The sequence below is a fragment of the Trichoplusia ni genome, chromosome 8 (assembly GCF_003590095.1).
Source record: "Trichoplusia ni isolate ovarian cell line Hi5 chromosome 8, tn1, whole genome shotgun sequence".
NCBI classification, from domain to species: domain Eukaryota; kingdom Metazoa; phylum Arthropoda; class Insecta; order Lepidoptera; family Noctuidae; genus Trichoplusia; species Trichoplusia ni.
Genome location: NC_039485.1, coordinates 14006909 through 14115546, shown reverse-complemented (window position 1 = coordinate 14115546; position 108638 = coordinate 14006909). Strand labels below are relative to the sequence as shown.

The following is a 108638-nucleotide window of genomic DNA, read 5'->3' as shown; positions in this document are numbered from 1 at the left end:
ACTGCAAGTTTCGAAAGATTTTCCTATCGACGGCAGCAGCTGTTGACTGCTGACTGAGAGTTAAACAAACACTACATGTCTTATATTAGAAACATGATTTTCTTCCCATTTTCAATCTAAATTAAAATATAACAATAATATCACAAACATCTTTGTTCAGCTATGAGCTGCATATTACTTTACATTCAGTCACACGAAGAAGCTGAAGTAGTAAACAATTACACTCAGATGACAACATACGTACCAAATTGACAGTAACTGTCACAGACGTAGGCCACTCTATACGGCTCTATGACTCACGCTTCGCATGCTTGCCATTTAAATAAAGCTTTTTCTGATAACTGTTACTACTTTTTACTGGCACTCTTTTTAACTGCTATTTACAAAATCTAAAATTATTTCATAAAACACTGTTTCTTGATTAAATTATCTCTCTTTCTCAAACAAACGGGTAAAATTTGATAGAGGTGGGGTAAATGAAAGAAACTAGTATCTTACATAACGCTCTATTCAGTCAACTGCAGGGAAGCAAATTTTTCTACATCATAAAATCCAGCTTTAACTTGTCTCCCTCCAAAAAATCTGCCATTTAGATCTACAACAGCTTTAATAGCACTTTCGATTCTCTTGAATTCCACGAAAATCCGGACTGCTTCATCAGAAGGTGCATTTGGCATTTCAAATATTAACACTTTTATAACATCTCCATACTTTGTATTGCATTCATCTTTTACTTCAGGTTCTAGCTCTTCATCAACGTCACCAGGCCCAACCATATTCTAAGAAAAAAAACAATATGACTATGAACATCAAAAAAATTATTTAAGTTTTCAAGCCAATGTTGCAACAATTATGAATTATTATTACTATCATGTGACAGTGGATAAATTTAACCTTCTCTAACTCAGAGCTAGTCTACTTCACACCAAAAGTTGAGACACAGACAGCTAATTTCTTTTTATTTACAGTATAGATATGATGACCAAATACTTACTCTTAATAAAACCACTTTACTAGGGGATTTCATGATTTCTGTAATAGATGGTTCGTGCCTGGATCCATGTGGCGAGTGCGAAGCAGTCGGCGAGTCTGTAATATAATGACCAGAGTGTATTTTTATAAAACATTTTTATACAACCCTAGTTTGCAGTTTCACAAGTTGGAATCAAATCTTAAGTAGTAAGAACTAATAATTGGTCTGAAACTAGTTAGGTTAATCATTACCATTTGAAAATTATTTCCACAAAAATGCAAACATTTGTAGTAAAATCATACCTGGTCCTGGTAATGAGGCATAGCAAAACCAGGTGGCGGCATAACATTACCATCCTTCTCATGAATTATCCGACCACCTCGTTTCGAAGTCTTTTCTACTTGCAAAGCCACTGACATTCCCTGTTCTTTCTTGCCCAAACCTTGCCCTTCCTGTAAATAATACATTAGTAATATTAATAACTGTACCATATTTAATATTGTGATAGCATTATGGAAAATTTGTTGGTATGGTAGTAATATTAAATGCAATATTCAAAAAACTAAGCCCAGATTTAAAAATGTGCTTATCAAGATATACCTTAAAACCATATTTGGCCATAATTTTAGCAGCTACTGAGCTTGCCCCGTATCCTCCAATGGAGAAACCAACTGCCGGAGCTGGTGGAGGTATGCTCTGTGGAATGGGTGGTGGGGATGGGGTCTCCACTGTGAGTGAGGGTGGTGGGGCTATTGCAGCACCAGCAGACCTCTTTGAAATCTCCTCTGCCTCTTCTTCTTCAGGTTGCTGAAAACAAAAAATAGATATTATATATTTATTGATTAAAATGAAATAAAACAAAAACTTAAATTATCATTTCAACAACTTACAATTGGCACTAATGTCTTCTCTGGAACAGTATCCTCATCATCACCAAACCTGCTTTTTCGCTTTCTTTCTGATCTTTCTCCTCTATCTCCATCAAGTTGTAATTTCTTTGCTTGTAATTCTGAAACATTTTCCATTAGTTAAAGATTATTTTAAGAAATGGGCTCCATTTTGTCAGCAGTGTCTTAGAATAATTAAGTAAGCAGGTAGGTACATAAAACTGTCAAAAAGTCACATTAATACTTGCATCGGGATTCAACCTGAACCTTGTACATACTAACCCATGCATAGAGCCACAACATAGTCACTTAATGGGTTTTGCATCAAATGGAATTCGTTGAATATTCTGACCACAATATATTTTTAAATCTAAATTGAGACTTTGTTGTTTTACATTGTATTATACAGTCAACAAGCAAATAACTAATTTTCGTCAAAAATGTCCTTACCTTTTGCCACTTTTTCATAGTCGTTAGGCCACATGGGGTCATATTCGTTAGCAACATTCCAGTCAAAATCACGCACATTCAATGAGGCAGTGAGTGTTTTTCCTTGAAGTTTGGGACTGTTAGAATTAGACTCATCCTCTTCTTTTTGTTTACTTTTCAAGTCAATAACAGGAGTGAGCACCTGTAAAATAAACAAATTGTTAGGCACTTAGAAATAACGATAACAGCATGTGGCTTATGTGGTCATATTTTAATACCTGAGTAGTACGTCGTAATTGCCTCTCGTTTGGGCTGCGTAACTGCGGCCTTTTTAAGTTGCAACTGGGACTGTAATAACTTAATACCCGAAGACCATCCAGCTACCTTTTCAGTAGTACGTGCTTTAATAGTATCAAGATCGTCATACAACGACATTGTTCAAAGGATTATACATGCAACTTTATTTACTTATAGAAAGTGTAATCAACAATCAAGTCAACCACTAGTTTTTAATTGCGTTTCCAGGTATTACTTAACAAATACGAGTCAAATATTCAACGATACCGATATTTAGAAACACAACACCAGCAAATTATCAAAATTTGACATATTGACATTATTCACTTTGACAATAGTCAATAGAATATAAATACTCCAACAGATGTTGTAATGAGAGCACAGGTAATAATAACACAAGATTTCGAGTATTATATTTATCTTCATGTGTGAAAGTTGTGGAATAATATGATTCTATCTTCTCAATAAAATGTTTACGTCGTTATTATTATTACAATTAACAAACTTGTATCCATACAAACTGTTAGAAAGAAATCAAGACCAGAAAATAATGAAATGGAAAAGACTTAAAAATGAAAAATGCGGTTGTAAAATAAACTGATTAAAAGAGTAGGTAAACTATTTTTAATAATAATACAGGTTCATTGAAAGCAATAAACTCTTTTCTTACACACCTGATGTTATTTTCTTTTTTATTGAAATAAGTAGTCGGTGCTTTTGTAAAAAAATTATGACATCGAAATAATGACAAATTTTTAACAAAAATTGTCTTGTCCAATCAGTATTGAATATTATAAATTGGAACTTAAATTTAAAATGGGAACTATAGCTAGTAAAGACACCAGACGAATCAGTTTCGATAACAATTTTGCAATAAGCCCACCCATAGCTCTCCAGAAATCAATAGAAGCCGAAAATGTTATAGCATTTGAAAACCTCCCTCCCGTAAGTCTTATCATTTTATATTATTTTTCTTTCAGTATTTGGTTTTTTAAACAAGCTAAAACATTAATTTAATTTTTTATTATTGCGTTCATGCTGTCTTTCAAATTACTATTCTTTTATTTTAACATTTGGTGATTTGAAAGTAAAAACTGTTGCGAGCACGTAACTTTTATTTATAAAGGATAAGATAATTATACTTACTTAATTATCTTTTACGATTCCTCTCACTTGAGTTTCAAACTCAAAACATTAATTGTGACCTAATTTTAGGAACCATCAAACGAACTAATGTTCAAAGACAAAGGCGGCGACTATCTAGAAGATGGCGAAATGGATTACTGGTCCCATAGAATAGACTATCTCAAAAGGGAACATCAAGTAATCAATAAAATTATCGAAGCTGAATATGACAAAAGCATCGAAACAACAAACAAAACATTCGAGTCGCCTAAAATAACACACGAAAAAATACAAAAAATAAAACCATGCTTTGACTGGCGAGCTAAGGTACTGCCTCAAAACCTATTTAATTATTCTTAGAGAGTTCAAACTACTTAAAGTTCTGGGTTCGATTCCTATGCATGTTTATATTATTTTTATGGTCAAGATTAATAAAAAACAAGTTATTCTATCTGCAATTCAATACCACGTATCCAAATGTTCTACTTATTAAACATTGATCTTACACTAATTTAGGTACAAAGTTGTAAAGGGATTATGAGAGGTAAACAGTACACATCGTGGTTATTTGAAACATATCGCAGATTCATTTGCCTCAGTCTTCGTCCGCTGATGTCCCATCGGGAATCATCACTGCAATTAATTGTACATTACTGTGTTACTTCAAATGGCATTTTTATTTCTTTGATAAAGTTTTTAAACCCTGGATTACACATTTCCAGATATTGAAATGTTACGAAGATAATTCTCATCAACCACTGGTTTGTTCAACACTAGTGCAAGCCTTTACCAAATGCGTCACAAATTGCAGAATGGAGGATTAGTTTGTAACAATTTCTTGTAGCTCGTTTTCGATAGTAATTATACCTTGTCTTTCAACAAAACTTTCACAATAAATCATATTAACTTCCATTGAGACATTTTTACTTATTACTCTTAAACTTAAAGGAAAAGTACAGAAAGCGAAATCTACGCTACTAAACTTCTCTGTACGTTTGTTTATCCTGTGAACTAAATTTTATTTAAATATCTTAAAACTATAATATATTGTATGTCGCTAAGTCCATTTGTGTAGTAGATTAGCCAGGAATTGACACAATGTCTTGCCTCAAAAAAGGATTCTTCACCTTATTAAGCTGACCTGAGAAGCTGACTAATACAAAGAATAGCAGATCTTTTGGATTTCTGAAATTTTGAATTTGATCATTTCACGCATCGCTTTGTGACGGGTGTGTGATCGGTACCGTCAATATGTCGAGTACGTTAAAGTGCAGTGTTTGTAACATTGTGATAGACGAGTTGCTCTCGTATATACAAAATAAAATATCGGTGATAGACGAAATTACATTAATGAGAATATGTACAACGTCTTTCTCAAGCGAAGAAATACAGAAATCAAAATCGCTGTTGTTTGATTCTCTGTCAACGGATGTACGTAAAATATCTAGAAAACGTAAAGGAAAGGAAGTTAGAGATTTGGAAGACATCATTAGTCTTTTCAAAGTAACAGATCCTGATGCAATTCCAATATTTGTGGCGAGGCAATTAGAAAAATTGCCGCCTATTACATTTGATCATCTTGATTGTACGAAACTTCTCAAGGATTTGCTGCTCGTAAAAGAGGAAATTGAGCAAGTTAAGACGACATATGCTTCGGTCAAGCAGCTTGAAGACCTAAGAAACGAAGTTATCGGATTAAAAAACGACAGAATAATGTATACCCCAGCACAATACATTAATAACAAAAGTGGCGCATGGATTGATAATAATGAAGCTAATGCTATTAATGACTCAACGATAGAAGTAAATAGTGTGTGTGATAAATTACAAAAAGAGGAACTTGTTGCAAACAGTAAGTTGCAGAATAATTCCAATTGTAGGTATCCGAAAATAAGCGACAAAGAAATCGTGAACTGCGTTAACGAGGAGCCGAGTGTCGTAGTGACTCATCGTGATATGCAAAAATCGCCTCGGACGCCGCCGCCGCTCGCGCCGGTAACTGAGAACAAAACTAAACAACAAAAGGACGATCAGCTGACTGTGTTGATAACGAGTGCGCCCGTATCACCTAATGCAGCGGAATCGGAATGCGAGTCGCGAAATAATACTGAGTGGAGAACTATATCTTACAAGAAAAGATCGAATTATAGGTATGCAGGCAAAGCGGGAACTGCGCGTGACGTTCAAGGAAGTTTCAAGGCGGCTGAAAGGAAAGTTCCTATTTTCATTTCTAATGTCCATAAAGATACGATGGCTAAGGACATAGTGTCTTACATACAAAGTAAAACACAGGATGTTGTATCATTAGAAAAGATAAACACTAAGAAACAAAAAGAACACAACGCATACAAGTTCTTTGTATCAGAAAGTAAATTATCTTTATTCTTAGATGAAAATATATGGCCTGAAGGCATTATATTTAGGCGTTTCGTGCATTTTAAAAGCAAATATGTAAGAGATATGTCAACAAAAACGGCCACAAATCAAACATATAATGCATAGCACCTTTACGTTAACTAGTTTTAACTGTAAAAACGTTAAACGTTCCGTCGATAACATACGAGAAATGTGCCGTTTTTCTGATATCATTGCGCTTCAGGAGACGTGGCTGTTACCGGATGAGATCCAGTACCTGAGCACTATTGACAGAAAATTTAGTTCAACTGGTACTTCTGCCGTTGACACAGCAGCTGGCTTGCTGCGTGGCCGCCCGTACGGAGGTGTTGCGCTGTTATGGCGCAGTGACGTGTTTCAAAACGTATCTGTTATACAGTGTAATAATCCGCGCGTGTGTGCCATTAAAATCGTTACAAACGACAGACCTATTGTGGTAATTAGTGTCTACATGCCCACAGACTCGCCGGATAACCTGTCGGACTTTACGGACTGTCTGGGTACGGTGAGTGCTTTAACGGATGACTGTATGATAGAATCTGTATATGTGATGGGTGATTTTAATGCCCACCCTAATGAATTGTTTTTTAGAGAACTCTCTGCTTTTACTAGTGAACAAAATTTGTTATGTATTGATGTTGAAAGGTTGGGTATAAATAGTGATACTTATACATTTGTGAGTGAGGCGCATGGATCCAGGAGATGGTTGGATCATTGTTTGATTACACAGGCTACTGTGCCGACTATTAATAATGTATACGTGAAATATGATGTGCTATGGTCTGACCACTTTCCCCTCATACTAGAATGTAATTTTAACCTTTTAACACCAAAGGTATGTCATAAGTCAGTAACAGTAAATAATGCAGTATGGGGAGAGAGAAGTCCGGAGCAGATTGATTCCTATCGCAGTGTCTGTCATGAAAACTTGCGTTTAATTGATTTTCCATCGGAGTTTAGACATTGTTGTGATAGTTTTTGTAACAATATTTCTCATAAACCGGTCATTGACCGATTATATCGTAATATTGTAACGGCCCTCACAGATGCGGCAATATTAAGTAAACAAAGTAGGAAACAAAAAAAATGTGTATTAATAGGGTGGAATAGGCATGTCAGAGATGCTCACAGGGAGGCCAGGTTAAACTTTCAGTGCTGGGTCTTAAGTGGAAAACCGTATTGTGGTCGTGAATATGAAAAAATGTGTGCTAGTAGGAAGATATTCAAATCCCGTTTAAAATGGTGCCAAAATAATCAGCACCAAATAAAAATGGATATCATTGCCGATAAACATGCATCGAAAGATTTTCGTGGCTTCTGGAAATCCACAAGTAAATTGAATAGTGGGCCTGGTCTGCCTGTGAGTGTCAATGGCTGCAGTGATACGAGAGATATTGCTAATTTATTCAAGGATCACTTCTATGTGCGTTCACAGTTGGGACCATCGGGGGAGATGCTCAATGCTGAGAAACCTGAAGGAAAGGTGGGCTTACGTTTTAGGGCCAAGGACGTGGAGAACGTGATCAGACACATGTCGCGAGGTAAGTCCCCTGGCCATGATGGTCTGAGCATTGAGCACCTTCAGTACGGTGGTGCTCATATTTCGCGAGTGTTATCACTATTCTGTAACCTATGTATGAGTCATAGTTATTTACCACCCGATTTAATAAAAACCATAGTGATACCAGTTGTTAAAAATAAATCTGGGGACATGTCGGATCTGGGCAACTATAGGCCGATATCCTTGGCCACCATTATAGCTAAAGTACTTGATAGATTGCTTGAGATACAGTTAAATAAACATCTTCAAATACATGACAATCAGTTTGGGTTTAGGCCCAAACTCTCAACCGAATGTGCAATTATGTGTCTCAAGCAAACTGTCAGATATTATACAGATCGGGGAACGCCAATATATGCGTGTTTTTTAGACCTTTCTAAGGCTTTTGACCTGGTTTCCTACGACATACTCTGGAAAAAGTTAAAAGAGGAGAATACGCCTCCAGAAGTCATAAATATCTTTAGGTATTGGTATGGAAACCAGGTCAACAATGTAAGGTGGGCAGGGCAACTGTCTGATTCGTATAAAATGGAGTGTGGTGTGAGGCAGGGAGGGTTGACCTCTCCTGTACTCTTTAATTTATATATTAATGCACTGATTGTCACGCTCAGCAACGAACATGTCGGATGCCATATTGATGACGTATGCGTCAATAATCTCAGCTATGCTGACGATATGGTGCTGTTGAGCGCCTCAGTCTGTGGTCTAAGGAGGCTGCTTTGTTTATGTGAGGGGTATGCACAAACCCATGGACTTAAATATAATGAAAAAAAGAGCCAGGTTATGGTCTTTAAATCCGGAACTAAATATCCACCAATATTCCCCCGCTAAAAATAAATGGAACCTCCTTAGAAAGAGTAGATAGTTTTAAATACCTAGGTCATGTGGTTGCCTCAGATTTACGTGACGACATGGACATGGAACGGGAACGAAGGGCTTTATCGGTAAGAGCTAATATGGTATCTCGTAGGTTTGTACGTTGCTCCACTGGTGCTAAAACAACCTTGTTTAGAGCGTATTGCACAACATTCTACACGTGCAGCCTATGGATTACATATACTCGAAGATCGTACGAATCCCTTCGGATCCAGTATAATAATGCGTTCAGGATGCTGTTGGGGTTGCCGCGTTATTGTAGTGCCTCCGGCATGTTCGCGGACGCGCATGTTGACGGTTTTAGCGCGATAATGCGAAAACGCATCGCTTCAATGGTCAGCAGAGTACGCGCCAGCACCAACAGCATCCTGAACATGATAGCTTATAGGGTAGATTCCCCGTACATGAATAATGTTATAAGACTTCATGTCTAATCTATTCTGTATGTTGCTGTATTTTTATATGTTTATATTGTGATTGTGACTTACTAACCATATTATTCATGTATTACTAACAAGTGGATTATGTTATCTTAATAAATAAATTAAATTAAATTAAATTATAACTGTCGCTTCTGTGTGACTGAGACCTGGCTGTCACTTTCACTCGTGTCGTTTCATTTGAATTCAATCTCAATTTATTTGTGTGTATGAAAATAATGTGGTGATTTCTGATTCTATCAAAACATTTTCTTGCTTTCGGGTGAAAATGTCTACAAATGATTCGAAAGATGAGGACAAATCATCTTGTCATACTATTTTAGACAAAATCAATTCCATAAATGATACTGTTATTACCAAGGTATTTTATTAGCACTAAATATTTTCTACTGAAATTAATTTGACTTGACAATGTATACTTTTATTTTAGCCACCAGATATTAACGATTTTACAATAATTAAGCCCATAAGTCGCGGGGCCTTTGGTAAGGTGTTTCTTGCCCACAAGAAGAGTAACAAAGATCAGCTGTACGCGATTAAAGTTATGAAGAAGTCTGCCATGATAAACAAAAATATGGTCACTCAGGTAGTTACTGAGAGAAATGCTCTGGCATTGTCAAGAAGTCCATTTTGTGTACATTTATTTTACTCTCTGCAATCTACTTCATCTATTTATTTGGTAAGATAAACAAAATATTTCGATTTAGTTTATTGACAGAGTTTTTATGATTAAATAATTATTTTTCTCCATTTCCAGGTCATGGAGTACATGGTTGGAGGTGATTTAAAATCACTGTTAGGTGTTTATGGGTTCTTGGAAGAATCTATGGCTGTGTTCTATGTTGCTGAGGTCACACTTGCTTTGGACTACTTACACAAACATCACATTGTTCATAGGGATCTCAAACCTGATAATATGCTTATATCTCGATCTGGGCATGTAAAACTAACTGATTTTGGTTTATCTAAAATTGAAGTAAACAGAGGTAAAACAAAACAATACAAGATAAAAGAATGTAAAAACAATACATACAATAATTTTACACTTATGAAAATTTTAGATTTGGAGATATCAGACTTTGTGAATTGCACACCAAGCTTGAACCTGAGAACACCTGGGCAGCTGCTGTCACTTACATCACATCTCTCCTTTGGATCTGGGGGAGGCGACAGCACACACAACTCTGTCATGTCTACTGACGCCTGTGAGAACCTTCTTGATGAACTTAAAGAGACTAGTATGCCCTTATTACTTAAGTAGAATACATGTGTAGCTAAATGTAGTACAAAGTATTTTTTCCCCTATTTACAGGTAAATTGAAAAGTCTTTTTGATGGAGTCAGTGCCCTGGAGTGTTCACCGTTGCTGAATCAGTCTCACATGTCTGGAATACATCCATTCATGAGTGCTGACAGTATTAATTTTGATAGTGTAAGTATAACTAGTAAGTTTTCCCAGTAATTTCATGATCTCTTCTCTTTTTAATTAAACTTTAAATCAGAAAACATGGTGGTTCTTAAGTAGATTAGATAGCCATACTGTATAATTTTATGTTATGTATATTATATTATATTCAAGGTATACAATGAATGTTTAAACTCTTAGTATGACAATGCAACTAACATAATTCTGAAATCAGTGCTGCATAAGTTTCAGACCTTTCTTGAAAACTAATTCCATGTACAACTGAGTAACATTAAGTAATAAAAATAGATAATAATAGATTCTTTCGATTGTTTTAGTCACAAGACTCTGGTTCCTACCACACTTGTGAAAGCTCTAAGAACAGTTCAAACTCTAGGAGTAACAAGTCAACAGATCCAAGCAGCAACAGTTCTGTAGGAGAGTCGACAGTATCTGACTCTATGCATGACCCATCCACTTCACCATTGTGCAGGGGACATTCACTTAAGAGAATACCTAGGTAAGTCACAATAATTTATTTACAATGGATTTTTATAAATCAATATTTTACCAACCTTAACTTGAACATTCAAAATATCTAATAATAGATAGTTTTAAGTGTAAGGAATGTGCTCTTAAAGATTAACATAGTGATTAAAAGATAACCTCCATTTTTACAGCTTCAGAGCAAAGAAAAGAAAAAGGATATTAGACTGTGATGGAGACACCCCCACAGGAGTAACAAGCTTAGCAGAGTCTAAAGAGAATCACAGTGGTCTCACTCAAGAGATTATGGCGTTAGAGTTAAGTCAAAACACACCAAAGCGCATGTCCATACATCCAACACCTGATAAATACAAAAATCCCATCAAAGGTGTTTTGAAAAAACGGTATGTAACAGAAACAAGAATAATGACGCATATAAAAAGAAAAATACTTATTCTCAAAAGCGCTTTTTTTTCAGGTGGGTATCTCAAAACGATAGTCATCATTTCAATGTAGGAGTTATATTTTCGACTCCAGTTTCAAACAAATCACCAGAAACAAAGAAGAAGGAAACTCGGTTTAATTTACCTAAGGATGACCAACCAGCTTCAGGAATTAAGGACAAAACTTTTATGTTTGGTAAACATATTTCTACCAGTCTGGAGATATTTCCTACAAGGCGATTAAGTAAGGTAATATTGTCGATATTGGTTATCTCATTTAAGTGTTCACAGTTAAGCTTAAAATCATTAAATCGAGACACATTGTGCTTTGAGTAATATTATAATATGCAAGTTTAATATTAGTACTTAGTAAGTTTAATATGCCTGTTATTTACAGGGCGAAGGCAGTCGTTCGCCAACAGATTTGTGTAAAACGCCGCTGGCCACCGCACATACACCGTATAGAACGCCAAAAGCGTGCGGCGAGGAAACTTAGTGTCAGACCAGAGAATTTTGGGTACACCTGACTATTTAGCACCTGAGTTACTTTTGAGGTATGTTAGACTAGTTAGTAAGACATTCGTTACTGCTTAGGTTTGACTGCCATAGTTAATGAGGTACAAGTTCTCTTAAAATATAGTAAAGTTGACAAACTCACAGGTATTTGAAATCGCATCTCATATATTTTTATTGCTGCTTCGTACCGCAATTAGTGATTTTAACCACATACACTAGTCAGTGTATAAATACTCTTTGCTTTATAGACAGGGGCATGGTCCACCAGTGGATTGGTGGGCGTTAGGTGTATGCTTATACGAATTCATGACTGGTGTTCCGCCTTTCAATGATGAGACTCCACAGGCAGTTTTCAAGAATATATTGTCTCGAAGTAAGTGATGTGAATTCATTTAATTTTTATGTAGTGCTTCCGTATTTTTATTTAGTTTTGTGTTTTTTAAGTATTAAATTAACTTATTTTTTCCTGCAATGATACAGAAGGTAAAGTCTAAATCATATTTGTGTAATAAATTTATTTTATTTTCACATAATTCACATTTATTAATTTCACAAACAAAGTCAATATAGTTTAAGGCATACAATAGTTTCTTATAAAATCAATTTTGACGTAAAATAGACATCGAGTGGCCAGAAGATGACGAGGCTCTGTCTCCTGAGGCAGTCAGTGCTATAGAGGCGCTTCTTACCATGGACCCGTCAGAGCGACCGGCGGCTGCCCTTGTCAAGTCCATGTCCTTGTTCCGTCACATCGACTGGGAGAACCAGCTGAACGTTGAGCCGCCGTTCATACCGACACTAGATGATGTACACGATACGGGGTATTTTCAAGGTAAATAAGTTAAACATGTTACCTCTAAAAGTGTGTTAGCTACCTAACACACGCAGGCGAGGAAGGCAGTGAACGATGTGAAGGATGTGAAGGAATGATTTTGTTCCCTTGTTGCGGTTGGACTTTGGACCAAACCTTAGATTGGTAGTGGGACAAGAAAATTTTGTTTTTAAAGGAAAGAGTCCATTCCCGCTAAGGAATTTAATCCTTGTGGCGCGGGCGGTTTTACAAACATTCAAGTCAGTTGCACAAATGGTTATAATAATATTAATAAAAGTAAATCTGTTTGAATAACAGATAGTAAACTATTCTACGCCTATATATATATAACATACAATTATAATGTTGTTCTCTCTAAAGTTGTCTTTATTGACTTCAGCAATATATTTGTTTCAGCCCGAAATATACTACAGCAGCTGCATGTTTCTAACTTCGATATATGATAAAGGTAAATATTAAAGTTATTTTAAGTAATGGATTATTCAGTATAGCGTGAAATGTAATAAGTATATACTTAAAATATTCTAATTATAGTTTTTTTTACCATCATGTACCTACTAATATATTATATATAATATGTATTTGAAGACTGATCTGAAATTTTTAGGCCATCTTATTTGTAATGCTTTGTTTATGTTGTATTGGTAGCAAATGATTTATCAATGAAGCTTTGTGATTTTTAGAAATAAATAATAGTACCTTCAAATGTTGTTAATTTTTTATTTAATTCAGAACCTTAAAATAAATTGGCACAATTTCCATACGCTTAAAATGTATTTTTATTTTGCAATCAGTTGAGAAAAACAAGGTTTACTAGTTGATTTTCTCAAAATAATTGACCGTTAAAATTAATTACCGAACAATAGTCAAATTGATTTCGAAATTATCCTTCTTGTATACCCACTATTGGGAGTTCTTCTGGATCCAAGGCATGAAGTAAGTGACGCGTGTGTACACACCGGGGTACTGGCCTTTACCGCAACCGATGCCCCACGATACAATACCTACTTGCGTCCAGCGACCGTTCTCATTCACCATCAGGGGGCCACCACTATCACCCTGTAAAAAATCGTACAAGTAGGTATCTATCAAATATCTATAAAACGGTTTCAATTTAAAAACGTCATCTTTAGTGTTCACTACTTACACTACAAGAGTCCATGCTAGCTTTACCAGCGCACAGCATGTGCTCTACGATGCCGCCGGGAGCCGCGCCGCCATACTTCAACTGGCATTCCTGGTTCGACCAAATCGGAATCGACACTTCTTGAAGAACGGAGGGCTGAGGACCGCCTTAACAATACAAATAACAGTGAGTCATGACAGTGACTTGCATATAAATCAAACGACTACATTTAGGTATTCGAAAACAACATGAACAATAGGTATTGTCGAATGTGTGACCCTAATTATCCGAAAACATTTTAAAGTAATTTAAAATATTTGTTCCGATTTAACGCTCTTGTTCTTGCCTTTATTATCAAAATTCGGATGAATACTTACTCTCCCGCAAACTTCCCCAGCCAATGACCGTTGCGACTTTGCCCTGATATGAGGCTCGACCGCCAGAAGGTAGGCAGATTGGACGAATATTGTTCGTGAAACTGACTGGCTGATCCAGTGTTAAAACGGCGACGTCATTGTACTGAAAATATGAATATCGAAAATTGAATTATATTCACAAGTTTGCTTAGTTTTACTATAACTATCTATCTAGTTCAAAAAAATATTTACCAAAGTACGCATGTCGAAACCTCGATGCCTCACAACTCTCTTGATTTTTCTCTCAACATGTTGCGTTTCAGTGTTCGTTCTTATGTTGTAATCTCCAAGTCTAGCTGTTAGACGGGCAACATCCCAAGATGTCATACTGCAAAACAAATTTATTCATCAACATTTAAATACTCCATTAAGAAAATATAAAATGTAAATGGCAATTATAAATTTCAGATTCATTGTTAATGAGTTTATTTAGTAGTTCTTGGGTACTTACTGTGCCACACAATGCGCTGCAGAAAGCACATGCCGGTCATCCATGAGAGAACCTCCACAGAACTGGCGACCGGCGTTGAACAGCGCCACGATCCACGGCCACTCGTTCAGCTCCGCATTATGCCCACCAACAATACGCTCTTCGTCTTGGTACGTGCTTTCATATGTCTAAAGTCATATAAACTTTAAGAATATATGTCATACTTTAATTATTTTACAGATATCTTACTTGGATACGGGTTAACATACCTGAGGTCCGTTCTTTCTGCCGCAGGAACCATCTACAGCTGCTGCAGGTACGGATGGTTTCGTTGGATACGCCGGTGCCCAGGTCTAAACATACATTTTAGATAATTGCACTAACGTTTACGAATATCTCAGGTCAGTAAAATAAAATCAAAGTACCTGTTTAGTTGTACTGGGAGGCTTCGTAGCCCAAGTGGTCGAAGTAGTGGGATAGCTATTCGGTGGCTTTGTTGTAACCCCTGCAACTGTATGATAACAATAACTCGAGATTTATGTAATCATATTTATTACTATTTGGCGTGACGTACTTCTGTTACAAATATATATTTTTTCGGTTCATTATGTAATTAAGTTCGTTTTACCTAGGGAAGGCGGATGCGTGGCTGGCGTGTGATCAGGTGGGTGCGTGGGTATCGCTGGCGGCCACTGCGCGGGGATCTGCCGGACGCTGCTGTCTCCGTAGGACCAGCGTGTCAGAGCAGACAGAACTCCACCGGAGAGCCTGACAGGACGAAACGGTTAGTGGCATTTGTCCATATTATAGAACATAAAGATGTCAGAAAATTATTTAGTGCTCTACTTTATTTAAATACTTATATTTGCCAATGAGTAAAGTGGTATTATAACATATTAACAGGACTATTGCATAGTGACTAACCCAGACAGAGGTGCAGGTGGAAAATGTACAGGTATAGGTGGTTGTATATAGCCGAATCGTTGCACATCAGGTTCCTGCTGCGGTGGTGTACCCACTGGTTCCGTACAACACACACCAAACACCTTCAAATTTATCAAAACAACTCATAAGAATTAAAAGCAAACAGTGAATTCAAGTTTAAAGTTATTGCTCTACATAAATGATCGTGAACTAATTTTGTTTAAACTACTCATTCAATTAAAAACAGGTATCGCGAGTCCGCCCGGCAGGGTTCGCTGCGATGCGATTAAATCAAGGGGACTGTAAGGTTATATTTTAATCTGGATGCGTAGTAGCCAGAAAAAATAAAAGAAACCCGCTACTGCCTATAAAAACAAAAAAAAAACAAAATCCAGTGTACATTTGTAAAGCAGTTGCAATATTTTGTAGACGAATGCAAAAGTAAGAATACAAAAAAAAAACAAAATTGTAAAAGTATAATATACATGTCAAACTAGCTTAGATAAATATTTGACGGACATAGTTTACCTCATTGTTGTCATTGTTGACGTAGCTACAAGTGTCATAGTGGCCCATCACCCAGCCGTCCCAACCAGAAAGGTCAGCGACCTTGAACAATGGGTAGCAGTCGCGGAAACTCTTGCAGCTTCCTTTCTTTCCAAGAGTCGTTTTACAATCCATACCATACGCACCAACAGCCTGCTAAAAACAAAATGTAATAAGTAAAAGCCTCTGACCAATGATTTACGATTCCCATAAAAACTCTTAAGTCTTAAACCTGTCTCGGTCGTAGGAGCAATATCTGTCTACCATCGCGCGTGGAGTTCGAAATATCTCGCTTCGCCCGTCCCGAATAAACTGAAAAATAAAAGTCAATTAAAAATAATTACTTTGTCGAATCGTTTATGATCATTAAAATGATTAAGTAGGTATTGTTAAATTTGTGCTGTTATAGTAAGTAGTTAGCTATAGTTGCAAAACAAAATCGTAAATTTCTGACCCTGGTTAATTGAAACCGATCAGTTATTAAAATTAAAAACCCTTTTTTAATTGCTGATAAACAGCCACGTTTCTAATTCCCTTTTATATGTTCGCAAAAAGGTCTCAATAAAGAAATGAAATACAATGTTATTTTTGGAGCCGAATGTAAATAAAATTTAATTTGATCTGTGTTCGTTGAACCCGATACTTAATTATGGCCAAAACAGTCTCTAATGAATTGCTCCTAACATCATGTCGCAAATAAATAACGGTAGTTTTAATCATATCTTATGAGCAAGTACCGTATGTGGGGTCTAAAAAATAACTAACTAAAAATTAACCTGTTTAAACATGTATGTATACTGAGCTCATTAGCAGTTGTTACTAATTTATACACAGAGAACGATTGACATGTGATCACATACATATTTCTACAAAAAAATAATATATTGTTGCCTATTTAATTAACGATGACGTAAACTTGTCAAACAGTAAACAAAACTTCAAGGAAATTTATATTCTAAAGGCGATCTAAAAGCATAGCTCAAGTACAACAACGTACCAAACATGTCGTAAACATGCATGTTATTTATTTCGGATCGCTGCATAACGGTTTCCGTTATATTCAAACCTCAGGAATTCAATATAACATGTGCAGCATGCCAATAAGTGCCAATAACGTAAATGACCTAAATACTATACTTAACAACTTAACAAGTTGTTTTCAAGAAGGTCTATGCCGTTTATCGCTAGCCTATTTGTATTTTTTGGCCCAAACCAGACCCAGTAGGTAGGCGTGTAAAAGAAAACTGGTCCGAATTGTAGTGCAATATAAGAAGACCTAGATGTAAACTGCACGCGTAAATAACCGACCTTGAAGATGTTGGAAGCTGTATCGTCCCACTTACAAGAAAGGGTTCTAAAAATTAAACCTGATCGCTTGAGATACCATAATGAAAATATACGACCTTTAAAGGTTCCTAGATTTAAGATGACAAAAAAACCGTTTAGTGCGTGTCTCGATAAAGCAAAGTAAGCTTTAAATTCCGTATCGGAGAGAATATTTTACTTTATTGGCTAGACTGCAATGGTTTGTAAATAGCATGCAGTGGTATGCCAACTGGCGCGACACCTTGAACTTGATACTAATAACAAGTAATTTAATGGGTCTGCTGGGAGCAGCCTCAGAATTGTGATTTTCAGTCGGAGTTCCGTACAGTAGTGAACTTAAAAATCTGACTGCCTCTAATCAATAAATGTCTTTGTTATGCTCTGTCTTAATCAAAAACAAGTTCGACTAGAGGCTTTTGCTTCTGGATTCCGGGTTCAGCAGTCTAATGCGAGGAAATGTCACCGGCGTGATCCCGCTTCAATCGCCAGTCTCAGATCTAATTAATGTCCTCGAAGTGAGTCACAAAAAAAGTTCAACAACTGAGCAAGGTATGGACAATGAATTGATTGATGTGATCGACTTTGGATGTGTGGGCGTGTAACAATTTGCATTGAATCGGTCCCATAGGTATTTCCGAATAATAGCCTATGTTTTTTAGAACTTGTGAGTACCGAATCAATTGCGGGTTGACGATCGACATCTTCATCAAGCTTGGCATGGACAAATATAAATGTTGTTATTCGTTTTAAAATGTGCCAGTAGTGGAAGATATAATAAATGTACATTCGTGAAAAGCCACTTGATGCATAATTTATAATTAATCTGATTATCGTTTGAATAAACTGGACATTTATTTCCTGAGTTTTACGATGGACAAATATCTTTGTTGCTAATTTAACTTTCTCTAGCCTCAAAACCTCATAGCCACATGTGCCGTGCATTGTTTTGAGTCCTCGCAAAACAAACAGTGGACTTTATATTCTTTCTATGAATGAGTCGTACGTGGTAACTTTTACATTTTGGTTCTTTATGGTAAAGATAAGAATGTAAAAATAATGCTCTCACTTTTGTTTCGTGATGGTAAAAAGTATCAATTTTTGTCTCCAAATTAGAACTTGATATCAAGACAACAATTATTGTATTGTCTATCAACAAACGTAACTATAGAAAAAAAACAACTAAGGTATTTACTATTTAGTATGAAAACAGTTTCATTTTAATAAATAAAATAGTAAGTTAAAACTAAATCCGCTTACCATTCAAAATAACCGCATCGTCGGTGTACAACCCGCCATCAGACTCCGAGAATCCATCATTCTGGACATCTGAGACACTCCCGTAGCTCAACGCTAACAATCCCAACCAAAATATGGTTAATTTGGTCCCTAACATCTTACTGATTTACTAATTATGACATTCACACAAATTTTAAAGTATCGACAAGAAGAATGTAACGTTTAGTAAGTGCGCGTCGCGGGCGTGTGCTATCCGCAAGGAGTCGCTTTGCAAAATGCTTCGGGCTCTTGACTCGGCGCCTTTATAATATTTTTACACTGACGCTCTACATTAGGTTAAAAAGATAACAGAGCTTTTTCTCTTTTTGTAGGGGACTGACATTTGCTGTCCAACACAAACGAGCTTGATAAAATATGACAACCATTCCGTCCGGTAAACCCGAAAAGGAATATTCGATGGATGGTTTTTGTTTTTGCTGCATTCATATTGGAATTGGATCGGATTCATGGCCTAACATAAATAATTATTTGTGGGATCAATGAACCAAGGAATATAATTCGAATACCAATTTGCCATCCGTAAATATAATCCTTACGCCGTATAATAATAAATAAACATAATAGTTGAAAAATAATATCTTTGTCTGTGTTGGGCAACATATCTTTGAAATAGAAATCGTAATCTCAGTATAATAAACAATATATAGGACCTTAAATATAGGACAATTCAAATTATCGTAAATGCTAAGAGCACTATAAGTAAGCTAACCTTAAAGAATAAGTTACGCAATATGTTACTTAAAGAATAATTTTATAAGTAGTTTCATGTTCCTTTGTATTTTGTATTTGTATGTTTATTTTGTATTTTGAAACTTTAATACGTGTAATATCTATCGAGCGCTATTCCCGCCGACAAACTGTCACACAGTTTGGTGGGTTTAATTATTTTGTTATATGTTTTAGAACCAATAAAAGATTTTATTATTATTATTATTATTATTACTAAGCTCTAGTGAAAACTATGGACATCGACAATGTGTATTATTTTGAACTTGCAGCATTTTTGATTAATTTATTAAGACAAAAATATATTCTGAATAACAATAAAATGGGCAAAACCCATTCTTATAAATCGTCTTAAAAACAATTAACGTGAATGGCATTAATCCTTTGACAATTGACAAGATCATAAAATAAATAAGCTCACCAACCCTTAGATTTAATACTTCAGTTTTCCTGTTCACTACGTCATTTTTTACTCATGTGTGATCTGATAATTTAACTTATGTACATATATCTGTACCGAAGTGGCACTCTTCAACAGGTATTCATTTAGATCTGATGTCAGTGACCTTTTAAAAAAAACCTTTAATCGTGTGTCAACTGTTTGCTTAAAGCCATTTGTGTAACATGCAGAAAAGTTTGGCAGGTGATTTGCGTTATGGTCTAGCAAAATATGGCACAAATTGAGATTTAACTTTGGGACTAACTCTTTTGTTGTCTCTCGATTTTGGTATTGATTAGTCATCATACGCCATTCGTCACCTAAACTTATTGAAATAATATGTTAAACGGCCACGCCCCTGTTCCTTAAGGGATAACCACCGATTTTTATTGATATTGCTAGTCATTTGGTAGTTGCTTTTCCGTTTAGTGCTAGGTTATCTCTATTTATTTGGATCAAGCTAAATTATCATACTGGCAATACAAGAGAGGATTTTGTATGTTTTTAAACACATCAGTGATGGTGATAAATATGATCATCTTCAATGATAAGCAAATTATCTACTGACTATTAATTTAACCAAATCGTATTATAATTCATTGGTTAAATTAATAAAAATATTTTTGTCGTTCAGCCAGTTGTAACATTTGTCTTAATTCTAACGAACAAGATCGGAATATCGATACAAAACAACGTACCGTACATATCACGAGCAGAACAGGCAGGACGATTAGATTGAATCGCGTACGATATGAGCCTCATTAATCTTTGAATGTCCCGTTACGTCAATGTCGTAGATCAGTATCTGTCGGTGCTGTGCAAAAATGTAATTTGGCCTGACACTACTTAGTCTTACATTCACATTTTATGTTGTTCAATGCGTGGGCTACGCTTTAAGTTTAAGTTAAATAGCATTCGTGACTGAAAACACAGATCCGAAAAATATTTTTGTTAGGTATTTCGGAAGAAACATTCGGAATTTAATTGAAGAATAATGAAATCTTAAACATTCTTCAGTGACAATTTTTTTTTAGGAAGATTTAACTTTATTTTGACTAGTGTTTCCTGGTTTAAAACTTAAAGAGGCATTTCAATTAGACTTTGAAGCTCGCGGGGTCACATTTTTCTTTATCTTTTCCTTATAAATGAGACCACATTCAGAATCAATTTACGTACGCTGAAATTACTCGAGCTTTTTGTGCCACCGTATTTCGATTAAGTAATTTATAAGAGGTACTTTTAAAGTGCTTACTTTTAAGTTTAAAAAGATTTTGACCTTTAGGGACAAATTTAAAAAAAAATTGATTGCATGCCGCTAGGACGCCTGATGGAATTTTATGATCTATTAATTTACGGGTTTGACAAAGCTCAGAAAAGTTTCAAAGCAAATTATTTAATTCATTTTCAAGTCACTCTTTATCCCACCGACATCGACAGTGTAATTCATATTCAACGAACAAAAAGTTATGCCCTTATTACCCATTTAAGAGATGAAGTCTTGAAATAGCAGTTCTGGCATTTTCAAGTTCTATAAATACGCATATAATTCTATAATAGCGAGTGGGACAAAGTGACGTTAAAGGCGCGAAACGTCACAATCGGATGAAATAAATACATAGTCTGTTAATTATCTTTCCATAAATCCATCACTTTATTAATTATAATCCTATTTCTATTCCGATTAAGAGTTTTCCCCACGGAAACCATTAGGCAGAGCTCTTTACTCATTACGCCATTCGTGACCAGGGCGCCTACTGCCAATTCTTAAAATATTATGGTTGAACGACTCTGCTCTATCACAACTCTATGCCATGTAGCGTGTTATCATGCTTCCACGCTCGCATTTTTTTTAACTTTTGTTGTGGTAGCTCGCCCTATGATTTAAATTATCACATTACTGGTGAACAAAGATTATTGTAGACTAACAAGATTTGTTTGTTTAGCTATGAGGGCTATGAGAACTGTTGTTGTAACCTTCCGAACTAAGTCAACCACCGGACTTACCCATACACATGTTCCGAAGCACAGTGGCTTCGGTTTTGTAATGTTAATCGTGTGTTAGATTTCATTCGCACTCTTAGTAAACCGCAATAAAAACCGCTTATATGGTACCAGGTACTCCAGGAACCACTCTGTTGCGTTGCTCGAAGTCAACGCATGTCCTCAACTTTATGTCTCTGTGTTAATTCTTCTACCAGCAAAGGCTTTGCTCCCCAGTGCTAGGTCGCTATTGTAGTATTTTTGAACTTAAAAGTTATCATATTATTATGTTTTTTTGAAGTGAAACTTCTTTGTTGGAAAAAATTTTTCGTAACGCGTCAAATCCACTCCTGTGTCATGACTTTAAATCCTTGTGTCGTAGGGGATTTATAAACATTGAAATCCTGTGCACAAAGAAACTCTTGTAACCAAATCCTTCACCAAGACCATTTTTCAGTAAATCTTTACAGGCTCTTTCCAGTCTTGTCATGTCAGACGGACATATTTAAAGGTAGTCTTTGTTCCAAATGTTTATTTTTATTTTGAGCTATATAGAGCATCTACGTAAGTTGAACTTGACGGCAGCTAGGTAACTACTGTCTTCTTTTTACGATTAAAATAATTGCTCCACATCCATTAATTATATGACACGACCGCATTCTATAAGATTTTACAACTTGAATGCAAAAAAGTCGGTCATCTGTATTTACTTAAGCTGTTATTTTAGTATGCGATAAATATTGATGTTTGAAATGGCAAGAGATCGACAACCTTTAGAATAAGGACATAAACGATTACTATCAATCTACTAAACTATTATAACAGCTTGGCATGTAGTGCGCATTCTGTATTAGTCACAACGCATAGATGTTACATTAATTTATGTTCCGTGAGACAAAACCGTTATTTAAAATCTCTACCATTTAAAGTTTAGACCGACTTGTCAAGTATATTATAAATAGCAAATCTTCATTTTCAGTTCAGTCTTATAACATGTCTGACATTTTTAATAATTCGATTTCGATTTAGATATTTTTTCAAGTAATAAAAAAGAAACCTAACAAGCTCTAATTTATCTTTTTCACTCAAGTTAAAATTAAGTAAAATAGAGGATTTGAGACTTCCACAGGTGTCCAAATTAAATAAGGAAGTTGGTAATATAGCTTAACAAACATGTATTTTTTTAGATGCCCAAAGAAATATATATACAATGCAGACAATAATAGATTTTTTATTTGCATTTAAACCTTCCCTAGACTTCCACGAATATTTCAAGACCAAAATAAGCCAAATCAGTTCAGCCGTCCTCGAGTTTTAGCGAGACTAACGAACGGCAATTTATTTATATAATATATAAGAAGAATTTATGGCTTTGCATAAAAATCTGACGCCTAGAGTAAAGCAAATCTAAAGTTCCTAAACCTTTTGTTATGAGTCGCCTTACACAGCTTCAATTGAGTTGTAGTCATTTGTTTTTGCTTCTGCAATATACAAAGGCGCTAAAGCATTTTTCTCTTGAACATGCACTACTTATTACCTAACTAAGCAATCAACTCACTAATTAAAAAAAATATAGTTGCAAATTTGATAATTTTTCATAGCGTTTTTATAGACGAGGAATTGGACTTTCCTTACTTAGATAGATTGCAGTTTAATTTGAAGCTTCGAGTTCTGTCGGCTCTATAGAGGCTTTACCATAAACCTTAGCTACGTAGTAAAAAGCTTTTTACTAGATTTTTTTTTGGGTTTGCTGGATATGGAAAATAATATATATGTATTGAATATGTAAGCTTATCTACCTTTAACTTTTAGTTATTCTGATGTCAATAATGAAGAAAAAAACTTATACTTAGGAAGGAATTTGTATAGAATTATGTTCGTTTTTTTTATTTAGGATACGTAATTAGCTTAAGTCTAAATATAAAATCATAATAAACAAATACAAAATACACCAGATAATAGGTTCATTTACCAGAGTAACAAGCTAAAAACAGTTTCAAAATTTCAATTGCCGAAATAAGTGTGTGCTTAAAACTAGTACTTCTTATTGTGTTGGTGTTTTTTAATTAAACCGAACTTTCATATGATATAAAAAATACCAAGAAATATTAATAATACTATATTTGATGGATGATAATTTTTTCCTTTGTTCAAAGACCACAAGCCACGCAAATCAGCTTATATCTCCGTTAAAGGCGTATCATTATCAGTGAAACCACTAATGTGCGGTCTATTGTGAACAAATGACATGAAACATGAAAATAATAACAAGGTACCTGAGTTCCGTGTATTCTAAGTTGTTTATTATCATACAGAGCAGTTGGTTTTATTCTAAAACACTGCAGTTTTTTCGATTAGTTATTTCAACATTTAGTAGTATCAGAAACATTATTCAATAAGGTCACGTACTTTGTTTTATCTATTAGTGGATCCATTAATTCTTTTGTTCTATAGGAAAAATTTATGTATTAGGTAGTCCGTCCTGATCGTATATAATAGAACTAGTATTAGGAGAAACAAATAAATAAATCCTCACATCCGTTTCACAAACACAAAAGGCCCATGCACAAAGACACCCAAGCTCTGAAGAAGCAATCGAGGTTTACATAAATTATTGTCCTACGCGGGGATCGAACCCGCGACTCTTTAAGCACTGCAGGTTTGGCGTACCACTCGGATATCCGTGAAGTCTGTCAGTCAGAAATAAACTCTTAATGCCAAAGTGTCGGATAAATAAAGCAGTTTGTTTTGATAATCTCATAGCTCCATGCTCGGGCACTGACAATATTCTGGTGAGACAATTATAGCGCAGTCAAAATAGACATTTTCAATTTGCATAAGTTCGCACAGAACTGATAATTGGCAGAGGTCATAAGTACAGTAATATAAAAGAAGTATCAAAAGTCCCTACCGGATGACCAGACTTTTGCAAAAAACATTAGTTTACATACGTGCTAAAGGCAAATGTCAAAAATACCTATAGATCTTTATTTTAGTGTCGAATCGAATAATTGCGCTTACATGAAAACCGACTGGACCGAGTTTAATTAAATTTGGTGTGATTAACTTAAAATTACTGAAAGGAATCCCTTTTCATTGATGAATTACTCAAAAATAATTGGTGTGTTAATTTTGTCATCTGATATGCAATTGCAGACAAAATTTTAAGTTTTTAAACCCATTGCCCCCCAAGGCATTGTGGTGATGACTCAGTTAGGAAAATAAAGTTTCTATTTGCAGCTCGGTATTACCTGTATACCATATTTATATTTGCAGAATAATTTAATGTACACCTGCATGTAAAAGACATAAACGCTTAGGAAAATTCAATCCAAAACTTTATGGAAGAGGCAGAGTAAAAACTTATATTGGCGAGTAAGTAGAGACATGTTTCACAGACACATGTCTCTACTTACATCATAAGAGGCCTTTCCTTCTAAGGTAGTACAAATACGACGTACGGTTTTGAACCTTTGTGTCGATCAAGGTAAGTAGGTTAAGGTGTTAAGGTATGTGTAGTCAGTAGAGGAGTTTACGAGTAAGGTCAGGATGGTTTAGTTACTGCACAGCTTACAGGTATATGGAGTACTAGCTTTTCGCCAGCGGCTTCGCCCGCGTCGATGTCGGTTATATCGCGTTTCCAAGAGAACTCTTCAAAAGTCCGGGATAAAAACTATCCTATGTTCTTTCTCAAGGTCAACTCTATGTCTGTACCAAATTTCATTAAAATCGGTTCAGTGGTTTTGACGTGAAAGCGTAACAGACAGACGGAGACTTTCGCATTTATAATATTAGAAGGGATAAATTTGTTAGAACATCATCCGAATCACCCGTCATTGTTGACGTACAATCCCTAAAACTAAGTTTCGAACCTTAAAAATTAAATGAATTATAAAACTATTAAGTTTAATATGGGAAGAGTTTACTTCCCTTATTTGTAATAGTTTTATAATGCCTATCGTAATCAAATTTTAATATGCGTGTTTATTTGATATGATAATTGTTTTCTTACCTAACTTATATTATGTATTCAACAAACCTGTACCTGGTGACATTGAAGGTTGCGCTTTATGCAATCTGACGAGCGTGCGGTGGTAGCGTGGCTGCGCCGGCGGACCACTCGACCCAAACCCGCATACGATGCCACAATTGAGACCGCAGTAGACGTCTCACAAGTTATTCTAAAGCCGAGATTATTATATAATAAAAATGATTATTTTAAAAACAGTTTTATATTTGGCGACGGTGCTAAGTGTTTGTTTTGGTGCAGTAGATATAAGTAAGTTATTTTTTTAATGTTTCCTAATTTTGTTGTAATTATTGCCAATCTCTGTCAAGCTATTCGCTCAGATGATGCCGAGTATTGTTTGCTAAGATGACTTAGTTCACGAGGTTTTGGTCAATCATGATAATTTGAAATTTCAACCCATGTTACGCAAAAGTTATACTTTTTCGTTCTTAAAACAAAAACCTATTACGAAACTACGTATGCTCAATGCTGTGAATTGATACATTTTCTGCAGGATAGCCGGAATGTTTGCGACATCCATTTTGGTTACCTAGATATCTTCCTTCATTCTATACTTATAATCATAAATCAAATAATTAACAACATATTACGTGTCTAGCGCTTACGCATACTTCAAAGCTTTCATTTTGATATGTTATATAAATAAACAAAAATTAAAGCAACTTTTAATTCACAAGAAGTTTCAACCATGTTGTACTGGATGTGATGTCAGGACCAAACGATGCTTTTATAACCGTTTCCTTGTGTAACATCATGCATTAAGTCAAGTCTTATATCAGCAGTAAAGCGGGTCGAAGTTGGCTAGGACTCACCTCGGTCACACTAGGCTAAGGGAGGTACTATAATTCCCCTTCGCTAAATTGCTGCGACCGACTTGGGTGCGTAACAGCTTGATTGCTTTCCAAATTGACCACTCAAGTCACTTCCAATAAGTAGGTTCCACGGAGTATTTAGTTACCAAACAGCTGTCAACCACTTGGGTCTTTCCGTTACAATTAGTACAGGTACCTTAAGTAGATAGTTAGATACGTTAGCTTTAATTACTGGGAAATAGTAGCATGTGTCCATATAATTTCTGTTATGACTTCTTAATCCACGTGATAAACAACTTATCTCAGCCGGCATAATGATCGTCTAGTTAACATGTGTTAGAAATACACTGTGTTTGGAAAACAGCAAAAAAAGACAAGAAAATACTTACGTGAACGTTTAAAGACAATTGAGAGTGGTTTCTCAAGGACCATGGAGTATGTGAATGTTGAACCCACAAAATACGTAATTCTTAATAATTGTGTTTTAATTATTACGAATTAAGTATTCATTGTCGTTTTCGCGCAAACACTTTAATTGCTGCATAAAAAATATAAAAATATAAATCTTGCCACAAAATGTCAAAGCTGTTTACTTGCAAGTAAACAACTTTGGTTACTTATAGATTTGCTACGACGTATAACTCCAAATTTTAACTAATTTTCTTTTGTAATTGAACAAAACTTTGTATTATTTCAGCAAAATACTTAAAAGTATGCGACAGGAATGCAATAGATGTGAATGACTGTTTAACCGATGCGGTGCAGAAAGGTATTGCCGTGATGGTCAACGGCATAGAAGAGTTGAAGGTTCCGTCCATAGACCCATACTACCAAAAGGACTTTCGCTTCGATTATCAAAATAACCAGGTATGTAACCTCCTTTTAAGCGTACTCTATAAATCAGATGTTTTATTGTAGCAAGCTTCTATTTAGAAGTCTTTGTTTTGTTTGTTTTGCATTGGTACGCAGATACTACAAGTATAATGATAATCACGTAAGAATCCACCAAGCATTAAGTACATCGTTAACCTGTGACGACGTTTAATAGTTTTAATATGAAACTGCCATGCCTAATTATACAGTAGTTACGTACACACATATGAATAGTCTGATATTTTTATTAAGTATTTGTATTTAAATCTTCGAGGCTTTATATATGAACGTTATGTAGACGCTACATTCTTATCCAATTTTGGTCTTATACCCTGCCCTATAGAGCATGATTTGTAAAGCAACACTAGTATTGATAAATTATTTCGATGAGCTAAACTTGTAATGGGAATACTCTATAACTATTTTATTTACCTTAATCAATTGTGTAGCTCAATCAGCAGTTTACCTTGATCTTAATTTACCATTTTATGGTATTACCTTAACAATCACGGATATAATACAGGGTTATTTACATCTGCAGTGGAAGCCGAAATTCGTATCAAATGCATGTAAGGAAATCCGGCTCTTGCATAACGAGAATGGTATCATCAATCGGAAAATGAACCTTATTTAACTTTAAAACAAAACTCTTACATCATCAGCAGCTGTCTTGTGATAAGTGTACTTATTTAAGGGGTTAGCGTAACGTAACACCTACAACCCGTGATTTTGAGTATGTAGAGCTGGCTACGAACACACCTCATAGAGTAAGGAGCTGCTTATGCAACGTTTTCAGTGTTAAAACACCCTTGTAAGTAGACTATCTGCTGCATCATAGACTAGCCTCGGTTAAAATTGGCTGCTTTTATCTTAATAGGCAGGTAGACATTTTTTGCTCGACCATTATTTCCATTGTGCACCAATTCTCACGCATTCTACATTTTCCTGACTGAAGTATTTCATACTTTACTGACGCTTAAGAAATTTTTTTTCTTTGTCAATTAATGTTGTAATATTTTTCACAATTTAGTATCTTAGTCTTAATTAAGAAGTACCTACCATTATTAAAATACTGCACATTTATCTGCCACTGTGTAGATAAATGTGCATATGGCATATTTTACTATAAAAATATTTTACAGTAGGTAGCCTCGAAAAAAGAAAAAACTATGACATTATTCTGTGTAATATCCTTATGCGTTTGACCTACAGTCATAAAATTACGCTATTTTAAAATTCTTAAATTTTGGTATATTGAGCAAGTTTTGAATCAGGATGCAGACTAATGTTAAATGTTATTTATTAATAATAATAATGCTTAAACAAATGCAACTTAGTTTATAATTGTATTCACAAGAATAATAATTTTAATTCGTACAAAAAGATCGTATCTAGTGTTATTTTTTTCCTGCATTCATTGTTGATTTAATTAAAATAATAGGTAAAATAAATTTTCAGTTATTTGTTTTTTACCTTCGAAGTTCGAGGCAATGATTTCCTAGAGGAAAAACATCTTTTTGTACACTGAACGGTGATGATTCATCATAATTATCCAGGTCTTGAGATAACTATATTAGAGTTTGACATTACCTATAAACTTAATAACATCTTCTATGCATAGGTAACTTCGGTGCAGTTATTTAATCGAATTAGTTTCATTAAAATTATAATTAATGCTGCAACCTCTTTAAACGACAAGGTTACGTACGCGTATAATATTTATATATAGTAAATTAAAATTTGAAGGTCATTAATCTAATTAAAGATTTAATATTCATGCCTGGATTGGCTTGAAATTTTTAATTTTTGTTTTATTATTTTCTTGACACGGAAGGTTTCGTTCTTTATTGTTTTAAAGCTTAAAAGGCCCCAATTCTGCTCAGTACTACTTCTAATATTGTAGGTATTGACAATAAGTGTTAAGCCCCGTACTGTTTTTCTGTCAATTTTATCCAATTAATCCAATTCTAATTGGGGCCCAGATATAAACTACAAACATAGCATTTATGTTGAATGGGATGTAATTCCAAGTTATATGAAAACAGTTTATCTTAAATCCTAAATTATTATTAAGATAATGAAGGTTATATTTTTTGTGAACGTTTAGTTTTTGCTTGAAAAAAATTACTTGCTGATCGTGTTATTTAAACCAGTTGTAATATAGATCTGGTTCAAAATTATTATGTTTTTTGGCTGTAGCAAATAAAAAAGAAATCAAGATTACAATAAAGGGAAACTTTCACGTAAAAAAATACAAACGTATGTACGTTTGAATTCGTGCTGTAGTCTATAACAGCTTTAAAACGCAGGTTTATCTTTTAATGACTATTCTGTTACCAGTTTCATATTGGACAATGTTAAGCTCGGAATATCTAAGTGGTTATAATACGTGACGATTTTTTGTAAACCTTTTTTACGACTAAAGTATCTATGTGTCTTTACGAGCCTTTGCCGAGGCCACGTTGATAGTTTGAATTAATATACTTAACTTGACGCTATATTAAACTATACTATAAAACGTATTGTTTTTGATTCAACCAACAAATCTTTAACGAGTCGACGACTTAGGCATTCAACAATACTCAACATCCATTGCGTTCGACTTAAGTTTTTATTTTTTTAATTGGCGTTAGTAAAAATTACGAAAAAAAAGTTTTCACTTTATATATTGGAATATATTTAATTACACCTTTGTTTCTTTTTATTTCAGATCGCAGCTAAACTTGTTATGAAAAATATTTATGTTGAAGGTTTAAAGGGCGCCACAGTTCATGATACCAGGTATGTTTTGTAACTACGCATTGTTGCTAAAGCAAATTACACATAATATTTTTCCCATGGCTTGGTAATCGCTACTTAGCTAAGCTATGAGTTATATAATTGCCCTTCGCGCGTAAGTTGTTCACGTTTGCGTTTCTCCGCAAACTTTCCCTTCACGAACTTTTTATGCATACGATAAGTAAATTGTTTACGTAGCTAAAACACACCAACTGACAAACACAAAAAATAATGTAGATCCTCACATGTGAACAATTTGGCATGAATTGCCTCTCCCAATTAACAATGTAGATAGCCTTCTTCACAATGAAATCTTTATTAATTGGAACGCATAGAAGGCAAACTAGAACTTATAACTTATGTCCTTATAAGCTCGGATTACCTTGGCTTCACCGTAGGTAGGCAAGATGATAAAAATTCAAACTCAATAATCATTAAATTTACAATTACTAATCTCATCTAGCGGAATATTTAATTTAATTCTAAATTACTGTAGCTAGGTATTACCCTAGTGTTAGTCAGATTTGATTACAGTAAATTATAATTTACTGATAGCCGAGTGGTTGAGATCACAATGTCAAAATCAGAGAGCGCAACGTGTCGCAGGTTCAATCCCCGCGTAGGACAAGTATTTGTGGGATCCGGGGAATGCTTGCCTTCAGTCTGGGTGTCTTTGCGCATGTGACTTGAATGTCTGTGAAACCCCCGCAAGACAAGGATTAAATTCCTTAAAAAAATAATGTTCAATAAATAAAAATGTATAATTGTAAGCCATTCCACTATTTTAGGTTGCGATCTGACGACGATCATTTCCACTTGGAAATCGACCTGACAAGCCCTAAGGTCCAGGTTAACGCTGAATTTTACGGAGAGGGACAATTCAATTCCTTGAAAATTGTAGCCTACGGCACAGTCAACACAACCATGAGTGAGTACCTATTGTAAGAGGAGCACTACCTAAACACTCCTCATTTCGTGTTAATATCCAGTCATTTTTATTTGCAATCATTTGACGTCGGTACAAGACGTATAATAGATTAAATGGTCATAATATTATACACATACTTACCTACATCATACATTTGGCCGGGATTCTTGTACGTGATTTTTGAAAAACGTGGGGTTCGTTTAAGATAGACACTACATATGTAAAATAATATTTTTAAATGAAGTCGAATGGTAAAAAGGATATTTAAAGCTTATCCTTGACCCCGCTTTAAATGTATGATTACTTTTGTTATTTTTCAGGCGATTTAGTGTATACTTGGAAGTTAGACGGTGTTCCAGAAAAGAACGGATCTGAGCAATACGTCCGAATCACGGATTTCTACATGAGACCCGACCTGGGGAACCTTGTGACTAATTTCAAAAACAACAACCCAGAGTCGAGGGAAATAAGTAAGTATAATATGCGCGCTATTTATTGTATAAAACATTTACAGATGTGACATAAAACCTTAAATTGAAACCAAAGACTCACTTCATAAACAATTGCAAAAGAACTTATCTATACCTCTTAAATTTTTTGAGGCACCATCAGGTAAAAAGGTGATCAATCTTGGTGCGCCCTTATGTCTAAATTACTAGTGACAAACACGCATGTAAAACCAGTCGGTTATTTACTCTGCATGGCAGTGTTTGTATAAAAAGTTTTAATTTTTTAGTATATTAACTTTTGGGCAGTGGGGGCCGAGCGCCAAAACGCTTTTTAAAGAGCTAGCAAAGCGTCTCGTTGACACTTCTCTTGACCCAAAGGCTGGCTTTTACCTAGCTCAGAGGATTAGCATTGCCATCCGGCCACTCCCAGCCGGCAGCGATGCCGATAAAATTTTTGATGCCTTGATTTAATTATTGTTTATGTTTTTTTTTTGTATATAGCAAATGATTGTTTAGTTTTAAATTACTTTTAAGTACTTCAACAAATGTATAGATATAGGCGATACTCGTAACATTTTTATTTTATAAATACCCACTGATGATATTGGGTAAGGATTAACATCAACATTGTCTTTAATTTCTTCTAGCTGACCTGGGTACCAGATTTGCGAACGAAAACTGGAGATTCCTCTACAAAGAACTTTTGCCGTATGCACAATCCAATTGGAACAAAATAGGGGTCAAAATAGCGAATAAATTGTTCTTAAAAGTTCCTTTTGATCAACTATTTCCTGCTTCCTCATAAACATAAAAGCTTGTAATGTATTAAATGTACAATGAAATTAATGTAAGTAGGTAGGTTCTCTGTGATACATAATATAACATTTTCCTATGAGCAAATTGAAGTAATTAGATTTGGGCTTATTTAATTTTAATGCGAGATATTTTGAGAAATGTTAAGTGTGTCAATAAACGCAAGGATTACTTATTTGAAACTTTTATTTTTACTATTAAGTAAGTATAAGATCCTGTTTAATGTAATGTACCTACTACTGGCCTCTACTGGCATAATAAGTGAGGTAGCTATTTAATAAACTTAATCGTTTCATTACTAATGTTTTATTGCCTTTATGCTAATTTAAGGTGACATTCATTTTATTCAGTTAAAAATACTTATGCCATAAAATTTGATTGGACTTATTATTTTCCTTTTTTTCGAGCCCTTCTTCCACGCTCATTCTTCCTCAACTTGCAATGATTTTGTCCCTTGTTTTCCCTAGTTTTTACTGCCAGTGAAATATTTCGAAAACCAACAAACCGTATATATCTATTTTAGTTTGATCTAATTCCAACGAAGAATGTCAGTCCTCATAGTCCTTAGTATGACAACAATGTGAATGCAAAATTCCACCAACTTGTCTTGTTCAATGTACTATAATTACGTTATAGTTACGCATCGATAGAAGATAACGTAAACGAAGGGTTTAATGGAACGTAGAGACTGTATTTCAACAAAAGTTTCCTGTATATGTAACACGATTTCAGGAGCCGTTAAAAAGGAGTGAATTGGATTGGCGGGGTAAATAGAGTAGATGGGTTCGTTTTTAAATGAAAACATCTTTTTTACTCTTAAACAGTTTACAGACACCCGTTTAACGGGAACTGTTACGAAAAACCTGTAGTAAATGTTTTCTTCATTATCTGTCCTTTCATTATTATTTTATCTGTGGTATCGCATTTCGTTCCATGTCTCTGTTCCATGCCCTGCTAATAATTGTGTTCACTAAAGCATTAGACTCTACTTTCCTTGTCATTCACGTCAAGTTTATATAATGTTATCCTGTTGTCGAGTATTGCATCTGTCAAAATTTCAACGTTTAAATGACAGCGGCATCAACAAAATTGTTACAGATGTCAATTTAAATATTAATCTAGCTCTGCTATTTAGAATTTTATTATTTTTTTCAATGTATCTATGTTATTAACGGAAATATGGGTGTAATTTTAAAGTATGTTGTAGCCGGTTTGGTGAGATATTATCTAATACATCTAGATTATTGGCAAACAATAGCCAATAGAGTTGAAATAGCGACGCCTTTAAACTCATGGAAGAGGTTAATGGAAGGTGTTTATTTATATGAGCACAATATAAATCCATATGAGGGAGACTCTTTTCATGAGTCCCCTATAATGTTACTAACATTTTATTATATCATGAAAAAAGTGCCATTTATATTGCCAATTTTATTCACTTTATTGGATCTCCTGACTGCTTATCTCTTGTATAAAACCTCTCAAGCATTTATACGAATTTTCAAAGAATCACAGAAAAATAATATATCTGAAGTTGCTGAAGAGTCAAAAAGTATGCTTTTGAATGATGACCAGTTGAAAGGAGCTGCGGAATATGTGTTATCTGTCTACTTATTTAATCCCTACTCAGTTTTAAATTGTGCTGGTATGACTACCACTGTTGTCCAAAACTTGTTGGTGGCTACAGCTCTATGGGGAGCTTCAAGTGGCCAGAGAATTGTAGCATGTGTGTTCATTGCCCTTGCCACACACCAGGCTTTATATCCAGTACTGCTTATTGTACCGATAGCCATATTACTAGCTGATGTCAATAAAGGATGCACTAAATGTTCTTACATTAGAACTTTACTTGTCTTTGTGTTGAGTTGGGGATTCTTGATATATTTATCAGCTTACATAATGGATGGATCATACAACTATGTCTACAATACCTATGGATTTATGTAAGTAAACAAGAAGAAAGTATTTGAAACTTAGTATCTAAAAATCTTATAGAATCTTAAAATTTAAAGTGTCTGAAAAGCTATATAAATGCTGCCAGGTTAAAATAATTTACACTTTATAAGATTGATTTTGACTGACTGATTTTAATAATGTATTTATTTCATTTTCAGATTGACTGTGCCGGACCTAAAACCGAATATTGGCTTGTTCTGGTATTTCTTCACAGAAATGTTTGAGCACTTCCGATTACTGTTTGTGTGTGCATTTCAAATCAATGCCTTGGCATTGTATATAGTGCCATTGACACTCCGGTTTAAGAGGGAGCCAGTATTACTGGCCACAGTACTTATAGCTCTCTCTACCATATTCAGATCCTATCCATGTGTTGGCGATGTTGGGTTCTATTTGGCCCTACTTCCTATGTGGAAACATCTATTTTCCTGTAAGTATACTCATAAAACCATTTAAATTATAACAAGAGCAGCTAATTGTGTGTGACTTGTTCCATTTGCATAACAAATTATGAAATTAACAATGCAGGTAATGCATTGTGCACTGCCTTGAGTTTATGTTAATTATGCTATTTTAATGTTAATTGCATTAACTATAAAAAAAAACATTGTTTCACTGATAATGTCACATTGAACCTGAACCAAGTCTTCTATTTACTCAGATATGGTACTTACTGAAGCATTTTTGATTTGTTACAGTCATGCAGCAGAAGTTCATAGTCGGTTGCACCTTCATCATTACATCAGCTCTGGGACCCACAGTCTGGCATTTGTGGATATACTCAGGATCGGCTAATGCAAACTTCTTCTTTGGAGTTACTCTTTCATTTGCAACTGCACAAATATTCCTGATCACAGATTTATTATTCGCTTACATAAAGAGAGAGTTTACATTAAAACACGGATCGTCGCGACAAGTGGACGGCAAGCCTGCGAAATTGGTCCTCCGATAATAAACTACGACTTGTGATCCACTTCATCTAGTTTAACTGTGAATAACTGCATTTAATTTCTATAAACAAAGGGAGTATTTTTTTCATAAATTAATTTTGGTTATTATTAAGTGGCTATGATTTTTGTATTTGTGCCTAAAATCATAACCAGTTTATAGTATATACTAATGATAAAAATAATTTATGTATCTATTCTATTCCATATGCAAGAAACAAAGTCCAGTAATTTCGTATGTAATTATCTGGATTTTACTAGAACAAATGTTTTTATTTTAAGGTAAGCTGTTTAATAAATGTTAATTTAGAGATTATATGACTGCATAGTTATGATACAAACTGTAATAAGAATGTTATGGCCATATGTGATGTATATTTAAAGAATTTAACTAAATGAGACATAATATCCTTAATAATTTAGAACAAAGTTAATGAATAGATTTAAAATGTACCTGGATTTATCGCATTTTTAGTTTTAAATTAAGATATTTGGGAATATTATTGTGTTTAAAACAAGCTAAGATTTAGTATTTCGTTTGAAAGGAAACTGTTTTGTGTTATAACTACATTGACTAATTTGTGTATTTGGTTCTGGTAGATAGCTAATACATTTTACATCACATATGAATTGTATACTTTATTTATTCTTTCATTCCTGTCGAAGGGTACATTTTGTATTTTACAATAATATTGATTACTCAGCAAGTTATTTATTGGGTATGGTTGCCCAAATTACGTCACAATTAAACTTTGCCAGTGTAGAAAGCATTTTTATGCACACACTTAAATAAATAACGTAAGCCTTAAAATTCCGTGTATTTTTTTTCTTTAAAGCTGTCCAATTTCTTGTTTAATTGTATTTCATACCAAATGATGTAAAGAGTTTAATTTTATTTTTGATGACTAGGTTAATGTGTACAGATGGATTGTCAATAAAAGGTAAATTATTTTTAAATTCATTTTATTCATACAATCCTTTAATTATAACCTATCGCAAGAACACGGTAGTTATATCACAACCTGGTTTTGCAATTATTCACTATCATTATCTTATCACTTTACTGTGATCTACATTGTAGCACTCCGACGCGTGCTTCAGCACGCGTTGTGTTTTGTTTTTTTTTCCATTATTTTTACCGAATTTATGTGACGTGAGTGTACACAACATGAAGAAGATTATATTTAACCTTATATTTTTAATAAGCCGTATGTATGTTTTAATGAAAATTTATTGTATGTGTGACCACACCTATTTATGATGTCAATTAGTTCGTTTTAGATTACATTTCGGACAGTGTTTTTAGAAATTTTATTTTGGTGTACCTAGTATCAAAATGTGCGGTAGTGCCGAGTATACCGGCACACCTGCGGGACTGCTACCGGGCAGGAGCAGGAGTGTCCTACCTGTCGGCACCGAGGCGACTCGACGTCTACCTGTCCCTGTTGAGAAAGCTGGAACTCAATTTTCAACTAGATATGCGGCTATTTAGTACAGCTTTACTAAGAAGGTTGGTATTTACAAAAAAAAAACTGATTTACTGTAATATACAAGTGAGTGTTATAAAGTTCAGGGAGTGTTTAAATTAATAACCGCCACTGCAAAATACAGAGCCATCTGTTACGTCAAGGAATGATGCAAGTGCATTAACATCCATTATGTTGACGGTTCTTTCTGAACATTTCTACAGAAAACGCGGTCTGACTCCTATTTTTACCTAGTGTAGGTAATTGAAAATTATTCATAAAAATAGGTGGAAGTTAGCGTGCCCTATAAATAGCTGTTATAATCGCTGATCACAATTATCATAAACAGCCGGTGAAAATGATACGCTTTTTGTTAACAAAAGGGATCGAAGATGAAAGGCCCTATTAAAAAAACGTGATTATTTTCTGTGGGCTTGGACACTAGACAGGAAGAAATCGTATGTGTTTTAGATTAACTAAGTAATTTTTTTGTATAATCTGCTTTACCTTAGAGAATAATAATTGCGAAAATGTGGAACTATGTGCTTTAGTGTCGCCCTCTACACGTTTATGTCAGCTAGTTGTACGACAAGGTTTATTATTTACTGATGCATTAACCCACACGTTTCTAATTTCCACAGTCTGCGGCTAGATGGCATTGAACAATCATCTGCTAACGCTGTCGAAACAGAGTTCATATTGCCGTACAGAGCTTCAAACTTCCAATTCCACAAGTACAAAATTCTGATGGACATATTTATACCAAGCCAAGATCTTATAAGAGTTAATGAGACGCTAACCGTATCTGAGACCTGTCTCTTACATAGAATGCTTAGTTCGACAGTCCGAAGATGGGAGAGGGGCGATGAAAATGTTGTATGCCCCTTAACACAGCAATTGTCTGAGAACAGTAATAATATGGAGACACAAAGCAGTGGTAGGTAAGTAACATGCATCGAATATAAATGAAAGAAAAAGTAGGAAATTTCTAGGTACAGGTACTTTTATATGTAGGTAGTTGTTGATTAAAATTATAATACGGTAATTGAAATGTAAAGAATACACAATAAATATTTGTAAATATGTAGACCTACCACGTAATTTAAATGAATAAATATGTAAGTAGCTGTTACCTACCTAAATATGTGGTTACTTACATCATACCTAGAATTTAAGTACCTATATCATTAATTGTTTACAATGTGCGTGAACCTTGTAAGTTTAAGTATCAATATACTTATAAAGCAAGTAATAAAAATAAGAACGTATCAAAAGGTTAAAAGCCACTTATTTACCAGGAACTTTATTGTTTACGAGTAAGTAGATATACCTAGTGTTGATCGTTAAATGCGCTACTGATGAAGTTTTATTTCAATTCTCTGACGTACGTGGGTGGCGTGCTGAAATAATAAATCACACTTGCGTCATCAAAGGTCAGTCGTACCTTTAGGTTGTTGACCTCTATTTGAAGTAAAACAACAAACACTTGTTAGATAGGTACGTTACATAATTAGGTTAAGGATTCGTTTGTTTGTTTACTCGAAATGAAGAGAGTTATTGACTTGAAGCGCAGATCAATCGGACTGCACTAGTAAATAAATCTCCCTTTGTCATCTTTGTTCAGTTAAAATTCAGTCAAAAACACATTACGATTATTTATCCGTGTCAATGATTGCAGGATAAACAGCAGATGCCCCATAGAGGAAGGTGTGATCCAAACACACTGGGGAACGATATCGGCTGGTACATTAGTGTCAGCCATCGCCGCATCATTGGAATCTCAACGGGTGTCCGTGACAGACATACTTAACGCAAACATTTTCAAACAAGATGTCGCCGAGCCCCTCATGATATCTGCCAAGCAAGAGTGGTTCGAGGATATAGAGACGTTGGATCCTGTGGCACAACCTGTACAAAGACAATCGGATGTTGCCGATATCAGTAACATTTGGGTTGCTACGTTGGCTGGTAAATAAAAAACATTAGTGTCAAGTTTCTTATCTACACCAAAACAAGGTGTAGTTAAAGAAGTTTCATGTGTCGTAAAGTAAATAGACATTCATATCTAAAACAAAACAAATGTGCATGATGTTTTGTTTTTGACTTCCAACCGATTGGCCGTTGGGGTGTATTAAGCAAATAGTTTTAACTCCAAAGCTATATATCGATGTAATAATATTTTCAGGTGACTTAGCAGAAGTGGTTGTGAACCAGGGTCCTCGCGTGGGATCCGAGTCACGGAACATTTTGGTAGGCAGCAACAACCGATGGAACGATACGTTTTTACCGCGAGACCATTACATCTTCCCACAAAACTCGTCTATAGTCGACTGGCATTTTACTGATGCTGAGATATTGGCTGGTATTGATGGTAAATATATTTATTACATTTCCTTCATTCGTGTCCACAATCTCTACCCTGTTCTGTTCTGTTCTGGCGAATGCTTCTGGCCTATAAAATACTTTGCATTAGAGCCTAACTTTAGAGTCTAACTCAAATTGATTTCCAGGTCTCATATTGTCAAGCTATGCACCAAAATGGATGGCTCTCAGACGGACTCTCAAGCTATCTCAAATCATTGACATGTATTATTCCAACGAAGGCGTATCTTTCGATCCAACGGTGAAGGCTTGTAATCGGCAGAGTCTCTTCAGCAACACAGTGAACCGCACAGATCTGTTCACCGAGACCTCTAGATTTGCTCATGTCTTGTCACTGCGTCAGATCACTGTGTACATACCAGTGGAGGAAATGGAGAGGATAACAAACGCCGCAGTGACCGCCTTCATGGATTATGTTCGTAAGTTCACTGGTTTTGTAAAACAAAAGTATGATCTCCTGACCTTCTCAACCCAGCAACACGTTATCCCTTAGTAAGATTGATTGGTAGACTTTTTAGTTTCTACTACTGCGACTACCCCTAATGACTTGCTAAACAGCGACCGAGACCCACAATTTAACTCCTAATTGGGTTTGATCAACTTAGCTAATTTGGCTCTTTGGCTTACTTTATTAATAGGATTTTCTTTCAGCCACTGTTCTGCGGCGAAATCATCGTGATTGTCAAGTCACCAACAGCGCACCAATCATAGACTTGATAGTTGCTACGGACGCGTCTTGGAAAGGCTATGACGTTGAACAATTCATGTCGTAAGTACTAAACGCCCTTAACACTAGGCACATTATTTGTTATGCAAACATAATCAAAACGGTTTTTGTTAAAAGTCTGCTTGCGTAGGTAACCCTTAGCTGCTATTGTGAAACAAATGCAAAAACACGTGTTGCAAATGGTACCTACTTTTAAACAAGACTTTTTGTTTAGAGGAAATATTTACTATCAAAAATAAAATTTCAAAATTGCAACCACTGTTAAACCTTGTGCTATCAAGATGATTTGTACTTACAGATGGATCGGTGGATCACTGGAAATAAATATGCAGCGCGGTTCTATAGGTCTGCTGCATGGTAACACTGGGGCATGGATCGCGCCTCCCTCATACAATCTCACCACATTGAACTCTCACATAAGGAATTATACTGACGAATGTAAGAGGCAATAATTATGATTAACACACCTATTTGTAAAAAAAAAACTGACACCCGTGGATGATCCACGCGATCATAGGACGAGTCGAAAATCAGGACTCTACTTTCGAAAAAGGGAAATAAAACCAGCAACTGCTCCTAACGAAACATAGTAAATCGTACATTTTTAGAGAAATATTCATATTTTTTAGTACTTGTTACCGGTACAATATTTTAAGCACCAAGATTTCAATTATCAGTGGTATAATTTAGACGTTATTTAAAGTACCTTTTTACCTTTTACAGATGTTTGCCCTCCTCTTTAAAGTTCATTGAACTGAATGTATTCCGCGGTAGTCAATATTAGCCTATTTTGTAATAAGCGGATGTATGCAGCAAGTAGTATCCTACTTCGTGAAGTAACAAACATCCGCAATGTGCGAAATAATTATGTTATTGCGAGTCACTCAAGGTTTTCAAGTCATACTTATTATGCAAAAAATCTGACTAATTTGAAGCTAGTTTCAAATGTTCTTTGTACGGCCACTTTACGGTAATTCCTATCTCATATTCAATTTGGTTGTTGCTAATTGGCAACAAAGAAGTCAGACTAGGGTGCTAATAAATAACAAAGTTAGATATGCTAAAAAAGTTGTTTCCTGTGGTGATTACAGCACTAGAATTTATTATAACTAAGTCATCATCGCTGTCCAAAAATATGTAGCACATATCATCTGTATCAATTTATCTCTTTTTGTCAAAAATAAGCCAAATCGTTGTAATACCGGATCACATTACGATTTAAATGTGACATCATCTCATAAGCATCCCTGGCCTAGTTTTTAAGACACTACTTAATTAAATTAAAACACGTTATAAACATTTAACTAGTTATGTAACTTAGATTCTTTGACTTCAGAACAGATAATAAAACTAAAAAAAAGTCTAACGAAGTTCATTTTTCAATCATCTCTACATGATCGACAATCGACAAATAACAAAAACATTAACAAATTTCTTCGGCTACGTTAAGCGTTCTTGTTATTGTTCTTTTGCATTATTACCTACGTATTTTAAATATTTTGATAGGTACCTATATTTCAGCTTAAGGGGGACTATAGGTTACGATATTTGTTTCCAGGGCCGAATCGCCTGAATCTTCCCAGAGTGATGTCCACAATACTTCAGCATTCGTTAAACAAGACGTTGTTGGACATCTCCAAAAACGCGAGCGCGGGCCCCAGCACCGTCGTCCTCATCGTGAGCCCCACGGACCGACCCTCCAACACAGAAATGGAACAAACCAGGCAGCTCATGACGTCACTCAGATCCACATACTTCGACGTCTATTTCGCATACGTTGCTACAGACTTATCCGATTTCCAAAACATCAACAATGAATACTTAGATTACTCAGAATTATTCTTAAGGGTAAGTTATTTTTTAATCGTTACACTGATCTTTCGCTATACTATCTATATTTATACTTCCTTGAACTGCTAACACGATATAAAAAAACGTATTGACATATATGTAGGTAGTATCTAGTAACAATAAACAGAAAATAATCTTGAAATGTATTCATTACGTTATCGTTGTGCTGCATAAATACTACGACCAAGGTCACTTTTAACAATTATATACATACAAAAAAGGTAAGCAAGTTAAAACGTGATGATAAAACATTTATTTTTGAGATTTAAGAGATAATTATATAAAATGTCTGCATTCATACAAAGAGGGTATGAGACGTTATCGAGATGACATTTGTCACTCCTTCCAGCTCAATACGAGTAGCTACCTAAGTAGGTATAGAGAAGCAATAGACGCACCTATAATAGATAACGGCATAAATCTTATATACAAAAAAAATACTACGTACTTTATAGTTTCTTGAGGGTAAAAAATATAACAACTTAAAAACGTGTGCAATGCAGCAGTCACTGGCCTAATGAAATCAATTCTCGTTTCTATTTCTGGACACATCGGCATGGACCGGCGTTACATTTTTACTATGTGCTTACAAAGATTGCATCTTGAAGTAACGAAACCTGTTAATTCCAGACGCCGTCGACGAGTGTGCAGGATGTCATAGACGCCGTGGATACTTATATAGTGAAGAGCAACATTCCAACGAGGTTGATGGGTGCCCAGTGTCCCTTCAACAATACGGCATTCCAGCAAGTCGAGTATGAAGACTACGTATTGCCGAACAGGCAGGCCTTCTACCGCATACACCCCTATTACTTAAGACAACAGAACTTCATACAAGTTCAGGTAAAAATATCATGCAAAAAATATTTCAAAATTTTAAAGATGAATGAAAATAAAACTTACGATCCCACAATTTGAAAGGGAAGTGCAGAATACTGCGTTACAAAATTCAGGGTGCATATCATTACGGGGTGTAGTCAGAGTGACCAAAATTCAAAAAAGTTTTTTTCAACGAGCCGGTTGCTTGCCAGCTTTGTAGAGATTATAAAAGACGTAATACGATGGATCATGGAACGTGTTATTTTTTCTTTGTAATTATAATCACTTGGGGCAATTTGTTCTTTACAAAAGTGATCTTATTTTCACTTCATTATTTGCAGCTACGGTACTTGAATGCATCAAACTTTTGTTTTCTCATTAAAGCTATTGTTTTTTGCCATTGTAACTACACACTTGTTTATAAAAAAGCCGTTGTGTTGCTTACTGCAAATTTTAATTTTCGCCAAACTATTTTTACCTAAGATAAATTATGATTTTGTACATTTTATGTTATTTGTAGTTTGTATATAATTTTAAAGTAATTAGTCGCTACCTAAATTTATTGTTTTGTGATTAAACCTAAAGTTAATATAATAACTGCAAAAAAAGGCTGGAAAATTGCAAAACCCTCGTTGCCTACTTATATTTTATTTTTAAGTGCTAATCCTCTTGCTTGCTCTACTTCTCACTGACAAAACCAGCTAGTGTATTTCTCTCCTACTGAAAAATGTTAAATATATTTTTTTTCTGTAGCAGAGGCATGGAGCAGATGATTAGCCTTCATTTTACCACCAGTCTATATTTATGAAACCTCCCCAAGAAGTAGAACAGTTTCCCGAATTCAAAAACAAATCCGTTCTTCCAATTTACTATGACTTAACCATTATAACTGTTCCATATTGTGAAGTTCCGCACGGCGGGGCAGGGCGACGTGCTGGTGTGCATGTGGCGCGGCGCGGAGGCTGCCCACAGCTGCCAGGTGCTGCCGGAGCGCGGCGCTCACGCCTTCAACCTGTCCACTCCGTGCCCCTCGCCCGACTTCTGTCCGCCCGCACATTTCACCGTCACCGCCACTTCCACAACCAACATGTGTGCAAGTAAGCCTCGAAGAGACGACACCAAAAACATCGTCAGGTTGTAGTGATGTTGGCAATAAAAGTCAATGAAAAGAATCCGATTTATAAAAGTCTGTATTTAAACTTAATTATTTAGGTGTCCAACCTACCATAACAGTAACTGATGAAATTTGATTGTGTACAGTAGTAGTTGTTAAACCGTACAGCTAAGAGAACAGCTAAGCGTATGAACTTTTGACGACGCGGTTATGTAAATAAATTAAAAATAGTATTCTTTAAAGATAATAGTAACTTTAATTGCTTTAAATGTTGTATCAAAATATAATATTCTTACAGATTAGTATAAAAAAAATAAAAACCAGGTGCAAAAGTAATGTACCACTTAAAGGCCCCGGGGGGATTCGAACCCCCGATCTCCTGTTTACTAGACAGGCGCTTTAACCAACTAAGCCACGGCGCCGACGATCTTAGTGACGAAATAGCGGTTCTTATTAAAAGCATATAACAAAAACCAAGTATGTAGTCTCTTGACGAAATCATTTAAGTTCTTTTATAAAGTTTTTTGGTGCCTTGGTTTGAAAGATTTGAGTTTTTCAGTATTTTATTTTTCTCTGTACTTTTATGCGTCACTAATGGTAAATTAACTTTTTAAACTAAATGAATTGTATTGGGCGTTAACCACTGTTTTATGATTAAACTATCGAAACATCCAACAAACAGAGGATACACTATACTTTTTTTTTCTAGATAACGACTGCAGATTTCCGCATCAAGTGGGATACTACATTACCCATGCAGGCTTACGATGTTTACCACTACGAGGAGATTCAAACATTTTAAAACCTTGTATTACGTTGCTTGTTATAATTAGCTCTTTTCTTTTCATTTTAAGTGAAAAGTAGCTCAAAATTTTTGCAGGTCAACAAAAATGCAAAATATTGGTTTAGTACCCCTGGTGGGACTCGAACCCACAATCCCCGGCTTAGGAGGCCGATGCCTTATCCATTAGGCCACAGGGGCTTGTGTATCTTGTGCGAATTTAGCATTTATTTAATATGCATTAAAATGATAATATGAAACTAATTTCTAACCGTTATAAGAATTGAAAATTTTGATGGATTTCGCTAAAAATAAAATTAAAAAATGATTTGTGTGAATTGACATATTTAGATTTGCACACTATTTATTCTTAATTTTATTATCGACGAACATCTATAGTAAGGAATTTTATAATATATCAGGATATATTAAATGGCCGTAAGATAAAACAATTTCAAAACTTAACTTTTTCCTATGACAGTTTATAAAAGTGTTCAGATAATACGTCATTTCTGACTTCTACTGCTTGGTTATTGACTGACAAGTATTAAAGAGTAAGATTTAAATTATTGTTGTGTTCTTTATAATAATGCTATTAGTTTAACTAGGTCAAAATTACAGCCTATTTTAATTTTAAAACATTTAGATGATCTGCTTAACACAGAGCCATCTATCGAAATTGAATGGAACTGGAATCAATCTTTGGCCAGTGAATGTCAGTACTTATTACATTATAGATGGCGCGGAAATCCTCTTAACCCTTTAAAGAGTTATTGTGTCCCTTGTGTTTTTATGTTTTACCGAAATTAAAACAGGAGGGAAACATGATAGTGGCAATCGTAATGAACATTAATCAATTAATCATTATTTACAATATATTTCAGTGTAAACTTCTATATTTTATTAAGAATATTTATGTAATAGAAAGTAAAAAGTACAAATAAAAACATTTTTTTAGTTTTAATTAAAACACTTTTAATTCTTGTTATAAATGTACCCTTATTTGATCTCTTTACGTATCGACTCCGTGGCGCAACGGTAGCGCGTCTGACTCCAGATCAGAAGGTTGCGTGTTCAAATCACGTCGGGGTCAAGGATCTATTATCTCTTTCTTTTGCATTCTTTTATACTCATTATTAGGTACCTACTATATTAATTTTATATAATAATTTTATTTTTAATCCATTATTTAAATTTAAAAATGCATCACAGTTGCTTGCATGGTTGGTATCAATATACTGCATAGTTTAAACAGCGATGTATTGACCCCGACAATAACGTTTAACGTAAATACAATATAAACTAAATCCACCTGAATCCGGTAAAAGCACTGGTTTACTTCGTAAATGATTAGTTTATTCCAGTTACTAAGCAAATTCGTGATTCGTAGCTACATGAAAAATAAATAATCATTATATTTACTTTGCATTTAAACTTCTACGCAACTTTTTTTTCATTTTAGTGTCAACTGATAAAACTGTTGAGAATGTGTAGAGAGATAAAAATACATCAATTAATTTCCTATCAAAAAAAATCTTACGAATTAATAAATTTAAAGCACGCACTAATGTCTGTCAATGATCAAAATCGACGTTGCTCAAATACTTTCAAAAGCGGGAGTGGCTCTACGTCACTATTCACAGATCGGACCTTATTACTTCACGTATTCAAACCCATTATTGACTTACCTATCAAAAGTCACAAATATTCATCCATCAATTTATCTGAAATATTTTTGCGACTTTTTGAACCTGCACTAATCACTGATGAAAGTCATATTCCTAGCCGCGGTCTGTCCTCTGCAATAGCCTCGTAAAACGCATCGCTTAAATTTGAACCTTAGATCCTTAGTGATAAAATCTTTTTACTAATGCCTCGGGAAGTCATTAGTGACTTTTTGTTTCCCAACATTTATAACCGAGACGGTCAGGTGACTGGCTTACGTGTCGACTGGCGCCTTTTCAAATGAATCGCATTCTTGTTCATTCACTAGGGCTGGGGATTTTTTTATTTTGAAACGTTTTCAGTTACACTTGTTACGCCAATGAACTTGTTGTAGTCGGCGAATTTCGAAGTAATAAAAAAATCACGAAAGTAGTTAGAAGGTAGTTTATACGTCGATATAACAATAAAATTGTCACTATTTAACATAAATATCGATAATGAACGTCTTTATGCAGAAATAATGAAATTTATGGAAATTGCTTTCTTTGTAACAAATTAATATCCACTAACATGCTAAAACATACTCCCTGCTTGACCCATTAAGGTATTTTTGTTTTTTTTTGTATCCTGTTAAAGCTTCCGTAACTGATTCCAGTAAAACTTCCCAAAAAGGATGATAACCCTATCTCACAAACACAAACAAGCATCCTTGTGAGTGTTTCCCGCATAACTATTTCCAGTTACGTGCATATGCACGAACACGCCTTCCAATTTGACGATGTGTGCGTGCCTGAAGGTTTGTTTGTGTTCAGTTTCGAGGTCATAAAGTGATTGGCTTATTCGAAGTAAAAACATTTTTATCAACCGTCATACACGTTCGTTTAGTTAAACATTTATTAGCTGGTTTCGGTTAGTTCTCCTAATTGTTTGTCACGTTTTATTTTAGGTGATGCAGTCAGGTTCTTTGAAACTATAGATGTAAAAAATTTACACTTGAGTTGGCTTATAGGTTGAATATGTATACAGTAGATACATATACTCGCATGGCTGTACAAATATGAAATGAGCATGGCGACCTTGTCCTTTGTCATGTGTTTTTTACCCTAAGCGTGACTGACATTTCAGTTGTTTTTTTAACCTTCAGCGGCTGGCTAGTGCACGCGCCTCCAAAGAATTGGTTGCTGACGTCAGCCAGTTCCAAAGTTGACGCAAATCATCTAATGTCTTCTCATATGTCTTCGTTATTGTCTATTAAGTTTTCTGAACCTTTTGATCGAATTGACCCCCATTCTGGTTGGTGTGCGTGAGCACTGTCACATCTGTCATAAACATTAATTTATCGACTATTTCATGCAGAATGAGAATGTTTGCAATTTAAAATGTAATTTGCGTAACTATCAGTTAATATGCTGTACAAATTTGATCTGATTTATGGATATAATAAAAATATGTGCATCATATTTGTTTGTGGCTATGAACAAAGTAAAACTGAATTTTTAATATAAGTATGGTAAAAGAATTTGTCTGTTTATTTGTCATTGTAATACCTAACAATATCAGCCTAGACTCTACCTTCTTAATTTAAAATTACCTAATTACCAACTATCAACAATACTGTTTGACAATTTATTATAATTATTATAAATTTCTCAATAGGTAATCTTATTCCTTTTTTTATTTTATAACCCTATTAAGCAACAGTTTTATGAGATAGATCAATGAAATAACTTTTTGCTGAGTTTTCTTAGAAGTTTTACAGTTATGGGATAAGTATTCAGTAAGCATGATAAAAATTATAAATTAATCAAGTTTTATGTTCAATTGAACTGTTATTTGCCGAGCCTGGAAATCTACGCATTAATTATAAATTATACTTCAAGCGAATCGGACATTTTTAATAGATTTAATCGTTAACTTAGTAACCTAATTACTGTAGTTGAGAATTATATTGTGTTTACTTAAAACACAAATAAGTAATGATATTTAAAATTCTGCCTGTGATTTCAACTGACTGTTTTCAGTTTCATTATTTTTTCCTGCTTCGTTTTACCTTAATTTTAATGAATTTATGGTTTTCGTGAGTTTATGGGCCAGACTAAACGTATTGGTGTATTTATTTTATGTTATTATTGATACTAAAATTACATAAATACTAATTAATACTCTAATCGGACTACAATCAAAACCCGCTTATTTAGAGGAAAGGGTGTTAACTTATCTACAAAAGTGTGTATTTTTTTTATCAGGACGCTTTATATTAAATATATGCTAGATGTTCTCGAAATCTCTCAAATATAAAATGACCATTTATTCAAAGATCCATAAAATCTCTGAAAGAAAGTAATTATCTGTTTTATCAGTAACGATTTTACGATCAGAAATCTCGAATGAGCACATTATAGCGTTATCTCTGGCTAAGATAAAAACACAAGAACAGACTGTCCGGTCCACGTGTTTCACATCATGATACAAAATAATGCTGAAACGAGGGGCTCGATTCCGATATGACTACAACGATTCTGTTGCCAAATCGATAAAGCGTATCCTTTGAACATTTATTTAATTAATCAAATAAAATTAGTCAGCAGTTTTGCGAAAACAATAATCTAATTTTATTTCGCGAAACCCACTTTTTCAATTCATAAAACGTGTTGACTCCTCAGTTCTCTGACACGTGTAGATGCCGCTTCAATACTCAAAGAAATAAATAAATAAATACGTATTTCGTAAAACAATAGCTAGTTTCGCGATATAACATAGTACTTGAACCTATATATATATTTTCATAATGAGTAGTGTAGCGATATGGAGCCATGGTCACGAGCTACGCCTGCGTGACAGATACCGTGTGACGTCGGGGGGCTTGGTTATACCAGCCAATCAGCAGCTGCCACCCGTAGCGGCCGAATGCGTCAGAGACGTAAAATGTTTTGTTCTTTTCCTTAGAGATATTTGAAGAAATAAATTTAAACGTGGCTCAACTCATTTTGTGGGTGTGTTCTGTACAGTAGTTTTATCGTAAACACTAGCCATGAGGTTTTTGTTTTATAGACGTAATAAACGAAACTACTCAGTCTCTACCTGGTTACACGATTATTGTTTCAGCTTGAGTTCATTGTTTGCTTCGATAATGATGACGCGAGGAAATGTTGTGTTACACAAAGTGATAATTCATGTTCAATAATAATTAATCTAGATACTATCTCTACCAAATTTTGCAAATAAATTAACTAGTTCTGCTGATGCAATATGGTATTGTATTGAGGCAGTGAATTCGCATAGCGAGGGGCTTGCGCATACCGTCCTATCAACAGTATGTAGGTAGACATTGCACATGGTTGCGTGTTGCGGTGCGCGTGCGCGCCACACCTCCGCAATACGTATCCACATAAGTAGGCAGTACATGCTCGAACCATCGTACGGCGACTTTCTAAGAATAGGCGTCATTGACCTATCCTCTAACATGTGATTTTTATTTTCAATGGCTATTCATAAAATACATACTTTTGTCTGTATGCCAAGTGTTGCACTTTTTCTGTTTGTAAAAGCAACTTCTGTTTTTTGAGTGTCGAATGACGTCACACCATTTACAGCTGAATAATTTGCATCTAAAACTGTTTTACCATGATTAGACAAGGAAAGGCTTATTAGTTTGTATCCAATCTATCGTACTTTGTATTATTATTGTACCTGTAACTAGGTATTGCGGTATAATCTTCTATTATTAGGTACGTTTTTTGGTAATTCCTGATGAACAGAATGGTAGAGCAAATTGAAATGAAGTTCTCTAAGTACTTTGATTTCTGGTAGTAATTAAAAATAGAAAGGGAGTACAAGAATAGTAACAAAAATTTAAACTAATGCACTTGTAAGGTTCAAAACATCGTAAATATTTAGGGTAGAGTTCCGGTTTCACGTAAAAACTCTGATTAATCGATTGATGATAAAATCCTGGATATCATACAATGACTAGCTTAATGTGATCTCTTTCCATATCTCGCCAAGATCCTTGTTGTAGGTAGGTACATGAGTTGCACAAATATTAGAAGGTGTGGCCGTTGTTACATCAATACATTACTCAGCAGACGATGAGGTTACATATCTATTTGTTGCTCATGAGGTATTATGTATCATAGCGTTTCAAATATTTGGAATTTATTGCGTGTTAATGAGTGTGGTTTTCCAGGTGGCGTTTTCCGTCAGTGTGTGTTTGTGATACATTGTTTACTTGTTGTGGGTACCTAATTAAGTACTTTAGGTGCATAGTCGAGTCTTATGTGTCCTAGAGTTCGCCTTTATTGTTTTGGTTCACATTCGTCAAACAACATGTCATTGACAAGTTTAAATCTGTTTCAAGAACAGACTTTTTAAAACTAGGTTCCGAGAAAAAATCCTTTCAGATTACTTTTAGTTCTTAATCTCATAGACATAATCTAACTGTAATCTGTTCAATCATATGTTGCAAATTATTTTCAAAAATATAAACTAAACCATATATCAACTTTTTACAAATTAACTAAAATATTCTGTTGAGGGTGTCCAATGACTTTATCTGCATCGTTAGAATCATCCGGTACTCGCGTAGACAGCAAAATATTGCCACATGGTCGAAAGTCCAAGGTTTATCAAAACTTAGGTGCTGAGTTCGTTGCGGCTTTAAGCTGTACATAGCTGAATAATGATGAAATACGTCTTTTCGACCAGTCATCTTTGAACAAAGATGACTTTTTGATTTTATTGAATTCGATTAGGTATAATTACATGATGATTATAATATAATTCGCTTTATAATCTCTAGACGTCATGAATGATCATATCGTTTGAAAAATAGGTGTGTGTTGTCGTGTTTTTTAAACAAGAAATACAAAGCACTTACAGTGCGTGGAATAATCTGCTTGGTTTTTTGATGCTTAAATAAGGTTTTGTAGCTGTCTTCCTTCAGGGAAAAATTTATTAAAAAAATATTTGCAACAGATTAAGGTTAGGTAAGAGGTAGATTTAGGTGAAATAAATAAGTGTTGTTTCTTTTACACAGGAATGGTGTTAGTTTCTTTTGGCTCAAAGTTTGTTAGTACTTGAATTAGTATACGCCGTCGGCGGACCACTTTTCAGCGTGCTAATTTTATCCATCGCCTGCGTCTTCACTTCAAGGCCTTACTGCAGACGCAATAAACATCCGATTCCGCTTTCTTTTGATTTTGAAGACATTTTTTTATATCTCCCATATGTAAACAAATAAATCCTTGACGTCATGAAGTAGGAACGTTCAAACTGTGATAAAAAATTAGTGTATTTATGTATGCACGTGCACGAGTGTAGGTGTGGTTTTTGAATACATTGATTTGAAAACATAGAGATGGAATTTTTATTATTTTTAAAGGTCAAGGAGACTATTATTAAAAAGATTGCTTTAATATCGGACCTTCTATTTCGTGCCTATACCTAGATATTTCAGGTAGAGCTACCAATTATCATTTATCGCTCGTGAAAATCTGATGAAATTGCGCAGATTAATTTGAAATCAACGACTCATTTCTTTGGAATCGTCTTTTAAATGTTTGCTTGTTAAATATAGCCATATGCACACTATTTGGTAAGCGCAATAAAAACAGAAGGAGAAAAACCTATTGGCACTTCGGAAGTACTCAAAATAATAATAAGTATGAATATTTAATAGGTTTCCTGGTTCTAATTCTTCCTTCTTATAATAATATGGCAATATCCAACATAGGCACTCATATTTTTATATTACTTTTTTAATTACTGAAAAAAATACAATTTAATTATGTGTGTAGTAAATTTTATTGTCTTACCTTAATTTAGAGTCTACTAGTTTCTTAACAGCTGTTCACATTTTGTAAGTATATTTGTTCGTGCTATCTCCAACTGCTTCACTAGATGTAGTTCGGCTGCTGCTAAATATGTCAATTTGTAAAGAATTTCCAGTTACTTCGTTGCCAAATTTTTCTCTGCTCAAAATAGACGGGTTTTTTCGTTTACCCCCGATTCCTTCTGGACATTCTCCCTGTTAAATGAGAAATATGTTGCAACATCTTTACGCTATTATTTTAACAATGCAGCAAAAGTTCATACATAAACGCCTGTTCAAGGAATAAACTACTTAATTCATAATTTAATCTTAGATCCAAGCCTACGCTCAACAATATTAGAGAGTGTTTCTAAATGAAAATGTATTATTTATAACACGATGCCCTATGGATCCATTAATGTTATAATAAAAAGTACCCAGACATCATTGTATTCATCCAATATTTCAATAATATCTCAACATTCTCGTTTCAAATACACTCTTTTATAAAACAGTTCGGTGTGTGACAGCGAATCATGAAATCGGACATCGTACAGACAATCAGACAACGGACTTGATTGATATAATTGTTGATGATCAAGACTGGAATTTTCCGTTTGCCTTTAAAATGGAATAAATCGACCATTATTTAACATGAAACACATCAAGGATAGATTGATCGTGGACCTACCATCATACTCGTTGTTTGCTCTCTAAATATTCGGTTGGCCTGAATTTGTATTTATTCTAAAAGGCTATTGACGCACATTCAAAGTTACATTCATAAATAAATATACTATTTGTAGTATGTTATACATATAGCTACGTTCAGTATTACATTTAGAATGTTTCTTTGCCGACTATAAAACACAATACTACTGCATGAAATGTGTGGCAGTGAAATCGTAAAAAATAATATTTCTACTTAAAGTTACGTAAGTATGCAGTATGTAAGTATTTTACAGTTAATTGTATAAAATAAGTTTCCCACAAACCACAGACGAGGCATGCATTACTTCAACCGACATTGTTACACTTTACAAGGTTTTTTTTTACTTCTAAATGCCAACTTAATTAGCGGATATCCCTTCACGTCACTCTATGCACGAAATTTGTGTTCAGGTGCTAATTACACTTAAAATTTAGAATTTAATTCGGCTTAACGATGTATCAAATATTGGATGAACTAACCTTCTTTAAATATTTGTTTTGGTTGCCACTAATGTAGTTTCATACTATAATGAGGGAGGACTAATCAGTATTTCACATTATCATAAATTAATTGATTTCAAATGAAAATCAATCAATTTATGATAAATAAAATGAAAACTGTACCTGAGTATAGTTAAAAGTGTGGATTACTGAGCACGCAGCTCTTGTAGTAACTGGTTCAGTCTCGCGAGAGTCGCAATTAAGACGACCATTACGGTCATCACGCTTCGGTTGTCCACTCTCACTAATTAAGGTTTATTAGTTACTTGGACTTTAATCGCGGCAACCTTAAACAAACGTGTTTATGATTTAAACGTGAATTGCATCAAATATTTTGAATTGCCGCGTCGTGATCTGTAATACCTATCAGTAAATGGTCAATACGATGAATCGTGTTCCAAGTATGGTAATGAGAATATTGTGACGATATCAATGTTTAAAATCCAAACTCCGCTAAATGGCATTGACGAATAGAATAATACCGTACTTTCCCGCCAATTCTTTAGAATTTTCTCGAGTGCATGGTTAGGGCGACTCTACATTCGTCAAAAATCGAGGATGCGTCAACTTTATTCAGTGTCATAAGTATATAAAATTGTCATGTTACCTTTACTGTAATGTTGGCATTTTAAAATGTATTATTTTTAAGCAGTTCAATGCTCTAACATATTAAGAAACGTGCAAAATTCATAGGATAATATAAGAATTAAATCCTAAATGCGACCTCATCTCTTCTATACCTTTCTTAAAGTGATGAATAAAGCCGCGATTACATTGACAGCTACCACCATATTTCACTAACGTGCCCTAAAACTTCTCTGGCTGCATGCAAGCTTAGTGAACTCGCCCTTACAGCGAATGTTCGCCAGTGTGTATACACCGATGTTCTTTGGCGTTTTGTTTCATAAACATCGCTTCGTTATTCATTGGTCGCAGCGAATGGAAAGTTACTGCCGATGGCGGTTACAGTGACCATATTGTTGATAATATTACTTGACATATTGAAATACAACAGACAGACAGTCCAATGGAAATCTGTAGAATATTCCAGGTATATTGAGAATTGGTGTAATTTTAATATTTGGAACATAGTACAGGATTCTTTGAATCTTTAAAGTACCCACTTGTATTTTGCAGATCAGTTGCATGATTCCGACTTGGAAACTACTGCTAGTAGCGAACCAATCATCCATTAAGTTCATTGTTACAATCAAATGTTTTTAAAACAGCTCTCCCTTTATGTTTAGTACCTACTATGCTATAGTTATACAATATTGATCTAGATGTGACTTTAATGTCTTACTCTAAGGTTCATTTATTCATAGCTAGAGTACACCTGTCATCATCTGTTTCCTTTTAAACCACAAACTGAGGTAGAATTGCAATGCTATCAACCACAAAACCCACACCATATGGACTATATTTACATCGTCCATATGTTATGGTTTCTACCTTCGAAGACACATTGTAGACCTAGTGATTGATTGATGAGTTATTATTACAGTTGTAGTGCATTGCAGCGTAATAGCAGCATAGCAGCATAGCAGTTAAGGTTATATCTTTGTTTTGTTTTATGAGAATGATGTTACTATATCGTCAAGGAAAGAATAGAAAAGAGAAAAATATAATACAATTTATATCGTCAAAGAAAGAATTAATAATTACTTAAGTACTAAATAGTACTTACTTATTTTGTCGAATAAATTGAAATTGAAAAGAGAACCCCCAATCGGGTATAGTATATCAAGTTATTAAGTCATTCAGACCCGATCGTCGAGTATTATTGAAATTCGTCAGCGAACATAGTCATTCCTTGTTTTTTCTTCAGGAAGCTGTTAATATTAATCGTTGGTAATAAGTTATTATCAGATACCTGACGCAATGTTTATTTATTGCTGGCCAAGGCTGTCTATAGTCCAATGTCTGATGCATCGAAAGTACTGATTACAGTTGCGGTGGCGGCGTGTGATTGGTGCGCGGCGGAGGCCTGCCCGGGTGTGGCGAAACGTGTTGTTTGCTCCGTTCAAAATATCAACTGTACAAAGCTGATTTGGTACATAATAGTAAGGAAATATGTGTAGCTAAGTATAGAAATGTTTTATGTAGAGTACACGTGGTAGTCAAGGACTTTACTTTCTTCATCCTTTTCCTGAAAGAAATGAAAATACGTAATAAACTGCTCTCAATTTCAGCACTACGATATCTACAACTTTATTCTGCCCAGTTATTCGATAACCATACAAAGCAAAACTTGACTTCTTATCGGTAGAATTTTAGATTTTGTATATCTAGATTCTCCAAAATGATTAAATTTAGTAATGAATTCGACGCAAGTTCAAGAATTATATTATCTTTGATTGATTAAGAAATTAGAGTTTTAATTGTTATTTTTCATTTTAAACACATTTTTGATATATCTATCAATATAGCTTGCCTTACGTGGATGTATGCTAGTTTCAGCTTTAATTGAACTTATGTTTCTTTCAACCAGAAGTCAGAGATATCTAGGGATAATTCTCATTTCAGAATGACTTGAGTCCATTTGTACATATTTGCATTGTCTAAAATTTTCAAGAACTCTACATACGTCAATCGAGCTGGTCTCAGGCATGGAGGTCCGGTAAGCACTGTCAGTGGGCACGTAATGTTTGCATATTTTTTGCAGACCATAGCTGTATAATTATTTGCTGAATCGATTTAGAACAGACAAACGCGAAACAATTTTGATTATTGCAACGAGGTCGTTCAGTCTTAGGTAATTATTTTACTAGGAAGTTATGCTAAGATTATTCAATCCTCGAACTTGTTTTGCACACTTCATTTTTTTCCCGCGATTTTTTATTTTCCTCTTACCTTTTTTTGATGCAGAATTGTCTATTTCGCGTTTAATTAAATATAAGTAAGGTTTGTTATTCTTGTTTTAAACTTGTTAGACAGAATAAAAGAACCGCAGTCTTTTTTGTCCACCTTAATTTAAAAGTCGCGCGTTATTTGACAGTCTCATGTTTTTTGTCATTATCCACTCAGAAATTCTTGCATACCTACTTATTAGATACTGAGATACCCTTTCTCAAATCATAATATTATTCTCATATCGTACTTATAGCTTAGTCTAAGTCGAAGATGTTCCATTTAATACAAATCTTGGCATTAAAGAGAAATATCAAGGACTTATTTTTATCACCGGAATTACAGGTCTGAGGCACGAAGGAATCTTGGTGACGATACCGGTTTCAGTTGCCATCAAGACGGGCAACCAGCGCTATTCGCTTGTAAGTCATCTGGGAATAAATACGTTGAGAGCATTTGTTAGACTCTAAATCGTTACTTAACTATGGTAAACCTATGAAAGTCCAGTGTAAGTATAAAAATTATGGTTGTAAAGAATGTTTAAGGTGTCACTTATAGCTCCGAGGCCAAAAGTTCTTTAGATAGAAAAAAAAAATATCCACTGGTAACTGAAAGTTTTGTATCATAATAAGAAGATTACTGACATAAACATACTTAAAATTTAAATTGCAAGGGTACGTAAAACACATTTTTTTTTCAAAAATCCTTTTATGTAGGTATATCTACAGTGTACTTTAGACGCATGCTTCTAATCATTCAAGTTTAATCATGCAGAACCAATCATGGAAATCTATCTAGATTATATATAATATATATTAATTTATTTTGTTTTTCATTACTTACCCTTCGATAAATAAATGGTTTGCTGATTCTAGATATAGTTACCAGATATAGCTAGATAGGAAGGTACCTAAATAAAATAAATTTATTGATAATAACTTTCATGAAAATAATCTGATAATTTGTGGTATAATAATAATATTATCTACTTGAAGTAGGGATGACTTTTCAAATTATTTGTCATGTGATTGCCTGATTGTTTAAAATATGTCGTCATCATTTACGACTAAGTCGTCTTGATAAAATTCCTTTTCGTATCAGTGACACACCTCTTCATACGTGATTAAATCTTTTTCTGATTGTTTCATAAATAATTCCTCACCAGATGATGGGAAAGATAATTTTAGCCGTGCCTTTTATTTATGTACCAACTTTGAAATGTTATGGGCATTGACCTACGATAGTTTTAGATAATCGTAATATTACGTAACACATGTAATAGTATGTATTTGGCACACAACCGCATTACACGAATATTTGGCAGCTTAGTAGATACAGTACCTACGGCTAATGTATGAAATAAATTGATGAATGGTGAACTTATTCATCGTATTGAATATTTACAATGTAAAAATATGTCAGGAGGGCAAAAATGTTTATTGATATGAATAATTCATAGTAGCTGTCTGATTAGAGGTCCATAAGCCTGGTAAACAAAGTATCACACAAAATATATAAGGAGAAAAAAATGCAAATGATTCAAGATTGTTTGAATACATTGTATGTAAGGTCGCAGGTTAATATGACACTAAAGATCAGGTCACTATCGATGGATGTGCGTCGCCTACAAAATAATTCACTGTTTAAGTGATTCTTATTGATTCGACATTGGCGGTGTCCACCACTGATGAATTGCTACGCAGTTTATGGACAATCTTAATATTCACTAAATGTCTCATAGCCACGTGTGCTGTATATCTACGTAACACGAACTTTATGACGTCAGACCGCGTTATTTAAATGCATGTGTTAATTAATACGGTTAACGATATGACACGTGAAAAAGATTGCTTCTTAATTTGTTATGCGGTTTCCTCTTACGATAAACAAAGAGTAAAGCTACGAGGTATCTACTTGTAACTTATACTACTTGTAACATATACTTTTACTTATGTGTCACAAGTACCGAAAACCTACTTTTATAAGTAGTTTCGATCTGCTTACATGATGTTTACATTTAGGTACGTTTAGGGTTACCATCCGTCCGGGTTTTACCGGAGTCGCCCTACTTTGGAGGGCATCGGGGGGGGGGGATTATTTGTAATGTAGGTTTAAAAAAATATTATTTCTTTCGGCGCCCGCAGTTTACGAAGCGATCAACCGACGAACTGGTTTGCATTATTTAAAAAAAACATATTAACTCCGGGGTTTGGACTATTAAATCCGGGTGGTTTTTCAAGCGTCTTGTCCTGATCGTAAAACTTGAAAGAATTGCTACCCTAAGTATGTTACATTAACAATTAAATAAGACAGACCTACATTATTCGGAAAATTTTAAGCTGTCCTATTTAGTTATTGGCTATTCTATCTATTATGAAAACTGATTGTTCAAACTGACTTTTTTATACATTGTGTAATCAGGCTATATGTAGGTACGGAATCAAGTTGTTCGCTCTATTTTCTGCAATAAATACAAAGAGCACAACAGTTTTGTTCCATCTCAAATATTATCTGACATCTAGTCTACGGCCATGACGCACGCTACCTTATTTGTAAGCAACTTCATTTGCTTTCAAATATTATGCGTCAACGTCATCTGATTAACCTCCCCGATAGCAATGTTCTTAAGACGTTATTTCAATGACAGGAATTTCCCCTGGTAACACTTATGATCAAAAACAAATCGTATAGATTTTTCGTCGAACCTAGAGAAGCCAATCAATTTCATCTGTTATTTCTCAAGCTTAATATATGATGTGAATCTATTTATGTAACGCAAATATGGTCATAGGAAGTAGGAACTAGTCGGAAGCAAGTTATTATCTATTACCGTAGGTACATATCAAGTTTACATAACTATTGCAATAGGATGCGTCCACGTCAATACATTTCCTTTCGTTTCCATAGTTTCCATGCATAAATAAATCTCGTAAAGTGCTGCCGTTAATTTCCAAACAAAATGACGGTCTTGTTGAGTCTTCGTGATTGATTGCAGTCATTAGCAATCTATGAAGTGTATGAAGGCGGGCTTCATTTTGAACAAAGATCCTTAGTGCTGACTACTACTGACCAATCATGATTAGCGCGAGCCTGGAAACATGCCGAATGTTAATTCAATTATACTTATCATGTCTCTCAGTACTGTAGGTGAGTTTGTTTTTACAACATGGAAAATTACAGTCGGGATCGAGTATATTGAGTGTTTACAGTCGAGTACTCTTTGAAAGTGAACTCAATTGGCTCTCGAACATTGTAGAATTGATTCGCGCTTCAAGTTTCAGGTTCATGTGACAGCTTTTTGTTTCTGTAGACTTCAATTGTAATAACAATGCTTCCGAGTAAGTTTTGTGACTTGGAGACAGGCGTTAATGAATTTAAATGTGTAGAAAGATATTCCTATTGTGCATTATTTCGTATAGGTACTTTTAGGTATGGAACAAATGCTGTGCTCCAAATTTTTATTTATCAATTTAGTTTCCTCACTATTTTTAATAATTATAATTAATTAGGGATCAGAACGATTTAGAATCTCCTGAAGCGTGAGTTTGAGTAGAAATATTTTCTTCGTATACTATACGCTCAAGATCCACCACTCTAGGGATAATAAAAAACATTTGCGTAAGATTTGGCAATAATTGTTTAGATCTTAGATGACCTTACGTTCAGCACTTCAACATTCACAAATATTTGTAGTAATATGCATAAAGAAAATACTTCAATGGATAGTCCTTGTGATGTGTTTAACATCTGATACGAGGACTTTAAAGAGGATGCTTGTCTTGTACCTAATGATTCGAGAGAACCAAATATATACCCACCAATATGAAAATATCCCACTGCTAGGCAAATTATTCTTCCTGTAAATAAAAAGAGAGTACATAGACCGTGTTTGTACACTGCTATTTTACTAATCCGATTTTCAGTATTTAAGATTCACTCTTCTTCACAATTCTGAATTCTTCTTCACCGGTGTTTTAGAATAATTGAGTAAGTATTATATTATAGACGCCAAACATAAACATATAACACTTGAAGAATCCTTTTCACAAGCTTCTTATCATTCCTATGCACAGCTAACTCCAGCCGGTAGATCTCTTCAGCCTTGTCTCATGTGAATATCAAACTCAAGGGATTGCCTGTTCAGAAACCGTAATTATAATCGATAACAACACAATAGGATGATCGTACATACAATAACCATGGTGTATGTGTTACTGTATATATAATACATATATTTTACTACTGCTTAATTTATAATAGCAAAATATGACGTCTATTCCACGTGGAAAGTTACTCATAACATAATTTTAGTGAATTTTAATCATTTTTGGTGGCAAAAAGAAAAGACACACAATAATATAATAAGAAGTTTATTAGTACCTATAATTCTTTTACTAGGATGCTTTTACGAATATAAAACATTGAAACTTAAAGAAAATGTTAATTAAAGATGAAAGTATCGATTACGTTAAACTAGAGCCGTGTTTATTACGACGGCTGCAGTGTTAATAAAAGAGTATAACAGGCAACAAAAATAGCTACCGTCCATTAAACATGTACTGCACAGATTTTTCTAGTTTATATAATTCTTGAAACATATATTTTTACAGTTGCCTAATTGCTTGACAATCTATTTCCCCATACGCTGTATCGACCATTCTTGCTGACAGAGGGGGCACCGATTGTTCTGCTTCACCCATAACGACATACAGCAGAAATGGAAGCTGTGGTTACATTCACCCCAGACCACGACGCAGTCCTGTTTGCCGTACGAATCCTTCTTGCTCTCGCCCTGGCAGCGCAGACAGGCATCTGTACCCAAAAAAGATAACATAAATACATAATAATACATTACTCTGTGTACTATTCTTTAAATAGAACACATTTAATCAACGTCGTATACTAAACACTAAAATTTGATGGAGATTGATTAGGTATAAAATTATCTAGACTTAACATTTGTATAAAAGGTAAAGTGTCCAAGAAATGACTGGTTTGTTTGTATGTGACTACAAAGATCGTTACACCTTCATAATTAATCACCCATGGTCGCTCGTGACGTGGAAATTGCTTCTTGTTGATAAGAGTTAGTTTTAAATAATAAATAGCTCCGTAACACACGAGTTTTAGAATACTGAGAGCCGGTTTGTTTTGAATAATATTTAAAATTAAGCCAATTTTGAATTTATTTAAATACGACATTATATCGTCAGTTTAATAAATCATTTTTATAAATAATTGGTGTGTTATACTTTAAATGTTAATGAAAATAAAAGTTTTTAAGTAGGTATATACATACATATATTATATACCGATATCATGATAGATATATAATGCAAAGAAATAATGTTTCACAGAGATAGCGCTAATACTTGTCAAACAATTTTCTCTTTTTTTAACTTTCCTACGACTGTGGCAGCTTACGAAGATTTTATAGATATTTTCATTGTTTTTAATATGAACACTCTCCTGACAAAAATCTTAAACCTTTTGCATAATTCAAGCCTTACAACAGCTAAAACCTTTATTGTAATTCCAGTTATATAATGGGTTGTGACTAGTTAGTCTTTAATTAAAGAACATTAATGCTGGTGTTATTACGTGAGCGAGGTCATACGTCACCACGGTATTTTCAGCCCTTGGCATATCTATAGAATAGGTAAACATTAAAAAATGCAATTTACAAAGAAACCTTAGTAATTATGTTCTATAAAATGTACATTTCCAGTAATGTATAGTTCCAACTATTTAGCAATTACGCTATATTCCATTTTCAAAGACCGGTTTGGAATGAGTCATTGATTGACGTCATTTGTTTTGCTTTTTTTTTGACAAGATTGCATCAAGGCGCCTCAGTGGCCAATAAGCGTAATAAAATAGTTCAATATCGAATTAATGCTTAAATTAGAATGCTAAGTAATCATTTATTGCAAATAAATGTTGATACTTTATCAAAAGTCTAAAAAGCAGTATGGTTACCTAATTTTGCATTTATTTTATGTAAAGTAATTTTTCGTAATCTGTCCCTTGAATAGGAAGTAATTTAGCACCTGTTCAATAAACAAAATAAACTATTTTTCCATTAATAATGAGGAATTACGTTGCACAAAAACTTTCCAACTTTCTAAGAATAAAATACTTCGAGTAGGAAATCACATACAAAAGTAGGGCCTTTATGACGTATTAAATTACAAGTATGCATAATTAATGTGACAATATCGGAAACTTGTTCGTCCACTAAAGCGTCATGTACGACTTTTACGCCTATATTACATACTAGCTGTTGAGCGCCACTCCGTTCGCGTGGTTAAATAGTTTTAGATTGCACGCAATTTCTCCGTTTTTGAAACATATTTCATTAGGGCTCTGCTCGAAATGATGGTTTATATTTTATAAATAATCTCAAAAATTGGGCTGTTTTTTTTAACGTAACAATGTAATACGGTCTTCCTTGAGATGAGCGTATTCAAACAAACAAACCAACTCCTCAGCTTTAATAATATTAGTATGGATTAAATGGAATGACGATTTTTTGATTCCGAGTCAATGACGTTATTGCTGGATTGTTTCCTGCTGCAACCGGTGCAGAACTGTGCTAGCTTACGAAAACCGGTTTGATGCCGTAAATACAAAATCCCGGCTTTTAAATATTCAATGAAACCTTTTAGTTGTAGTTCAATGTCGCATGCAATCCAAGACAAATCAGGTAACAGAATAGTAAAAAAAATATTGCAAGAGTGATCATAGAAGCAAAGTATGATTTTAAAATACGTCGCAAATGATATTAATTACAAATGATACAGTAATCGTATTACAAATATGTGTTTCATGACGGCTGCCGTGAGATTAAACAATAACAGCACGTTGTGATACGGAACAGCATGATCCTGACGTGATGTTGTCTTGTTTCAGTGTTTGCCGACGATGTGGCTGCATGCAAGGCACATGCTGCATCACACTTATACCATCGAACGTACATACCTACAATACCAGTATCTACAATAACTTCAACCAAATTCATTGATGTTTTATTTATTTATTAAAGGTGTTCGTTGGATGCAGCTGATGCGATTTTGAAATTACCTAAGCGACAGATTCAAGGGTTAATCCCAAAACTGGTTAGTTGTCGATCGCAAGTACTGCCAACTCGTGATTGAGAATAAGCCTATTTATTGGTCTTGCAAAATATATCCGCCTGATTCAGTAACTGGCTTTTTAAAGTAAAAAAAAACTTTGGACGAAATCGCAAACACTACATCAGGTAAATGGCACTCGAATTTAATATTAATAAATATTAAAATCAAGTGTCAGCTTCTTGTATGTTAATGTACTAATCCGAAATTCTATACAGTTCAAGGTTACCTAGCTTTTTAATCCGTTTTATAATTATGCTGTAAAACAAGGTAAAAAATATTTTTTGTTCTCTTCAAAATAGGTTTTGTTACTAAGGTGATTGTGTAAACTATGAGCTATAATTAATGATTACTGACCTAGCAGGCACAATATAGTTAAAGTTGCACACATTGATACACTTTACGCATATTGTGCAGGGTACAAAGTAATCCTCAAGTCTAGAAGTTTATAATTTTGGACATTGAAATTTGAGACTAGAGAAGAAAGCAAGAAATCTGCAAAACATTCAATAACTTGATTTTTTGGTACGTAAGTCAAAATTCTCTGACAGAAAGTTGCTTAGCCCATGGGTCTTCACGTGAGCCAACAGCTCAAAATAAATTAAGCATTCATTCTTTTTTTTACCGCAGTCTAGACAAACTCGTATAAGAGCTGAGTTCCACCAAGTGTCACAAAATTAAAAAACGAATACAAAATCTTGATGACAAACAAACAGGTTGTAAGGTCACTGTAATAAAGGCAGAATAAGTAATATCGCGATAAGTTTTTATTCAGCAATTAGGAAATGCGTCAATTATAAATTCACGGTTCAGCCAAAATTTATATAACATAAAAAATGTCGCATTAGATAATTCAATTATGTAGTATAGTCGTTAATTTATTGGCATTTATTACCATAGTATAAGTAATAAAGACGCAAGAAATCGCACGTTGCATTAATTGTGATAATGACGCATGGACCCAGTTTAGACCTTTATGGACCTGTAACAGTTTTCCAGAAAATACTACTTGGACTGGTCTTATAAAGCAGTATTTTTCCAATTTTCAAGATAATATAAAATTGGTTGGAGTTCCAAAAGCCTTTCCAGGTATATATCGTTGCATTATCTCATAACTTGGGCCATAATTACATTACAAGACATTTTATAATAAACGCCATTTCATGATTAGACTGAATTACATTTACATGAAGAGTTCATCCGTATAGCGCAAAAACATGACAAAATAACCAACGTTTAAGTTTTTTCCTATTTTCAAATAGGCAAATTGCTAGCATCACTCGACAAACAATGAGATAAGATGATACTGGACAATTTGGCCGGTACTAACTGGCCTAATCATGCTATGACGGCATTTAGCGATCTGGCTGAATTATACGTACTATGCAATAGATATACGATAAAGGGGGTGTGGTGTACCCACAGCGAACCTAATACAACAACCAATAAATTACAATTTAGGAGACACCGCCCCCAATCAGGTTCAATCACGGCGACGCATACAATGCGCGGACGCACGTTTACCAGATTCGCGATATTGACCTTCATACTTATTAGGCAATTGATAAAAATGTTTTAGCTCTTACAGGCTAAAGTGTAAATTTTGGATGGGAATCCGAATTCACAAAAACCCATAGCAATAAATGCAGGGTAAAGCCGGATTTTTAGGTGAATTGCGTAATCAATGAGCGCTTCGAATAATTATATTTGAAACTTGTTATTGTTTTTCGCGATCAGACTAGGAAGATTATACTGTAACCTTAACGTGAGCAAGCAGTGAATGGATTAGCTTGACATTGACTACAGTAGCTGCAAAGTATTTTAAATGAGGTTTTACTCTATGATAGAGTATCCTTTAACAGTACAATCTGTTCCAACTTCAACATGGTTTCATAATATTCAATGTTGTCCAACATATTATACTGAGATCACGAATCTAAACAGCCTAAAAACTTTTCACAAGTCTGCACACAAAGGAATTGCGCAGCGATATCAAATTAGCATTACTTTGGTAGTTACCAAATATGAAGCGAAATACTTGTTAATAATATGACGACAAAATACTAAGAAATAAAGCACACGTTTAAATAAGAATCGAATTTCAGGTAACAAAGTGCGAATGTAAGTATGTGATAATTACTTAATCAAATGTAACACGTTAAACATAGCTGAACTAATGAATTTGATAGAAGTTAAGAAAATATTCCTTTTTATGTTAGAAGAAGGTAAAACATTCTAAAACTTCCACTTATGTATTTAAGTAAAAATGTCTCTATGATGATGTTAACTGCGCTTTCCGCTGAAGAACGGTTGTCTACATAGCTTATGTCTCGCCTTCTGCAATGTAATTTTCCATTAAAATTCTACTTTAATAATATTAAATATACACGTAAATATGTACTCCTGGATTTGCGAACATTTCAGCTACAATTTTTGCCTTAAAAAGAGTCGCAACCATGGTTTTTCCTTGTCACAATATTGAAATGTGCTGTATCTTGCTTATTTGCAATTAAAGCCATTTATAAGTTATTAAAGTTTTTGTGACTCTGTTTTTAGCAAGATCATGTACCACAATTGAGGAGAATCTTGAGGATAATATCTTTTATTTATCTTAATAATGGTATAAGCAATTTTTTTGCAAAAAACACAAATAATTATATTAATCGCCAGCATTTCTTATCCGGTTGTTCTATATAGAGTCACTCGCATAAAATAATACGAGAAGGAAAATTAAGCTGCATTATTTTAATTTAGATATAAAAGATCACAATGTTATAATTAGTCATTAAACTGTAAATTTCGCTAACCTACTTCACATAATATTTACATGTTTGCCGTCGGCACGTGGACCAGCTTTTACAATCTCATTGTCTAGGAACAATGATATAGTTTATGTAAACATTATCGTGTGCGATGTTACCTTGTTTACATATTATATTTTTTATTAAAACATTATGTTAGAGATAAATCTGTTCAGGTTAACCCGTAGTTTGAGCGTTTATTTTTGTATAAATAACGTTTACAATCAAGGTACGTGTTATTTGCGAGTTTTTTGGGGTAAAACCATTGATGCTTTATTTTCATTTGCTTCAAAATAAAGAAAACCTTTATTATAATTCATAAAATCGCGTTCTAATCCTCCACGCTGCTGAGGAGCTTTATAAGCCAAAGATATAGTAGAAAAATGCTTAGGAACTGCATCTGAATAATACATTTAAAAAATAAGCATAAGAGGACAAAATGGCTGCATTTCATAGAATATTGCAACGCAGAGACAATAAAATAGCGGCGGCCTTTTATGGACAGTGTTAAATGTTCTAGCCAGCAAACGTCGATGTCACAATGATAGTTTAGGTTCTCGAGAACGTTCTTTAGATGAATTGCGTGTGCCAGATGTGTTCAGTAAGAGGTGATTGCTCTCTTGAAACCCGTGCTGCTTTACACGTCGCTAATATATGAAGTATGAGGCCGTTTAAAAATATCCACGTTCAGTAAATTCGCGCTTGTAAACTTCATTTTGAATGGTTTAAAGCCCTTGCAACAATTACGATTACGTTTTGATACATTTTTAATCTGTTAAAAAAATTGAAGTATTATACTGTTATAAACGTTGGGATGCTGATATTTGCAATAAGCTGGGTTATCAGAGTAGGTTAGGCTTCACGATATCAGTCTATTCTTTATCAGATAACGTCACTTATCGGATAATTTTGTTAATGACATTTATATCATATAGGAAGTGATAAATGTTACAAAAATAACTACGATATGGTGTTATTTTATGCAACGCAGTAAATAATGGAATGTACCAAATATCGCTGCTCCCAATCCGATTAAACGGGTAGGTATTTTGTATAAAACCAAAATCAGTTTAACATCAGTCAATACAATTGTAACCATTTTTATGTATGTACAGACATCAATTTATTGCATCGGTTAAAACCTGGAACTAATAATAAGTACACATTGAATGACACAATAGGGAAGTTTAATGGTAAAATTGCATCCAATCAATAACGCATTTGGATGAGGTTCATTTAAAAATAAATTTAACTATTCCGGAAAAATATTTACATTCCATGAATATTTTCCCGTTCTGGCACAACGTATGATCCTCCGTAAAGCGCAAGCTGTTACGCACTGGGTCAATCGGGTCGTCATAATATTGGGTACACTACAATTACTGAACGCTCCAGTACTGAGGCTACACACATACGCATCCTAAAGCCTGTACGTGTAAAGGTTCTTCGTTTAAACACTTTCACACACTCGCAAACTACCACTGTGCGTAATTTCTAAAAATGTGTGCGCGTATGACGTATACATATTACAAAACAGTTGAAACGTGTGGGTATCACACGCTTGTGTTTGTCAGCTGATTCAGGTTTACAGTGGTAAACAACCTTTCTGAAAAAAACTACGGTGTAATAGTTTAAAAATATAAAACTTCGTCTTAATTAAGATAATGACAGCAAACAAACTATGATGGTTAAAAATTTGTCTGATACGTGACAATTTATTAACTTGTTGCGGGTTTTAATGGTACGTGAGCAATCGCAGACAAAAAAGTTTGCAACAACTGGCGCACACTTTTCTCTAGTACTTTTCCATTAGTGCCTTGGCGCATAAGCTAAGGTAAGGCGTACATGCTACACTACCACTATGGCCGCAAGCCTCGCGTATGACATATTTTCGGTGTAGAGATTGAATTTTACTTTTGTGATGTTCTTTTATCCTGTATTTCAATTTGAAATGCAACGTTTTATAGAGTTGGTAGTCTATGCAGGAAATTTAATTAGGTATTTTATTAGTTTTCGAAACCCGTGCATTGATATTTGATGAGGGGCGAGTTTATAGTTATTGCTTGTGAAGTCAATAAATGTAAATACTACCTATATCAATAAACATGCTAATATAATGTAATTTAAAATTGCATTACAACTCGGATGTACTGTTATACGCTGCCTTCTCTGAATGTTTTATCCGATTATATTTCAACTCAGTAAGTGGTTATTTATGTACAAAATTTATCTTGTCCAGGTAACTGTTCTTATGATGGAATTCGTACAAGATTTTTTATTGATACCCTCCTCGGAACTGTTGCAATTACTTTTCTGTTTCTTTTGTTGTGTGATCCGCGAATGTACGGATGCAATTAACAGGAAACCTAGAGGCGAATAGCGAGAATATAGACATTTTTTAAAATTTCCATTTGTATTCTCTCAACATTTCCTCTTTGTTATATCTTACCCCACTAATTTATCTTTTCTCAGAGAACTGAGTCGATATATGAAAGTTAGCAACGACTGCAGCAAAAGAAAATTTTGTACGCTCACCGTACCGGGGGATTAATAAATTCTTTTATGGTAATCTGCATTCCGGTCGATGGCGCCACCTTCAGACGCCTCCGTGCTTGATCGATGCGACTCATTACAGATCCCAAGTCTCAGTTTAATCAGGACTGCCTACTTACTTTTACCTTCGCGACTGCATAATTCTGAGAAAAGAATGTAAGCCGCTGATACTAAAATGCAATTAAAAATGCATAAAATTGATATTTTTATGTAGTGAAACCGTTTGTGATGATCGCATGGAAAATTTCCACGCAAATTGAAAAATTGTTAAGGTATTTGTGTTAACTGATTTCGTTTAACGAGGCTGTGTTTTTTAATGTTTTAATTTGATTACATTACTTTAAAATTAGGTACTATAATAGTATTTGGGTCGAACGTTGATTTTGTGGATATTGAGCCGAATGGATTGCAGGTCACCTTTTTGCGTTTGTTTAGCGCGCTTTATAGATAACGTGTTAGATAATCTAGTCTGGGTAAACTAACGAAGTATCTATATTGTTAGATAAAGCTTGCTATATTTACCTATGTCATGAAAAAAATATTAAAACTTCATAACACTCTTCTTTATGTTGTAAAGACTAATTAAATCATCTTATATGATGCTCTGAAAATCCCAAAACTAAAGAATCCTCATTTAATCTGTCATAATTAGTACATAATCGCGTTAGTTCTTTATTACTCTAATATACATTTTATAATACAATGATCAGAAAACTTAAAAAAGAAAATTAGCACTTGCACATTCCATAAACTGGTATCTAATTAGATCGTGCAAACATTTTGGTTATCAAAGTTACGAGCTTGGGCAAATTCAAGTGCTTGTGCCACTGCACCAACTGAACCGAATCAAATCACTATAAAGTGTTTTACCAGTACATAATGTTTTAATTTATTCTGTCAATTTATAATATAAAATCACATGTAATATCGATACAAATTGTGTGTACAATAATATTTTAAAGTGTCATTGATTCAAAGACTACTCTTCAAAAACGTAGACTCTACATCGTGGTCGAGTACGCGCAACAGACTTGATGGAAAACCTTGGTTTGGAAAATAGTTTTAGTCACGTATTTACTTCCATACATAATAGGTACCTACCAGTAGTGAAGAACGAAATATGCAGTTTAGGTATTACGAGCTAAGCGGCACTAGGGAGGGATATAAATAGGTTGCATTTAAATGACTCTTGTGGATAATTCATAGAACACTGCGCCACTCTACATGTACTATTATTACTTAATCTATGCACATAATAATAAGATCCGACATACATACATCGCGCTTCATAAGAATATTTAATGGTCCTAGTTCTGTACCGAGTCATCAATATGTACAAGGGTTGATGCATTGTGTTGTAGAGTACCTAATATTGTGTCGGGCACACAATATAAAGTAACTGTAAGTAATAGGTACGCGGCTTGTTACCGCTTGGCGGCGGCTTTAGTCCGCGAATCCCGCTATGTGGAATACGGCATGTTTATGCAAACACCTTGATAACAAGTATGACTCACTGATAATGATAAATATTATTATACTTATCCAAGAATCACAACTCGAAAATTACTCTAACAATTACTTAATGTCGCAAGTAGCAACCGAATAAGACTTCCATTAAGATAAGATTAAGAATGGTCAGTTTGACTTTCAAATGAAAGAAGTATTTAGATTTAAAATTAAAGTTAACTGTGGTTTTATATTTTTTGTTCAAATGTTGTTATTGGTTCATCATGGTGACCCTAGTAAAGAAGGTGTGTGCCGTGTGACCTTCTTAACCCTTGCTCTTGCGTCGCGATGGGATAAATCGAATGCTCTAGACTGCGCGAGCTCACACCAGACAGAGACTCATTCATGCCATATTATGTAGCATGCATAATATCAATCTATTTTATTATCCAATCCGATATATAACTGCTTGTTTTATAATTATTATTTGATTTGAATGTGATTAGTGCTATAAGTCATTTGGTTTTTAAATGGGTTCTTTTCCGTGACCTGTTCAGTGTTCACAATAAATTTAACGCAGAATTCAATTTACTAATATGGATTATATACAAAAAGATGAAAATGCTGTCAAGTTACTAACTTCACGAGCTAATAGCAGTAACAGCTAAAGGAAGGTAGTGAAACGAAACGTAAGTAATAATGTATTTATTAAAACCTATTGTTAGGTTAAACACAGGGCTATCGATTGCCCTCGATACTGCATTATCGACCAGCGCCCAGCGGTAATACCAGGTAATTCCGTGCACGGAAACGTAGTTACTCCATATTGATTTTCTAGGAACTTGCATGCGGCATTTCTAGAATAACGTTGGTAGACAAACTAAACTAAATGTCATGGTATTTATTAAAAAGTTAGGGATCTAATTATTGTGCTCAATTTAGAACACGCGTCTTCCTAACATAAGGATTATGGGAGATTAAGATTGTTCTTACCTCATCTAGCAAGATGTTAGCACACGTCATTAACAAAAAAAATGTGCAAATTTCGCAATTTTTCAAGAACTCCCCGCGGAAATTTTTAATCGTAAATTTATCTAAATTCTGATAAGATAAAACACTTCCAGTTGGAAGTAACGCGTGATGTATTTGTCTGCATAATGTGATTATACGTGAAATATAGTTATCTTTTATCGTACCGTCTAGGAAAGGTACAAGAATTTTCACAACGTACTTTTTCGTCATAACTAAAGTGCAATTAGCTTTGCAAAACTATACCTGATGGTTATGATGCAATGCGTGTTGCTGAGAGCAACAGTGTCGTGCCTAAATACACATTTCTCGGAAAGATTCACGGAACGTTCGAGAAACCCTTTTGTTCGAGCCTCCTGGTTGATACCGGAATATTCCACAGACATTTTTTACTTTATGACGTATGTGTGTGTCCCATGAACAAAAATGCGTGTGTGTGTTAACATCGTGACACAGACATAATTTATGCCTATGATAAATAATGCGTACTTTCTACGTCAAATTAGAAAAATAGTTATTGGCCGACTCTACATAAACGTTTACAAAATAGATCAAATTATTTGTTGTGAGAAAATCGTACAAAAAGCGATGAGAAAAATCAAAATTATTTACCACCATACCATACCAGTTAGATACAAATAAACAATTGCAATATTTTGTGAAACATTAAGTCAGTCACGTTCACAGTTTATTTTCGACTATGATATATGATTCACGTATGTGTGACGTCTATGAGTCGACAAAGCTCATGCGCGGACGCACGGAGGCGGGGCTGAGCTTTCGGGAACGTCGACAAACACCCAACGGGCTTAGTGAGTGCACGTGACGGCTTGCACGCCTGCACACGACCACTACTACACACGTCTGTTAAAATATGGAAATGAATGTTCCAAATCTTCGCAGAGATTGTTGCGGTTAAAATATATGCTAAATTTTAATTTAGCTTCAGAACAATTACTCAATACGTAAATCACAGTTCTTTATACTGAGCTCAGTATTGTCTAAATGTGCGATATCACGTTTCACACTCATTTTGTTGCTGAATAATATCTATTTTAAAGAAGGTGATGAAATTTCGCTGCCACACCCCTATTGATTAAGCATAATAATTTCTTCTAATCGCGAAAAAAAAACAAAAATAATGTGATATTTGTATCTGCAATCTAATCTCAAATTTAATAGATTAAAAACTCGATGAAATAAAACAGAGGCACCGTTGGCGGCATTTCTTTATCAAAATGTTCCTAAGGCACATTAGATTCAATCAAGTAAGTTACGATGCGTCGGACAAAACAGTTGGCGCTATAGAATGACGTGCGTGACCCGCCTACAATTGTCCGACATAATACATAAACTTTGGTACAATATACACCGCAAAACCACACAGCGAAGTGGCACGGCCATCTCTTGTTCCAATCATAATAATGTTATTATTACAAATAACATATCATTTACATAATCCATATTATTAAAAACCTGAAGTTCGATGAAAAGCCATCAAAAAGTGAATGATGAAACCATGATGAAATAGTTTTTTTCTAAAACGCTCTACACACAAATTGAAGCACATGATTTACTATAATGTGGAGCTATAGATGAATCATGTGGTAATAAATTTGAAACAGTACAAAAAGTTTTTTTATCTTCAAAAAAGCGGAACGCTTGGTGTGTCACGTACCGGCGCGGGCGCTCCATCGCATAGGACACACCCCCAGACGTAGCGGATTAAGTAAAGGCAAGCAAGGTCGTTGATTACGGGCCTGGCGGGCCGGTAGTCGCTGGCGCCTCAGACCTGTTACACCGAGACTCCGAGAGTCGACACACTATACCAACCATCGCACAAATGCGCTGCTTCAAGAGAAAAAAGAAAGAGATGCCTCTTTAGTTATAAGTATCCATGTATTTTAACTGCATACCAGTCTATTTTTAAAAGGAGCTTGTTAGGAATTTATAGAACTCGTCCTGAACAGCTTTAACATCCTATCGTTAGAGCATTTATGTCTATGCACTTAGTCCAGAAATAGCCGAACAGGATAAGTTCCACAATAATCAGCTGTAGAGTTATTTAATTATCGACAACTGTAGAGTCATTTAGTGAAAATTGGGAATATAAATAATTTTATGTTCCGACATGAAGTTTTTGTCCGACATTATTTTATTAGCTCTTGGGTATAAAAAATCCAGAAAATATTTTTTGTTTCACTCATATTTGATTTAAGCAACACGCTTACTTTTTCTACATACCTATATACTCACGTAGGTTTAAATTATGCATTAGGCAAATATTTTTATATGATATACAGCCTTAATAGAATGTATGACCTTGGCCATTTCAGGATTTAACAAAACCCTTCCTCGTAACAAAGAAGGATCATGAACTAGCATTAATAATATTTTCAATTTTAAGTTTTCTGTCACCGTGGCATTTGTTTTAGGATTAACATAGGCAGTGTGTACTTTTGAAACCTGGCTATTCAAATTCTAACTAACTATACAAATATTCAAAGTAATTCAGCTTCAAACAGCCGATGTTGTGCTTGTGTGCGTGTGGTGTACACAGAGCGCACACCACCAACGTCCACGCCCACATGCTCAAGCACACACCGACGGCGGCGCGGGTGCCGGGGGGAGGGAGCGCCCGCACTGCCAACCTTCCTCTATAAAACACTGCGCTGCCATCTGCAAGTTTCAATAGATAACTCGATTGCTGAAGAATTCGGTACGCGTTGCCAACATTTTAACTCTTCCAGAATAACAGAAATTTAAAGTTGTGCACCCTTGAGGAATAGATGCGCGGGAATTATAAAAACTGTTGAATGAATTTAGTGAACTGTAAACAAAACAAATTTAAATAACTCGTCGGTGGTAAAATTGTGTCAAATAGCAGCTGTGTGCCTTAGCGTTCAAATGTTACTTCGGTCCGAGCTGCCGGAGACTTCTTCGTGTTCTGACTGAGTGATGTGGACTAGTTGACACTAGCAATCTGAACCTGGAGTTTAAAGAACAAACTCAATATACTGTTAAACAAAGTGAAATTTTCCATAAACACTATCATTTTGACGTTCCTTGACAAGTTTTAAAGTTAAGTCTTGAGTGAAGCCAGCAAGATGAGCTTCAATAAGAACAACCCCAATGCCGTGGGGAAGATCATGGAGTACCTGAAGCAGCTCTCTACCGAAATGGTAAGTTTACGATACTATCCATCATTTCCTTGTTGAATATTAATAAACCAGGTCACTCAAATTCTAATATAACTTTTCTTTTTACCATTTCACGACTAAAAAAAAACGAACCCAAAGAAACTAAGCGAAAAAAGTGATTTAAGAGATTATGCTTAAGGTGGTTTTATATTAATTGAGCAAGTTCCTTAGAAAGCTCTGGAAAAGGCGAATGGCTTACCACAGCCGCTGGCCACGAACGCCGACGAGCTACCGGCTGTTGCCTGGCAACTAACGCAAACACCAAACACACGTTCACAATGGAAACATGTATTTAAAACTATTTCAACTGCGAATTAATTCACAAAAAAGTTTTCTTGCAAGTAATAAAATAGCGTTATAGTCGCACGTCAAAATTGCACGCAGGTTTGCCGGCGGCATTCAGGGCCGCATTGAATCAAGACTTAGCAAGGCCAGTCGAGATCAACGGCAGATGTCGCCCATGGCAAAATTTTATGCAAAATTTGTACAAAACATTTTTTGTTATTGTATTTATGTAGAGTTATGCATAATTTATTGTTTATTTGCATACAAAGAGCACAATAAATTGCAATGAAACTTTGCATCCTTTTCTTCCGCAAATCTTTTCTTTTATTTATTGTTGATTACATTTTTATTTATAAGCGGATAGCGGTTTTACTTTAAGGTCAAGACATTTTTGTATCGCGACAAATATCTTCTTTAATAACAGGTGTCTGTTACGACATAATAATTGTTACATGCTTGCAAGAGATAATACTTTATTTCTTACTTTGAACAACGCCCACTAGCGACACCAACCTGTATGCTATGAATCTCATAAACTTTCGTATCAAACAAGTGATTACTGGCTTCGCATACATTTCAACAGATGGCGCTGAACCATGTAATGAGTGCCTAAATGACAAAGTATTATACAATTATATGTATTAGCTTTTATTTGTTGGTTCTTACAGCAAACATCTTAACTTAATTTTTGTCTTTATAATTCTCACTATTCTGGCTATGACGTAAAAAAGTAGAGCTCCGGCCGCTCTCGAACTTGGAAAATTTAGTTACCCCCGTGTTTTATATTTTAAAATTCTGTTTTTACATCTAAAAGTACTACACATTGTAATCCTAAAAACAGAAATAGAATCGACCTTCATTACTCTTAACTAAACTTAGATGATTAGATTATTAGATCTTAATGGTAACACGTGACCATTTTCATGATCCGTGACTTCAGTGTCAACAGCGTCAATACACCGCGTGTAAATTCTGATACTATAAAATAAATACGTTTAAATTATAATATGAAAAAGACTCATGAGATAAAAAAAAAACTTCAACTCGAATTTATTTGAAGAATCAGAAATGACTACGTAAATTAATGTTTTAGCTTATAATTTTTATACATTTAAAATGGGTTATCATATAAATGCCTTCCTCGTGCTTAAAAGATTTGATCTTCTTCGCATATTATGTTTTCAGTAACATTTTTTTTTATTCATGAACCTCGGAACGATGTGCTCTACATTCGGCAATGCCATGCTATCTCATGGGTTACAAAAAATATTCTCTTAGACATAAGTACATAAAATACATACTAAGTAGACAGACAACGTGAGATTAACGCCTTACCACCTTCATTACATATTAGAAAAATGAGAAAGTGCAAAGGAGAGCATAATTGGAATCTATGTTATTTTAAACACAATACCCGTATAACACATTTTAAAGAAGACCTTGTTCTAATGCGCGTTCCGCTTGACCCGCTACGAATAATAACTGATTGGTATTTAGCAGAGATTAGGCAGAGTATGTCAATCATAAGTAGAATATTATTTTCGAACAAACGAGATAAAGAAGTATTATTATCATAATAATAACCAAAACGAACTGGAAGTTTACGTCATCGAGAGAAAGAAATCCAGTTGGTATTCATCTTGTCATACTTGTCATTTTAAATATAAATATGTAAATAAATAGTAGTGCAATGGAATACAAGAGTTTAAAAATTAAATGGAACAAAAACTATGATACATTTAGCCTTAAATCAGAGGTAATCAGAGCTAAAAGAACCATATCAATTTCGTATTGACCAATTTAGAAAGTCAAAACTTATATCTATAATCCAGCTATGTCCACAACAGAATGTAAACATCATACCGTCGTAAATGAACCATTGGTTACAGGTATGACATGCAAAGAAAATGTTTATACATTGTTTTATAAACATCATTATAACTAATGGACAATCGCACGATAACGTCAAGAATATCGAATGTGAGCGGTAGTGCTGTTAGTGGTCCATAGACCGAGTGACTACTTTGTATTGTATATACATACATTAAAAACTATTTTGTGAATCAAATAATAATGATTAAAACGTGGTGGCCCTGTGTAAACCGGGGTCAGGAATCCGTGTATAGATCAGGCCATGGCAGCCGCTACGTATATCTTTAGGTTATCAAAACATGCAGTGGCCATATGATAGTTGGTGGTCAATTATGAGCAATGTGTGTTTTCTTGATCTGACCTCCGACTCGCTGGGCTTACAATTCTTATCGTCGGGACTTACGCACATTAGATAGCGGATATAATAAATGGGGTATGTTTGCGGTGATTCCTCTAGTAATGTATTGTGAATTTGAGTGACCGGTACATATCGACAACTGGTGTGTTTCAAATTAAAATCTGATCCTTAGCGTGAGAGAAGAAGAAAATAAACAGTCGCCAATAATCGATTTTCTTATTTCAGGGTGGAAGCGAGCAGGGTCGCCGAGGACAAGGCGACGAGGAGAGATTGTACCGGACACGTGGGCCCAAGTACTCCCGGGTACCTTCGAAGCCAACCCTATCAGCTTCGACGACCAGTACATCTCTTGCCGAGTCCTGTGGCTCACAGGGCACACTTGTACCAAACTACGCTACAATCCCAGAAACCGTTTCTACTGAAAGTAGTAGTGAGGACGAACAAGACTCATTTGAAAATACACGGCGCCATTTCCAACAGCTTCGCCAGATCAGTCTAGGAAACGAGTTCAAATACAAGATGGAGATGGAAATTAAGAGTGCCAAGGAGGAGAATTTGCGAAATTCCATTCCTTTCGTCAAACAATTAAGTTTGGACAGTAATAAAGCGCAACCCAACTTCTCAATAAATGGAGACGCTCCCTTATACACTCCGACAACCCAACGACTCTACCTGTGGACACAAGTAAGTCCAACATTTACGCTCTTTGTTTACAACTGTTAACTTGTTTCCAAACCATTTTTAGTTAATTTAGCAACTTATATTATCACAATTAATTTACCAAGTTATATTATCCCAACTAATTTACCAAGTCATAATTTGTTTTTATTGTTGCGCTCTGACGTCCTAAATCTCTTCAGATACAGCTAAAGTATGCAGTAAACACGTGATTGATTGGGGATTTTAAATTTACAAATAGTCTTACATAGAAGTAGTACAACCGATAAGACTTGTGCTGAATTGTAGACCGAAACAAACTGTAGATGAAATTGCTTTTTATTTGTCGAGAAATTTCATTCAATTCAGTCGTTAGTTTTTCGCGGGAAACATTATACAAAGGTGCAATGCAGTAAATATGTGGTTCATTTTAAAAGCAAACAACTACTTTAAAGCTATATGTACATATAGAAAAGCTGTAAGTTTACATTTGTGTTGACTTAGGTACAAGAAAACTTTATTGTGTGTACATTCCCGGTTATGCATATAAAGTACACAGATGTGGTCAGCTTAGAGCTCTACATAAACTGAATGTAAATAACTATAAAACGTTCGTATAGGGCCACAGGGGCGAGTACTTAATAAAAGCCAAACGCCAGCAGAGCTTCATAGCTTACTGGATAAAGTTCGCGCGACTACGTGTAGAAAAAAAACGCGTAAAGCTGCTTTTTAAAATGTGTATTAAATTCAATCGTTCTAAAGCTAGGAATAATGTGTCGTCACAGGTGCAAAATTGAGAGATATAGTGTAATTTTTGTTTTCCTATTGTCTCGGTAACTAACATTGTTTTTCGTTACGTTTCAGCTCTTAGCTGCGTTTGCAGTGTCCATGGGGTCTTTAATCGTTGGGTTTTCGTCTGGATACACTTCACCTGCATTAACAACCATGAACAACGATTTGGCGATGACTAAAGAAGAGGTGAGTTACTTTTATTTTTATAACTAATAAAAACAATAAACATCATTTTTTTATATTTTGACTAAAAACATCAGGATGCGTTAAAACTTTTAAATTCAAACGTCCTTTTTATTCACAAACTCGTTTTTAAATTTTAATATCTTGTTTTTATTATTTCAGCAAACTTGGGTTGGCGGCCTCATGCCACTGGCGGCGTTAGTGGGAGGCATCGCAGGTGGACCCTTAATAGAAATCATTGGTAGACGATGGACTATCATGGGAATGGCTTTGCCCTTCTTTCTTGGCTGGATCCTGATAGCAACAGCAACAAACGTACTAATGGTTTTTGCTGGACGAGTGTTTTGCGGTGTCTGTGTGGGAATAGTTTCCTTGGCCTTCCCGGTTTACCTCGGAGAAACATTACAACCTGAAGTACGAGGTGCGCTCGGTCTGCTGCCAACTGCCTTCGGTAACACAGGAATTCTAGTGTCATTTTTCGTCGGGAGCTACCTGGACTGGTCAAAATTAGCATTCGTCGGCGCTGCTTTACCCGTACCATTCTTTTTGCTTATGCTGTTAACACCAGAAACACCTCGCTGGTTTGTAACGAAAGGACGAACTGAAGACGCGAAAAAAGCTTTGCAGTGGCTTAGAGGAAAAAATGTAAATGTTGATAAGGAAATGAAAGACCTTACACGATCTCAAGTTGAATCCGACAGAACCGGTGGAAATGCCCTTAGACAACTGTTCACAGTCAAATATATGCCAGCTGTACTAATATCTCTTGGATTGATGTTGTTCCAACAATTAAGTGGAATTAACGCTGTTATTTTCTATGCAGCATCAATTTTCAAAATGTCGGGGAGCACCGTTGATGAAAACTTATCAAGCATTATAATAGGTTTAGTGAATTTCATATCGACATTCATAGCGACTGCAATTATTGACCGTTTGGGTCGCAAAATGTTGTTGTATATTTCCTCAGTATCCATGATAACTACGTTAATATCTTTGGGAGCTTATTTCTACGTCAAGGATTCGGGTGTTGACGTTACTGCGTACGGATGGTTGCCACTTGCTTGTCTTGTTATTTATGTATTAGGTTTTTCGATTGGTTTCGGACCGATTCCTTGGTTAATGTTAGGCGAAATTTTACCATCCAAGATTCGTGGTACTGCTGCATCCTTAGCAACTGGATTCAACTGGACGTGTACTTTCATTGTAACCAAAACTTTCCACAATATTATTGATGCTATTCATATGTACGGCACTGTGTGGCTTTTCGCGGTAATATGTTTAGTAGGCTTGTTCTTCGTAATATTCTTTGTGCCAGAAACTCGGGGTAAGAGTTTAGAAGAGATAGAGCGTAAATTAACGGGAGATTCACGCAGAGTGCGTAGTATTAGCAGTAGTAAACAAGCACAAAATGGCTGTTAAAGGGAATAATGATTTCTGAATACGTAGGAATATGTAACATTCCAAATTTGTGGGAAAAGAACTGTGTTAAAAGAAAAATAATTGTAATTAGGCAAAGCATTGAATATCAGTGCGGGTTGAAGACTGATTGGGAATGTAGCCGTAAGATTTATGTTAATATGTGTAAATAGTAGTATTGATAGCCTAAAATGTCTCGAAACAGTTCCTTTAGTTATAAAATTATAGTAGCATTCCGCTTTGCGACAGTGCTCGCTATTATTTTAGTTCCTTAAATAATAATTATGTACGGGATCTGTTTAGAAAACTCACAAAAATCATGTAAATAAATTGTACATAAGAGAACATTATCATATCATGTAGTATTAAATTGTACAATTAATGACACTAACATTAAAAAATTAGTTCAAATCACTCAAACAAGTGCTTGTCATAAATTGTATTAAGTAGAACTCTAAATATTCGTAACAATGATCATGACAAATCTTATTTAAGTACTGTAGTAACCAAATAATTTTACTATTCAAATGTAATTTGATCTTGTGTACTATATATTAATATTCCGTATATTATGGAGTTAGTATTTATTGTTGTTATTTTTAATACAAAATAATTTATACTTGAAGTTTTGTTGTTTTATTTCGTTTCTGAAGTTTTATTGAAGCTTGTTTATTGGACGGTCTTCATGGTCTAGTATCTCCTTTGTTTGTGTTTATGCCCTGATTGCACGTTCATAAACATGAAGTAGTTGCTTTGATCTTTGGCCAGTCTCATTAATGCGCTACTGATAAGCGTGTTGTTGTCCTGGACGATAACACAATACCTTAATATGCAGGAAATGTATCTTGTCAATATTTAACTTTGCCGAGGTATGTTTGTATATAAACGTCTGATCCATCGCCTCTATTGTGAATATCCTTATGCAAGTAATCTAGTTATGTGCACTGTGCAGGCTTAAGAATAACTTGAAGCCTGGCAACCTCGATTCCAATAATAACAGTTCATATCTCAGTCATTTATCGTAAGAGTCGTCAGGGTTGCGCAAGTCGTCTGGAGGTTTCTGACTTCACTTTACGTATGCTTATTATTCTGATAGGATCACGGCCACAACTGGAAGGCAGACAAATTTCCAAGTCTGGTATTGGTATATTTATAAGCATTCATTATCTTACCATCGCTAGGATGTACTAAATGATAATTCAATGGATTTCTCGCTTGCACAAATTCGTTAGATGGAAAGTAGAGCTTGTATCCAAAGTAGTATTTATTTGACGTTATTGTGGAAGTTGGCAATTTATAATTATTTATTTTTCGTATTAATCATGAAACGAGTTTTGACAACTTGGCATTGTATACAAAGTTTAAGTTTTGTATTCATGAAAACGTCACAGAATACCCGATTTATAATTTAAGACTAAGAGGCAGAACAAGAGACTTTATGATTAACATCTACAACTACTAAAATATATATATCAATAAGATATTTCTGTTTCACAGGAAGCAACAAAAAATACCGCTATTGTAATTTGCAAATAAGTGACGAAAGAATTTAATTAGTTAAATGTTTTAAGGAAAGTTAGTACTCAAATTATAAGTATGGTTAGTATGGTAATTATAAACACACTAGGTACGGAATGTAGGCACTACGTGACATTTCAGATTATTTGCATCTGACACGCATATTTTCCACTAATTACAATATACATGCATGCAGCTTTCTGAATAACGTTACGCATTTTTCTATTCGGTATTACCGAATTTGCTAGAACACAACTGCTATTGCTGTCGTATTGCCATCGCAAATTTTATAATACCGATGGTAATTTTAATTGAAAGATAAAGAGATATTTGCGTGACCGCGCTCGTGGATTTGTACTTGCGGCGAGCTGTTTCGCTTTGTAACAATAAATTTATGAATTAGTATCGTAACACAGGGCTACTAAGAGCATATTTGGTAGTTTATGCATGCCCCAATAGAAAAGTATCCGACCTGCATAGTCGCTTACAATTTTATTTATTATTTAACTTGATTATTACTAAATGTCACTTAACGATCAATCGCAAAATTGGAAAAATATTTTAACGGTCAAAAGATTTGTAACAGCTGAAGATATGAGATCTCTTTTTCAGGCCTTATACATTTTAATATATTTTTATATTCATAATACTGTTTTTGACGTATATTATTATTATACAAATGTTTTGAAAGGCCTTGGTTTTTTGTTTACGTAGATCTAGTGTCGGGTCATTATTGGGTTTTATAGCTTAACAGACAGACAACAGGTGATCGTAATAGGACACATGTGAAATGATTACATCTATAAAACATGTTTGTCATAATACGTATGTAAACACAGTGAACGTAGGAATAAACCGTGCTTCAGCAACGTGATAACCATATACCTACGTTGTACTAAGCGCAGGTTTTGACTGTCGGAGGATCATGATCAATCCTGATTCTAATCAGAACCCACTTCTTGTTTTGGGAAGAGCCCTGTCTCTAACATTGGGACATTTATAGAGGCTGGTATGGGAGCCTCCAGGCAGAGTAAAAATAAGCTACCGGGGTTCAGGGGCCTACTACCACGTCTCAAGTTCAAATTGTGGGTGTGAAAGGGAGAGGGCGTTCTACGCCATGTACCTATTGCGCTATCACGTTGCCACAACTAATAATAATATCACTTCAAGACTTAGTGCATTACAAAAACTCCAATAAAGCGAGAAGCTAAAGAAGGCTGGATCAAAGCTTCTATTTATTTTGGGGCTTTATTTAGGCTCGTTAAACAAGATGCAATATAAAACAAAACATATTATTGATATGAAAATAAATATTGTGTATCTATAGAAGAATAACATTAGCGCGCCTGCAAAACTTATAAAGGCAAGAATGTAAGTACACTAGTTGCTAAGTATATTATTGATACTATAGTTTCCGTAACTCCATAATAATTAACTATACTATGTATTTCCAATAACTTTTTCATCATAGCTATAAAAAATGTAACTCGCGAGTAATAATGACAAAGTTAATTTCATTTACGGTATTTATTGATGTTCCCCTTATTATAATGTTTCCCTTATTATAGGAAACATTTGATCATTAGTTCAAAACAAATTATCTCACAATTCAATCTTTAGAGCAAAATAAACGTAGAGAAAATGATAATTTTTCCTTTCTGATAATAACTAGATCTAAAAATATTAGGTTTTACATCGATATTTATGACAAGTCTATTTAGACATCTAAGTACTATAGTACTGCTAATGAAATTGTTTGCACGACCACATATACGATAGTTTAGCTCAGAGTGCCAAATTCAGAATACAATATGACTTTATCAAGGCATTTGACTTTAAAAAATATAGGGAATTTAAATATTTTTGAGACAAAATATAATATTGCATTTGCAATTTTTGATTTTGATTAATGGTCTTTGGTCTTTTTTTCAAGGAGGCTCGTGGCTAAGCTGTAACCGCAGAAGTGAAACGATCACAGGTTAAGCTATGCTTGACGCGGTTGGTCCGTAGATGGGTGACCATCTTTGTCATAAGGAGGTCCTCCGTGTTTCGGAAGGCACGTTAAATTGTGGGTCTCGGCTGTTATTCTTACATCTTTGACAGTCGTTACAGGTAGTCAGAAGCTTGAAATGTCTGACTACCAGTCTAACCAAGGGGTATCGTGTCGTCCAGGTAACTGGGTTAAGGAGGCAGTCGCTCCTTGTAAAACACTGGTACTTAGCTGAAACCGGTTATACTGGTAGCCGACCCGAACATAGTTGGGAAAAGGCTAGGCCAATGATGATGATCTTTTTTTCAAGGACATTAAGGAATGTAGAGTAAGAAGTATGTAGCCCTGTCGTCAAAAAAATGGTTTGAGCTCTAAAAAAAATACGTAAATAAAACTAACGATCATCTACGAAAGTACCCAAAAATGTATTTCGACTTTGGCTACATTTAAGGATGTGTCACTTCCAACTACAATATGGTTAGTTAGCAAATGCATTATGCCTTATAAAAAGTGAGTTAGTATAATTATGTAAAAATTAAAGTACTATTCAAAGTAATAAGAAAACACAAGGCATTATTTATGGTTTTTTATTACTTTACAGCATAGCGAATTCCTTGCACAGAACACAAGAGCATTCCGTAAAACTATAGCGATACCCTCTAATATAAATATTTACGTTACTCTTGTAAAGCCTACAGGTAATAGTGAATTTCAGGTATTTATTGACCTTTATTGAAGTTAAATGTAAGAAAAAACGCTTTTATGACGCATAATAGGTTTGAAGACTTTGTTTTGAAACGCACAGCCTCGGAAGCCAATCAGTTTTGTCAATCAATTTGTGTCCATATAAATCGCAGCGAGTGTAGCGAATATTCACTTCTTCAGTAACTTAAGTCGTGTACACATACTAACAGTGGCGTTGTGATTTCATAATTTTATGAGTGGAGTGATTTTTGTATGAACAGCTTACAACACAAACATCACCATGAAGATTTTGATGAGAGCAGATACTCATTACAGCATACAATACACCGGCGAATATCAAAAAGCTAACTTCACTTTTTCACAGGTACGGATAGAATTTCGACCACTATTCGATAACAAACTTTTTACAATTTAAGAAACACTAATTACTAATAAGGTTTTATTTAATTCCAGCAAAACTTTTTAAAGCAATTTTACGAATGTTTATTTTGACGGAAAACAGAATGAAAGGAAATGTGGTTAAACAATTTAGTTCTCAATATTGTGTACAATTTTTTAAAGCGCGAATAAGTATTAAGCTTATGAATAATGGACTACAAATATTTTTTCAACAACTAGATGTTTTAATCATTCCTTGTGTGTCAGTTCTTAATTTCGTCTACTAACGCGAGGCTACCAATTGTGCCTAGTTAATTAATTTGTTGCTACTTGTAATATACACCGAATCATTTTAGTCCAAAGTTGTTTTAAGAAATATGGTAATAGGTATCATAAAATACCTAGGAAATAATAGTGATAACACCAGGTCAGTCTGGAAATGCCTGGGTGCCAGAAATGTCTCAAATTTTGTAAAAATAACTGGCGTCAAGTAAGCATAACAAAAATTTATTCCTAACATGTTCATATTTTTTCTCTCGAATGGGTCATGCATTATAAATTAATACGGTACATTATGTTATCAACGTGGTAAAATTTTACTATAATAACAAATGTAATCACCGGAGTGTGAACCTACCCATGACTAAAACTTGAGGACAAGTACATTATATTACGCGTCGTCAGTTCGACTTACAATTGTATGAAATATACCAAGACTAAAATTGCACTCATAAACTATTTGCAAATTACATTATAATATAACTGGCAGCAACTAAACCTAGACCCCCAAAAATAAACTTTTTTAACTAATTAATTATAAGCTCATTTAGCTCTACAGTTTTGCATACAATACTATTAGATCATACTCCACGCTTATTTCTTCTTAGGTACAGCGAATAAATGCTTAAACTGAGTCAGTATATACGAAAGAATATTTTTTTTAACACATATAGAATGTATTTACAAAAGATATTTTCGCTAATTTATTGAGGTGAGACCAACTGAACATAAATTATTTCGATGTATGTATACCTACCTATAAATAATACGCATCTAAAGTTCTAATTTTTAAATGTTAACTAGTTTTAAAAACATAACCATGTAGAGACGCTTTGCAAAATTCAATGTTATTTGCACAAAACACTAAATAATATGCGAACGAATATGAAACTATGTGTCGACGTGTAAGTGGACCCAATCAGAGTCAATGATTGCTCAAATTAATAGAAGGCGGTTAGCGTCGCATCGCACACGCCCCTCTGCAAATATCGCCGTACCACTTACGTTAATAAAACTGAAATAATGCGAAGCCGTAACTGTTTACATCATTCCTTCATGACTATCATGATATTGTTATCCACGATAAATATGTCTGAAATTAGACGCTTTATTCCCTAATAGGGAAGTCTTTGCCCTGATCTAATATCCAATCACCACCTTTGCTTTACAGAATGCAAAATACATGAATATAATTTATATTAGAGTTATTTTATCGCATATAAACTTTTTATATTTATTAAACACATGTATTTCAGATCCTTGCGGCTTTAGCAGTTTCAATGGGTTCTATGATCATCGGTTTCTCTTCCGCATATACTTCTCCTGCCCTCGTTACTATGATGAACAGTACGGAAATATCGGTCACACAAGAGCAGGTGATTCTCATGTCTATTTTTATTAAAATGTAACAATTGTCCCTGTTACTAATTAACATATTTCATTAATTCCTACAGGGCAGCTGGGTTGGCAGCCTTATGCCTTTGGCAGCTCTCGTCGGCGGTGTAATAGGTGGCCCATTAGTAGATTACATAGGCAGACGCAGAACTATCTTATTCCTAGCTCCGCCATTCTTTCTGGGTTGGATGCTAATAGCAACCGCAAAAGTAATACATTTAGTATTTACCGGACGCGCAATTTGCGGTTTATGTGTCGGAGTTGGATCACTAGCCTTTCCCGTATATCTCGGTGAAACAATACAACCAGAAGTTCGTGGTACCCTGGGCCTATTTCCTACAGCAATCGGAAATATTGGTATAGTAGTTTGCTATACGGCTGGAAAATACCTTAATTGGTATCAGCTGGCTTACTTAGGAGCATGTTTACCTATCCCATTTTTTATTTTAATGCTACTGATCCCAGAAACGCCCCGCTGGTACATATCTCGTAGACGTCACGATGAAGCCCGCAAAGCGCTACGATGGCTTCGAGGCAAAAATGCCAACATCGAGAATGAAATGCGCGATATAGCTATGATCGACGAACAATCAGGACAAGACAGCATTACACTCAAAGAATTGTTTAGCATGACTTATATGAGGTCCATACTAATTTGTTTAGGATTGATGACTTTTCAACAATTGTCCGGTATAAACGCTGTTATATTTTACACAGTAAATATATTTCAAATGTCAGGTAGTTCGGTAGATGAACATTTAGCCACCATTATTGTTGGGATAGTTAATTTTATTTCTACGTTTATTGCTACAGCACTTATTGATCGAGCAGGCCGGAAGGTGTTACTTTACATATCGTCTGTGACTATGACTATAACGCTAGGAGTGCTCGGAGCCTTTTTTTACGTGCAAACTGATATGGACATGGATGTCTCAACATTGGGTTGGATACCATTGACATGCATTATGATTTATCTATTGGGCTTCTCCCTAGCATTCGGACCTATTCCATGGCTAATGATGGGTGAAATATTACCAGCAAGAATAAGGGGTAGTGCCGCTTCACTTTGCACAGCATTTAATTGGCTGTGTACATTTACCGTAACAAAAACATTTTACAATATTCTTGTAGCTATTGGTCCGGCTGGTACGTTCTGGTTATTTGGTTCCATTTGTTTTATTGGATTGTTCTTCGTGATACTGTGTGTGCCCGAAACAAGTGGTAGAAGTCTCGCACAGATAGAACGGGTACTATCTGGTCTTGAGGTCCAGGGCTCCAAAAGTCGCGTACCGAGTGCAATCGCGAATATGAAACCATTACCAAGTGGCTGTTAAATATTGGCAAGACTAAACTTAGGTTGTGAAATGTTTAATTATGGAAAATTGATCTTTAATACCTTTGTATTTTATATGTAGAATAAATTAGTGTTTGTCTTAAAAAAAACATCTTAGATCATAATTTTAACAAACAAAAATGACTCAAACTCAATTAAATCCGAAGCTATTGTAAAACTTCATAAATTAATAATGTAAAAATATTTTTATTAATGTGTTGTTCTTATAATATTTTAATCATATAAAGAAGAAGTTGGTTATCTGTGGCGAGTGAGTAGGAGTGACTGCCAGTCTTCAAACTTAGCTTAATTAAAAATGGCTGAAAGTTTCTTAATGCAACGCCAAAACATAGACATGAAGAATCTCCAAGTATGAAGTTACAATAATGGTTGCTTCACCTGTTGTCCCAAATTTGTAAAAAAAGTATTACTACAATATCAATTTGTCAATTTTCCTGGATACTATGAGTGGTCACAATATCATCTAATGCCAAAAACTTTAATTGAGGCAAACCCACGTCAGACATCCAAAAATTAAAAAAAAAAAACTTATTATTTAAGTTTTAAAATTATTTTAATATTTTTGGCTGTTGCCATGTTATCTGGTAGCAGCTAAAGTAACAACATTAAAATTCACATTAAGTCAGCGTTCCTTACATGCGCTGGATTTAAGTGATGATAAACTTTCAGCTATTATAAAAGTAATAAGTTTAGAATAATTAATTTATTTGTTAAAGATATAAGTGATTATCAAACGCTGTAATTTAAGTATTAGGTAATTATGTTTATAACTAGATAAGAAGAAAAGGGAGCAGTTTATCCATTTGATGTTTCTTTTTAATTTAGTAAAATATAATGTTTATGAAAATTGTGTTTTATTTCAATGACACATTTTGAGTTCCTATATAATCTTAGTCTGTGTCAGAGCTGTATTGATATTATTTTTATAGTATCAGCATTAGCAAGACATGGTTATTTAATGTTGGTAATATGGTGATAACATATGAAATTAAATGTTTCAGTAGTAATCAGGCGCTTTAAAAACCATGTGTCTATTCAAGTACCAAGTGGCTTTACTAGCTTAGACTGTGCATAGTGGGTTTACTGGTGCTAAAAGCTTAGAATATAAAAAAATGATAAATGATTGCTTAGAGAATTGAATAGAGGAGAATCAAGTAGAATCATTTATTCAAAAGAAATATTACAATATACCACTTACTTAGCTTCATCATGCAAATTAGAAACAAGGTTGTGAAATAAATATCAAGAAATGTACTTCAGTGACATAAAAGTATTCATAAATAATGATATAAAATTTAAGAAATACTTAAAGACAATAGCAGTACAAAATGCCTGTTTGCCTAAAAAATTCAAATAAAAATATAGATATTGTACTAGAAAGTCTATACTTAATAGCAAATTAATCACTAAACCACTTATATTATAGATTTATAGTATGAGCAGTCTTTGTTTCTCAATAGAGAGCAATAGCCGCACCAAAATATGCACTCAAGCATTCAGCTACATTGGTTATAACAAATATTTTACATTTCTGCTGCTAGCCAGAACTCATTGGATACTAAAAGTATCTTAGGAAATGCCTACTGTGTAAGTTTGAGGCTTTTCTCAAGTAATCCACAAGTTACATTGAATAAGCATCATATTTCCTTTTGCATTTCAAAAATACTTTATAATCATTACAAAATCTTGATGCTTATGCGCCTGAAAAGCCACACTGAACTAATAAAAAGGTAAGGAAACAGTTGTTGTATGAAATACATACATTGAGTTATCTTTGTAATTAAACACACTTGCAGTATTGAACACTAACATGAAATATTATTTTTACCTATATTTTTTTATGTCAAAGAAGGCTCAAAGTCAAGGCTTTAGCTATAGTTTGAGCAATATATTTTGTCATTGACAAAAATACCTAAGTACTATTCTGAGTACTATGATGTATAGTTTGACACTATGATACTTAGTAGGTAAATCCGGCTTAAGAATCTACTAAAAAGAGATTGGTCTCTTGTATAATCTAGCACTTATTTATATTAAGCAACAGTACAAACGAGTTTGTGTAGATACAAGTAGTTGTATCTAAATAGTTTAAGCAAATTAATAAAAAAAAACCCAGTCGCGTACCTTTTAAGACAGACTAGATAATTTACATATACTATGAAACAACTTTTTTCGACTTACCCATAACTTGAACGCGGCAAATAGCACAGGTATCACACTCGACATCCCAACTCCACATGGCTACAGCATTCCACTTTTTCAAAGTAAACATTTTATCTGGTTTCTGGCCGTCATTATCTCCGCGATCCAAACCATCATAATCTTCTCCAGACATCTTAATTAATAAATCGAACGGTTCACGAATTTAACTTTACTTTGTTTATTTACTTATTATAGAAAGACAAGTGTCAACACAACACACCTAAACTGTCACTGAAGTTTGTTTCGCGAAGACCGATTCGATTCAAACTTTGCAACCAAACATATTTTATATGTTTATTTAATTATTTTTACTTCTGTTACTAAGGCATTGTGTTCACTTCGATATTGGCAAAAAATCAGTACCTATTATAATGCTTTTTTTCTGAAAGTTTTTATTTTACTGTTTTACTTGTAACTAAATTTGCACACGCTTCATGTAATGTCAATAAATCGTGGACAACGTTGCCTGATACCAAAATCATGCGTGTTCACGTCTACAAAAAATGGCGAAATTACCAAAAGCTGATTGCGTTGCATTTATCGTTAACATTTATTTGTGATGTTAAAATATTTTTTGCACCTTCAAGGAAGCTATGAGAGTTAGCTTTATTCCAGCCGTTAGAGCATTGTTGTATGTACTTATATCAAATATATATGCGTAAAATATTTTAATATTCTGATTAAACACGTATCTACTTATTTATTTAACATCTGTTATAAAAATAAAACGCAAAGAGTAATATTAGGTATTTATTGTAAATAAAAAATGAAACATTATTTTGGTACTGGCATAGCTTAATCATCTAAAATCCTATTCATACCTAAGTTTACAAAATGCTTAATACATTATTAAATTTATGTTTAATAAAACACATGTTAGTTACGATATTTATCTCCTAGGAATTAGCAGAAAATTGATAACAACTAGTAACTTAGGCTGTTAACATGAAGATTATTGATAAATGTAGTAGACACCTATATTTTTTCCACTCTCATTACCCTGTCTTTTCTAGAAATAAATAAATACGCTGACAAAATAATAGGATTAATCCATCGTTCTGCCGTTATGTCACGTAATAATTATGATACTGGTGGCATATTATTAAGCTTGAATTTCGAGCATTAACAGAAAAAAAATGGTAATTAATTATCCCTGTAACTGTTATACTCTAAACTGCTAATACTAAAAATAATCGGTAGGTTTAAATTACAAATGCACCTAGTTTCTACCAAGACCCATTTAATGTGAAGTATAAAGAGGCCAAAATAAAGATGAAGCTGGCTGTGACACTGCCGGCACCACTCCAGCACCCTAAGTCTTCTATTTGCACTTGGTACCTGATGTTATACGGGAATCTGCAACTTATGTCTGTAAAAACAAAATAAGTTTATTAGCAAAAATTATTATGTAGTCCAAATAAGCAATCTTTTTTTTAAATCTAGTACCTATTCATTGAATGGAGGATTAACTACTAAAGATCCAATGTTAGGAATTCAGGTTTCCTCCATTTGTCAGCGGTTTCTTATAACTAGTCAGTAACATAGTAGAGATTAGTTGTACCTGTACACACGGCGCTGGCGAAGCTTCCAGGTGTGAGTTCGGCATTAGATTGAATAGACAAATACAATGGCGGGCATGATCCGATCATGGAGTAATCAGCGCAGGCGTCCACCAAGGTAATTTCCACATTACCAGAAGCACCTAACGTTTGGCATGACGTCGCTGAAGCATCTGGATTGCTTGTAGTGTTAGTCCTGGAAACAAAAATATAACTGACTAAGGATAGCTAAAAAGAAGTAAAGAGGTTTCTAATAAAAAATGGACATTAACGAGAAGTTCCAAAGTAATGGATAAGTAAGTAAAATCAATAGTTAAAACAGGGGATTATTTACCTAAACTGATATTTAAAGTACCTGGGCTGAGGATTGGTGCGTGACGAACAGATTATTAGACTGCCGGAACCGGCTCCAACTCGAGATATCCTGATTTTTCGGTTAACATTGTCGCTTACGTAGAAGTAGTTAGCACTGAGAGCGTAGAAGTTGATATATCCGGGCTCAACAGCGTCTATGAATTGCCTAGTGCCAGAGGTACCCTCAGCAAACGCTGATCCACAAATGGGGTTCACGATCCTTCTTCCAACTAAAACACACGCCATTAATCAGTGTTTGCATTTTTTACTCATCAGTTTGTCTGTTTTGGCATTAAAATAAAATAAATTATATTCGTGGACACGCTTATTTAAATTTTGAGATAAACTTACCGCTTTGGATTCGTTGCAATACTGGTTGCATAGCTGTCGCGACATTAGTTCCAGCTTGATTCAGATTGATAGTAAATATATCGTTGTACATATCACGCACTAAGCTCCATAAATTGTCATACTGATTGGTTGCGCTCGCGAACAGAAGTCTTAAGTCTGAAATAAAGACATTATTAGTTTCACATCGTTTCGACAAATTAATTAAAAAGAAAGTGAATATGGTTACTTTCTGAATCCCATTCTATTATAGTGATACATGATAAATTATTTTGAATAGTAGTAAGTGCAGATCAGGATCATGGGTTTGATTGATTTATGGATTGTCTTTCCGAATCGGAATTATTTTGATTCTGTTATTACCTCGTGTTTGAAGTAAGGTGGAGAAATGGTTGAACGTACCTGGGACTGTGTCGTTTAGCAGTCGAGCGTGTTCTTGGATTGCCACATTGTTTTGTAAATTGCCTGAATTAATCAGATACAGTAAAACAGTAGAGTTACCACCTACATAGCCAGCCAAGCTTTCGTTTCTGAGCTGATCTTGCATCCTCAGCCTAATATTGTTCAAACTTGTCTCCAGATTTACCCCGTTCAATACTGATGAAGGAAAGGTGGGTTAGGTCAATTAATGTTCTCTTATTTAACCAATCTTAAATAGGTTTGTAAAACACTTACTTTGCTGGTGTTTGCTAAGAGTATATTCAGCATAAAAATCAGCAGGAGAGTGAGTTGTATTGATAACGACGCTTCCATCAAAAGCGCTTAGTAAAGTGATACTGGATCCAAACTTTCCAATTTCGATTGTGTCTATCAAATACGAGATGGCTGGGAACACAGCTGTGTACGGCCAGGATGCGTCAAGAGCTATGTATAAGTTCGTGTTCAGACGGAAATCGTTACTTTGTGTAACTGTTGTGGCGCAGTTCATGTCATTCATATTGTTTGCTGTAAAAAGGTCATACTCATTACATTATAATAAATCACGGTACTTCAAGCTAGGAACTATTTTAGATTATGTACTAATATGTAATGTTTCCGACAAGTGTCGTGTCGAAACAAGCAATGAAATGATACTCACTGGTGTAAGTCATCAAATTGGTGACAGCGCTAGTAACCAATTGTTCCATGCCATCGACAATAGTTCCACGCAGGGGCATGTTTGTGTCCAAAGCTGCTGTAAAGGCCAATGTCTCACTGATAAGGTTTTCACTAGTTGCGAACTGTGGCAATAATTGGCGACGGTTGCAGGCTCGTAAGTTGGGATCAAAAGCTCCGTTCTGTAATAATACAAAACAACAATTTTACTTACACGTATATAAAAGCATTCGATGAGCATATAGCAAGAATTGAATTCTTTCATCATGATTTTCGAAACATGTTCTAAATAACGGATGGACTTACCCTGGGAGAGTAATACATGTCTAACAGTTGAGACACCTTCATGGAACTGAAGGCTCCCAAGAGTGACGTCATGGATCTGCCTAGGACGAAGCCGTCGATGTCTCCGCGGATCTCAGGGTCAGTCATCTCGACGTTGACGCGGTTCTGTAACATGAAGTGTCTGGTGGCCTGCGTGCTGTTCCAGTTGCCGGCAGTCCCGATGGATATGGAGGTGCTGCCCCTCTCCGTTCCCTGGATGAGAACAGCTTCGGCCAAGTCACCTGTAAATATTAATTGTTATTTGTTAGAGAAAAGTAGTTCATCGAGTCATTTTGAACCCAAAAAATAATTGATGTTCGCTAGAGCCACTTTTAAAATGACAAATCAATACGGAAAGAATTTGATAGATAACAAAAGAAAACGATAAAATAACAAGACTACGAAAATAACTTTTTATCATACCTGATAAAGTAGCTGGGAAAAGGGAATTGACGGTTTGTTGAACACTTCGATAATTGAGGGTAGAGTCCCGAACCAGCTCATATATATTCACTTGCTGTGGTTGTGCTCCCGCTGCGATTCCGGCTATAAGGTTGCCGGCAGACACCGCACCCCATGGAGTGTTCACTACACCATCCAGTAAAGGACAGGTGCTCTCAACGACCTGACGCTCCGATAAAGATCCACCAAAGTTACTAAACTCAACGTCGTTGTTGGGATCGAAATGCCTCATATGACCGTTCCTTCTGTTAGCAGATTTCCTGTAATACATTTTAGGATTAACATTATTTTTTGATAAGTTCGTTAAACTTGGATTAATAAATTGTCTTCATAACCACCAGAAAATATTCCATATTTTGAACTTACAGTGCAGATGGTTTCATTATCTCTACATCCTCGCTTATGGATCGAGCAGAACGAGCAGTTCTAAGGGATCTGTATTGAGATAACTGGTTGCATTGGGTTTCATCTCCACGTACTCTTGCGTCGACAGTAGTAGACAGCATATGGTGTAAGGTGCACTAAAATGAACAGTGATTACATAATTTTACAGTAAATCAATCAAGTTTCGTATGGCAGCCAATAGGAAATATTATATACCTTCAAAACAGAGGAGACTGTGTCGTTACCCAGCACTTGCAAGTTGTTTGGAATGAGTCTCGTTAGTAGAAGTCTGTGGCGATGGAAGGAGTGGAATGTAGGAGCAAACGGCAATACATTCGATGAGCTCATCGAGTTTTCAGGCTGATGGAACTCAATACCATCTTGCCGGTACCTATGGGTAAAAAAAAAGTTAAGTGATTGCACAAAAGTAGAAATACGTGTTTAAATAACGGTGGTAAATTAACTTATTGCTTAGATACGTACGTATGAAGAAGTACCGCTGATAGCTGTCTGAGATCCATATTGACATTTGGATTGTCTTCTATTTTGCGGATGATGTCGATGAGAACTTGTATGGTGACGGGCGGCAAGTTATTTCTGTTCAGGAGATTGGGATCTCTATAGCACTCGCTAAGCTCGTCCGCTACCCTTGTCTGTGCTGTCTGCTGGGCATGGACGCTGCCGACGATGGCTACCAAAAATAATGATAACCAAAACATGGTGACGTCTGAAAAAACACATAAATGTAAATTACTTTACAAATGAAATGTTTAATTATTTATTTCTCACAATTAAAACGCTGTCTAGCTCTTACGGAAATGTACACACTATGCTTGTAGTTTAAAGACTGGTGATTTCAAAGTAATTGTCATCGATTTAGAGTGTTGCACTAACGTTAAGTCAATAAATAGTAAATAATAAACAAGTGAATATAAGACAATGCATGATGAATCAACCGGAGATTCGTACTCACCGGTAATAGATAACGTAATATCGATGTCGAGATCTATTACAAGAAGTCAAAACTGTATTTTAAAACGCGAAAGAATTGACAAGCTCTACCCGTTACAGACTTTTAGAACAAATATTCTTTGTTATGAACATTATAATTTCTGGATTGGTAAGAGTATAAATTGACTCCAAACTAAGTTGGTGAAATCGAATGAAATAATTACCGATTTGCCAGTTTTTGTTCTAGATTATTATAACTAAGATAAAAGCATCGGTGACGACGTCCTCGTGGTATTCACGATAATCTACTTTATCAGTTTCAGGGAGCGGTCGAGTAATTTAAAATCCTTATTTGATGTTGGCTCGTTAATTTCCATCCATGAATCATGCCATAGATATGTATGAATGTTTCAGTTGTTTTGTACCGGAATTACTGTTCATTACAAGGAAGTTTGGCTTCGAAAGAGTTTGGAATAGCGCCCTAATCTATGTATTATCGTAATCATAAAACCTGTGACTGTGTCACACATAATACTGAGAAATGAAATCATAAGGGATTATTAGTATTGTTTTCATTTTGATTTCTAGTTCCGGTTGCGAGGAGAACATTAATCAGTAGATATTATTTGTTGTCATGTCATATAATAATATTTTTTTTCTTATTTACATTCATTCTTACACATGTAAATGACAATTTTAAACCCCTCATAAGTATCTACTACCTACTACTTATCTACTACTGCACGAAGTCCAGATGGCAACTCAATAGACTTATTCTTACATTTTTTTTTCAATTTTAGCCGGTAAAATACTAATGGCATGTGTGAAGGTAAGTTAAACCAAAGCATGAAAGGTTATCGTTATCGGCAAATGGTATCAAAATTAGAAGGTTGCCCAATTCTAGTGTATTATGTTTGTTCGCTCTACTTTTGATAACGACACCTATTTTGTGTTGGCACTGATATACCGATTTTCATGAATCAGACGTGAATTACTTTTAAAGTGGCTTGCGTACCTACGTTAGCTCTTATCTTCTTAGTTTACATCCCTTTTAGTGACAAGACTTAAATTTCTAGAGTTACCTATGTTGCCGATACATTTACCATAAATCACCAAATATGTTCGTAACGTTTTCGTTTCGTAAGATTTAGTTCTTATAAGCTTATCATCTTATCAGAAATAGTTGGGATTTATAAAAAACAAAGCGACAACTAACAGTAAAATGTTTTGTACATTTTAAATAATATTCAATAGGCTTTATTATGTCTGTCCAAAACCGCGTAATGCTTGTTTCGTAATGCGATTAAGTTCATACTTTTCTTTTAATTATGGTAACCTTTAATCCATTTAATAAGACTTGGTAGGCAACGATGTCAGAGACGCTTTTAGATACGCCATTGACGAAAATAAAGCTATGCATCTTTAATTCAGATCTCTTTAACCCATAGTCTTCATGCTCTACGAAAAATGGTCGAACCCGCAGGATTTAACTTTTTCCTTAGAAATATCAAGCGGGTCTAAAGGGTCACTGGATGATCAATATCGCTTGGCTGAAACACGCTCTTTATTGTTTGTCCCAATCATTTAATCGTTACGTTATTGGTTTGAAGTAGGCATCGACAAACGGTTTCAGCAACCATGTAACATTTGCAACATGTTTGATTGGTAGCCCCTTATATCCCTCGACTTGGTCAAGAATGGGTCTTTATATGGTAACTGCCGTAACCCTATATACCAAGTCTCTGAAAGCACGCTGTGCAATTGATTCTTATCATTCGCTGAATGTTGACAGTCGTTAATAAGTGTAACGTCCCCTCCATATAGCATTTACTTGGAAGCCGGCATTAAAATAGCTTGAGGAAAGGCTAGGCACAAGATAAAATTCTATATAGCCCATCTCAAGGTGACATGAAATCAACATGAATAGTAATAGTACTGGGTACGGGTACCAGGTACCTAATAATGGTACTACAATAGGTGATTTTATATTACATTACAGTATTAATATATTAAGGAGCAGTACACCAACATTGTCACGTTATTAATTTAATGAACCCTTATTTCTGGGTACTAAGGTTCATTTTCATGATCCAAAGCTAATGCAATTGACACAATTAATGCAAGACACAAAGAATTTCGAGGAAAAAGAACAGAGTATTATATAGTATATCTAGTTATTTCATTTGATATCACATGATATCGGCGTTATCAAGCGTTCGTTTTTTAATGACATTATGAAACATCCATAAGGATAGCTTAGGGTAGCCTAGTAACATTGTGTCATTACTACATTATTTAGCATTAATGTTTAAAATGCTCGAGTTTTGGAAAATAACAGGATAAAACCTCTACCTTTTCTGTTAAAGCTATTAGAAATTACATTTTGTAACAAGGGCTTTGCAATTTCTCTCTTACCTCTTACAAGCACCTACTTGGTTTGGTGAACAGACAGATCAACAATATACAAGTTGAGCGAAAGCGATAATGTGGTTGAGGCTCTGTTGTATCTACTGTCTAGATTAAATGTTTATTATGGTGAGTCACTATGAGGATAACTAGGAAATTAACAAGACAAGTTAAAAAAGATACGTACTGAGATATATTGATACCAAAAAGTCTTTAATGAGCGATCCTTTGATAGATGACATGCGTTGAAAACGTTAAATCTTGTTAAATCCGGTTTGTGGGTCGCATGTTTTGTTATCAATGGATTTTGCAGCTTGACCTATTTGTTACATACCAATTAACTAAAAGACGAGATAACACTACTTCCAGGCAGGCAGGGAATACCTATTTAAATTGTAAATCGAAATCAAGCACATATCAAAAGTTTCGTCACTTACATTCGAGTGAGGTCACAGGGTTAGAAAGGACCTCAAAGGCTCTCTTCACACGATACACAGATTGTAGCTCAGTGTGTAAATATCACATGTCCAACAAAAGCTCAAACAAGAACCGCTGACACTGCCCTAAATCTAATTAATTTCACTTTTCACCAGACAATAAAATTGCTTGCACCGTACTATGAAGGCGCGCCCAACACTAGCCAACTTGTAAAATAAAGGGTACCAGGTACGTGATAAGATAATGAAAAACAGGTCTAGATAAATTCGTAACAAATGATAGCCATACGAGGCTGGTATCTATTTTCGCTAGCGATTACAGAGATAACACCTGATTATAGTCGAACCTCACGGTTATCCAATCTAAAAAAAAGGTTTTACGATTTTACTACACGACGAATTTTTAATCGAACAGGAAAGTCTAAACGAAAAGTTTTATTTTTCAATTCATGTAGAATATTAAGTGTGAATGTTCACAGAATTGTTTCCATCAGCAAAAAAAATCGACGAGGATGGGATTCGAACCCACGCGTGCAGAGCACATTGGATTAGCAGTCCAACGCCTTAACCACTCGGCCACCTCGTCACATGGCAATGAAACGAAATTTAGTGATCAGTTTCAATAACAATTTAGGAATAACGTGTAAAACAAATAATCTAATTTAAACATTATAAAGTCGGTTAAACATTACAAAGAAACCAAATACATTTCAAAATATTGTAGTTTAGGAAATTGTTTTTAGAACATTAGTATGTCACAGCGCCATCTTTTATATTTTGTTTGAACTCAACTCAAAGCGCGTCGGTCAACTTACTTTTACATGTTTATATTGTCCAAAATGCATTTTAATTTGGGTTTAAATAGGTCCGAATATGTATATATTGGTTATATGTCTCTATATGTTTGTAAAAAAAGTTTCACTATGCAAAACATCAAGAACACTGTAGCGACATCTTCCGGAATAACATAGTTAGCGAATTTATCGTGAAGGCAAGCGCTACAAAATCAACATGAAAAAACGCGTTACTAAAACGATAGATGGAGCTACGTCACTCACCCTTTGCTTTGTTAAATTATCTATTTACAAATTGTACGGTATATAAAGTAACATGTGATATAATTTATATAAATCATTAATAATATTTAATGTAATCATTAATCGGACTAATTTAAATCTCTATTGGCTGCAAAAATAACATCGCTTCTTAGGCAAGGTTATGTAAACAAATGGATTTTATTATTGTTTTTATGTACCATATTTTATTTGATCTATTAAAAACGTAACTAATGCTTAAGAAAATTATAACATTTATTGTGCAAAGAAAACGAGTAAAATGTTATCAGACGAGAATGTACAGGGATGCACGACCTCAGGGTCAACCGGAGAGGGACGCGTTGCCAGGCAACCGATCAGACACATCCTCCCTCCATTCATGAATGGCGCACGCCCAAAATAACGAATCTAATAATACGGCTTTCATAGGTTCCACTAATTTAACATTTATAAAAATACGCTGTATTATAAGCAACTTGTAGATAGGCACATGTTATTAATAGCGTTTTTAAAAATCGTCCATTTACGTACCGATTTTTTTTATATAAACCTTATTTTAAATTGATTAATTTATTATTAATAAACTAGCTGACCCAGCAAACGTTGTTTTGCCTAATAAATTATTTCTAGTTGTATGTATTTTTAATGCCATAATAAAAAAAAAACCAAAAAAACAAACAATTTCGGCCAAAAAATAAAATATATTTTTTTAGTGTGAGCAACCCTTATCTCTTAGGGATATGAAAAATAGATGTTGTTCTATTCTCAGACCTACACAATACAAAATTTCATAAAAATCGCTCGAATCGTTTCGGAGGAGTACGGTAATTAACATCGTGACACGGGAATTTTATATACATATTAAGAAGATATATTTTGATAAAAATCATAGCTAGTGAAACGGCATGACTTAGGCAGACTGGGAAGTGATATTAAAGTGGCGTTAAACCAACTAAATCCTAAAACATCTGCAATGAGCTATACATACCTATATTTTGTTAATGCCGTTTTTTGTTGTCTACAGTTAACAGTTTTAACGTTTTTTTTTATTGGACTTACAGTATGTATATTAGCCATAATAGATATTTAAAGCAATTGAAGATCATCTGATTCATGTTCTCAAAGTCACAACGGGGTTCAAAGGTTAACCTCCTTCAAAATAAAACTAAAAGCGTTTGACTGAAAACATCACCCGATGCCGACTTTATGAAAATCGTAACTGTAGTTAGTGGTCAAATTGTGAATATTAGGTATATTACTGAAAAAAAAAAAACAAATAAATGGATATCGTTTCGGTATTGCATAGCTCAAGTGCTCTTCTTTTTTTTTAACTTAACATACTATGATTATAATTACATCAGAAATATTTACAACTTTAAGATATGGATTCTAAAATTTTCCGCTCCTCATTAAATTACAAGTCCATCGGGAATAAAGTAAAACATCGCATCGAGTTTAATTGGTATTTGCATGGGGACGAGAGTTTTGCAGTACCTTCACATAGAGTTGTGTCGACGTCGTCGAACACATCGGCCCTTCCGATCCGTTTGATTTTATTAATTAAGCTGCGCTGTAAGGCTAGCTCCACAGTCTAGACGGGGTTCTCATCCGATTGCTTTGCACCACATTACATTGATTTGTGCGTCCGACCGTCTCAAGCGAACACTCCATTCCTCTTCACTCTCCTATACGAGAACTAAGGAACGGTACATACATACATGGAATTTTATATAATTATACACTTCATTGTGGTTGCATTGAATTGCATTTCCGATATCGTCTCTTCAATTCCCTTGTACGTAACCAATGCGGCATTGTGCATATGAATCAAATACGTACGAGTACAATGGTAGCACTTGAAAATAATAATATCTCTCGATTCCGCGGCTTGGAGGCTGTAATGATATCTGTCACAATAGATGTATTTACATCTCATCTGTGCGTTTTCTGCATTGCGTTGGTTTTGTTTGCGTGTTTCCGATAAGATCCGTTTAAATTTGGATGATATCCAATGCTATCATAACGTTCAACATTTCAAAAACTTTACAGGCAATTGAACGGTTGTTGCTTGTGCTTCATTTTGGTAATCTATAATATACCTTCCTACTATACAATCCATATATTATTAAGTAGGTATATACTTCATCAGCAGAAGTTGCTCTACGCTACTTTGCTTGTCTATCACTAGCGTTTACGTAATGTTGATGTTCACCGTTGCATTTCATTGTGGCCCAAGTACTTTAGGAGCACTAAAGAGGATTGGAGACGTGCTTCGCCTCCACGACATCGACTCGACAGCCGGCAGCCTCGGCGAGCAGCGCCAGTCACGCGCCGTCTTAAACTTTACCTAAGAAAATAAATACTCGCTTACTTTGTACGGTCAGACAAATTCCTAATTTAATGAGCGACTTTCGAATTCGTGACATTCTGTATTTATATCGTAGGTATCCTTTTAAGATCGAACTTGAATCAAGTTTAAAATCTAAAAAAAGTTGTTGCCTAATTACCTGGTAATACACCAGACGGAATTGGAGACATTGGAGTAAAGGGTCAAACAGGGCTTAATAGTATAGAGTTCGTTGGTCAGTATGTACCTACACAAAATGATTCGTTCTTAAGGCCTTAATAGAAACGACACGCCACGCTAGACGTCGCAGCATCGTCTCTCTTCCACAACTATACTGCTTCAGGAACTATAGTTAAGTCCTAGGTACATGCTATGTTAGCTAAACTTCCCAGCACTGCCAGCGGCTTCTAAAGCCAAACTTTCCTTTGTCTTGCACCTGAATATACGATCTAATGAGTTTCAACATTAATTACAAGATCCTTACGTTGACGAATGTTAACATTAGATCCCCCCTTAAAAAACTCGCATACTCATAAACAAATTAAATCGAATCCACACAGGAGCAAGTACTTACACACTTATATTACTTGCTAACGTTCTTCTGTGACTATAAAGATATGTATTTGAAAAGAAGTCATAAAAATGTCGAGACTTAGCTTGCCAATGGTCGGGTTTACAGCGAAGACATCGAAAGGTCTTCAGAGTCGCTGAATTTCATGGGATTAAGGTTGCGGGCTCTTATTTCAATCGATTTAATACTTCGACTGAATCGCATTTTCCCTACGTCTGTGGGGAAAAAATTGAAGCAACTTTGTCTGCAAAATTTATTCAGTTTTGTTTTATATTAATAAGATTTGTGTTCCGCCGTCTTGTATTTTCGACGTAGTGCCAATATCTTGTTCGAAGAAAAAAGGATGTTGTTTTGTAGAATAGCGAAGTAGGAACGAAAATAGAATTTGCCCATACTTACAATATCTTAATACATACACTATTTGCGTAGCTTTTTGTGTTTTTGTTAATAAAAACTTATAAGTTAGTGTATAAGTTTTGTTAAAATGTGATAAATTACTTGAACTCCCCTTACATAAAAAATCTCGTTATTAATGTAACACAGTGCCCTATAAAAAAGTGTCACATATCTAATTTTAGAGTTTAATTATAAACTTACAAATTTACGTGGCAATTTTAAGCAAATTCGAACGCTATATTTATTTACTTTACCTTCTTTATTTTAGGGACCGCCTAAACATATTTCGCTTATAAATAAATCCTTATAAATATTAGCGTTTCATAGCCAGCTATGTTCCGCTGGTTTAAAATACGGTATTCGTTTCCGTGGGGACTGTACAATAAGCTTCCGACCTAGTGAGCACAGCGCCACTAACTCATATGCTTGACAGAACACATTTCATGGCTTGATTGTAAAACAGACGATTTATCGCCACATGTACGTATATATCATAAATAATAAATAATTAACTTCTATTAGAATGTTAGGTAACATACGACCAAAATGTTATAGGGAAAAAATATACCTATTTAAAGATTTTAAAAGTTATTACAGTATAGTTTATTTGAACTTAGGTATGTGTTTTGAAGTTTACTACTAGCGCGAGTGAACACATCTATTAATTACGTGACAATTTTGCCCACGCTTCGGTTATGAACGTTTTTATCACAAATAATATTTAAGTAAAGAAACAGCTAGTTTTACATTAAAGGTATTTTTTGTTTTGAGGACTTTTTTTTTGTAAATCCAGGAATGCTCTGTTTTATATGAAAGTTCGATAAGTTATGAGGTTATCCTTTTCAGGGATATTGAAACCCTCGGAGACTTTTGTTAAACAGTGATATATCGCCGTTTCCGCCGTAGCTGCTTCATCGATCTTATTAGGTATAAAGCAACTATTCTTTGATGGAAAAAGGTTTCCCTTTATAATATATTTCAAGAGCACAACGCACCACTATGACGAGGTCTCCTTGAAGGATTATCCACTTTACCGAGATGGATTTTCTCCCCACCTTGCGGTAAAGGTTTTATGATTTAAACCTGTCTGCTTTTCCCACAGCAGCATTTTATTTTGGCTTTTCCGTAATTTTATTTTTATTTCTTTGTCGACACTTCGTTGTATTACTTATCGAATTGGGAACGTAGCTTTGATTTTATTGGATTACATTTATCGCTTCTATAGGACGTGTCTTTGACAGGGTAAAGTTAATAATAGGTTTTGATTCAGGTTGTATCTAATCAATTTCAATGATATTCGAACTAATTTGACTTTTACTTTTTAAGTAACCGCTAACTTTGTAATAATAATAATAAAATAGAAGAACAACACTTAATTCCAAAAAGTTACCTAAAAGTAGTATTTTATGACTATAATTTACGACACAGTTACCGTTGGCCATTCGAGCCATAAAACATAGGAAATCAAAATTAGACCCGTAACTTTTGCATTCAAGTATAAATAAAGATTTGTCGCGGTGATATCCTCTAACTATAGTGAAGGGCTTCACACGGGTGTCGTCGGAAGCGATTCAATCTGGGAGCAGGCAAATTGTGTGGAGATGGGTAGGAAATGTGCGGTGAAGCGGGCAGGGACGTGCTGCGGCAAACTGTGCCTACACTGCCTACCGCCGCATACATGCTCGTTAACAGACCTCTGTTATTAAAACTAGAGAAGAAAAAAAACACGACCGTTATCAATACTTGAACCTAACGTATACAGGTCTGTGAGAAGCAGTAGGAGATTTATGGGCCGGTAAAAATATGTATGTATGTGTGTTCTAATAGTTCAAAGAATGGTCTACGTTCGTTTGTTTGTTAGGTATTTCCTATGATACTCTTCAGAGAAACTAATTTAAGATGTCAACTAAAAACTGGTGGACGCTGGTACATATATGTATGTAGGTACACTGTATTGTAAATGTATTTTATTTTATGTTCGTGTTACCTACTTTGTATATGGACTTAATATGAAATAAAAAAAATATAGTAATGAAAATTTGAACGAAAACCACAAAATAAACATACAACGCAGAGACGTGATGGTAAGTAAGTACATAAGCGAACTGACTTATCTGGTCTTATTCAATAGGTTAATTAATTGCAGCCCCGACTGAACTTATCTAATTACGGCTCAGGGCAGCTGCAACTTTATTTCCGCGTGAACTCGCCAGCATCCACTACTCTTTCGCCAATTACCCAGCAACTTACTTTGACTGGATCTCTCTGCTTATTCCTCTCCGCCTTTGCTTAAGATAAGAGCAATGAGATTCGCTGCGAGTTGCTGGCATCTGACAATAGACGTTACCTGCAAAGATTTTTATATTATCTTCTTTGAGAAATTGTTGCTTAGTCTCTCTTTTTAACTGGTCTTTAGTATCAAAGGGGTTTCAACGTCGTTACCATACATTTTTTACAAACTGGTAAAGGTAAACCTCTGTGCTGAGAGTATCTAGTTTTCTTAAGTTAGTTTACTTGCTTTTTAATCTTTAATTACATTACAATTTTAGTCATCTGTATAAATTGTGACTAAAATATGAAACTTAAAGATGATAAGTCTTTACGAAATAAAAAGTAGAATAGATGTCGAAGTGATAGGACACGTAAATCTCCCCTGCAGTAAAACAACTGTGAAAATGAGGTTTGCATTTGTCAGCAACTAATAATGGTAGCCAACACAACATTTCCTTAAATTATTCAGATGGAAAGATATTACAGATTATTTACATTTTTAAGAAACATCACTCAACATGCAGTTAATCACAAAACTAAAAGTTTTAAGAAGCGCATTTTTCGGTTCAAGTTCACGTGGAGCCAACAATTTCAACAAAAATTAAAGGCTATGGAAGTCAAAAAGGTTTTTTTCCATGTAGAACATGATATAGAAGGTGACCACACTGCTTTAGAAAATAATAGTCAGGAAGCAAAAACAGTCATTAATTTGTGAATGACTGAACTTTTTACATCACAAAATATTCGAGGGGTAAAAGTGAGTATGAAATTTATACAACCTCCTACAAACTAACTTGAAATTACCTTACCCAAAATACAATTTCCCTATAAATAGAAAATGTTTGTAAGTTTAGGCTGTATATCTAATACTATCAACTTCGATAACATCATAAACTTGCATGGGAAAATGTTCATATTATTAGCAAGTTGAACATTTTCCAATTTCCGCAGCGAGAAATATTATGTAATACTTCGTCTCTGCACTGAAGGCATACTTGAAACAGGAAATAAGTCGTCGACTGCTTTGTACGTAGTAGGTAATAATGTTGTAGTGCTTTAAGCCATGGATGACATATTCTGAACATGTGCGGGACTTTTATTCTTAGGAGTTATCACTTCCTATGTCGAGGAAAGGAACTATTGGGAACTAAAGCGGATTTTTCAATGCAGATAGAATTTATCGGGAGAATATTACAAACATTTTGGCAAATTTTCTGTAGATCATTCTGTCATAATTTATCGTGATTTAAAACCTCATATTGTCGGGCTATCTTTAAGAGATTTAAAGAACAAGCAGATCTACTTAAAACAATAAAAAAACTTAACGAAAATTATCAAAACAGCTCCTTGTTTGATTAAAGAATAAAAGTCTCATTAATATATCGGGTGAGGGGAACCATTCTTAGTTTCCACTAAATAAATTAATTGCTCGTAGGAAACTGCCTCGGATTAGCGGCCAGCGTCGGTCCGCCCGCATCTAAACGTTTTTCTAATTCCCTAGGGATCCTCGAAAATATTGATCGTGTTTCTAGTGTGCTTCGAGAACATTCCACAGAGATAGTCGATAGATAGGAATGTTTGGAAATGGTTTACATGAAATCGCAAGCCAAGTGATCCATCATGGTGCAATCCTTTTCGACAATGGGTCATTTATGAAAACAAATCATTGTAAGGCATCAGAAATTTTCATAGACTTATACCTAGTTTTTTTAATTCCTTATGAAATACAATGTTAATGATGATCACTCACTTTACAGAAAACTAAGATAGAGTTCTAAAAAAATAACTACTTCAGATTTCAGCAACTAAATACGGAAGCAAAAAGAGTCGCAATAGGTTTGAGCTTGCATTAAAGGACTATACATTTTATGATCATGAGCCAACTTAAAACGGCGATTACAATTCGGTCAATAATAGGGAAAAGTCGAAATAAAAACACATAACAATGTGGTCTCGCTTATTTTCCTCGTTCGTAAACCTTTTTGTCGTATTAATAGATCGCGTGTATCACGCGTTGGGCACACAACGACATAATTATTTGAAAACTAGTTAATGATACACAGGCTCGCCTCCAGGTACTGCTCGCTGCGAACAACACCTCGCTCTTGAGTGACAGCCCTATAATACCGCAAAGAAATTACTTTATAAGGTCCTTGCCTAGTAGGTTTTGTTAAGACCTAACTAAAAGGCCAAAAATATCAATGGTGACATGCAATACAGGTGCTTCACCTATTTCCAAAACAATGAAAACACATTGTTCCAAAAAAAACCAATGAATTGAAGTATTAAAACTTTTACTAAAAGCTATCAGCTTTTAAACCCCTTATCCCGGTACTGCAGCATACAATGTTTACACTAGAGCCTGCAATATCGCAGTTTTATTTCAATAATAAAAATCTTAATTCAAGTCTTGAAGCTACTTTGTAATATAATGTTTTCTTTTGTATGCTTTAAAGTCTAAACTAAAGTAGTACGTGTAGAGAGCACGTTGCATTAATGAGTGAGAAGCGACCTCATCATCAGAGCCACAGTTTTAATATAGCACGAGTTTCAGCACGTCTTTCAGACTCGCAGATGAAAGAGGTGGCACATTGAAGACCTTTTTGGTGTGAATACACGTCACGTCTAAGCTTTATTAAGTGAAATAAAAGGCGCACCGCGGTCAAGGCTAACATAAATGTGAGTACTGCTACGTAAATACAAGAGACATTGTAGAAAATAATGGAAAGCCTACGCTTCACTGATCTCATCGTAAAATCAATTCCGAAAGTCATTTACGTGTGATTTATCAAATTATTGAGACATATTTTTGGCTCATACTTATCTAAAATCGAAATCAGAGCAACTACCTTTCCCATAATATTTTTTGTAGCATTTGCAAAGTCAACGAACCTAGAGTCCTTTGCCAGATAAAATTAAATTGTATGGATCAATCCTCTGAGAAAATTAAAGCCATGCTCAGGTCGTATATGGGTCAATGAAAGTTCAATCGCCTAACAGTGAACGGATTTCAATAAATCGTTCTCGAGCAACGTTTAAACTGTTCAGGTTGAACGAGATTAGTGACAAAGCTCGTGTACTCTGAGACTTTTTTTAATAACGCTCGATGCTTATCATGTCTGAGCGATAAATAAACAGATTAAAGCAATTCGCGGCATGCACTGGCGAGATGTAGTTATGCAAAGGTAATCGACCCTTAAGAATTGAACAACCTTGCGACATTGGCGCTGAGTCGCTCAGCTGGAGTGTGTCGACCTGGCGGCGTAGGACTTCGTCCGCCTCGGTCGTCCTCCTACAGCGGCTAGTGCCTCCAACTAATGATACTACGCCGAGACAAATAGGACAGACCATTGTCAAACAATTAAAAGCTTAACTCTCACACTTTTAATACAGTGCTTGCCTTTAAATACTTACAAGAATATTGTAATGAATGAGTTACGTACGTTACTAACCGTTACGACTGTTTTTTGTTCTTACTCACGTTTTACTTAAAGTCTAATCAAATGAATATTGCGATTGGTGAAAAGTTGATTGGTTGCACATTGTTTTGTAACCCTTTATTCACGTACTCATTATCTAAAATAACCAGATTTTATATACGGCATATATGTTGGTATTTCTACAAAGTACCTATTTATTTTAACTCCATACCTATATTTTATTTTGAAAAATTCAGATCACATGGTGACAGTAGTGGCGCCCGCCCGCCGTACAGGGCGGCAAGGGCGCTCGGTCTACCAACCGCATCCTATCATTCACGATTCTCTTTCAAATAATATTCCCAAAAAAAACTGCACATTATTCCTGACTACGCTATCTGGCAGGAAAAAAATAAACGCAGCACTTTTAAATCCTTTGTCTATAAAACAAAAGATGCGCTCTGCACTCATCTTAAAGGGTATTATAGTAAAAAATGAGGAGCGAGAATTTGAACTAAACAAAAATCCATTTTAAGCGGTAGGTATTTATATGTAACCCTTCCATATCACAGACTACAC

At 34.8% G+C, this 108638-nt stretch overlaps 11 protein-coding genes and 4 non-coding genes across 19 annotated transcripts; 8 read left to right on the top strand and 7 right to left on the bottom strand.

Moving 5' to 3' along the window:
* Window positions 1-490: 490 nt before the first annotated feature.
* LOC113496375 (splicing factor 45-like) lies at window positions 491-2920 on the bottom strand. The gene is given in 9 exon segments (XM_026875564.1): window positions 491-779; window positions 995-1089; window positions 1276-1287; window positions 1290-1425; window positions 1574-1780; window positions 1864-1982; window positions 2311-2491; window positions 2568-2585; window positions 2587-2920. Coding segments are annotated over 9 exon segments (1179 nt in total). The 5' UTR covers window positions 2725-2920; the 3' UTR covers window positions 491-506.
* A 433-nt stretch (window positions 2921-3353) lies between these two features.
* Window positions 3354-4623, top strand: LOC113496422 (MICOS complex subunit MIC19-like). The gene is made up of 3 exons (XM_026875622.1): window positions 3354-3531; window positions 3802-4038; window positions 4434-4623. The coding sequence occupies exons 1-3, from the start codon at window positions 3403-3405 to the stop codon at window positions 4533-4535; spliced, it is 468 nt and encodes a 155-aa protein (XP_026731423.1). The 5' UTR covers window positions 3354-3402; the 3' UTR covers window positions 4536-4623.
* A 4502-nt stretch (window positions 4624-9125) lies between these two features.
* Window positions 9126-13370, top strand: LOC113496420 (serine/threonine-protein kinase greatwall-like). The gene is given in 13 exon segments (XM_026875617.1): window positions 9126-9343; window positions 9413-9661; window positions 9740-9968; window positions 10044-10220; window positions 10295-10413; window positions 10725-10906; window positions 11067-11276; window positions 11351-11564; window positions 11713-11788; window positions 11791-11869; window positions 12080-12204; window positions 12451-12663; window positions 13060-13370. Coding segments are annotated over 13 exon segments (2013 nt in total). The 5' UTR covers window positions 9126-9250; the 3' UTR covers window positions 13107-13370.
* LOC113496421 (transmembrane protease serine 9-like) lies at window positions 13370-19420 on the bottom strand. Of its 3 annotated transcripts, none has more exons than XM_026875618.1 (12): window positions 18689-19420; window positions 16338-16417; window positions 16088-16261; window positions 15560-15681; window positions 15264-15403; window positions 15061-15146; window positions 14905-14988; window positions 14657-14823; window positions 14398-14533; window positions 14167-14308; window positions 13811-13956; window positions 13370-13722 (listed from the first exon to the last, which is right to left on the bottom strand). In XM_026875618.1, the coding sequence occupies exons 1-12, from the start codon at window positions 18822-18824 to the stop codon at window positions 13567-13569; spliced, it is 1569 nt and encodes a 522-aa protein (XP_026731419.1). In that variant the 5' UTR covers window positions 18825-19420; the 3' UTR covers window positions 13370-13566. The 3 variants fall into 3 exon arrangements, with proteins under 3 accessions (XP_026731419.1, XP_026731420.1, XP_026731421.1); XM_026875619.1 differs by having other exon boundaries at window positions 16088-16258; XM_026875620.1 differs by having other exon boundaries at window positions 13425-13722; window positions 15061-15140.
* A 6551-nt stretch (window positions 19421-25971) lies between these two features.
* On the top strand, window positions 25972-32848 carry LOC113496418. Its single transcript, XM_026875616.1, has 6 exons — window positions 25972-26151; window positions 27412-27581; window positions 30298-30368; window positions 31154-31293; window positions 31614-31763; window positions 32390-32848. The coding sequence occupies exons 1-6, from the start codon at window positions 26082-26084 to the stop codon at window positions 32545-32547; spliced, it is 759 nt and encodes a 252-aa protein (XP_026731417.1). The 5' UTR covers window positions 25972-26081; the 3' UTR covers window positions 32548-32848.
* Window positions 32849-33326: 478 nt separating this feature from the next.
* LOC113496430 (phosphatidylinositol glycan anchor biosynthesis class U protein) lies at window positions 33327-36410 on the top strand. Its single transcript, XM_026875636.1, has 3 exons — window positions 33327-34498; window positions 34670-34941; window positions 35210-36410. Exons 1-3 carry the CDS (start codon window positions 33735-33737, stop codon window positions 35461-35463), a joined length of 1290 nt encoding a protein of 429 aa, XP_026731437.1. The 5' UTR covers window positions 33327-33734; the 3' UTR covers window positions 35464-36410.
* Window positions 36411-36502: 92 nt separating this feature from the next.
* Window positions 36503-47782, top strand: LOC113496429. Its single transcript, XM_026875635.1, has 12 exons — window positions 36503-36666; window positions 36788-36968; window positions 37566-37865; window positions 38603-38892; window positions 39110-39295; window positions 39435-39725; window positions 39958-40075; window positions 40332-40471; window positions 41592-41881; window positions 42515-42727; window positions 43611-43800; window positions 44527-47782. Exons 1-12 carry the CDS (start codon window positions 36627-36629, stop codon window positions 44679-44681), a joined length of 2394 nt encoding a protein of 797 aa, XP_026731436.1. The 5' UTR covers window positions 36503-36626; the 3' UTR covers window positions 44682-47782.
* Trnat-agu lies at window positions 44166-44239 on the bottom strand. Its single transcript has one exon. It is a non-coding gene; the product is annotated as a tRNA-Thr (tRNA).
* Window positions 44727-44799, bottom strand: Trnar-ccu. Its single transcript has one exon. It is a non-coding gene; the product is annotated as a tRNA-Arg (tRNA).
* On the top strand, window positions 45620-45691 carry Trnaw-cca. The gene has a single exon. It is a non-coding gene; the product is annotated as a tRNA-Trp (tRNA).
* Window positions 47783-60487: 12705 nt separating the features above from the next.
* Window positions 60488-89915, bottom strand: LOC113496374 (RING-box protein 2). Its single transcript, XM_026875563.1, has 2 exons — window positions 89660-89915; window positions 60488-60946 (listed from the first exon to the last, which is right to left on the bottom strand). The coding sequence occupies exons 1-2, from the start codon at window positions 89811-89813 to the stop codon at window positions 60765-60767; spliced, it is 336 nt and encodes a 111-aa protein (XP_026731364.1). The 5' UTR covers window positions 89814-89915; the 3' UTR covers window positions 60488-60764.
* On the top strand, window positions 73781-79945 carry LOC113496372 (facilitated trehalose transporter Tret1-like). 2 transcript variants are annotated; one of them, XM_026875559.1, is made up of 4 exons: window positions 73781-74278; window positions 77037-77495; window positions 78333-78446; window positions 78606-79945. In XM_026875559.1, the coding sequence occupies exons 1-4, from the start codon at window positions 74204-74206 to the stop codon at window positions 79860-79862; spliced, it is 1905 nt and encodes a 634-aa protein (XP_026731360.1). In that variant the 5' UTR covers window positions 73781-74203; the 3' UTR covers window positions 79863-79945. The 2 variants fall into 2 exon arrangements, with proteins under 2 accessions (XP_026731360.1, XP_026731361.1); XM_026875560.1 differs by lacking the exon at window positions 73781-74278 and adding an exon at window positions 76284-76470.
* Window positions 83615-88325, top strand: LOC113496373 (facilitated trehalose transporter Tret1-2 homolog). Of its 2 annotated transcripts, none has more exons than XM_026875561.1 (3): window positions 83615-84436; window positions 85986-86105; window positions 86184-88325. In XM_026875561.1, exons 1-3 carry the CDS (start codon window positions 84353-84355, stop codon window positions 87456-87458), a joined length of 1479 nt encoding a protein of 492 aa, XP_026731362.1. In that variant the 5' UTR covers window positions 83615-84352; the 3' UTR covers window positions 87459-88325. The 2 variants fall into 2 exon arrangements, with proteins under 2 accessions (XP_026731362.1, XP_026731363.1); XM_026875562.1 differs by lacking the exon at window positions 83615-84436 and adding an exon at window positions 84443-84940.
* A 542-nt stretch (window positions 89916-90457) lies between the features above and the next one.
* LOC113497022 lies at window positions 90458-98216 on the bottom strand. The gene is made up of 13 exons (XM_026876454.1): window positions 98001-98216; window positions 94690-94933; window positions 94423-94597; window positions 94189-94343; window positions 93784-94082; window positions 93343-93602; window positions 93020-93218; window positions 92617-92886; window positions 92344-92538; window positions 91945-92100; window positions 91595-91823; window positions 91242-91435; window positions 90458-91049 (listed from the first exon to the last, which is right to left on the bottom strand). Exons 2-13 carry the CDS (start codon window positions 94923-94925, stop codon window positions 90907-90909), a joined length of 2511 nt encoding a protein of 836 aa, XP_026732255.1. The 5' UTR covers window positions 94926-94933; window positions 98001-98216; the 3' UTR covers window positions 90458-90906.
* A 288-nt stretch (window positions 98217-98504) lies between these two features.
* On the bottom strand, window positions 98505-98586 carry Trnas-gcu. The gene has a single exon. It is a non-coding gene; the product is annotated as a tRNA-Ser (tRNA).
* Between the last annotated feature and the right edge of the window lie 10052 nt (window positions 98587-108638).

Bases quoted from the DNA above. Each gene is read 5' to 3' on its own strand.
- LOC113496418 (XM_026875616.1), top strand. From the start codon at position 26,082: ATGATTATTTTAAAAACAGTTTTATATTTGGCGACGGTGCTAAGTGTT. The intron at 27,582-30,297 runs GTATGTAACCTC...TTTTTATTTCAG, and splicing joins TCGATTATCAAAATAACCAG to ATCGCAGCTAAACTTGTTAT. The intron at 31,294-31,613 runs GTGAGTACCTAT...GTTATTTTTCAG, and splicing joins CACAGTCAACACAACCATGA to GCGATTTAGTGTATACTTGG.
- LOC113496429 (XM_026875635.1), top strand. From the start codon at position 36,627: ATGAAGAAGATTATATTTAACCTTATATTTTTAATAAGCC. The intron at 36,667-36,787 runs GTATGTATGTTT...TGGTGTACCTAG, and splicing joins CCTTATATTTTTAATAAGCC to TATCAAAATGTGCGGTAGTG. The intron at 40,472-41,591 runs GTAAGAGGCAAT...ATTTGTTTCCAG, and splicing joins AAGGAATTATACTGACGAAT to GGCCGAATCGCCTGAATCTT.
- LOC113496421 (XM_026875618.1), bottom strand. From the start codon at position 18,824: ATGTTAGGGACCAAATTAACCATATTTTGGTTGGGATTGTTAGCGTTG. The intron at 15,147-15,263 runs GTAAAACGAACT...GTTATCATACAG, and splicing joins CACGCATCCGCCTTCCCTAG to TTGCAGGGGTTACAACAAAG. The intron at 14,534-14,656 runs GTAAGTACCCAA...TTTGTTTTGCAG, and splicing joins GCAGCGCATTGTGTGGCACA to TATGACATCTTGGGATGTTG.
- LOC113497022 (XM_026876454.1), bottom strand. From the start codon at position 94,925: ATGTTTTGGTTATCATTATTTTTGGTAGCCATCGTCGGCAGCGTCCAT. The intron at 94,598-94,689 runs GTACGTATCTAA...TTTTACCCATAG, and splicing joins TCAGCGGTACTTCTTCATAC to GTACCGGCAAGATGGTATTG. The intron at 91,436-91,594 runs GTACTTTAAATA...TTTTGTTTCCAG, and splicing joins CGCACCAATCCTCAGCCCAG to GACTAACACTACAAGCAATC.
- LOC113496372 (XM_026875559.1), top strand. From the start codon at position 74,204: ATGAGCTTCAATAAGAACAACCCCAATGCCGTGGGGAAGATCATGGAG. The intron at 74,279-77,036 runs GTAAGTTTACGA...TTCTTATTTCAG, and splicing joins AGCAGCTCTCTACCGAAATG to GGTGGAAGCGAGCAGGGTCG. The intron at 78,447-78,605 runs GTGAGTTACTTT...TTATTATTTCAG, and splicing joins TGGCGATGACTAAAGAAGAG to CAAACTTGGGTTGGCGGCCT.
- LOC113496373 (XM_026875561.1), top strand. From the start codon at position 84,353: ATGAAGATTTTGATGAGAGCAGATACTCATTACAGCATACAATACACC. The intron at 84,437-85,985 runs GTACGGATAGAA...CATGTATTTCAG, and splicing joins CTAACTTCACTTTTTCACAG to ATCCTTGCGGCTTTAGCAGT. The intron at 86,106-86,183 runs GTGATTCTCATG...TAATTCCTACAG, and splicing joins TATCGGTCACACAAGAGCAG to GGCAGCTGGGTTGGCAGCCT.
- LOC113496374 (XM_026875563.1), bottom strand. From the start codon at position 89,813: ATGTCTGGAGAAGATTATGATGGTTTGGATCGCGGAGATAATGACGGC. The intron at 60,947-89,659 runs GTAAGTCGAAAA...TTTTGGGTACAG, and splicing joins TTGCCGCGTTCAAGTTATGG to ATGCCTGTCTGCGCTGCCAG.
- LOC113496422 (XM_026875622.1), top strand. From the start codon at position 3,403: ATGGGAACTATAGCTAGTAAAGACACCAGACGAATCAGTTTCGATAAC. The intron at 3,532-3,801 runs GTAAGTCTTATC...ACCTAATTTTAG, and splicing joins CATTTGAAAACCTCCCTCCC to GAACCATCAAACGAACTAAT. The intron at 4,039-4,433 runs GTACTGCCTCAA...ACACATTTCCAG, and splicing joins GCTTTGACTGGCGAGCTAAG to ATATTGAAATGTTACGAAGA.
- LOC113496430 (XM_026875636.1), top strand. From the start codon at position 33,735: ATGGGTGTAATTTTAAAGTATGTTGTAGCCGGTTTGGTGAGATATTAT. The intron at 34,499-34,669 runs GTAAGTAAACAA...TTTCATTTTCAG, and splicing joins TACAATACCTATGGATTTAT to ATTGACTGTGCCGGACCTAA. The intron at 34,942-35,209 runs GTAAGTATACTC...GATTTGTTACAG, and splicing joins GTGGAAACATCTATTTTCCT to TCATGCAGCAGAAGTTCATA.